The sequence below is a fragment of the Crinia signifera genome, chromosome 1 (genome assembly GCF_055691185.1).
Source record: "Crinia signifera chromosome 1, ASM5569118v1, whole genome shotgun sequence".
In the NCBI taxonomy this organism is placed as follows: domain Eukaryota; kingdom Metazoa; phylum Chordata; class Amphibia; order Anura; family Myobatrachidae; genus Crinia; species Crinia signifera.
In genome coordinates this window covers 254,984,616-255,128,794 of record NC_139217.1, presented here as the reverse complement: position 1 = coordinate 255,128,794, position 144,179 = coordinate 254,984,616, and the positions used below count along the sequence as shown (strand labels likewise).

At 43.2% G+C, this 144,179-nt stretch overlaps 3 protein-coding genes across 8 annotated transcripts; 2 read left to right on the top strand and 1 right to left on the bottom strand.

Annotated features, from left to right (window-relative positions):
- Window positions 1-37,288: 37,288 nt before the first annotated feature.
- On the bottom strand, window positions 37,289-60,325 carry SUGP2 (SURP and G-patch domain containing 2). 4 transcript variants are annotated; one of them, XM_083180496.1, is made up of 11 exons: window positions 60,212-60,325; window positions 58,435-58,562; window positions 53,656-54,969; window positions 51,117-51,213; window positions 47,707-48,629; window positions 47,040-47,151; window positions 46,606-46,934; window positions 45,984-46,045; window positions 41,256-41,392; window positions 40,471-40,604; window positions 37,289-39,036 (listed from the first exon to the last, which is right to left on the bottom strand). In XM_083180496.1, exons 2-10 carry the CDS (start codon window positions 58,553-58,555, stop codon window positions 40,475-40,477), a joined length of 3,225 nt encoding a protein of 1,074 aa, XP_083036622.1. In that variant the 5' UTR covers window positions 58,556-58,562; window positions 60,212-60,325; the 3' UTR covers window positions 37,289-39,036; window positions 40,471-40,474. The 4 variants fall into 4 exon arrangements, with proteins under 4 accessions (XP_083036622.1, XP_083036631.1, XP_083036616.1 ...); XM_083180505.1 differs by having other exon boundaries at window positions 53,656-54,966; XM_083180490.1 differs by having other exon boundaries at window positions 60,142-60,280.
- Window positions 60,326-60,329: 4 nt separating this feature from the next.
- Window positions 60,330-82,518, top strand: ARMC6 (armadillo repeat containing 6). 3 transcript variants are annotated; one of them, XM_083180522.1, is made up of 8 exons: window positions 60,330-60,610; window positions 63,820-63,977; window positions 70,778-70,860; window positions 72,025-72,595; window positions 77,773-77,918; window positions 78,729-78,860; window positions 79,487-79,624; window positions 82,060-82,518. In XM_083180522.1, exons 2-8 carry the CDS (start codon window positions 63,857-63,859, stop codon window positions 82,270-82,272), a joined length of 1,404 nt encoding a protein of 467 aa, XP_083036648.1. In that variant the 5' UTR covers window positions 60,330-60,610; window positions 63,820-63,856; the 3' UTR covers window positions 82,273-82,518. The 3 variants fall into 3 exon arrangements, with proteins under 3 accessions (XP_083036648.1, XP_083036641.1, XP_083036654.1); XM_083180515.1 differs by having other exon boundaries at window positions 60,331-60,604; XM_083180528.1 differs by lacking the exons at window positions 60,330-60,610; window positions 63,820-63,977 and adding an exon at window positions 68,137-68,299.
- A 6,528-nt stretch (window positions 82,519-89,046) lies between these two features.
- SLC25A42 (solute carrier family 25 member 42) lies at window positions 89,047-140,041 on the top strand. Its single transcript, XM_083180479.1, has 8 exons — window positions 89,047-89,200; window positions 101,151-101,296; window positions 108,499-108,610; window positions 117,762-117,787; window positions 119,964-120,130; window positions 121,693-121,809; window positions 125,660-125,811; window positions 138,656-140,041. Exons 2-8 carry the CDS (start codon window positions 101,213-101,215, stop codon window positions 138,979-138,981), a joined length of 984 nt encoding a protein of 327 aa, XP_083036605.1. The 5' UTR covers window positions 89,047-89,200; window positions 101,151-101,212; the 3' UTR covers window positions 138,982-140,041.
- The last annotated feature ends 4,138 nt before the right edge of the window (window positions 140,042-144,179 follow it).

Sequence of the window (144,179 nt, the reverse complement as noted above, 5' to 3'; positions counted from 1 at the left end):
ACACTTTCTCTTGTCCCATCACATACTTCACATACTTCACATGAGCAGAACTGTGCCCATAACCTCACATCACACCAATGGTGCATGTTTCATATATCAATGTGGGTTATTAGACATGGTTGTGTTCACATGTGACATTGAAGTGTAGCACTATCTACAAACACACCTTTCTATTATTCTCAAAACATACATGTAACATATGTACACACATATGACATTATCAGGGGGACAAACACACTTGCCTTTTCTTCACCGCTAGCCAATCTCTGACCACTGGTGACACCTGGTTCACTTCCTCTGTGATCTTGTCCCAAAGGTTTCTCCTTGCACTGGCACCCGGCTTACTGGTTGGCAATTCGATCCATTCGCGTGCTCTGGGCACTAAAATTCATAATTCTGCCTCTACAAATGCAGGGTTTCTCTTTTTGGTGGTGGTATCCTGCTCAGTCCTCACCCTAGATGTTGCAGCTCGTTTTCTGGTGGCCCCAGTTCTCTCACCATGCACCTGCTGGGTCACACCTGTTTGGAGAGATGCAACCTCTTGTTCTGGCTGGTTGCTTGGCCCTTGTGGAGCTGGTGGAGGTTGAACAGGGCCTGTTAGTGAGGGGCCCGCTTGGTCTTGCAGGCTACTTCTCTCTTGAGCCCTCCTTCTCCGCTCCTGTTCCCTCTTCTGCAAAGCTTCAAGCAGGGATTCTGCTGTAGCTCTCTGTAGAGCGTCCTCAGCTGCGGAATCGTCTGAGTTAGACATGTTTGCAGCAATTCTGGCCTGCATCTGACTGAATATTTATATGTTAATCTCCCGCCATGAACAAGGGGGCGTATATTTTTCCCCGCAATGTAGTAGCTAATTTACGCCGATATTTCCCGCCGATAATTGCCGCTTAAATTACGCAGGTCTCAACGCACCTGATCAATCACCTGTATATGCACATACACAGGTTCTGGAGCATTGTGTGCTACATCGTGAAATGTGAGCACCTGTCATTCCAATGATGAGTGTTGTCAGCTGGTATCTGTTGGAGTTCGTGTATGCTTTGTGAGTCACATTTCAAAACATCACGTTATAATGCTTTCCTTACATATGTCATGAGTCTGAAATTGTCATACACCAACATGTTGCATTGTGACCCTTTTAGCAGCGTATTTATTAGTAGACGGTTGCGTGTATTCTTTTACGCACACTGTATATACAGTTCCTCTCTATACATTGAATGCATGCTGTTGGTTATGGTGTGTGTATATCGGAACGGTCCGCGTAAGTTTCTATTCGCATCCAGTTTGTTAATGTAAGAAGGATTAATAAAGTTAATACTAAACAAACAATTTTTTACACCAATCAGCAAGCACCAAAAGTGATATATGTACCTGCAATTAATAACTGCGCCATTGCCACTATGACTTCAACCAGGGCTAGGGCGTTTTCTACCCAGGAGCTGTTGGCCTTGGTTGAGGTCATGGACCGGCGCCTGGGGCCCAGGGGCCCATATGTGTCCAACATGGACAAGCGGCGGGCATACAGTGTTGCTATCTTCACTTCGCCGCCATATTGCCCGTATGACTGCGTTTTTTTGCAATGTTTTCTGTACTTTTTATAAATATGTTCCTGAGTATGTGGGTGTATATGGGGTGTATATGGGTGTATAGGGGGTGTATAGGGGGTGTATATGGGTGTATATGGGGTGTATAGGGGGTGTATAGGGGGTGTATATGGGTGTATATGGGGTGTATATGGGGTGTATATGGGTGTATATGGGTGTATAGGGGGTGTATAGGGGGGGTTTAAGTAGTTGCTCAGTTTTTGGGTGTAGCATATCAATTAGTTTGCATGATAAATGTCTGAAATATAACAGCAATGATAATTTGGAAGGTTATGAGCATGACTAATGTGAATTTTTCTTTCCCCCTTTTTTATGAAACCCAATCTTCGATTTCTATGCCATCAACATGAACATTTCAGCACGGGCAAGAGCCCGCATAGAAGCCCGGGAGCAGGCAGCCCGGGACCAGGCAGCCCAGGAGCAGGCAGCCCAGGAGCAGCCAGAAGAGGAGGAGGAAGAGGAGGAAGAGGAGGAGGAAGAGGAGGAGACAATGGGTCAAGCTGGGGCCCACCAAATTTCCCCATCCCCTTCCCCCACCCCCTCCCCAACCCCCACCCCCTCCCCAACCCCCACCCACACCCCTACCCCCACCCACACCCCTACCCCCACCCCCTCCCCAACCCCCACCCCCTCCCCAACTCCCACCCACACCCCTACCCCCACCCCCTCCCCACCCCATTTCCAACCCCCCTACACCTCTCCACCACCCACCCCCAAACCTCTCCAATCCCCACTCCAACCCACTACCAGTATCCAAAGTCCTATCCCATCCCCCTTGCTCCTGACCCCCCCAACCACCGCACACCCAACCAGCGGCGAGCAGGATGGCTCAACTAGCCGTAAGTAAATAATGTGTCTAATGTTTACCTACACATTTCTACACATAAACAATCACAACAACCACATATGTGTATCCAACATCAACATTAGTTGCAACATATCACTGCAGGGCGACCATGAGGTGTGGCCTGTCCTTCTCCAGGAACAAGGGTCCCCTTGGTGGTTTTTTGGAGTGTGGCCATGCCTCACCCCTTGAATAATTGACATAACAGTACATCCAATGAGATATCCGACATTAGTGGTGTTGTAGTTATGTGGCTCCAGGTGTTGGGTAACTCCACTTCCCAGCATGATGTGCAACATAAATTTATAGATTGTTTTGTTAATAGTGTGTGAGGCCATGCGGATGCATGCTTTACAAACATAGCTTTAGGCCTATAATTTGTACAGCAATGTCCTAAATTTAAAATAGTAAGGAGTGCTTAAGCCGCAACAATGTCATAACCCTTAAATAGCACAGCCTAATTGTGAGGTTAGAGGAGAGTCCCCCAAAACCAAACTACCAATTGGGATACAGCATACATTCATCCAAGAAGGAGTAATTTAATTAATGTTATTTACTATGTACAGTATGTGTGTGTTAACATATTATTTTTTAGTACTGTGTTTACAGCAGACCCATCTTCAATGTAGTTTAAAAATGTATGTGGCCTTCACACATAACTCACAACTTTTTATTATGTACAAATACAACAAACATTTGTGTATGTTATATATTAATTTTTTTTTTTTATCCCTTCACTACAGACACTGAACAGCACCAGGAGGAGGTGGCACGGATCATGAGGGAAATATTCCTGACCCTCCTATATTTATCTATTCTTTTTGGCCAACTGGAGGCCCTCATTTAATTTATTTTTATCCCCCCCCCCCCTTATTATGTTTGTTCAAAATAAAAGTTTATATTCTGTTATAAATTGCCTGTGTTTTTAATAATAAATATGTTAGAGGGCTTGTAAGGGTAGGTACATACAGATGTGTAATGTAAGTTATATTTGTAATTTGAGGTGAGGGGTAATGATTGATGTGTGAATGCGTGTGTTTTTGAGTAAAATAACACATAGTGAAAATGCATGAATGTTTAATGTTGTTAGATTAAAACATCACACATAACATCAGGGTAGGTATACATGTTACACATTTTGGACAAACTAATTATGGACATAATTTAGTACATATACAGAAACACCAACATAACTTGATTTAAAAGTAACAGCAATATGGGGACACATAGATAGTGATTAAAATGCCACATTAGAACATAACAAATATACATGTAATGAGGGTTAAAATGTTGTTTTATTAGGGTCTTTATTAAGGTAGACAATTGAGTTAATAGAAAACAATAATTGAATAACAATTAGAATAATTAATTAATTGTCTGATTTGTAGTTGAAAGGCAAGATTTGCAGGTCCATATATGTGAAGGGTATGCCAGCGTGCACGGACGTACGCTCACTCTCACGAGCGGTGACATAAGCTGAGTTTTCTATTGAAAACAATAGGGACCCGTCCGTGCAAGCTGGCGTACGCTCAGATTTCCGCAAGAAGTCGGTGGGAAGACGGACGAGAGACGTCCGTAAACGGTGGCGTACGCTCTGTTGTACGCCAGTTGTCGGAGTGTAAGGGCTGGTCCGTCCGTGTACGTTGGCGTACGCTCAATTGTACGCCACTCCCCTTTGACGTTGTTTCTGGCCGTACGTATGCGGCTGACTTGTGGGTGGGCTTAACCCCAACGGCCGCGTACGGAGAGCGTACGTTAATTTGGAACGTACGCACGTTTGGCCGCTACGATCAGAATAACCTCCTTAATGTACTCGATTCAGGTTTGACTATTCATGTTAACTCCCAAAGATATTCAACATACAGTAGACAGTTTCTGTTCCAGAGGTTTATATGATGGCCATGTAAAGGACTACAACAATCAGTCTTTAATGAGGGCATTCATTTTCCCGTTGTTCTGATGTATTGTCATGTGGAAAACTTAGGGTACTTCGTTTACCACATGACAGGATATATATATATATATATATATATATATATATGTATGTATATAGCCAGAATCTTCACTGCCCACTTCTATTTTAAGGACAGATACAAGTCCTGAACAGAGCCATACCAAAATAGTATCGAGCAGCACAATACAGACTCAACAATCGCAGAATAGAAGAGGAGCAAATGCTTCTGTGGAACATTGAACTTCCTAAGTTGCCTTAAGAAGAACAACCTCTGCTGCACCTTCCCAATGATGACATGGGTATTGGACCCCATTTAAGGTACCGGGTGATTGTGGACCCCAGGAACTTAAAAGAATCCACTGGCGATACCACACTGTCGGCAATCACTAGCGGAAGTACAGTATACCAGCCTACTTCTTCCTAAAGTTCACTACCATCTCAACTGTTTTGAATAGATGGAGCTCCAGATTGTTGCTGCTGCACCACAAGGCCAGCCATTTCCAACTTCTGTCTGTATACAGACTCTTCCCCACCTGTGATAGGCCGATGACATTTGTGTTGTCTGCAAATTTTAACGGTTTAACTGAGTGCGACTCTGTGGTACAATTGTTGGTGTACAGGTAGAAGGGCATGGGTGAAATGGCACAGCCCTGAAGGGCCCCTGTACTGATGGACTGCACACTTGAGGTGAAGTCCCCCACTTTCACCACCTGTTTCCTATCTGTCAGGAAGTCCACAATCCAAGAACAGTCAGTTTCCAGGACCTCTAGGAGGAGTAATTTAGGGTGTAGAATGCTGGGGACGATTGTATTGAAGGCCGAGCTGAAATCAACAAACAGGACCCTTGCATAGGTACCAAGTAAGTCTAGGTGTTGTAGAATAAAGTAGAAGCCCAAGTTGACAACATCCTCAACACAACAGTTCACTCAATAGGCGAATTGCAGGGGGGTCCAGTTAGGGGCCATTCACAGCTTTCAGGAGGTTCAGTACCAGATGCTCAAACACTTTCATGACCACAGACGTAAGTGCTATCGGTCTGTAGTCATTTAGATCTGTGATTATAGATTTCTTTGGACCAGGATAATTGTGGAACTTTTGAGGCAGTATGGAACTCTACCAGGATCTTCTACAAATCGTGGGAGCTATGCAAAGACGGAGCAAGTTGACCCATACATGACCTCAGGGTAGATGGTGACACTCCGTCCTGCCCTGATGCTTTCCTGGGTTTGACCCTCTTGAACATCTCTCAACCTCAATTAAGTTGACTTTAATAATACTATAATATTAATATTATGACCTGTGTATAAGGATTTTGAAGTGCTGCGCAGATGTGACTTGTGTATAAGGATTTTGCAGTGCTATAGGGGTGTGACCTGTGGTATTCGGATAGATTGACTCTAGGTCGACAGTAACTAGGTCAACATGAGTTTTTAATTTTTTTATTGGTTTAGACCAACTTGGTTCATTCTTTACCATCCAAGTGGACATAGAGTGAGAACAGAATGCGCTCGGCACCGTGCCCAAAGCATGGCGAGTGGAGCGAGTCATGCGAGGGTACGCAGTGCACTTATACAGTGTACATGTCGACATAGACACACAAAACATGAAAAATTGTGTTGACATTTCCAATGTCGACCATGTCTATGTCGACATTTTGTCGAACTTCTGTCAGTGTCGACCTTGCATATGCCGACCTTTTAAAGGTGTCAACATACCCTCTGTCAACCATTAGTGATCGACCTAAAGTCAATTTATCATTTATACCATAACTTTGACCTGTGCATAAGGATATTGCAGTGCTGTGGAGGTACAATCTATTCATAAGAATACTGCAGTGATGTGGGGTATGATCTGGATATTGCAGTATTGGGGGGGGGGGGGGGGGGGGCAACAAGTACATTTTCTGGTACAGGGCACCAAAAATGTCTAGTTACAGCACCTATACATTTATTTTTAGAAAATGTAGATATTACAACTTTTGCAGAGTCCTTCTTAATACTAATGTAGCTTCCCTGCTCATTTGTGGTAAACCAAGCCCTGTGTTAAAGGGGTTGGGATCATTTGGTCTATTGCATTATGGTCGAAAGTCATTAGGTCGAATCCATTAGGTTGACATGCTAAAAGGTCGACATGACTCTAGGTCGACATGGGAAAATGTCGACATGATTCTAGGTTGAAAGGTCATTAGTTCGACAAGTTCATTAGTTCGACATTGTCTATGTCGACATTCACAAGGTCGACATGGGGTTTTTCACTGTTTTTTTACCTGAATGTCAACACAGTCGACATGGACACAGTTTAAAGTGCACTGCATCCCCTCGCATCGCTCGCTGCGCTCGCTATGCGTCGGGCACGGTGCCTTGCTACGCTCGGCACACTATTTTATTCTCCCACCACGCCCTAGTGGATGGTAGGGCATGAAATACCGCCTGTCGGCACATGTTGGCTCAAAAAACAGTGAAAAACTCCATGTCGACCTTGTGAATGTCGACATAGAAAATGTCGAACTAATGACCTTGTCGAACTAATGACCTGTCGAACTAATGACCTTTCGAACTAGAATCATGTCGACCTTTTCCCATGTCGACCTAGAGTCATGTCGACCTTTTAGCATGTCGACCTAATGGATTTGACCTAATGACTGTCGACCATAATGCAGTAGACCAAATGACCGCATCCCGTGTTAAAGTATGTACTTAGATTTCTTTCTTTCAATTACCAGGAAAATGATAAACATTGCCTGGTTCTGAAACATCACTTGATTTTTCCCAATGAAGCCTTAGACAGTAACAAATAATAACAACTAAAAAATAAAACGTAAGAGATGTTAATATGAATATTACAATCTCATAATATTACAACGATCAATGGGCCTAGAGACCATTTATAATAAAACTATTTGTATTACAACATGGCATTAGTTTGGCTAGATGCTTGTTTCTAATAACAATAAAGATGCTAATCATAACTGTAAAATACATTTTGTGGTTTGTTCTAGGAAATCTTTTATTACTATTCCCTTATGAAAGAGAATGCAGGCGGTTGGAGCAAGGAATTATTATTTTTATTACTTTATTTTTGTGGTAAGGGATAAAGATCAAGTTCAATGTGCAGTATTTAAATATTTTAAAACATTTACTATAGACTGTGGCAAAAGATGATTTGGATATTTTTGCTGCACACTTTGGTACATATGTGCATACAACACAATGCACAAACATAATAAAGAACACTGCCTTTAATTCTTATATTCTAATATTTGGTTTTGCAATTCTTAATAAATTGTGTTTATATGTCATCTACCAGCACTTGTTTGCCTGTTACATTGACCATCAGTAATTTGTTTTGGTCCTGTACAACCAACCCAAGGCACCCCAGCAGGTATTCCGAGGAACCCAAGGTGCCTAGGCACACAGTTTGGGAACAACTGTCTTCCATGTTCCATGTGAAGTGGTGCCATTTAAATTAAGGCTGGTAGACAATCATTTATTAGAAAAAAACATCCAGGTATATTACAGTAATCAAAGGTTGAACTTGGACGTCTTTTCCCAACCTAAACTACTATGTAACTACTATGTATGTACCTGTATTTAATATAAAATACTCTTACTTACACAAGTCATAAACCAAACTACACCAATGTACATCTCTTCTCTGATCTCAAAATATCTCCCAACTCGTCCTCTTCTTTCTTTACAAGAACTACTTCTCTCATCCACACGCATTACTTGCTCACGATTGCAGGACTTTTTTCGGGCTGCACCTACTCTGTGGAATGCCCTCCCACACACAATATGATGCCAAACCTTCAAGCGTTCCCTGAAAACTCACCTCTTTAAGCAAGATTATCAGATTCCAGAATGGCCCACATTACCTTCATAAACCTTTTCTATCCAAATACAACCTTACTTTACAGCACAAACATGCTCACTGATTTGCTCTCTTATTTTCCACCTGGCTTAGTTTGCTGGGGCACCATATAATTTATCCCACAGAGAAACTTTGCAATCTAATGGACCATTATGCAATACAGAATACCTATTCTTGTGTATCAATACCTTTTTCCCTATAGATTGTAAGCTTGCGAGCACGGCCCTCCTACCATTTGACTATCTGTAAATACCCAGTTTGTTTTATCCCTATTTTTAATTGCAAAGTGGAACGGAACCTGCTGTATAAGAAACTGTTAATAAATAAATAAAAGTAGAAGGAGATAAAGTACCAGCCAATCAGCTCCTACCTGTCATTTTTTTCAAAAACTGCCTTTAACATGGCAGGTAGGAGCTGATTGGTTGGTACTTTATCTCCTTCCACTTTATCACTTCTCTAGGCTTAATACACCTGCCCCTCTGTATCCAGAAAACCTAATGTAATTAACATCTATCAAAGGACAGTAAATAAATATTAAGATTGTATAACACAGGGCAGATTCAAGTTATACGGTATGTGCTTTGCCCCTTGAGTATATATATGTACTGATGGTGGACATGAAGGACTTAAAGGGTCAAACACTACTTTTTCGAATAAAAGTTGTTTTATAAATACTAACAAAGTTTTGCCCCCCGAAAAGAGAGTACTTTTTCTTATTTTTCTAATTGTACTATTATAAAACAACCTCAATGCATATTTAATACAGTTAGCTCATGGTTAAAATACAGGCTACAAAATGTGTTAATGTACCACCACCATCTTTTCACAGCCTTTTGGCTATGTACAGATGGAGCCATGCTTGTTTGTCAAACCAGCACACCTTGCTCACCGGTACAGGGACGCGAATGGGGCACGCAAGCATCTCTCATGGACATGCGCCTCATTCGCGCTGGGAGATGTGTGAATGAGTGTGGCTCTATCTTTTATTTTGAACTACAATGATCATAAGAGACTTTGGTTGGAAAAGCCCCCCAGTTCCAAGTTCCCAGAACCCTCCACTGGCTCACTGCTGCTATACAAAAAAACTATAAAAAAAAACTCTGCACAAAAAAAGAAAAAAAAGAAAAGCAGAATGTCTGTGAAGGTGTTTTCCAGGTACACCCCCATGTATATACACTACCGTTCAAAAGTTTGGGGTCACATAGAAATGTCCTTAATTTTGGAATATCTACATAGGTGTCTAGCAGTTAGCAGGTGATTAGCTGGATGTTTATTTCTCTTTATCACCCTTGCATTTATCTCTTGTGAAGGCTTAATACATCTGCCCCATTGTGAGCTAGCAGAAGGCAGTCCAACTGGCCTAGCCTCTCTTCTTACCATTTCCTGAGGTGGTTCTTGCCAGGGCCTGACATCATAATGCAGTGACCGGCCCCGGCGCACCTGTCCTCTCTACTGCGGTGAGAGGGAGACCTGACGCTGTTCAAAGAGACACCCGCTGGTGAGGATACTCCGTGCTGCCGGATGCACATAGTGCTGCTTGGGCAGAAGGGGGTGGGGGAGACGGCGCATGATACACTGCCACATAGACACGAGGGGAGGGGGTGCTAGGAGTTATCCATTGTTCCCGGTCACAACCCTTTGAAACCCTTACTCTTTCCAACGCCCCTCGCTCTCCTTTCTTTCTCTCTCCCTCCACCCATAACGCTCTTTCTCCCCTGCTCTCCTCTTTTTTATGTCCTCCCCATCCCCCCTATTTTTCTCCCACTCTCTCCCTGAACCTGTCTTATCTCTCCCTCTACTTCTCACTCTCCCTCCCAATGCCTTTTAACTCTCTCCCACTCCCTGTCTCTTCTTTCTCTCTCCCCCACTCTCTCCCTATCCATCCCCCTCCCTGTCTCTTTTCTTACTCTCCCTTTGCCTTTTTCACTATGCCTCCCCCTCCCGGTCTCATCTCTCTCTTCATATGCCTCTCTCACTCACTCTACATCCAACTCCCTGTCTCATCTCTCTCCCTTGCTCTCTCCCTATGCCTGCCTCATCTCTTCCCCTCCCTGTCTTATCTGTTTCTCTCCCTATTCCTCTCACACTCTCCCTCCCTGACTCATCTCTCTCCCTCTATCTGTCTCCCACCTCCTCCATGTCTCATCTCTCCTTCCCTATACCTATTTCACTGACTCTCACTCCCTATCTCATCTGTCCCTGTGCCTCTCTCATTCACTTACTCTTCCTCCCTGTCTCATCTCTTCCTATGCCTGTCTCACTTTTCCCTCCCCTCCCTGTCTCATCTCTCTCCCTAGGCCTCTCTTAAGGGCCCATTTATCAAACCAGATTTGCGGCTAAATCCTCGAAAACACCAGTTTTCGGGGGTTAGCCGCAAATATTACGTTTCCCCCAAATGTATCACAGGGGACCGCAGCAGGAATCTCCGATCCCCCCCTGCACTGCCGCCGGCCACATCCCCCATAGGTTTCTATGGGGGATGCGAAGCTGCCCGATGTATCAACATCGGGCAGCACGGCTTCGCACCCCTGGGCTATCGCCATTCTGATATGGCGATAGCCCATTGTAGCCTATGGCTACACATAGCACTGCCTGAGCAGGGCAGCGCGATCAGAGGGGTCGGCGGGGGTCAGCGCATAACAGCGCATGCGCAGACCCCCTGGCTTCCGGGTCAGGGCTTCGCAGGGACGGGTTCATTTCGGAGCCCTGTCCCTGTGCCCCCATAATGATACATCCCGGCGGTATTAAAAGGAACTGCAATGTGATGCCCGGCGATGTCACCACGCCGGCATCGCACATTAATGATAAATGCGCCCCTTACTCTGAAAAAGAAATTCTGTGCAGAATATAGTCAGGCCCTTGGCAGGGGCTGAATTTCTACAAAAGCAGCTGCTTGGTGTGGCGGTTGTCAGTCCCCACTAGAAAGAAAAAAGTGTGCAATCATGCAGAAAGCATGTAAGCAGCGCTTAAACAAATTTGTCACAATAAAAAAGAGCAAGTGTGTATTTACAAACTTTACCAAAACACAATTAATACCCACCAAATTTATACACAAATAATAGAAACAATAAAAAATCACTAATGGAGGAATAAAACACGTCACAATCTCAGGAGGTGAATGAAGGGCTTGAATAATGGCCCAAGTGGAGATAAGTCACGAAGGTAAGTGCACTTTACCAATTGTATGAACCACCATTAGCTGGTGGGCTCCGGTCCCATTAATGTATATTTCTTTGTACGTCTGTCTCCTTATTGTGTTTTGTTATTGTATATTAATATGCAAGTGCTTGAACCGCACACATGTTAATCATCTACTCATCATGAAGGGTATTTATACCCAGACCAGGAACAGACTGTTAAGGTAGTGCAAGAGTTAACGTATTTTCTTAAATAACACTTCACAGAGTGGAGATATTGTGGCAGCTGGAAGATTGCCAATGATGTTCCCACAGGGGCATAACTAGAACTTTCTGGGCCCCGCAGCAACCCCCCCTTTATTATTGACACTACAATGCCCCTTGGGGCTGGAGAATGAGTGAGGGGAATGAGAGACAAAGAGGGTATCAGGAAAGAGAGAGTGAAAAAGAAGCGAGAAATATTGAGAGAGGGCTTCATGGAAATAAAGGGAATGAGAGGGGGGACAAGAGAGAAAAGGAGAGTTGTGAGCAGCAGTATGAAATTGTCAGGGAAGGAGAGAGGAAGAGGTATGCACGAGTGGAAGTGTCTGGGTGAGAAAGGAGATCAGACAGAGAGAGAGAGCGTGTTGGGGAGAAAGGGAGAGACCGGCAGAGAGAGAAAGGGTGATCGAGATAGAAAAGGACAGAGAGGAGAGGGAATGTCAGGGAGAGAGACTTGGAGATGGAGGAAAGAGAGGGGGAAGCAGGAGAAAAAGAGGTGGGAAGGAGAGATATAGAAAAAAAGAGACTAGAGGCAGAGAGATAAAGAGAAATGTGATGCAGAGGGAGTGAGAGAAGGTTGAGAAAGAGGACAGAGAAGGGCAGGAGAGAGAGCAGGGGAGTTAGTGTGAAAGAAAGAGGGAGGGTGGGGAAGGGAGCAGGGGAGAGAGAAAAAGAAGAGGCATAGGGAGGGAGAGATGAGAGAGGGAGGTAGAGTAAGAGAGTGTGCAATCATGCAGAAAGAATTTAAGCAGCGCTTAAACAAATTTATCAGAATAAAAAAGAGCAAGTGTGTAATTTAAAAACTTTACTAAAACACAATTTATACACGAAATTTATACACAAATAATAGAAACAATAAAAAAAATCACTAAAAACACTTCACAATCTCCACGTGTCTCCACCCTTAAATCACATATCAGTGATACGACCCACTTCAATTTGGATTAAAAATATGAAATGGAAAGACTCATACCATTTTCTTAGATTAGATGTGGAGAGTTTATACTATCTGAAAAAGATTGTGGACGATGGTGGTTTACCATCGTCCACAATCTGGTAATTACCTGGGTCAAAGTCCCGGGATTTCAACCTGGGTGAAACCTTTCATACAGAAAAATTACCCGGGTCAACTCGGCTCTTGCCGGAAAACTACCGGGTCGTTTTGACTGTCTGAAAGGGATATTAATTGCTTATTCATGTTATTAGGCTGGATGTTCCTTTTATAGGGATATATTTATCTAGATTGTGATGGTTTAGAATGACATTTTCTCTGTCCTAGGAGAACTATGTTGTGACTAGGTTATAATTGTGGCCTGCAGCAGTCCATACATCTCCCTACTAGATCTTCTAAAATAGTTTACTTTGTCTGTTAAAAAAACTTATTTAAAATGCACTTGTTTTTGCATTTCCTATCCCCTTTAAAGAAATGTTGCTAAGGCAATAAGGATTTATCTATCTTTAGCTTTAAAGTGCAATAATATCCTGAAGCAACACACTCACCCACAGTTAAATATTTATATTACACTTTGATGTTGGTAACTTGGGAATATAGATTTATTAGACCCTCCATAAATGATAGTACTGGGAGCATAGATGTCAATTTTGAAATAAACAAAAAGAACACAGAGGAATTATTATGAAGTTAGCTTGTATAAAATGATCTGCGCCCAAATAAAATATTGCATTTTGTCAAACCTCCCCCCCCCCCCCCCCCCCTGAACAGCTGAACAGTTTCCAGCTCAAAGGATATTCTAAAAGATAAAACAACAATAGTGCTTTCTCTATATCAAGCTGCTTTATTATCTCTGTTACCCACAATGGGGCAGATGTATTAAGCTTTAACAAGAGATAAATCCAAGGGTGATAAGGACAGATAAACGTCCAGCCAATCACCTGCTAACTGCCATGTTACAGCCTGTGTTTGAAAAAAGTCAGTAAGGAGCTGATTGGCTGGATTTTTATCTCTCTTAATCACCCTTGCATTTATCTCTTGTTAAGGCTTAATACATCTGCCCCTCTGTCCCTAACCAAAACTCTCCTTGATCCCATATCAAATCCACAGTAGGTGCTGGAAGATTGGGTCAGAGTGGATGAATGGCACGTCATCCATGTTTGTATTTTTAAATTTGTGTCATTAAATATGTCCCTTTTTTTAAAGTCTGATAGACTGACTCTAGGTCGACAATCATTAGGTTGACGACTTTAAATGGTCGGTGTACTCAAGGCCAACACTGACCGACTGTCGACATAGTCTACACTAAAAAGGTCGATATGAGTTTTCATGTTTTTTTTTTTTTGTTTAGACCAACTTGGTTCATTCTTTACCATCCACTAGGGAGCAGAAAAAGAATAGTGTGACGAGCACGGCAAGAGCAGCGACCCATGTGAGGGGACCCAGTACACCTCTACGGTGTCCATGTTGACATATGTCAAAATAGACTGAAAAACACATCAATCTTTTCAGTGTCGATCATGTATATGTATTTACATGTCGACTATATGTATTTATAGGTTTGCTCATGTCGACCTTGAGTATGTCGACCTACCCTCTGTTGACCTAATTGTGACAGGCTGACTGACACGGTGTGGTGTTGTACCTGTTTTCCAGATGATGGGTGGGTTCAGCACTCAGTAACTTCTTCTTCCTTAGCAGGAGCCTGTGGCAGAAGACACCCCAAGCAATACACACAATAACTAACATACACAAAGGCGGTGACAATAATATTTATTAACTAGGGAACTGGTTGCCGCTGCAAGTCAATTTAGGTTAAAAGTTAGGTAAATGCAACAAGCGTCACGTTACAAGATATACAATTAATGGCGATGCAATTAATAAGGCTTTGGTGGTAAATATGATAACAATTAATCATTCAGGCAAACAGTCACTATACTACTATGCTATCTATACCATTAAAGTTATTCAGAGCATGAACTGTCCTGCTCTTAAATGTCCTCCAAGGATAATGAAGAGTTTAATTGGAACTGTGCACGATTGTTTGTAATCCACAAATAGGGGGCGCTGTAGATCATGCATGTCATATCAGTCACCAATAGAGGGCGCATTGGATGTAGGCAATGACAGTTCCTACCAATTGAGGGCGCTTTGCAATAACAGCTCTCACCAATGTGTGTAAAAAGTGGCTGAAGAAATATATATATATATGCATCCAAAGTTTAAGGTCACGTGTAGAAATAAACAATGTCATTTAGAATCTTGGGCAACAGTCACACACTTTTCTCTCTGAATGGCAATCTCCCCTCCACAAACTTGTGCAAGTGTTCTTTTAGTTTGAGATAGGTTGGTAGCTGTCCCAAACACTCCCTTTAAATGGCTTGATCAGGGATCACAGACATCTATTGATAGTACTCACTCAGTTTCCCACACAACACTGTGTCCGGCTGCAGCATTCCTCTCTGTGAACAGGACTTCCCACTCTGCACTGGCTGTTAGATACACGCCGTGACAGGGGTTTCTCCCGAATTGCTTTCCATGCTTCTTTAGGGCTGTAAGCAGATGGCTGCAGTGACACTGCTATCAGCACTCTGTCTGGGGATGTCTCAACACTGACCCCACATGCATCACCAGTCCTGGCTTCTGTGATCCTTCCAGTATCTCACATGGGCTCTCTGTCACACCATGCTGCTGCTTCTCGCTCTCTCTCTCCTACACGTGCTGCCTGCCTGGCTGACCTCTCACCTCTCCTTCCTGCATCCCAGCAGGCTTCTCTCTGCAGGACATGATCAGAGCAGCCAGCAGGGTCCTAGTGCTGGCCAGGTTAGTTTAACCCCTTGCAGCCCTGATTACAGGGAAGGGGTTTTACTGGGCAGCTCTTGCAACCAACCTGCAGTGGGGTGCCACATAATGACTGTCAACCTAGAGTCAATTTATCATATATAAACATACCTTTTGAAGATTCTGGTATCTTACCATTGACACCTGGTGCTGTTATACCACACCTCTTGTTTTCTGCATGCTTAGTTTGAGTGGTGGGTTTTGCTGGGGCAGGACAAACCTACCAGGGCAAATGTAAAACTACGAAAATCGTTCAGATAGAGTCTGAGTCCTCCAGAGGTTTCACTTTCCCTCGTAGATACCAGGGCAGGTTTGTCCTGCCCCAGCAAAACCCACTACAGGATGCAGGAAGTCCCACCCCCCTCACCTCCGCTCCAGCGTTTGTTCAGAAATCATTGATGGTTTATGGCTGATGTCGAATAGTTTTGCCATTGATGGGGGAGGGAACAAGATGGTTTCCCACCATTGATGCCAAGCGTAAACGAATAGTTGCGTTTTTGCTTTTTTCCCAAAGTGCTGGGACACGGAACATAGCTCCGCCCCTGGCACCAGTGAAGTCCCGCCCCTGCATTTTAATTGGCCCACAGACCAATCAATCAAAGAAAATGGATGACCATCGACATGTAAAAACATTGATGGTCATCCATTGAATATTTCAACACTATCAATGGTCAGTTGCAATTTTGTCATCGATGGCAAGATAATGATGGCCATGCATACCGCTGCCCCAGCTGCCAGTCACAGTCAGCAGTGACATAGGTGGCAGGCTCGGGGATGTTCGCAGCAGCTCGGGAGGACTCGGGCGTCTGAACTCCTGAGCGCTCCCGAGTCCCCCCGAACCTGCCGCCTATGTCACTGCAGTATGGTGATTGGCAGCTGGGGAGCTCCGATGTACGACTGCAGGAGCGGAGGGGCCGACAGGAGGTGATGGTGGGGGTGACGGGGGTCCTAGAGGTTGTGCTCTGCTGGAGACACCACTGGTGCGTACCTACTACATTGTGGTATGCCCGGAAATTTTCTGGGACAGCCCGCTGCGGCAGCGCAGCTGAGCCCAGAAAATTTCCGGCCATACCACTCAAGTGGCTAAGACACCTGGCTCACCTAGCTGGAGATGGTGTTTCAGCTATTACACTATCCGTACTACAATAGGATCACTGTAGGCTCTATACCAGCTTCACACTAGTGTCTAGCTCTCTATGGGACCTCGGCTGATTGGGAACTATTATAGGATGACACTACCATCTTCCACAACTGAAAAATGGACTTGGAGATTTTCTGTGACATTGGGCCTTATTCTGGTTCACTCTCAGAGGCAAATTCCTACTCAAATGGACAAAACCATGTGCACTGCAGGGGGGGGGGGGGGGGGCAGTTGTAACTTGTAGAGAGAATTCGATTTGGGTGGGGTTTTACTTCAAAGTGAGATCTACTGTATATTGCAGTGTAAAAATAAAGCAGTCAGTATTTTCACTGCACAGAAACAAAATAATAAGGAATTGCCTCAGAGTGAGAACACAGTGTTCTTCCCCTTTCTCTTCTCCTCTCATTAATCCTGGAAAGGATACATGTGCGGCATTGGGGTGGTTTGGCTTAAGGATGTCCCATGCCCTTGACTTGAACCCTAAGAATGTTAGGGACATACCTGACAATGAGGTTACCTGGATGTGGAGGTAAGCTTATAACCTTGCCCAAGATTATGCAAAAAATAAAAAAAAATATTCTAATTAGTAATATTTTAGACAATGCATTTTCAGTTTGTTTTCCAATAATTAAATAACAGATCACCCTGGACACCTCCATCTATTCCAATAAACATGATGAATCATTTGCTGTCTTAGCTGTCCCCAGATTTCAAATATAGTGATAAAGCTTCCCAGTAGCTGCAGCTTCTGCTGTCTGGATGCCAGGCATGGGGCAAAATACGGTTTTATTTTTCTTTTAAATTAAATATTAACTATTGTGAAGTTACAAGAGTGGTACGGTGGTAAAATTAGATCATTTTATAGGGCAGCTCAACCCTGCTGCCTTATTAAATTAGTCTATACTTAAATTGATAAAGGTTAGGTTTGATCTCAATGTGTTTGATTAGTTCTATTTTCCCCCTGATATAAAAACTGTTCCAGGAAACATTATGTTATATGGAGTCTGCTCTATGTGACAATGGAATCATTCTAGCACTTACTGCCACTGGCGGATTTAGGGGGGGGGGGGCACCCTGTCATTCACTCCTGATTGGCTGCTGGACCGCGAGCAAGCAAAGCTTTAACATTTTTAAAAGCCGGGAGTCGCCCGGGACCTCGGGGCTGCTGCGGAGCTGAGCCTGACATACACTGTATACAGCCGGGCAGCAGGACGCTCTGCCCGGCTGTGAATTCTTTCAGGCGGCGGAGGCCGGCATTTAAATTGAAAAAAAAAATAAAAAATGTCCTAGGGGGCTGGCTGCTGCAGTGAGCTCTGTGACGGACAGCGCATACAGCCGGGCAGCTGGACGCTCTGCCCGGCTGTGAATTCTTTCAGGCGGCGGCAACTAGTTCCTGTAGAACCCCACATGGCAACAAGCATGGAATCCCACATGACAACAAGCATGGAACCCCTGGCAACGAGCATGTAGGTAAAGCAGTACTTATGTAGCATCATTTATAAAAGGCATTACGGGGTTTGGCATAATACATAATGGACATTATGGTCTGTGGCTTAACTTGTAATGGACATTATGGTGAAAATGTCCATTTTTGTGGAGCCTTTTGTGAATTTTGCCATAATCTGTGTAGTATGTGAATTTTGGCGCAATCCATGTGGCATTATGTGAATTCAATTAGTTTGGCATAATGTGTAAGGGGCAAGTATAATGGGGGTCTACTATTTTGTTGCATAATGTGTAGATGTGGTATATGGTGTGGTACACAACACTCAAGGCCACACCCCCTTTTCCGCCTTCGGCGTGCGCACAACTGCATCCTTCAGTATTGACGCCAAGGTGGGCCTGTGTACTTTCAATGTCAGGGCCTAATTTTTAATCCCATTCCCGCCCTCTCTCTGTCCTCCTTCCCTTCCTCCTCAGCGTACACACTGGCACCACTAACACCACCACCCCCCCTCCCCTATCTTGGTGCCCCCCTGTCATTTTCTCCTGGATCCGCCCCTGCTTACTGCCAGTGGTATATGGGAACTAAAAAAACAGATGCCAAAGATGGATGCCTCTGACTTGTTTCTCAAAAGCTACCAAGCTATCTATTGCAGGAGTGGCCTCTTAACTTAGATGGCTTATACTTTTTTTCCCCAAAAACAGCTAAAAAATTATCTGTTATTATTGAAATAGGTTAAAATCATCTATTCTTCTGTGAAGTTGCAGTGTGTACAAAAGTAATGTAAGTGGGACTTCTATTGCATTTCACATGCATCATGTAATGACTGCAGTCACGTGGTAGGGGTGCTGCCCGATTGGTAGTGATCATCAGAATAGCAGGCCCCAAAGAGGTAGCTGCTGGAACAGTGGGTACTATAATGCACAGAGGGCTTTCTGACCGGTATCATTAGATAAGACTTCAGATAAGACTCCAGCATGCAGGATCGCCAGATGTCCTGAGCTGGCACAGGCTGGCGGACATAAGCTCCATCTACGGGGACCAGCGAGCATCTCACACGCTTGCGTCCCTGTTGATGGAGAGTGGCTTCCCTGCCCATCTCTGCTTCAGGGAGATGGGCAGGGTGAGTGGGGGCTGCAACGGTCTCCAACAGAATGGGGCACGCGAACGTCTCGTGTGTGATTGGTGATATGATCACCAGGAGCAGATCCATTGAGTGCTGCTCCACCTGTAGGCCAAGGAAAGCCAAGCATTGTGTGGTTGCACATAATGTGACCAAACCAGGCAAGTAGTTAAGGATAGAGCAAAAAATGTGATAGCATTTTGAAGTACATCTATGAAACCACAGGGGTGACACTTAGGCTTATGCTGTGTACACACTGTACAATCCAGCATGAGATTTTGAGTATATAGTCAAAATTGCATGCAGATTGCAAGCAGATCACACAGGTTTTTTACCTTGCGATCCTGATGCACGCTTCTGAGACAGCACAAATTAAAACCCAGATAGACCGGGCAGCAATGACTATATAGTTCAAATCGAATGTAGATAGCATGAATTGTATGTAAAAAGTACAGAGTTAGCAAAGATTGTATAGCAGTCGAATAGCAATGGAATCTCACCGTGTGTCCACACCATTAATCTAATGTCAGCATTGGTTGTAAATGTCATGGAAAATAGGTCAGAGCTTCTTGCCAGATTGAACACCTGGCATTAGTGCAGCAATGTCAGGGTGACATTTTGGAGATGCAGTTAAAGATGCTGTTTTCTTTGATTTAAAAAATAAGCAGCTGGTAAGAAGAATACCAGTCCACTAAACAGTGCAAACAATATATGGGATTACCATATGGGTTGAACAGAAAAGCATTTTTTTTTTTAAATTAGACAATTTATAAACTAACAAAATTCTATAATAAAAGGGGGCATCCAATAAATAAAATATACTTAAAAAGCCATAATTGCTCTAAATTAGTAAATTCCTTTTGTCAGGACTAGGGCTTTTTCCAATGAAATAGAACAGCTATAAAAAGTTGGTACCAATCCTATAAAGGTTGGTACCACTGAGTGACTAAATTCCTTAGGTGCCTTTAGGAGTGTATTGCACTCAGCCCAAGATGTTAGCACTAATATCTTTTCTCCAGGTGAGGCTCTAGATCAGGTCAAATTGGTCCTCAAGATCTACAAACGTTTCACGTTTTCCAAATCACCTAGCTGGTGCACAGCTGCAGTCATTACAGTCACTTTTTCAAACATGCTGCAGTCATTCCTACTATAGATCCACAGGTGGCCTGAAAAACAAGAACTGTTTGTAAAACAGGTTTGCCCACCCCTGCTCTAGATGGTCCAGGAAGGCTTAAACTGTAGGCTGGATGTGGAGCAGGTCCCAAATGTTGTCCAAGGATTTTGTTGGATTATAGGCAGGTAATAGCTCCATGCATATTACTGAGTGATCCCAGCAAGTGTTATTATAGATGTTTGTTAGTTAATAAGGTGAGGGTAGATGGGAGGTACACAGTGGAACCTGTAGTGAAGACAGAGTTGAAAGACGTCCGGAAGAAGTTCCCAGTCACCTGAAAAAAACATTCTGGCGGCACCCCATTCTGTTCTCCAGGGATGTACACCACTGACAGGGCAGGAATATGAAGTTTTGCTCATCAAAGGATGTGACCAACTTCCAGAATGGCAGCACAACTGCACATACCTGTGTTTATGTAGGCGACAATCACATTGTCTGACTGTGCAGAAGAGGCTGAAACCTGTTATGAGCTCCAGGATGTTATTGGGAAGCCTGCTTTCCTGAATGAGCAGTCCATCAACCTTGGATTGTTTGTTTGCAAGTGACTGCCCACAATCCCCCAAAGACTTGTGTCTGTGGTAAGCAGGACCCAATTGCAGACTTAAAAGGGGTGGTCTTTGTTCACATGAAACCACCAAAAAAGAGGGTCTCCACCCTCTTCCTTCTCTACAGCGTGGTTTCTTTCTTTTTCCTTTCTATCTCATCCTCTTCTCACAATTTTTTCTAATTTCTTTATAAAATTGTTAAAAAGGATCACGTGCTCTATTACAACACAGATGATTATTCCAATATATGTGTGTACTTTAAAGCTTCTATGTCATGGAGCTATTTCTATTTTGTACCGTGATTCACCAATAAACAAATTTAGAAGAAAAAAAAACACCAAAAGGAGGGACCTTCTGTGGAAGGACAATCATATGTGACTTCTGGTGGAGGGGGGAGTGGTTCTACCGAGTCAAGATCTCCCACTGCAGGGATTGGGAATAAAACTGTGCATACTCCACCATGTGAAATGTTGAGACCAATGACCCCAGGACTTGCATGCGAGAGTATGGACATATTTGTGGCCTAATGAAGCACTAATCTTAGACCATAGATACTGCAACTTGACACTGTAAATGGACACACATCCAGGGAGGCTATAAAGTCCCTCTATGGCAAAGCCAACATTGGTGTGCAGAGACTCAATATGGAACCCATATGTACCTATTGAGGAACTATAAATTAGAGGATGGGTAGGAAGAGATTGGCATAAATGCGGTAGGCCAGAAGGGAGTGGATTGACACCCGCAGCGCTACCTACGTTCTTGGATCCACTGGAAATTATGAAGCATAGAGTAGCCCTGAGAAACTATGCCTCCGACTAAGGCATCAGTCCTGTTGGTCATCCATGTCTCTGGGAAAAAGCTAACCTCCCAGGCTGGCAGTTCTCAGGTGGGGGATCATCCAGTCATGCGACAGGCTGGTCAATCAACCTACACATTCAATTGAGGACCACCACAAAAGTCCAAGTCGAGACAGAAGAAATAAATGTTGATAAGGGCACTGGTAACTTTGTTGGCAATCCTTCTGTGTGTGTGTGTATGTGTGTATATATATATATATATATATATATATACACACCTCACTCAAACTGTAAAGGTGGCGAGTAAACCTGCAAAGGTTTCTTTGTGGGGTTCCCTCTGGCAGTGAAGTAAGGAAAATTCAGTCACCCGAATCACCACAAGTGGAGAGTATAGTAGAACCGTACCATACTCAGTGTTGCGAGATGAAACTTTCATATAAAAGTATCATTATATGGAATAAATGAATAGTCTGTCCACTTCCACGAAGCTTGACAGGTATATGGTATGGGAAAAACAAGGAGGAGAAATTCCACGGTTTCCAAAATGTATTCAAACAAAAGGGAGGTTACAGTGCGATAAAACCTGCTCCGTGGCGTCTGGGTCTACGGGACTATTTATTTTGTCCCTGGTCAATCAACCTGACAGCAAGGTATCTAGTAAACGATGACTGTTTTCCTCTGTACTGTAAGGCCTTGGTGGAAGAACCTTGGAACAACGAGGAAGACTGACCTCTGGCACTACCTTGTGGGCAAAAAGTGTAGATGTGTGAAACTGCAGTAGTGCTGCCAAATATAGGAATGTAGTCTTAGAAGCCACACCACCATGGCTACTATCAGGGCCAGTTCAGTGCTGAAGAGCATATTATATCATCAATAAAGAGAAAAGCCTCACGAGCCTTCTTAAGAGTCTGCATAAGTAAAGCCAGGTATGAAAGCAGAGGGCTTGTTCTGGTTGCGATCACTGACACTTATTATTGTGTGACTACATATTTATTGCCGCATACAACTCTTCAAAATTAGTGGTACTTGTGTAGTTTCATGGCGCCGTGCATCTGAGTTGCAGGGCTCGCTACACTCGCCCTCGCTATCTAAAATCAACTCCATACCAACGTGGATAGTGGGGGTATGAACTATCCACGTTGGCATGGAGTTAAGTTACTTTATTTTCGATAGTTTGGAGAGCGTACAACCCGGAAGTAGCACATCGCCATGCTGGCGCTGTGAAACTACACAAGAACCAAATTTTGTAGATATGTGAAAATCTAAAATAAGTCGAATTGTAAGGCAGGACAATATAGATAGATATCTATCTATACAGACACACACACACATATATGTACACAATATTGTTTCCAATACACTCACAGTTACCGTAAGTGCATTAGAAACAATGTTGCATAAAAGAGTATACCAATCTATGGGAAGGATACACAAGACTTTGCACCCGGATATATGGAAATTTTTGTAATAGAAAACTCCTAAGAGGACTTTTTTTGAGGCTATAATCCATGTGAATAACAAACATCTTTTTTGCTATACATGTGGAGATGAAATATGATAAATTGATATAACATATAGATTGTCATGGTAGAAATCACTATGTATACCAACTGATTTTAATGTGGGCTTATTATTGCTGTGATTTAATGTTTGTGTATGTCAGTCTTTTTCAATCTTTGTATGAGGTGTTCGTTACCCTGTTGATTTATGATGTCCCAAAAACCTGCACTTGATGAAGCATTGTTGTATCAAGCAGAGACAGGCCTGATTTCTTTACCTGAAGATGATGTCGCTAAGGCAGGGGTTCCCAAGCTTTTTTGAATCAGGGCACCCTAGAGCATCAAAATGTTTTCAAGGAACCCCTAGGTAAAAATGTTTCTTATTGAGAAATTCAGAAAAAATATAAAATTATGTACATTGTGTTTATATGTCAGTTATGTGGTGAGGGGTAGGATTTGCTCGTTTATCCACATGTTATAATTGGCAGCCAATAGCACTGCTTTTGCCTGTTACATTACACATAATATGAATTAATCCTGGTCCACCAACCCAAGGCAACCCGGTAAGTGTCGTGAGACACCCCAGGGTGCCTAAGCACACAGGGCCTTATTCTAGTTCACTCTGACAAAATCCTTCTTGGAGATGGACAAAACCATGTGCACTGCAGGGGGGCAGATGTAAAATGTGCAGAGAGAATTAGATTTGGGTCAGTTATTTTGTTTCTGTGGAGGGTAAATACTGGCTGCTTTATTTTTACACTGTAATATAGATCTCACTTTGAAGTAAAACCCCACCCAAATCTAATTCTCTCTGCACAATAACATCTGCCCCACCTGCAGTGCACATGGTTTTGTCCATCTAAGTAGGAATTTGTTAGAAAGAATGAACCAGAATAAGCCCCACAGTTTGGGAACCACTGTGCTAAGGTATTATTTCAGCAGGATGATTTTGGTAGTCTACCAGCAGAGACATCAACTGATCAGTACCATAAACTGGTGCGGTTGACAAAAATAGAAACAGATTTGGTCTTACACTGGCAATTTTTGTCCGATTATTATCGGAACAAAAAAATCCAGAGGGAATTTAGGATCTCCAATACCCCCACCATAGGTCGGACTAATCCCACCTTTTGTTTGAAATTGTGTGGAGTATTAAACAAATGTTCACTTGAATTGCTTCGGTTAGTGGTGGAGGAAGTAGGCACAGAATTGACTAAAGTTAGAATTGAATGAAGCAAAGAAAGTGTCCCATTCTATCCTTATTGAGGACAAAACTGAGAAGTGGTTAGACAAACCAAAAAGTGCTGTTGAGAAATACAAAAATGAATTGGTGAGTTTTAAGAGGAGAAAACTTGAGACTGTTAACCTTGATTATAAATAGCATACAGTATATTGTTGGTTGATGAGGGATAATCAAACCAGGCCCCGTAGAAATTACAGACAGAGACCCATATATACTGTAGACACTTGCTCCTCACAATCATCTACAGACAATGATGGTTCTGAGAGCCTTCCACCCAGTAGTAATAGGCAGCATTTTTTAGGGGAATGGAGTGGTCCAATCAGAGACCATCAAGGGAGAAACACCCAAGGATGCCAACACATTGGGCGGGTACAAAAAGAAGGGGGAAGAGGTCAAAATATTTAAACCCAGTGATGAATATATCAAGTCATGTTTCAACCACAGGGGAAGAAAACCTGTTAAGTAGGAGATTGCGCTTTATGCCTATATTCTCAAGACCTAAATTTGATAGTGATAGATCGCTATAAACTGGGTTGAAAACTATGACTCAAAGATCACTTTAGTGATATTTAAGTGGCAACTGGTGATGCATTGAGTCAGGTCTTGAAGAGACCTAGTACATATGACCCTCCCACTAATATCAAAATATCAAGGTTTTTCTCCGACTGATTGATGCAGATTTAAATAATGATAGAAACATGACTACCTAGGATAACCTTAACCCCATTCAACGGGAAGCAGTCGGTACATTAAAAAACAAAGAAATAGGTGTATGCCCCGCTGGGGGGGGGGGCAGCGCTCGTGATGAATAATGCAGATTACCATCAAGATATCGGTGTACAATTAAGTGGTACAACAGTGTATAAACGGATCAATAAGAATCATGTATCTGATTAAAAGCAAGTTTGATTTACTTAGTAATCAGGCCACTCTGGATGGATTGACACCATGGTAGCTAGCTATCTTAGAGTGGACTCCCCTATTTGTCCTATTCTGTACTCCTTTGCCAAAAGGTCCACAAAAGGTTGGACAAACCCCCTGGCAGACCCATTATTTCTGTCAGGGGGTCTGTAACGCAACCTCTGGCACAATTTGTGGACCAAATACTACAGCCTCTAGTTAAGGCCATACCAAGCTACATCCTTGACACTCCTGATTTCTTAATGAAAATAAAGAATATTGAGCTCATGTAATATTGAGTCTGATGTAATATTAGCAATGATGGATGTTTCATCCCTCTACACGGTAATACTGCATGTAGAGGGGATTGATGCAGTGGATTTATGGTGAAGGCTAATAACACACCACCGATTAAATTCATATGTACTCTTATTGAACAAGTTCTGACCAATAACCATTTTTTATATGGCGCAAACTACTATATCCAATGTAGAGGAGCCGCCATGGGCTCTAATTTAGCCCCTGTATGCCAACACATACATGGCGGAATATGAAAAGAAGTACATTTTGAATCCTTATTGTTGCAATATTATGCACTATTATCGATGATGTTTTTCTGATGTGGCGGGGTACTATGACCACCTTTGAACATATGGTACATGATCTGAATGAACTGCCTTCTCCCCGAGGGGACGCAGAATACATGTAAAGTAATCCGCGTCAGCTCACCACGTTTCGGGCTCGAATCAAGATCAACTCCACACCGACGTAGGTAGTGGAGGTATAAACAGGTCGGAAGAATGCGTAACGCATCCGCTCGCCGCGCTTCAGGCTGGCGTAGATAGTGGGGTTTTGAAATGGAGGCACTTGCCAAATTAATCCCAAACCGATGGACAATAAGTGAAAAGCAGTATGCCAACACATACATGGCGGAATTTGAAGAGAATTACATTGAGTCCTTATGGTTGCAATATTATGCACTATTATCGATTATGTTTTTCTGATGTGGCGGGGCACTTTGACCACCTTTGAACATATGGTACATGATCTGAATGAACTGCCTTCCCCCCCAAGGGGACGCGGAATACATGTAAAGTAATCAGAGTCAGCTCACCACGTTTCGGGCTCGCCACACTTTATAAAAATCAACTCCACGCCGACGTGGATAGTGGAGGTATGAACAGGTCGAGAGGACGCATACCGCATCTGCTCACCATGCTTCAGGCTGGCGTGGAAAGTGGGGTTTTGAAATGGAGGCATTTGCCAAATTAATTATTGAAGACTGTTGGGTTCAATTCCCATTCTCCAGGAACCACCTCCTTGCGAATCAGGAAGTCTGCTATGATATTTTCTGGACCTGGAATGTATACTGCTGAGATTGACAATAGATTTTCCTCTGCCCAAGACATTATTCTTTCCGATACTTCCATTCGGAATTTGGCTCTGGTACCGCCTTGATGATTCACATATGACACCACTGTTCTGTTGACTGTCAATTCTCAAATGGGTATTTTGAACTTGTTGCGTAAGACAACCCACTGCCTTCCAAACCGCTAATAACGCTCTTGCATGTGAAGACCTCAGACTCTCCTTCTGCGACCAAGTTCCTTGCACTGATGTTCTCAACTCATATGCTCCCCAGCCCACTAGACTTGCATCTGTCGTCAAGACCAAGTAATCTGGACTCTTCAGACTCAGGAATCTCAAATCAAGGTCTCTTGTCCACCAGGTCAATGATTTCTTTGTTTTGCTATGCAATGAAACCAACTGACTGTCGTTGTAATTGCCTTTTGTAAAGGGAAGAAATTGCCACTGTAGTATTTGCATCCTCCACAGTATTATATGGATACAGGAAGCCATCATGCCCAGCATTTGAAAAAACCAAGAACAAAGGAAATTTCTTCTTCTGTAACAATGTTTTTGCTAGAAGATTTATCTTGCGGCATCTTTCCAGTGATAGGGCTACCGTAAATTATCTGGTGTTTATCCTTACTCCCAGAAACTGGATCTTTTGAGTCGGTTCTAACTGACTCTTCTCTCCATTTATCACCCAGCCGTGTTTTTGCAGAAATTTGTCACAATTTTGACATTCTGCTGTACCATTTGTCTGGATACTCCTATTATGAGTAGGTCGTCCAGATATGGGCAAACCTGGATCTTCATCTGCCTTAGCTCTGCCATCAGAGGTACCAGTACTTTTGTAAATAACCTGGGAGATTTTTGAGCTCAAAGGGAAGACAAGTGAATTTGAAATGATGTTCCATAACTGCAAACCTCAGAAACTTCCTGTCCTTGGGACATGGTAATAGGCATCTCGTAGGTCTATTGACGCTAGAAATTTACCGTTCTTTATTCCCGTAATTATGGAGCTCATACTTTCCATGCGAAATTTCAAAGTCTTTATCAAAGTGTTAAGATTCCTCAGATCGAGGATGGCCCTGAAACCACCTGTGATTTTCTTTACCAAGAACAGGTTCGAATAGAACCCCTTTTTTCTCTGTAGTTGTGGTACAACTTCTATTGCTTCCATATCTAGTAACTGTTTGATTTTTGCAAATAATTCTCTTTTTTGAACTTTGTCTTTCAGTGTTCTTGAAATCATGAATCTGTCCTGATAAGGGACGGTCAGAAATTCGATCTTGTATCCATTTTGCATTATATCTAAAACCCATCTGTCTGAGATGGATTTTTCCCAGATCTTGGAAAACTGTAGAAGTCTTGCTCCCACTTTCAGTGGAGTGTCATGATCTTGCTCCTCTACGAAAGGACTGGTGAAATGCTTGTCTTGACGTGTTCGTGTTACCCCTTCTGAAATAAGGTCGTCCTGGGCGGTAGCTTTTGGCTTCTTTATAATTCTGTCTTTTAGAGACTGGAATAGGAAATTTATTCCTTTTGTCTTGTGGTAATTTTGTAGATTTTCCACCCGACAGCTTCTGGATCATGGTGTCTAAGTTAGACCCAAACAAGCAGGTAAACAAAAAACCACAGGGTAGTTACGCTAAACTATGGTGTGCAGTTAAATTAAGAATAACATTTATTTAATATTGACATTATTAAAAAGAACAATTCATGGCTTAAAAAAACAAAATATGTATGATAATAAACAGAAAAAAATTGATTACTAAATTCATTAATACGTGCACAAATAACTGCAGCAATCATTTTTTTCTGTTTATTATCATACATATTTTATGTTTAAGCCATGAATTTATTCTTTTTAATAATGTCAATAATAAATAAATGTTAACTGCACACCATAGTTTAGCGCAACTACCCTGTGTTTTTGTTTACGTATAAAGGGAGTGACGCCCCTTGTTTTTGTTGCAGCTTGACAAGGCAGGTTCATACAGGCGCCCTTTTTCAGATACCTAGGTATCAGTCTTTTTTCTTTCCGCCGTCAAAGGGTAGCATAATAAGTCTATTCTTAGAACTCCATGGTTTAAGCCACAAGGCTCTCCTAGCCGTAACACCTGCTGCCATAGTCTTAGCCGCCACAGACAATGAATCTAGAGCAGCTTCACATAAATATTCAATACCTTTCTGCATTATTTCAACATTTCTAATTAGGTACTGTTTGGAAATTTTATCTTCCAAGTCTGTATGCAAGTTGGTTCCCCATAATCTCCGAGCTCTTGCTACTGATGCTGTGGCCACACTAACTTTAAGAGATGTTGAATGTACCTTACGTAAGGCATTTTCCATTTTTCTATCCATTGCATCACGAAAAGCAGCCCCATCTTCTACTGGGATAGTGGTCTGATACAATTTCTGCCACTGCCCCATCCACTTTAGGAATAAGGCACCAATTCAGAAATTCTTTGTCTTTGTACGGGTACATCTTCTCCAGTCTATTGGATGACCCCACTCATCAACATTCCACCACTCCTTGGTTATCATATCTCTAACCACCTTATGTACCGGAAATGCTCTGGACTTCTTTGATTTGTCCTGAAATAATGGATTTTCTTCTATAGTACATGGCCTTATAAATATTATTTAACAGGCTTTCCACCAACTCTAAATTAAATGCTCTTGCATCTTCTACTTCTCCAGAATCATTTCCAGTATCATCCCCTAGGGTCAGCCAACCCCTCAGAGGAATCAGCTTGGTCCCTAGATCTTTTAGGAGTCTGCATTTGCATAAACTCTTCTTTGGAAACAAATGATTTCTTCATCCACTCCATTAGGTTTTTCAATACATCTGTTTCATCAACCCGTTTTGTCACTTTAGCTTGAGACTCCACACAAAGTCACTTTTTGAGCTGACGTAAGTGTATTCACAGGCCATGCAGGTATAAGACAGACTTCATTTTAGCAGTCCTCTTCCTATGAACAGGTGATGAAGGCACACTGCAATAACCAGAAAGAGTATAACTAACAAGCTAAAAAAATAAACATTTAATGCCCATAAAACAAAGGATTACCGTACTTGGGCATCATCAGGCTTAGGGGAAGAAGGCACATCCATCCTGTGAACCGGTAGTATACTGCACAGAAGACAGAGAATCTGGCTCTCACAGCACAGGTTTAATTGGCACACCTTAACCCTTTCCTCTCCACTCAAAGTGCCTTAAGGATGGTCAAGCGGAACTAAAGTTTCTGCCCGAGTTCCCGGGGGAAGCTTTAGCAAGCGCACCTGTACTTGGCGCCAGGCGGAAATGAAGGCTTTCGCTCACTTACACCCCTTCTGCCGTTGACGTCGCTGCTGCAGCATGTCTCTTCTGATCCAGATAACTGTACCATTACTGCCCAAGCCCAGACTGGCCCTCGACCGCTCTTTAACTCATCCACACTGGTCGCTTGACGCCCAATGCGACTCCTTGGACGCCGCAATCAGACATCCAGGTGGTGCACTACAGGTACCAGCATTTACATAATACTGTATGGGTGAGATATTATGGCAGGTAACCCAGTATGTGAGGCAGAAATCGCCAACCACACTCCTCACATACTCTTCCTCTCCCCGGGGAGCCACCCCACCAGCTTCTGCTGGAAATAGGTAATCCTGGTTCTAAACAAAATTAAAATCCCTGCACTGTCCAACGAACGGAGACAGAAAGAAAAGACACAGAGGAAAGGGAGGCAGCCAATATACCAAGGGCGGCCGGTCCCTGAAAATCATTCCTGTCTAAATCTAGGAGGAGGGAAGATATCCCAGTGTCATGGCTGCCATGGGAATCGTAGGAGAAAACATTTGTGAGGTCTTGGATAATTTTATTGCGCCATTTGCACCTTAACTTTTCTAAAGGATTCTGCGCTTTCTATAGAATCCGGTATTTACATCAATAACTGAACAAAATAAGTATAATTATGGATGAATTGTTTTATTTAACATTCCATATTGTTGCCATTATACTTGGTCTAAAACAGTTCCTATCTAAATATAAATTGCATAACAATTCTAAACATTATATACTGACAAGTATGGATGACTTGCTTTCCTCTTAATTTTTTTATATGGCCATTATTATGAAGAAAGAAAAGACCCGCTTTTAAACTTAACCCCTTCCCGACATTTGACGTACATTTACGTCATGGTCGGGATGTACTTCCCGACACATGGCATAAATGTACGTCATGCCATTTAACTGTCACCGCGTCTAGAGACGCGGTGACAGAGGGACGATGTCTGCTGTCCCTGACAGCAGACATCTTCCCTCATTGCCCAGGGGGGGGGGGCAGCGATGCCCTCGCCCATCGGCGATCGCTGTGATTGGCTGTTCAATGTGAACAGCCAATTACAGCGTTTTTCTGTGTACCGGCGAATAACGTTCGCCGGTGACACAGGGATCGGTGGTGATTGGTGCTGTACAGCACCAATCACCACCGGGTGTAAGGGCGACACTGGTGGTCACCCCACCTGCCCCCAAAGACTGTGATTGGTCCGTCGGACCGATCACAGCCATTTCACCTCAGATGAAATAACGGAGACAGCCCTGCAGCCGCCATTCCGGTCAGGAACAGCGTGCAGAGCGGTCTCCGTGCCCATCTGTGCCCTATACTGACCTGATCAGCGTTGGTGCCAGCTCCTGGTGTGACTTCCTTGTGTGACTTCCTTGTGCTGCTGCTGCTGCAGCAGCGTCATTGTGTCAGAGATTTAAATTGTGTGCTTTAATTTTGTATCTGCTGCCCCCCTTTTGTGCTGATCACTATAAACTAAGTGATCAGCACCTTTTTGGGGTGCAGGGTTTTTTTTTTTTATATATATATACCCTGTCAGGTTACACCCACAGTTGTGTGCCTGCTGCCCCTCACTGCTAATCAGTGGTGCATCACTGATCAGCATTTTTTTTTTTTTTTTGAGGGTGTTGTGGGTTTTTTTTTTTTAATTTTTTTTACACCCACGGTGCTTTTGTGGGTGTCCTGTGGCCGCTGAGCGCTGATCAGTGACGTACATCACTGAACAGCATTTTTGGCACAGGGTTGATATCTTTTTTCAGCAGCAGTTTTTTTTTTTTTTTTTGGAGAGTGCTGTGGGCTTTTTTTTTTAAATTGTTTTTACACCCACGGTGCTTTTGTGGGTGTCCTGTGGCCGCTGATCAGTGACGTACATCACTGAACAGCATTTTTGGCACAGGGTTGATATTTTTTTTCAGCAGTTTTTTTTTTTTTGGAGAGTGCTGTGGGCTTTTTTTTTTAAATTGTTTTTACACCCACGGTGCTTTTGTGGGTGTCCTGTGCCCGCTGAGCGCTGATCAGTGACGGACGTTACTGACCAACATCTGTGCTCAATTTTTGGCGCAGGAGCTTTTTTTTCTTTTAAACTTACACGTGTTAAAGCACTACATACACACTACATACCCCCCGTGTTGAAATAAAGTTTGTACCCCCCCCCTACACTATACACGTGTTGAAACACTACACTTAAAAATAATAAATATGTCCCAATCATCGCAAAGACTGTTTTCAGCGGAGGAGGCATATGCCCTTCTTGCCTCTGACACTGACACAGCCAGTGAAGTAAGCGATGAATTGGCATTTGTCTTAAGCTCCTCTTCCTCCTCTAGTGATGAGGGACCCCCTCAAAGACGCCCCCGTAGAGCAGCTGAGACCCCCCCCCCCCCAATGATTGATCTCGTATGGACCCCACCACCAGACAATTTTGAGCCCCAGGTTCCTGAGTTTTTGGCCAACCCAGGAATCCAATTTGATAGTACAGGCCTCAAAGAAATTGACTTTTTCAAAGTCTTTTTCTCTGATGATTTTATAAATTTAATGGTGGACCAAAGTAATTTATATGCCCAGCAGTTTATTGCCCAAAACCCCACGTCATCATTTGCTAGGTGGACCCCTGTAGATGCAGTAGAGATGATGACGTTTTGGGGTCTGGTGTTACATATGGGCATAGTTAAAAAGCCAGAAATTAGGCAATATTGGAGTACAGATGTTCTGTACAGCACCCCACTTCATCGTATGGCCATGACCCGGACTCGTTTTGAGACGATCCTTAAATTTTTGCATTACAACGATAATGCACAGTGCCCACCCAGAGATGATCCCACCTTTGACCGGCTATTCAAAGTCAGGCCGGTCATTGATCATTTCAGCGTCAAATTTGCTGAGATGTACAGCCCCCAAAAATTCATTTGTGTAGACGAGTCCCTTATACATTTTAAAGGAAGGGTTAAATTCCGCCAGTACCTTCCCAATAAGAGGGCAAGGTATGGCATAAAAATGTATAAGCTGTGCGAAAGTACCTCAGGGTACACCCACAGGTTTAGGGTATATGAAGGGAAGGACACAAGAATTGAACCGCCAGAATGCCCCCCCCTCCCTCGTAGGTGTTAGTGGAAAGATTGTCTGGGATTTAGTGCACCCCTTCCTGGATAAGGGTTATCACCTCTATGTGGATAACTTTTACACCAGCATCCCCCTGTTTAAGGCCCTTGGTTCAAGAGGTACAGCAGCTTGCGGTACTGTGCGCAAGAACCAAAGAGGCCTCCCAAAAACGCACGTTGCCCAATTACTGAGAAAGGGTGAAAGCAGGGGAATATGCACCGAAAATATGTTGTTGGTCAAATATAAGGACAAGAGGGATGTCCTTATACTGACAACAATTCACGGAGACAGTATCACCTCCGTCCCTGTACGAGGTACCAGTACCAACACCTCAAAACCTATTTGTATCCTAGATTACAATAAGTACATGGGCGGAGTGGATCTTTCAGATCAGGTACTGAAGCCGTACAGTGCCCTGTGGAAAACAAAAATCTGGTATAAGAAGCTGGCCGTGTATATCATCCAGATGGCACTGTATAACGCTTACGTACTATTCCGTTCTACCAGCCAGACGGGGACATTTATGCACTTTCAAGAGGAAGTCATAAAGGGCCTAATATTTGGGAACCAGCAGGCAGAGGGCCCCAGTACTTCTAGTACTGGCCCCAGTACTTCTAGTACTGGCCCTCGTATTGTATCAGGGCAGCATTTTCCTAACAAAATCCCCTCCACTGGAAAAAAGGGCAGGACACAAAAAAGGTGCAAAGTTTGCTATAAAAAGAGAATACGAAAGCAAACTATTTTCCACTGTGAAACTTGCCCCGACAAACCCGGCCTATGTATGAAGGAGTGCTTTAAAATATACCACACATCTATGGATTATTAGGTTCATCATTTCACCGTGCTTCGGGGGTCTTGCTAATGCGACATAGCACCCACCATTCATTCCACCAGAATCTGTGCTGCAAAATCCAAATATCACTCCTTCCCTTATGAGTCCTGCCATGCACCCAAATGGTATTTTTTGGTCACATATGGAGGCATTGCCGTACTCGGGAGAAATTGGGGCACAGATTTTGGGGTGCTTTGTCTCCTTCATTCCTTGTGAAAATGAAAAATTTTGAGCCAGAATTTGTGTAAAAAAAATGTAATTTTTCATTTTCACAGCCCAGTTGTACCAAAATTGGTGAAACCCCTGGGGGTTTGAAATTTACACTATACCCCTAGATAAATTCCCTGAGGGGTGTAGTTTGCAAAATGGGGTCACTTGTGGGGGGTTCCTAACTTTTAGCATCTTATGGTGCCTAGAAACCTACATGGTGCCTAAAAAATCTCATAAAAAGGAGGCTCCAAAATCAAGTAGGTGCTTCTTCTATTATGAAGCCTGTGGTTTGGTCAACGTGCACACTAGGGCCACATATAGGATATTTATAAAAACAAAAGAATTGGGGGAATCAATTTTTAGTAACATTTCTCTAGTAAAATCTACTGTGTTCCTTAGAAAAATGTATTAAAATTGAAAATCTGCACAAAAAAAAATGAAATTTTGAAATTTCACATACACTTTGTTTTAATTCCTGTGAAACACCTAAAGGGTTAACAAACTTCCAAAATGCTGTTTTGAATACTGTGAGGGGTGCAGTTTTTGAAATGGCATCATTTATGGGGGTGTCTCACATACAAGTCCCTCAAAGTCACATCAGAACTGAACTGGTCCCTAAAAAAAAATCAGTGTTTGAAATTTTCTTGAAAATTTGAGAATTTGCTATTCATATTTTAAGCCTCCTAGTGTCCAAAAAAATTAAAAGGAGGTTGAAATAATGATGAAAACATAAAGTATACATATGGTCTATGTTAGTTATTAACTATTTTGAGTGGTATGATTATTTGTCTCACAAGCAGAAAATTTAACATTTTGCAAAATTTTCAATTTTTTTACGACATTTTGGTATTTTTCACAAAAAAACACAGACTGTATCTACCAAAATTTACCACTAATTTGAAGTACAATGTGTCACGAGAAAACAATCTCAAAATCACTGGGATAAGTAAAAGCAAAAAAAAGTTATCCCCACTTAAGTGATACCTGTCAGATTTGAAAAAAACGTCTGTCAGGAAGGCAAAAACAGGCTGCGGCGGTAAGGGGTTAACAACCGGTGGGTAAAAACAGAACAGCTGCTAAGCATGTAGTATTGTTCAGGGAGAAAGTTGCCGCCGCACTCAGAAGTGATTCAGACGCAGGTCTGAGTTCCAAGCCTCACTTTGAAAAAGGTGGGGTCACGTTAACGGAACTACCAGTCAAAACGTATTGTGTTATAGGAAATGTAGTTTGCAATTAGCGGACACCTCTATACACTAGGAATTTTTTCCAGACATAAAAACGCCTCTTTTTGGACAGGAGGCAAACTGATTTTTGGCCTTGACAAAGACTTCTGTGGGAATTGAAACGCATTGGTCCATCATGTAGGACAGGCATGTCCAACGCTGGCCCTCCAGATGTTGTGAAACTACACATCCCAGCAGGCTTTGCAATAGTTTTAGCATTCTCTAATAGCAAAACTGTGGCAAAGCATGCTGGGATGTGTAGTTTCATAACATCTGGCCAACGTTGGACATACCTGATGTAGGAGAACCAGGAGTGCGGACTCACACAGTTACTGGTGGAAGCTTGGGACTGGTACTTCTGTTTTGCACCAGGACATTGCACACAGGCACTTTAAGAACTGCCAGTCTGTTTCATCCGGTCTGGTAAATTGTGATTTGTCCTGCCATTTCTGGATTTTTCCTTGCTGCTATTTTAAATCCTGTCATTGCGATTTTATCATCTATGTAATTTTTATCTTGTGGTGTATGAATTTGTTTTGTGTATGTATTAAATGGCACTTCACTATGCATATACCTTTCTGATTCTCTCCACATAACTGTTCCATCAGAAGGAATTAGGAGGTTAAAAAGCTAGAACTATTGGACAACAAGCACATGGTAAGTTAAGTGACAATTGTTTTAGGATTTTTTTTCAGGATTACTATACTGAAATGTCACAAATGAGAAATTCCTGCTCTTGCAAATAAATTAATTGTCCAGTAAAGACCAGAGCGTGACTCGTAACCCTTTGAGTGCAAAGTGAATTTATGAAAATAGGTGTGAAAATTGCCAAACATTTTTATTCATCAGAATAACCTGTAATGATGTCCTTATACAGGAAACAATCTTTTTTACACAATTTTTTTTATTTTAATTTACATAACAAAAGACAAATAACATCTCTCACAGATGTTGACACTCAAAAGGTCGAGTGCATATTCAGTAAATAGAATTGATCTATTAAGGGGCTCATACACAGTGAGATGTGCACTTCCGCGGGCATCTCATCGCACAGTGCAAAAAGTATGTGCTGCACATACTTTTTCATACTGCCCTTGGATTGGATGCATGCAAATAGCATGTAATTTGATAGTGTGCGATCCAATATCGATGCAGTACAAAATGCACGGGAGAAATGTCAGTGTATGGGCACCTTTACTTCCTTTTTCGATCATTTGCCCATTACAAATATTTAGCCATCTCAAATATTTTTTAAGTCAGCTTCTTTAAGTAAATAGAAACGTACTATCTGGGTGCTCTACTGTTTGTTTGTGCATTTTTAACCATTCAGGGGCATAGTGGAATGTTATCCTTTAGCTTCCCCCATATGATTTGTCTAATTTAATTATATAGAAAAATATTTAAGATGACATTTGTTCTTGAATCCCTTTCATACTGCAGACACTTGAAAAAAAGAAAAGTTGACATTAAATTGCATACAAGTTATTTTGTGCCTTTTACTAAACGATTTTACCAATCTGGCCGTATTACATTGCTTGAATCAGTATATTTTTGTAAAAATATGTTTTATTTGTACGTGATGAGCTTTTGTTAATTCAGGGGCGGAACATATAAAATACATCATGAGACCTACTTAGTGACAGCAAGGCATAAGCTTCTAAGATATATTTCCCCCAGGTGATCTGCCTATCTTTGTGCCATAGAGGACAGAACCTGTAGAAATCAATGAGCAGTGTAAAAAAAATATAATAAAATGCAGTTTAGCTGCCTAGTCTGTTTTTCTCATACTTGTTGCTTAACTTTATGAATACATAACTATTTAAGAAAGCAGAACACAAATACTTTGATATAAGCCTCAAGTACATGTTTTCAGATGCAAAGAAGTTTCACAGCAAGAAACACTGATGCAGAGCCAAAATATAATTAAACATTCCTTTATTTAAGACACATTCCTTTTTTTATTGTTTTAAAGTCAGATTTCAATTTTAACATAGAATAGTCACATTCTACCCTCAAAAACATTTTTCAACACAGACGTATAACATTACTTACCGAATATTTCCAGATACTAGCTTTGTGAATATTACAGTTAGAATAAAATTTACGGGAACACCGCATAGCGCTAAAATATTTTGCGCGCGGTGCCTTATCCTAAATATCAGTTCCACCCAAGTACTAGCTTAAAACATCCAATATGCATAGGACACTGGTGTGTACACTACAGTGTTTATCTGCGACACATGTGAGTAAACAAAACAATCCAGAGTAAAGGTGTGTACACACAGCAGATATGCCGTGCTATGCGAGTCCCGATCAGATCGCATCGGGACTCGCATAGCACGGCATGCTGCAGAGGGAAAATTTAGACTATATAGTGCAGATCTGCACTATATAGTCTTGCCTGCCCTCACTATATCGCTGCGATTTACGCTCACTCGGGAGTGAGCATTGGCAGCGCATCAGGCTCGTTAGCCCTAAAAAGCCGACAATTAATATGCGATATGGCTTTCCATGTTCACTATATCGGGAACATCGGAAGCCATATCGCCCCTGTGTGTACACACCATAACCCTTTACGTTCTGGTCTGTTTGATTAATGCTTCATATCTCCCCTAGGACAATATCCCCCACATTTGCACAATATAGCTTAAGAGTATTTGTCAAATCGCAAAAACACTTTTAGATGTGTTTTAGATTTGACAAGCATTTTTAAACGTGGTAAAATGATATTGCACGATTGTCTGGATAGTCTCCATCTCATATATTGAAAACATTTTGACCTTGTTAGGTTTGAAGTAAAATAAAGCAACCAATAAAAAGGAGATTATTGCTCTAAATTATTCACAACTAATCACTGCAGTGGGTGCACCAGTTTCCTATATATATTAACTTTAGTTTGCATGGGTTCTTTGTTTAAAGATTATGCAGCAAAGTTTTTGCAGCTCAGAAGCAAGCTCTGGTAGCTGCCAATTTCTGGCAGTTCATGCTTCTAGAGAGAACTCTGTGAAGGCTATGAGCATCAACATTGTAGTGGGTACAGGTAAATATTATACAAGACTATTAGAAAATGTTATTGCTTTGAGGCCAAGCATGACAATTGGTGTATATGCAAAAACATTCCCTTTAAAGTACTGAATCAACAGATCAGATCTTAAATATATATCTTGCAAGGATCCAAATCACATTTCACCCAAGGGTTTGTTTAGTGGCTGCTCTGAGGACTTCTAGAAATGTGTCATTTTCCACCAAAAAAAAAAAAAAAAAGGGACTTTGCGTGCAAACTTATCCTAACAGATTTGCACAACTTCGAACAGAACTTGTTCGCTAAGCAGCAGACATAGTAACAATCTACGGTTGAATAATGTTTATGTAATAATGAAATCTGTCCTACAATTCCTACGCAGCTAAAAAAATAAAAAGAAAGGGTCAGCTCTTCTTCAAACTAAATGCACAGCAGAACAGGAAGACACGGTCTTGACTTTATAAACGTATCTTCCACTGCTCACGGAATAACCCCAGACTTTACTGAAGACTTAAAACTGCTGGGTGGTCATACAGATGCTGCTCATTTCTGTCTGAACACCAAAGTAAAAAAAAACGGTCGCATTACAAGACCCAGAACATATAGAAAAACATATTGTTGGAATTCTTTAGTCTTCAGGGTTCCTGTAAAATTGAAAAAAAAAAAAAAAAGACAGACTGAATACTTTATGGCAGCAAACAGACTCTGCAAATACATATAGGCCCAACCAAGCGTGCAAGTGGTTCCATGCCATTAAGGGCAAACCCAAAACAGCGTAATGCAGGTTTACTGCTCACTGATTTTTGGAGGGGAATTCAGCCCACTTAAATAAAAAAAAGGACTGCCATCCAAATGTAATCACATCTGAAAGTGCTGTGATTTGGGGCACATCCCTCAAAGAAAATCTTTTCAACACCAGGTTTAACAAGAAACCGGTTAAAACATAAACCATGCAGTGTTTTGGTTTAAAAAGACAAGTGTAGCAAATATTGGTTTCTGACAGTCTGTTTTAAAAAGTATCAAAATAAAAGATACTTTGCAACAATGACATTTTAAGGTTTATATTTTAGGCTGAAAAGGTTTCACATGTCATGAAACATTCATAGTTTATGAACACAACACAATTCACAGATGTCCGATCAGAAGGTTTAATAGATGAAACCGTATAAAACCAAAAATGCCTCTGGAGACACATTAAACATTAAGGTAGCGCTAAAGTCATCACTAAATAGGAATATAGCACACAGTATTTTCTGTGACCAAGTAACTACCTTACTTATTCTCAAAAACATCAAACTGCAACTGATGTGTCATGGCAGGAAACTGCCCACAGTAAGTGCCACATGAACAAAGAGACCCCGTTGCAAAAATTCAAATGGACATCATTTTTGGAGGGGAAAAAAAAAGTGCCCAAATCACTTTATTTCCCAAAACATCCACAAAAACGGAACCAACATTTCGGTTTGTATTCAATTTTCCACCTCTGGCTTAAACAGCAAATTGTGATGCCAGAGAAGAAGCGCCTGAGCGAGAAATGGAAGCAGACTATCAGAAGAAAATGCAAAAGTAAAAAAACAGCTACACAAAACAGCTGTGGTACAACCAATATTCTGTGCCAAACGTTGCTAGTTCTATTTGTTTATAATGTTTATTTATCTAGTATTTGGCACCAATAAGAAGTAGATGGACAACGGAGTCCATGGTCGGAATAACGCAGATGCAAATAAATCACGTAATATGCTATGCGTCCGATCTTTCAGCCTCAGTGATTGAGAACTAGGAGATGCAGTCAGGGCATGAAAACCCAACCTGTGAGGGAAAGAAATGCACGCAACACTTGCCCTTGGGTAACCTCTACTGTAGAGAAGCAGTGCAAAACGCAAGTGACCATGAAAAAGGTCACATACAAAATTTTCAACAACTTTCTTGAATGAAAAGCACCAATTCAAAAATGGTATACGCCACAACTTATTTTCTGGCATAGCAGAAAAAAAGAAATAAAAAAAAGTGGTTTACGTGGATATGGAAAGACTCCATTGCACAAATTTACAATAAAGATACATATTACACATGCTTACCTAATTATTGTTTAGTGATTTTCTGCTTGTAAATATTCATCATTCTTTGCCGAAAAGCATCATAGTTGTCACCTGTGGTTTCTGTGGTCTCTTTTACTTTAACACCCAGGCCCTCCCCAGCAGAGACAGAGCCCCTGAGAAAAGTAGCATAAGCAGGTTATGTAAGAGAAACAGACATTGTACTTTGAGCATAGTCAGTGCCTGTCAACCTTTACACTAAGCTACAAGTGTAGTAATATATTCCAGCTACTGAAGGAACACATTGCATTGTACTTTTATCCTGGATCACACATCTCCGAATACGGGGCGGGTGCTGATGTCGTGTGATGTCAGCCACCCGCCCCTGGCAGGTTTCGGCCTGTCTGCATTCCCATGGGAACGCACAGCATTTACAGGGTGATACCTATAAAATGCTGGGCGTTCCCATGGCCGAGTTCTCCTTTCGCCCCCAGCTGACCACGGCCCTCCCTCCACACAAGGAAGAGCCTAGTGAGTGCATAACTAGCTGAAGACGTTCACAGGGCTGAATTCACCACATTCCAAGTGTTGTTAAATTACCGTAGGCCCTAAACACAGAGCTCCCAAGTGTGCCACAAACCTTAAGGTTGTTGCAGACCATTATTCTGCAGGAGTTCATCTAAAGCCATACGGTTTGTTTGGTGATTCAAAATAAAATTCCGAGCTTGAAACCAGGTATCACTACAGTAATGCATACTAAACAGGAGGAATACAAGTTTACAATAAGCATTAGAAACATGATTATTAAACTTATTCATGCAACATACACTTTTACGGGATTTTTGATCCCTGATCCGCCGGATCCAAGTCCTTGACCTTCTTGCCAGCCCATTTTGCTCAGCATCTGAAACCCCACATTCTTCTGCGTTAGCTTCTTATTGGCAAACTCTAAATCTGCTGGTTTCTTTAGGAGGAAGGAAAGAAAAGACAGACAGATAAATCAAACTGTGCATTACAAGACTTTCGAGAGAAATGGTGTACTGACATTTGTACATTTTACCCATCTGAAAGACTTGATTGAGCAAAAAAACGTCCAGAGCCACCCAATTACGTAGTCATTTCCCCAAGCATTAAAAACTTTAGGTAATGCTCAGAAACCCATGGATTCCACATAAAAATGCGTAATCAATAGGGTTACACCCAGTGGCAGTTTTTACCTCCCCCCATGCAAAATCCTCCGCTGTAGTGCAGCCAGATGCAGTCTGAGACTGCACTGGCTTCACTGTGACAGGAAATAACTTCCTATGGAAGTCCGACATGCCAGTCCCATTACAAGGCCATTCCTCCCTCCGGGCCTACCTCTGGCTTCTATGGGCTGTAGACGTAACAGCCCACAGCACCAGGGGTTGGTACTGCGCATGCGTAGGTCCCAGGGCCTGTCATCTGTATTATACAGGTGCCAGGACAGAGATTTCACTTCTATGAGATGTTGCCGAAGCAGTCAACAGAAGCTGGTCACATGCAAAGTACAGACGTCAGTACTACACATGCTCCAGGTCTGGTGCCTGTCATCATTGTACAGGCACCAGGAACACTGGGATAGTGGTGCCGGGTACCTGAGGAGCAGCAGCAGCGAGGACTAGCAAGAGCATCGTGGCCAGCAACAGTCCCCCGACTACCATAGTGTAGGAGCTGCCACTGGTTACACCGCACTTTACATGCAGAGGACTGCATGTAAATTTTTTTCCTGAAAGCTCCAGAGGCTGCAAGGAAAGATCTTGCCCCAGGCAATTATTGTGCAGGGTTCACACAGCTGACCGTTCGTATTTTCTTCATTAGATTTAAACACAAAGATCCCAGTATAGCTTAACCTCTTCAGTGGTATCCCTGGAAATCTTCAGGGCGGAGCTGCACTGTTGGCTACACCACTTTCTCATCGTAGTGGCTTGGGAATCAGAATTAAATGCTCCCCAGACTCCTATTGACCAGACTTATGCTGATTCCCGGATGCAGTGGAGGTGGCCGGAAATCAGCGTTCACGCTGAGGATCCCCCTTAACGACACCCCAGCACAATTTAAAAAGTACCCCAAAAATTAACCTTCCACTGAAGCGGTTAATAAAATAGCGACCATGCACACTAGTGTTCAAAAGTTTGGGATCATGTAGAAATGTCCTTATTTTTTTAAAGAAAAGCACTGTTTAGTTCAATGAAGAGAATTTCACGTATAGAATGTATTTCTGATTAATTTAATGTGGTAAATGACTGTACTAGCTGCAAAAGGTCTGTTTTTCAAAGGAATATCTACATAGGTGTATAGCGGCCAATTTCCTCAACCATCACTCCAGTGTTCTAATGGTACATTGTGCTTGCTAATCGCGTTAGAAGACTAATGGCTGAACAGAAAACCTTGTGCAATTAGGTTAGCACAGCTTAAAATGGATTTGCTCGTTAGAGAAGCTATAAAAAAACTTGGCTTCTTTTGAGCTAGTTGATGAGCTAGTTGAATATCTGGAGCATCACATTTGTGGGTTTGATTATACTCCCAAAATGGCCAGAAAGAGAGAACTTTCATGCGAAACTCGACAGTCTATTCTTGTTCTTCATAATGAAGGCTATTCCATGTGAGAAATTGCCAAGAAACTGAACATTTCCTACAACGGTGTGTACTACTCCCTTCAAAGAACAGCACAAATGGGAGGCCCCGGCTCACAACTGAGCAAGATGACAAGTACATTAGAGTCTCTAGTTTGAGAAAGAAGCTTCCCAGGTCCTCAACTAGCAGCTTCATTAAATAAGGGTTATTTGATAAGGGTGTGGCGCTACTCTGGGTTAATCATAGGTTTATTCTTAATACTTCTCTTTCTAATACAGTGTAGAAATTCTCCTTTTCTCTTTTCTGTATGCTTTTACCTTGCAGATTTATGTTGGAAGAGGTAGAGATCAGAGAGAAGGGGGCGTGTTTTAGTGGGAGGGTAATATTCACTCGTCACAACACTGACAGACAGAAAGGGATGTATCCCAGTGTGTGGAAATTCCTACCTCACTTACACAGTAATGTAGTGAGGATACATATTATCTGGGTTTCTTTTTGAAATAACAAGTGTTATATTTCCGTGGAGGCGTACATCACTTACATAGAGCAAAACAATGCTTCTCACATCAAGGTATCTTTTTTATATGTACTGCGTACCGATACTCACAATGATATCTGTAGGGTTACTCTCATAAAGGTATCTATTCTCATGCAAAGATTTCAGTATAGGTATTTTATTATGGTATAAAATTTCAACAAACAATATAAAATAAGAACTGTCTGCTGGTGGGGAGGCAGCTCAGTTTCTCCTGGAGTGGGCAGGGCACAGATACAGGGCTGCTGACCGGTAAAGCAGACTCTGTATAGTAAAAAACCATCTGTCCTACCTTCCTTCCAAGAGGGCGGTTTGCGGTCAAGGAAAAAAAAAGGGACCTCCAGCAGAGAGTAGTGTCAAAGAATAGCAAGCTTGCTATTTATGGAGTGCGTTTATCAAATATGTCGTCACTTCTGCTTCCTGTTTTCACAGTTCCTTTTGTATATATGTGATTCATTTTTTTTTTTAAAAGGCGATTTAGTTGCATGTCCCAATTGCGATATTGAAGAACATGCGATATTTTAATAATCACATATATACAAAAGGAACTTTGAAACAAGGAAGCAGAAGTGACGCCATCTTGGATAAACACTCCATAAATAGCAAGCCCTCCATGCCTTGATAATGAGATGTGGATCTCGAAACGCGTAGGCAGGAGGACTTGCTATTCTTTGTGACATTACTCTCTGCTGGAGGTCCCTTTTTTCCTTGACAGCAAACTGCCCTCTTGGAAGGAAGGAAGGTAGGACAGGGTTTTTTTTTACTATACGGAGTCTGCTTTACCGGTCAGCAGCCCTGTATCTGTGCCCTGCCCACTCCAGGAGAAACGGAGCTGCCTCCCCACCAGCAGACAGTTCTTATTTTATATTGTTTTTTGAAATTTTATACCATAATAAATTACCTATACTGAAATCTTCGCATGAGAAAAGATACCTTTATGAGAGTAACCCTACAGATATCGTGAGTATCGGTACGCAGTACATATAAAAAAAAGATACCTTGATGTGAGAAGCATTGTTTTGCTCTATGTAAGTGAGGTACGCCTCCACGGAAATATAACACTTGTTATTTCAAAAAGAAACCCAGATAATACGTATCCTCACTACATTACTGTGTAAGTGAGGTAGGAATTTCCACACACTGGGATACATCCCTTTCTGTCTGTCAGTGTTGTGACGAGTGAATATTACCCTCCCACTAAAACACGCCCCCTTCTCTCTGATCTCTACCTCTTCCAACATAAATCTGTAAGGTAAAAGCATACAGAAAAGAGAAAAGGAGAATTTCTACACTGTATTAGAAAGAGAAGTATTAAGAATAAACCTATGAATAACCCAGAGTAGCGCCACACCCTTATCAAATAACCCTTGTTTTATTATCTGAATTGGGGCTTTAAAGAATAGTCCCACATTAGGTGAAGGTGGGCAGCATAACACTGGGAAGAAGCGCCAAGGACTCTGGCAGAAAATGTGAAAACAGCTTCATTAAATAGTACTCACAAAATGCCAGTGTCAACACCTACAATGAAGAGGCGACTCTGGGATGCTGATAAATCAAAGTTTGAGGTGTTTGGATCACACAGAAGAACTTTGTGTGACGCAGAACAAGTGAAAAGATGCTGGAAGAGTGCCTGACGCCATCTGTCAAGCATGGTGAAGGTAATTTGGTGGTCTGGTTCGGCTTTGGTGCTGGTTAAGTGGGAGAAATGTACGATGTAAAAAGGATTTTGAATAAGGAAGGCTATAAACTACATTTTTGCAATGCCATGCATTCCATAGAGTGCTTGATTGGAGCCAATGTCCTCCTCCAACAGGACAATGACCCAAAGCACACCTCCAAATTATGCAAGAACTATTTAGGGAAGAAGCAGGCAGCTGGTATTCTGTCTAATGTAGTGGCCAGCGCACCATTAAGCTGTTGCGGAATCACCTTTTCCATGTGGTACACAAGTACCCATCAAGCTAATCCAACTTGTGGGAGGTGCTACAGGAAGTGTAAGGTGACCTTTCTTCAGATTACCAAAGATCTGCAATGCTGTAATTGCTGCAATTGGAGAATTATTTGACAAAAGCAAATTTGAAGGACAAAGTATAAAATATAAATCATTTTTAACCTTACCAATATCTTGACTATATGTTCTATTCATTTTGCAACTCATTTGATAAATAAGTCAGTTTTCATGTAAAACACGAATTTGACCCCAAACCTTTGAATGGTATTGTACCTCAAATCCTATATCTATTCATTTTAAAATCTCTTAACCAGTAATGTTTATTTCACCATCATAGACCTAGAGCAGCCTTCCACTGCATTTCATTTATCATACAACATTTTCTACCATTAAAATAGAAGACAAGTGTGGCTTACAAAAAAAAAAAAAAAACCCACCATTAAAGCCCATCTCCACCCAATCCCTTCCATCTACCTTTCTTCTGTTGTTGCCACGTCCTCGGGGACGTTCATATTCAATAGGTACTGGATCATGTACTAAAGAATAAAAACACAAAACACTGTGAGAAACTAAAAGAACTAGATGGAGGTCTTTGCTCAGCATTGTATGACAGATTATGGTCTGGTAGGTATCTTGTGAATACTATTTTATTGCTGGAGGAAGTAAAAGCTGGTAATCATCCTTTGAAATTATAGGCTGAAGAAATGTGCTGCATAATACCTTCTTAAAACATAAAAAAATATTAACCAGTGTAAAAGTGAATAAATGGACCAAGAGAGAATTTGCCAATAGCAACCATATACACTGCTCGATACATCTCCCCATAATCCTTCATCTGTATGGCCATGGAAGATCAAACTAAAAAACTAAAACATTGGTTAGCTCTGAATAAGGTAGGAGAGCAGAAACGAATGGTGGGTGGTGGGATGCCAATGCGATGCTCCTGCGCACATCACATCATACAGTCCAAAAAGAAAGTGCTGCAGGATCAGATCTTGTTCAAAATGCATGGTATCTATCGCACCGTGTATCGGCACCATAAGGCACTGGTTTAAACTACAAATTGGAATTGAAATAAAATTATGCATAGTCTTACTTTTTGGCTCGTCCACAAGGCACACTCTTTTGGGTGCAAGCATGCCAACCTTCAGCTTTGCTACTCTCTTTCGAGCTATCGGGTGAGGTCGAGCTGTAGCAGACATTTTGCCAAGTGCCGCTGTTGCAGCTCCTGGAGTCTCTGCAGCTTCACACTCTGCCTCCATCTCCGCATCTTGCTGGCCATCTTCTGTCTTTGTGTTCTGAAGATCTCCCTCATCTAGCAGAACATCCTCATCATCAGATGCCCTCTGTTCTTCTGCTTGCTTCATCTCTTCCAGTGTTCTTTTATAAAAAATGTATGCTGGGCTATCTTTCTCACGTAAAAACCTTTGCGGAGGGGGAATAGACAGCGTTATTTTATTTTTAGTCAAACATCTCCAATGTAACATAAGACCCTTCTTTGTGCTGAATATTTCGTGAAGTCACCCTTACCAAAATTCTGGGTTGTTAACACTGTTTTCCATACTGAATTGTTCTATTTCTGGACCCATCTGAACAACAAACTGTGCCAGTTTTACAGCAGTATCCTTGGTCTTCTCATTGACTAAAAATCAGAATAAATAAAATGTCAAGGTATACAAATATAAAATCTACAAAATAAGGTATAGCTAATAATTCAGTTACAACTGAGAATTTTTTTTTTTAGATCAGAATATACATAACATGGTCCCTACAAATGATAAAAAAAATTAAACTGTTCATCTAGAGGGGTTTAGTTCTCCAAGATGTTTGGGACAACCTCCCTGAATAGATCTTGGTAATTTCACTGCTAGGGGTCATTTATCAAAGTATTATAATCATTGAAAAAGAGATTTCTCTTGCCTGAACACACTTCCTATAAATTACCATCATTAGTATAGGCAGGGTCAGGTCTACCATTAGGCAACTTTAGGCAGATGCCTAGGTTGCCAGGATATGTGGGGCATAACGTAATGAGTACACCAAGAGAAAATTTTCCCATTTTATAGCTGTGAACACATGCCTTCAAAATTAGATAAGATTGTGTTTAAAAATAAATAAATAAAAAAGGTCTCCAATTAGATTAGTGTCCTCAAATGCAAGCTCCTAATCACAATTAACAAACATGGCAGATACCTACCATCCATAGTCTGGTCTGTAGAGGATTCTTCTTTTATATTAGCTCCTGGTTTGACAGCCTCCTTAGCTCCTGGTTTGACAGCCTCCTTAGCTCCTGGTTTGACAGCCTCCTTAGCTCCTGGTTTGACAGCCTCCTTAGCTCCTGGTTTGACAGCCTCCTTAGCTCCTGGTTTGACAGCCTCCTTAGCAACTGGTTTGACAGCCTCCTTAGCAACTGGTTTGACAGCCTCCTTAGCAACTGGTTTGACAGCCTCCTTAGCAACTGGTTTGACAGCCTCCTTAGCAACTGGTTTGACAGCCTCCTTAGCAACTGGTTTGACAGCCTCCTTAGCAACTGGTTTGACAGCCTCCTTAGCAACTGGTTTGACAGCCTCCTTAGCAACTGGTTTGACAGCCTCCTTAGCAACTGGTTTGACAGCCTCCTTAGCAACTGGTTTGACAGCCTCCTTAGCAACTGGTTTGACAGCCTCCTTAGCAACTGGTTTGACAGCCTCCTTAGCAACTGGTTTGACAGTCTCCGATTCAGTAGTAGCAGACGTAGAACATTTGTCTGGTGTTCTCTCCAATACAACTTCTTTGCAAGCAGAGGTCTCATATGTTGATACCGTAGCATTGTCTGGTTGTACCTCCTGGGTAACCTCCACTACTACCTTTATAGAAGATTTTTTGGATCGCATTCTTGTAGCTTTGAGCAGCTTCTGCTTCCTTGAATATGCCACACACTTGAATAGCTTCTTCTTTAAGGAATGGACCTTCCTGGCATAGAGCATGGCCCTCACCGACTCACAAGCCAATTCCTCAGGGGACTTCTTGGCTTTTTTAGTGTGTGTATTCTTTACACACATTTGGCCTACGGTTTTCTGGTACTCTCCAAACTTTTGACGATAATATTTATATTCATTGCTGTCCTTAGCAAACAACCACCTAGAATACATAAACCTATTAGTGAAATGCCTTTCATATAAATAATCTGAGCAGCAACCCATCCTCCCCAATGTCAGAAAAGCAGGATTCCCAAGCACAGGACCTGAGATATTCATAAATTATTCACCCACCAGAGGGCGGTCTAAAAAAAAGCGACTGAACATCTCTTGGAACATTGGACTTCAGGGAGAATCCTGGTTTGAGTAGCACAAATCACTTTGCACACACTAAGAGGGCACAAGTACATGTGTATTTTTACACCTGTACATTTCTGACATAGGCAGATTATAGTATGGTTACGTTCAAGCGGATAGAAAAACATGGTGGTCAGCAGGAATTTTTGTACTGCTGCTTGGGGGGGGGGGATGTATAACTATTTGCAGGAGTATTAGCCGCAGATGTTGAGCCAGATGCATCCAATACTCCATATGTGCGGAAATGAGTTAGGTTTGTATACACCTTCTTAACAACGGCTGTAAGCCCATTTATGAACAGGAAGTACCCACACAAACTCCAAGTTTTTAAAAGAACTTCGTTCTTTCATATAGAATACCTGCCATCTTTGTAGATATTAAAACAAAATGCCATCACTGATCCAAGTTCACTCCAGTCTACACTTCATACAAGAGAAATATTTTCTATTTTTAAGTTACTCATGTTGCTGTGGAGGATATGGTCCATCAACTCTAAAGGTGCATACATTGTACAATTTTTTGGACCATTTTCGGTCATTTTGGCCCTTCTGAACGATATTGGTCAAAATATCTTTAAGTGTGTACACTGAAAGACATTGATGAGTAATTTCCCTTGAACCCAGTGTCCTGGACGAAAGATCAAGCTACAGTTTTTTGGCTTTTTCTTTTAAAGATATCCTAATTGAGCTGCATGCACAGCTGACGAACACCTGGCAAGTATGCACATCAGTCGCATACACCCTGAAAGATATTTTGACTAATATTGCTCGGAAGGGCCAAAATGAATGAAATTGGATATTTATAAATGTAGTAGCATTATGGTGTGTATACACTGTGAGATACCCTTGCTATTCGACTTACGATTCGAGTGCTATGCAATCTTTGCTATCTCTGTTCTTTTTACATACAATCTGCATTAGATTTGCACTATATAGTCATTGCTGCCTTGTCTATCTGGGTTTTGGTTTGTGCGGTCATGGGAGCGCGCATCGGGATTGCAAGGTAAAAAACATGTGCGATCTGCATGCAATGTTTACTACATAGTCATCTTACCGTGTGTACACAGCATTCACTCATTTCCGAATAACAGTTACACGGTAACTGTTATTGTTAGTAGGTTAGAATATATATATATATATATATATATATATATATATATATATATATATATATATATATATATATATATATATATATCCAGAGATGGAGGGGGGGGAAGTGAACACTCTCCTTATAATATAAATAAAGTCACTGGGGTTGTAAAGTCAACAATAGAAATTTTAATCCAATGTGTACAGTTCCATCACTGCCCCAACGTTTCGGTCCACAAACGGACCTTCCTCAGGGAGCTTTTAGATGGTACATCAGCGTAGGAAATATCCTACGCTGATGTACCATCTAAAAGCTCCCTGAGGAAGGTCCGTTTGTGGACCGAAACGTCGGGGCAGTGATGGAACTGTACACATTGGATTAAAATTTCTATTGTTGACTTTACAACCCCAGTGACTTTATTTATATTATAAGGAGAGTGTTCACTTCCCCCCCTCCAACAAGGGAGGGATCTCTGGATATGTTTGGGGCACATGGTGAACCATGTTAACCCCTTGTGAACACCCCAGAAATTACTACTTTACAAGTGAGAGTGCGGTCTCTTTCGAAATTATATATATATATATATATATATATATATATATATATATATATATATATATATATATATATATATATATATATATATATATATATATATATATATATATATATATATATATATATATATATATATATATATATATATTACACTCCAAGGTCAACCTCCGATTACCGGTTATATCCCTGGATGTTTTCATCTAATAAATGATTAATTGTCTATCTTTAATTTAAAATGATGTTATTATATTTGCAGACACCACCTCACATGGGAGAGCTCCTTAAGTTTATTGCCCTGATCGAAAAAAAAAGCCCTTCCTTAAGGGTTGTTAAAACCTTCTCACCTCCAGTCTAAGTGCGTGTCCTATTAACAGATTTTACAGTATATAGGCTATTTGACAGATCATTGTAATTGCCCTTAAGATATTCGTACATGTTAAGCAGGTCACCCCTTAGGGGTCTCTTTTCTAGCACAAACATTCACTATTTGGCTAGTCTTTCCTCATAGCCACAGGTCTCCATCCCTTTTATCAGTTTGGTTGCCCTTCTCTGAACATTTTCCAGTTCTACGATTTTTTTTTTAGAGGACTCTAACACGTGCCCTGTAATTTCCCCCCTTTAAAAAAATTAAAAAAACACTCACCAAAATGCAGGCTTTTCACCTCCTATCTGATCTCCTTTTTTGGCGTGTTCCAGAAGCTTATCAATTGTTGCAACATCTTTTGAGGCAGATGCTTTTCCTTCGTCAAGAAATAAGTAGAAGTTAAAATCACAAGATAAAGTGATCATATAAGAATAAGTGATAAGAATCACAAGATGAATTGCCTTCAACTGGGTAACCAGTACAGAATATACAAGTACATGCACAAATATGTAATAATATCCTTAGCACTGTAGACCAGCTAACCACACAAATATGCTGCCTCACAAGGAAAAATGCCCAGTTGTGCTGTCACTTTAATGGCCTCACTGAACTGTTTTATTTAAAAGGTAACAAATTTGGAAAACATGATATGCTGCTAGATATGGGAATACTGAATTATTTTTGAAACACCTAAAGTCATTGAAGAGGAAGTTACGCTTAATGACATTATAGCTAAACAACTGATCTAAATAATCACATTTAGTTTTGAAAATTTGAGACCTATATATGATCAAATTTAGCCTTTAATAATCCCACAACAGGTTATAATAATTGGTTATATTCTGCCTTGTAAAGCTAAGAAAACAAAAAAAAAAACTCAATTGGCAGTAGAAGGGTGTTCGCCAACTTACAGATGTAGCTGCAGGTAAACATTAGTATGACGGGCTGTGACTAGCTGCAGCCCTCATGTATTCCTATGGTGAAGCATGCAAGAGTACATCATAGTCCAGAAGTACACTAGAATCTCAAGCTTTGCCATGATTGGGATGCTCATTGACAAAGCTGAATGTGACTATGGGGGTTATTCTGGTTGAATTGCAAGTCCCCCCCACCCCCCCCTCGCAGAGCGGGTTTGCCCACACAGGCTGCAAATGGATGTTTAGCATAGACATCTATTTGCATGCTATGGGTAACCTTCCACATCTTTCGATGGTCGCCGACCATCGAAAGATGTGGAAGGTACACGTATATAAAAGTCACTTCCATATGCGTGCACATGATGTCCCCGCATCATGGCCTCATTACCATGAGAACGCCCAGCATTCTCATGGGAATGCCCATGAAACGCTGGATGTTCCCATATGGTAATGGAGCTGCTGTTACCATATAGGCATATAGATATTGTTTTATACCATCATTAATGTAATGTGATTTTAACCATAGTATATATTATGTATGTGTATATAAAAACAGGAATAGCTTAATAAGTAGGATATCAGAGTTTAATGTTTAGACATTGTAATTTAGCTTGTTTTACTAAATAATATGAATGACCACTTTGTAACATATCAAATGCAACTGAATTCATTTAGGAGACAAAATGTCTAAGGCATGCTAATTAGCAGATATAGATGTGTTGATTCCCCCAGTTACATAATACTTATTAACCAAGTATAAACAAAGTAATGTACTTCACACCCCAGGATGCAAATAACAGAACAATAAGACAAACGGGTATTTAAGGATATACTATTTAGCACAGACTGTATATGTCTTGCTATTGTCTAGTTATATTACAGGACAAGATACAACTGTTTATAGTCACACCCTAGAGGTGGAATAAACCAGGCGAGCTTCAAAGAGAACAAACAATGTCAAAATGCCATCAAACACAAGTTCCCACCATGCCCACCTGCTAGAACATCTGAACAAACAGGAAAACCATAAAACTTGACATCTGGGAATATCCATAATGCCCTGAGAACAGGCAAACCCAATGGGGGAAGTTTGTAATATAAGGGAGGTATGGATAGTTAGTAGTGAGTTCAGATCAGAGAAGACATCAGAAGCGAGAGGAACCAAGGAACGGGCTGGAGTGAGAGTCTGACAGTAAACATGGTAGCTATGAATGTTCGGTTATGGGTATAGGTATAATTTATGTCAGTATCATAGCATTCTAGGACTGTCAATTGTTTTAATGTCGTTTTAGGTAATATAAGCAAGGAGGCGTATATTAATATATATATAATAGCATATACATCAATTACTGTGTTAATGTATTCTGTAATGGTTTGTTTTGCCTGTAAATAAATATCAGACTTTCTGAGCTAAAATTACAAGTCTAGAACTCTTATATTTTGGGAATTAGATTGATTAGTACTCTGCATATTGTATTGTAAAGTATATTAAAATATAATTGCAGATGTCAAATATATATATATGTTATATCAATACAAGATATAATAAATATATTTTATATAATATTTCACTCTCAATAATTATTATTGGGATAAGAGAGATATATGATTCCTAAAACTCAACACTGCCCAGCGAACCGAAAGTTCACCGTGGGTGCACGCACCCTACATCTGCACATGCGCAGAAACGCGCCTGCACAGACACAATGATGAATAACCCCCTATATATCTGTATGAGGGATTTCTTCTTCATCTGCCACGGTTAAAAAATAAACTCACCTACATCAAGCCTGGGTTCCTCTTTCTTCATTTTCAATTATAGGCCACTCAAACTTCTTAGTACTCAAAATAAAACTATAAAATTTGGTTTCATTGCAGTATTATTATATTAAAATACCCACCTTGACTCTTTACATCAGTCTTTACTTTTTTTTCTTTATCCGCAGCAACAGTTCCCATAGCAGGCTCACCTCTGGATTTTAATGTGAACTTATTGCCACTCTTACCAAGCCAGAATTTTAGCTGCGAAATGAATTCCATTCCAAACAGAAATGAATCCTTGAAATTTGGATTATCTGAAGGGGTCAGCTCTTTTTCACTAATTCCCAATGTTTCCAAAATGTTATTCTGTCTTACAGCAGTAATCATGGCAAACGTTTGCCCTATAAGCACAATGGTTTGCCGGCACAAAAACACAGTGCTCCTCAGAGCATCAAGCAATTGCTGTGGATCTGTAAGGATAGCATGCTTCAGCTCATATGTCATACAGGCTATTAACGATGGAGTCCCACACGTTAGCAAATTCTGTTGAATAATCATCAACTCCTTGTCAAAGGGCTTGATCACCTCAAAGAAATCATTTTTCGCAGACACGGTTTTTGTTTCAATTAACAAATCCAAGAGATCATTATCTATTTTGGGACTCTTTAAAGCAGGATGGTTGACATTTTTAATACATGAAAAGCACTTATTTTTATGATACAAAGTCATGGGCCCTTTGAAGCAGTTCAAAAACATCTTACAAGATTCAGTTGGCACCTTGAAAAGAGCAGAGTGCTCTCTTTGGTGGTCAGTGTTGTTATATTTGGCCCAATTTCGTATCTGCATGCTGAATTTGATTGAGGGGTTGTTGCTTTCCAAGTCGTCTGACTGTTCTTTAGGAGCTTGTCGTTTACCTATACCACCACTCTTGGATTGAAAGCCTAATGGATTTCGTATTGCTCCATGTGTCTGGTTTTGGGGCATTTGTCCCTGTGACCTGAACGTATCCTGCCTAGGACCTAGCTCTGCACTTTGAGGGGAACGCAATTCTCTGTACAGTTCTGGCTCATGAAAAGAGTCACGCTCAATCTCCCAATTTCTGCGACCAAGTTTCAGATCTCGAGAAAAGGACTCACTACGCTCCAAAGACCGTAGTTGATCAGGATCACGGACTCGACGGTTTGAAGCATTTAGCTCTTCTTGATATAACCGCTCTTTTAAGAGCAAATCAGCAGAACTCCACCTGTCTAAAAATTTATCTGAAAGTCTTCCAACTGAGGATTCCCCGCCTAATTCCCGAGGGTATGACTCATGTAAAATATGGTCTCTTCTTTGGTCAACGTCCCAATTTCTACTCAAAGAGTCACGAGGCATATCACCAAGCGAGTATCTTTGTCTTTCTCTCCGCAGTGACTCATAAGTATCCATTGACATTCTTGTCTTTAAAGGCCCTGCTAAAAAGAAGAGAAACTAAATGTAATATCCAAACCATTGTTTTAGCATGCAAGTCTTTCAAACAAAGCAGGGCTGCTGTTTTTAAGCAAATATATACACATATATAATAGGTACCGCTCATGTGATAAGCCACAACGTGTAGATGTACAATGTAAACAACTTCCCCCAAACTCTAATTACAGCTAAGTTTTTAGAACTATTCATACTTCAACACTAGTCACTTAATTTGATGTAATCATCTGTACTGAAGCATGGATATATCCTTTAAACTTGGACGGTCATGGCAGAGTTTGGGAAAAACGCTGATATAAACATGCATGTGACAGATAACCCAAACATACAATATATATAAGTTTGAAGGAACAATTTTATACAGTGGAGTTGTCTACAGAGAGCACATAATGACTTACGTTTTAAGCCAAAGGATCATTTAGTTCCTATATCGGACTCCTGACACAACATACCTTCTACGCTAGTTTTCAACTTATTTCGGTGCATTGCTAGATCAATTAAGGGTCAGTTATTCTACGTATACGAAGAATTAGGTGTCAGATAAGAACCACTCAGCCCACTTAGATGAAGAATTTTAAATTTCTCAATCCCGTATATTTGAAAATTTCCATTATGCCCCCTTTCCCATCTGTGTGCAAAACTAAGTTCTTGAAAGAGGTACTCTTCAGTTCCTGTAGTATCCACCAATTCGAGGACACAGGTCATTTGCCAATAAAACTTTCAAACACCAATACAATGGCAACTGCATTTCAGAAAAATATGAATTTCAAGAACATTTTTGATTCATATAGTTTATAATCTGTTCTAACTGTAGTGCATTGAAGAGATGTTCTTATCTGTTGATTGGCTCCTAACAAAATTAACCCTAGAACGAATATTATGCTGCAAAATATGTGCGCGCTACATAAATAATTGGTTATTATTATTATTATGCTGTTTAAGCAAACTGCAGTAGAAGGTGTTCACTTAAATTGAAAATTTTTACTGTTTCTTCAATTTTAGTTTCTGAAGATGCTTTGTCCATGTGTCGGTTGTAAAAACGTGAAGAATAATTTGAGCAAAAGTAACTAATGTGTTAACAGGAAAAAAACACACAATTAAGGATTTTTTTAACCTGTCACTCTTGTAACGTATTATATGCCATTGAGTGTAAATGCAATAAGTTTAGTAGACCTTTTAAATCTAGGAGGGGTGAGCATATCAGAAACATCCGGAAGGGGCTTGAAACACATGCCATTTTAAAATCAATGTGATGAGTATTCGAATAAAAACTTATAAAATGTGTATTTTATTAATCATTTTTATATCTTGAAAAAAATAAAATTAATCCATGTAGATGAGGAGGGGATGTCGCAGCCACCCTGTCATGGAATGAAAGGACTATGATTTTTAAATTTAAAAACTTTGCTCCGGGTGGACTAAACAAGGATTTTGAATTAAAATAGTTTTGCCAGCGGCGCGGATACCGCTGCTGCTGTGTCGCAGCAAAGTGCCAGAGCAGGGCTGCGCTGGTCACTTTCACCAGGCGACGCCGGGTCTCGGCGCGTCACTTCCACCCGGGGGACGCAGAATCTGTACAGGCCGCATCCCCCAGTCGCATAGCAACGGGGAGGGTGCCGGGCAGCGTGTGCTTGGCCACCTGAGATCCATTAAGGATCAGAGGGGCCTGATCTTACATGGAGTCTGATTGGCCAGAATATCCCATTTAAGGGATCTGGACTGGCTTAGCCCCGCCGGTGATATTGCTTTTGCAGTGCGTCCTGGCCTCACTGCAGTCCTGGTCAGCGTTCCTGTCTTGTCCTGTCAGTCGTTCCCAGCCTTCACTCTTCCATCTTGGGCAACTGGGTGTTGTGGTCTTTTCGCTGCATCCATTTCAAGTCACGTAAGTGCTCCAGTGGAGCCTGGTTCTGTTTTTTCCTTTATTTACTTGTTTGCCAAGCTGCCCTGTTTCCTTGGTTGTCCTGTATTTCCTCTGGTCCTGCTCTCCCAGTTGAAGAGAGGCCCACGGTAGTGGGTATACGCTTGTTTTGCGGTGCCATTTATTATTGTGTACTCTGTTTACTTTGCCGTGTTTTGGTTGGAGGGGCCCCGGTCAATTTGTATCTGGTGTCTGCGACTGGGTCGCACTACCCGTCTTTGGTCTGGTGCTGTTAGGCAGGGTGTTCATCCCCAGATAGCGCTGGTTAGCTAGATCACCCCTTGACACTACCTCTGACGATCGCAGTCTTGTCACCACTTAAGACCTGGTGGCATCAGGGTTGGAGCGGGCGCCTTCAAATGCGGCGACTAAAGATGCCTAGCTACCTGCAGATTATGGTCATCTGTCCGAGGAGGTCAATAGAGTTAGTGTAGGGTACGCCGTGGCCGTCCTAAACAGCGGTCCCGGCTGAGGGCTCAGCCTACTACCACACTCACATAACCGCTAACGTTACAGGTTTATGTAAACTATCTTAGTATTTTTATCTTCTTTTATAAATTGTGCTTATTAAATCACTATAAGTGCCTAATTTTCAGTATTTGCTTATATCTCCAACAAAATGGCTCCTGAATAATGAGGCCACCTTAATATAATTGAAATAAGCGGCAGACCGAAGAAAATGGAGCTGGAATGCAAAAGATATCCGAAAGTGCGACATCTGGAACGCATACGTCACTTCTGGTTCAGTTATCATGCGGAAAACTGAAGTAGGAGATCTCAGTCATAGCCGCAATTGAAAGCACCTGAAAAGGGAACGTTCCACAAAAAAGACAGGAATAGTTAATAGGAACTTCATGTCTGGCATTAGTTTTTTTTTTTAAATGGTAGCATAAATATCAGCACCAGCACACTTCCGCCATATGCCTTGAAGAAACTTTGGGTTTTGCAACGTGTTGGATTGGAGAAACGAGCATGGGCATTGTGTGACCTGAACCCCAACCAGGGATGCCTGTGATTGTTGTTTACATATGCTCGCATGTCCGCATTTTATGTAGACCATATGCTGGGTGAGCGTCCACTTTGCCTCACTTTGCCTCACTTTGTTCATGTTTTTACTGTGTTTTTATTAAAACGTTCTTCACCATATCAGACACCCTTGAATTTTACATGTGAAATTCTGGATTGGAGAGCATTGATCTAACAATGACAATACCACAAGCTGCCGCCCCCCCCCCCCAGATGTGATTACTGTATACTTAGATAGTACACAAAATCAAAGGGTACGAGGCCTAACAAGACTTTGCAAATTGTTTATGTATACATATCTGTTTAAAAAATTGTATTGTGGCCATTTTCTTCTCTTACTGGGTAACACTGAAAGGTTTAGCTAAGAAAGATCATCATCATCATTTTGGTTTACATAACCAGAATCATTGGTAAAAATAGAGATAAACTAGAACGAGAATTGCACTTGTGCGCACATTTTAGGATGATAGTTTATCAAACCACATGACACAAGGCCAATATCACTCACCATCCAAATGAAACTCTTCTACGGTATCAGAGATGGCTTGGTCCATGCTTACTCTGTATCGCTTCATCTTTTCTTGAACTACAGCATCAAAAGTATCTCGTGTAATCCTTTGGCTCGCCATGGCCTCACTAAAAAAAAAAAAAAAAAAAAAAAAAAACAGAATAGTGAGACAATTTTATCTAAGCAACTACCAGAGCAGTAACACTGTGGAATCCCAATAACATTTAACAATAGTGTTTATTCTAGCACCCTGCATCTATCAAGAACCATGCAGATCCTCTTACCTGCCTGCTGTGTCCCTCTCTGCTGTGGTGCTTCTAGCATAGTGTTGTCGGTATTCAGTACTGATAAGCAGACCAGACCTGTGCTAAAAGCACCACAGCAGATAGCGACACCCTAAGTAGAGAGGTGGAACTACAATGGTTTTGAATTACCCTATTGAAGTTGCCAATGTAACATTGACTGTAGTTATGTTGGCATTACACAGAGCACCTGTGAACATGATGGTTCAGTGTATTTTTTTTTAAGTTTTAAACAGTTCAAAACACATGAAAGTTTTTCTTGAAAGTAATGGTGTGTACACACGGTCAACAGCCGTGCTATTTGATCCCGATGCGATCGGAATCAAATCGCAAAGCAAGCCAGTAAGACATGCATGCAATTTTTACTATATAGTACAGATCTCCACTATACAGTCAATGATGCCCTGTCTATCTGGCTTTGATTTGTGCTGTATGGATTAAAAGGTTAAAAAAAAACTTGTGCGATCAAGATGCAATTTTGACTATAGTCATAATTGTATGCTAAATTTTACCGCATGTATTCACCGTAAGAGGAAGTATTTTTATGGGAGTTTACTACTATGGTAAATGTGTTTAAATAGGGTCAAATGTAGTATTTAAAAATAAAAGAATCAGTGTCAGATTATTCTTATGTATTAAAATTTTCAAATATCCTGCTAGCTGCTGCAGGGGGTGCAGAACGCCTCTCCTGCTCGGCGCTTCCCTGCTCTGCAGATTGTTGCATTGCTGGCACCTACATGGACTGTATTGGATTTCACAGGTTCTACAAAGCACCCGCAATGTTCCGCTGATAGCTGCACATACGATTTATCTTATGTGCAGCCCAACCAACTCTAATGAGTTCAGGACTGCGCATCCAAATGTCATACACATGTGATTTGGGTATATTTAATCCGATTTATCAGCTCAATCCTGATAAAGTGGGTAAAATCGGGCCCAACGCGCACAGTGTATGCGGACCTTTCTAGTGTGACGTAGATAGACCCAGGTCACTCAACCTGTGCTACCCAATCACACTGTACAGCAAGTCCGACCCAATCATTTACCAGTGTCGGAATGCCAGGTTGCTGGACCCGGTGAATTTAAAAAGGCCTTTTCAGATAAACCTGGGTTATTTTTGCAATGTGAAATAGGTATTCATGATGATACTGTTGAAAAATCACTACTTAACAACCATAAACAGCTTTACCTTACACCCCAAATATACACACAAATATTGGCAACATCAGAGTGGGCTCACTCATCACGGGTAATATATCAGACCGGCCACATACAAACAATGAGAGCTGGGAGCACAATAGGCCCCGGAGCTGGCGGCTAAAGCCACTAGCACAGGGCTGCCGGGGCGTACACTACAAGGGAACGGACACATACAATCCAATGAAACTAAAACTGTACTCATTACCTGCTGCCCGCCACCGTCTACACAGCGCTGCACAGTACACACCCGCTGCAGAGCAGTGCCTACTGCCTACCTGCTTCGTGCCTGGAAACGGAAACACGCAGCAGCACGTCACCCCCTTGCGTTATGACGTTGACGCTGGTAACCCGGAATCATTATTAGTAAGGGCAGTACGCTTCCAGTCCTCCTCACAGAGTCACAGTAATAACTACAAATACCTGGATGACGCGCACCACTAAGGTCACATTGCGCACATTTATATTTCAGTTTCTTTTTCATTTCTTTCTGAAGATTTCCTTGAGCGGGAGCTTTGCCCTCCTCTGGTTAGCGTATAATTGCGTCATTTCCGGTCGTCGTTGTTGCTATGTCAGCCGCAGTCAGGCTTCTAGCTGCTGCTGAGTGAAGAAGAGAAGCACAGTTCCGCTTCGTGTCTGTCTCTTCGGTAACAGGCATCACACGTGTTCCAGTAAGAGTGAGCCCTGATTATAGGGAACCCGCTCCTGATCTTTTTTTTGGGACTATGTAAAAACCGGACCGGACTAAACCCCGGACTGCCGGACAGGACATCAAAATCTGCAGTCCGGAGCTTGTAGGGTCCGGTCCGGGGGGTGTCCTGTCGGGGGGTGTCTTGTCCGGGGGTGTCTTGTCCGGGGGGTCCCTGTGATAGCTATCACCAGGGACATGGGGGAGGGGAGATTACAGCCTCCCCGGGTGGCCCGGACCGTCCGGTTTTTGCTACATGCCCGGACCATACAGGGAGGCTTTATTCTACCCCTCCTCCTCTACCTGGTGACAGGTGTGACAGGCAGCCCCCCCGGACAGGACACCCCCCGGACCGGAGGCTACAAGCTACAAAATGCAGAGTTTGATGTCCGGTCCGGAGGTTTTGTGTTAGTCCGGTTTTCACCCATACCCCTTTTTTTTTATGTTTTCCGAATGAACTATTTAGATTGTTAAGATTAGGGTGGGTGTACATGAGCATTTTTGACATGAAGACCCCACGGGCGTGTAATGCCCCATACACTAGGCAATTCACATGCAATTTGGGCTCTTTTCCTGCGTTTGCAGCGAGCAATCACAGAAAAAGAGCCCAATTTGCATTTGAATGACGGAGCTTGCGAATCGCACTGGCTGCACACAAGTAACCTCTTGCATTGCTTCTGAGCCGGGCAGACTTGGCTGGGATTACATCTGACATAAATGCAAAAGGACCACTTGCAATATATCGCATGCAATCCTGCTACTTGGGAAGGTCCCGGGCTGATCAAGGGGGGCTTGACTGTGCTTTCTCAGAGGGGAGACATAGTGCATACCTCCCAACAGTCCCAATTTCAGCGGGACAGTCCTGGTTATCAGGGCCTGTCCCTCCCGCGGCCGGCAGTGTCCCGCGGTGAGGGGGGGCTGTTGGGAGTCCCCCCTGTTGGCTGCTAAGCAGCGGGGAATAAATGCTGTGCGCATGCGCACAGCGTCTATTCCCGCAGCCAGGGGGCTGGGGGCATGGCTAGAGCCTCACAGAGCCTCTGGGTCATGCCCCCATAGCGGCAAAATGGGGGCATGACCTAATACGCCCCCGAAATTAGGCCACGTCCCCAAAATTTTCAGCGGCGTGCAGCTGCTACGTGCCGTCTTCAGCACCTCAAAAGTTGGGAGGTATGATAGTGTGTGGCCAGCTCTAGGCTGATAATTTGTTTAAAAACAGAAAAGCTCTAGGCTGATACACCAGTTTTGACCAGATTGCAGTGCCCACAGCCGGCCTTAGGCATAGGCAAACTAGGCAATTGCCTAGGGCATTTGTAATGCCTAGGGGCATCACCAGCTTCTGCTGATTAAAATGATATGCAGCATGCCTATATTCTGTGTGTGAGTGAGGCTGTATCTGCATATGAAATAGTGTATTCATGGAAATCACTGTAACATAGCATTCCGTATGCAGGTACAGCCACAGTCGCACACAGAATATAGGCATGCCACATATCATTTTTATCAACAAAAGCTCCTTGTGTGTGCTGGTCATAACAATGCAAATAAGACGAATTTTCATCAGAAAATTCACCCAACGTTAGCAGAACTGGCCAGGAGCTGCATGGCTTATTGAGTCAAGATGTATGAGGAAACATATGTATCCAAAGAGAGGCAGAGGTCACAGTGTTAGCGGCTGTGCGAGTGCTGTCTGTGGGTGGTTAGGCTGTGCAATAGTGTTGGGCATATGTGTAAGGGGCATTATGTGTGTCACTAATAATTATGTGTGCATTAGTAATGTGCGACATGTGTAACAGGCATTATGTGTGTCATGTATAAGGGCATTAATAATTTGCAACATATGTGTAATGGGCATTATGTGTGTCATGTCTATAAGGGCATTAATAATGTGCAACATATGTGTAAGGGGCATTATGTGTGTCGTTATGTGTATGAAGGGCATTAATAAAGGTTGGCATAATGTGGGCCCCCTCCCCTTAAGTGACAGCAGCAGCTGCAGCTCTTCTCCTCTGCCCAGCACACACTGCTTTGTGTTGGGTTGCAGTGTGGCCATGGAGGTGCTTAAAATACAATATTTTCTCAGGATTTTTTTCTAAGGGTATAATGTGAGGAGTAATGTACATAAGGTAAAGTGGTGCTACTGTGTGATGTAACTCTCTCTCTCTCTCCCCCCCCCCTTTGGTCTCTCTCTCCCTCCCCCCTTTGGTCTCTCCTCCCTCCCTCCCCCCTTTGGTCTCTCCTCCCTCCCTCCCCCCTTTGGTCTCTCCTCCCTCCCTCCCTCCTTTGGTCTCTCCTCCCTCCCTCCCCCCTTTGGTCTCTCCTCCCTCCCTCCCCCCTTTGGTCTCTCCTCCCTCCCTCCCCCCTTTGGTCTCTCCTCCCTCCCTCCCCCCTTTGGTCTCTCCTCCCTCCCTCCCCCCTTTGGTCTCTCCTCCCTCCTTCCCCCCTTTGGTCTCTCCTCCCTCCTTCCCCCCTTTGGTCTCTCCTCCCTCCCTCCCTCCCCCCTTTGGTCTCTCCTCCCTCCCCCCTTTGGTCTCTCCTCCCTCCCCCCCCCCCTTTGGTCTCTCCTCCCTCCCCCCCCCCCTTTGGTCTCTCCTCCCTCCCCCCCCCCCCCTTTGGTCTCTCCTCCCTCCCCCCCCCCCTTTGGTCTCTCCTCCCTCCCCCCCCCCCTTTGGTCTCTCCTCCCTCCCCCCCCCCCCTTTGGTCTCTCCTCCCTCCCCCCCCCCCCCTTCGGTCTCTCATCCCTCCCCCCCCCCCCCCTTTGGTCTCTCATCCCTCCCCCCCCCCTTTGGTCTCTCATCCCTCCCCCCCCCCCTTCGGTCTCTCATCCCTCCCCCCCCCCCTTCGGTCTCTCACCCCCCTTTGGTCTATCCTCCCTCCCTCCCCCTTTGGTCTATCCTCCCTCCCTCCCCCCTTTGGTCTATCCTCCCTCCCTCCCTCCCTCCCCCCTTTGGTCTATCCTCCCTCCCTCCCCCCCACCCCCCTTCGGTCTCTCATCCCTCCCTCCCTCTCTCTCCCTACAAAATAATACCCAAATATTACTTTCTGCACATGTTACATCTGCCCCACCTGCAGTGCACATGGTTTTGTCCATTAGAGAGAGATTTTGTTTTTGCAAGTGAACCGGAATTGGGCCCTTAGTATTCAATTAAGGGAAAATTCCTTTAAACAAATATTCTGTTTTTATATTGTAGCTCTCTGTAGTCTCTTTCAGATTAGAGTGAAACGCCACTTGGCTGACATGGCATGCAAGTGGATAACACAGGAGACCTTTGATGCTGTTGTGCAAGAAAATATTTCAGAGTTTGATCTGAATCCAGAAGAAGCTTTGAATGAAGCCATTCAACAGTTTGAATCTCAAGGTACCAAGGCACAATGTGATGAAAAGTTTATTTTTGGTAGTGTCAGGCTGTCTGTGAGTAGCTTATCCTGTAATCTGTTTTTTTGTTGGGGGGGGTGAATTTTGTGGTTCATTACAGATTTTTTTTGTTTGATATTTTTTGCATGTAAAAATTAATCCGTTTAATTGAAATGGGGTGTTGTCTTAAGAATGTCCATTTTTTTTTTACCGTATTATTTGTGGTTTGTGCTGCGCTTTGCCCTTACCCTTACTTATAAATGGGTGATGTCTGTTGCTTTGTTTAAGGACTATCAGTACAATAGTGGTGATCGTATGTTTATGAAACTCATGTCTAAACAACATCTAAAAACACCTGATATGCTTAAGTAGTAATCACGTCAAGGTATACAGTGGCTACAAATAAATGATCATTTAATGTTTACAGATCTAAAATAATTTTATAAAAATCAGATAAAAAATGTGAGCATATATGTAATATATATATATATATATATATATATATATATATATATATATATATATATATATATATATAGGGCGGATCCGGCACTCAAAGGGTATATCAGGTAAAGCGCTCTGGTGCCTTCTTTGGATGCAGAAATCCCATATACAATAGGAAATGAAGCGGCACTCTCCAGTCTTTATAATTTTAAGCAAGTGAATATTTTATTAATCCGACATGTTTCGGGGGGTAACCCTCCCGTCGTCAGGGATATACATCAAGTGAAACACAAAGTGAATTTATACAAAACGTCAGGTACATCTTAACCAATCCTGTGGATTACAATTAGAGACAGCCACTCCCATCACACCTGAGACTGTGGCTCCAATTGGAGGCCAATGTCCATCAGGGTTGTGGTCTGGGATGACGTCAGTGACCCAATCAAAAGTACTATGATAACAAACAAAGCAAAAAACACAACGAATAGTGTACATATAAAAACCAAAATCTATAAAAGAAGCAGGAAAGAATTAAAAATACAAGTGAACTATTATGTCTACACATTAGGATATATATTGATCAGAAAAACATTCATTACAACATTACCCTAGACAAGGGATCTTTATTTAGTAGGTTAAAGCATGAACTTTAAATGGTGATAGAAATATGAAGTCTGATCATGGGCAAGGTTTCAATATACAAATGTTTGTGAGGTTTATAGAAAACAGTGTAATCCCAACTGTTCATTAAGACCGCGGGGTGACATAGGGGTAGATTTATTAAGCTCGGTGAAGTGATAAACTGTCTGGTTTTTATCACCGGCCAATCATCTCCTACCTGTCATTTTTTAAACCAAGCCTGTAACTTCACAGGTAGGAGCTGATTGGCTGGTGATAAAAACCAGACAGTTTATCACTTCACCGAGCTTAATAAATCTGCCCCATAGTTTCTAACTTCATAATCCATCTGCTTTCCAGTCTTAACAATAATTGGCTTCTGTTACCACCTCTTCGAGGTTCCGGAACATGATCAATTATTTTTGTACGTAGACTTGCTACAGTGTGTCCGGCTGAAAGAAAATGCCGCGGCACAGGTTGATCACTGGCTCCGGACAATAAAGCTGAACGGATAGCCAACCTATGGTTGGCCATTCGTTCCCTAAATGTGGTTTCTGTCTTACCTACATACACAAATCCGCATGGACAATATAAGAGGTATATAATAAATTTTGATAAACAATTGAGAACGTATTTAATAGGGTATTTCCTTCCACTGTATGGATGTAGGAAGGAATTACCCGTCAACATTGAGCTACAGGTGGTACAACCGACACACCTGTAGCATCCCGGAGTCTTAGAGAGAAAATGAGCTGGGGGTTTGGGTTTTAAAAAATCAGTAACATCTGTTTTAACCAGGTAATCCCGCAAATTTCTGCCCCGTGAATAGGCTGGCATCAGCCGTGTTTTATGGAGAGCTGGTAAGTCACGATCTGTATTAATAATGGGCCACATGTTTTTAATGTATCTGGTGATGGTATCACTGTTCTCTGAAAACTTATTAATCCATGGTATAACAATGTCGACTTCCTTATCCTTTTCAACACCACTCAAGCAATCAGCTCGTGGGATACTTAACACTTTTGCTTTAATTGATAGAAGCTCTGTTAAATGGTAACCCCTAGCAACAAACCGCTCAATCATGGTATCAAGAGATTTAATGGTTTCATCGGGATCGCTCACAATTCTCCTCACACGGAGCATTTGTGAGAACGGTAAACCCTGACGTAGTGGTAAGGGATGGCAACTGTTATGCATTAGCAAAGAGTTGCGGTCTGTCTCCTTGACATGTAGACCAGTAGACAACATACCTCGAGAGATTTTAATTTGAACATCTAGGAAGCTGAGGGATTCATGGCTAGTGACACAAGTAAATTTAACAGGGTGATCAATAGCATTGTGTGAACTGAGGACCTCAAGCAAAACACTTTCATCACCAGACCATAAAAACAAGAGGTCGTCGATGTAACGTACATACATCGACAGATGTCCGCTCTGATGTAATGGGGCAAAGAGTTGTCTCTCGAGGGCCCACATAAACGCATTGGCGTACGATGGGGCCACGGAGGACCCCATCGCACACCCCAACAGTTGTAGATAATGCACCCCGTTAAAGTAAAAATAGTAAAAATAGTTTTTAGTTAATATCAGATTCAGTAATGACATAAAGAGGGAGATGTCTGGTCCCTCATATAGAGGGTTATCGGTGATGAGTATGATATGGGGATGCAGGCTGTGGAATTACTCATCACCAATAACCCTCTATATGAGGGACCGGACATCTCCCTCTTTATGTCATTACTGAATCTGATATTAACTAAAAACTATTTTTACTTTAACGGGGTGCATTATCTACAACTGTTGGGGTGTGCGATGGGGTCCTCCGTATTTATTTACAGTTTCTTATATAGCGCAGCAGATTCCGTTGCGCTTTACAATAGTAGACAGTGATAAGACAAACTGGGTAACAACAGACAGACTTGGAGGTAGGATATATATATTAATTTATATGTGTGTGTTTGTGTGTGTATATATATATATATATATATATATATATATATATATATATATATATATATATATATATATATGTGTGTGTGTGTCATTAATAGTACAAATGATTCATCAGTATAATGGATAAATGTTTTTCTTTAAAGATTGATCTTGTGGCACAAAGAATGTGCTCAGATTGGTGGTAATAATGTTTGCAATTCTTGTCCCAATAACTATCAAAATAGCTTGGGTTGATTATGTTTTAGTCCAAATGTGTACCCCACTTGGCGGGTTATTCCGGACTGATGTCCTTGTAGCGATTGTATTGATCGTTTCCCGTCCTTATTTGTAAGGATTGTGCAGTTTGACGGAATACAGGGATAATTATGTGTTAAGCATGGTGCGGCGTCCCGCTAAATGCTTGTTGTTAACTTGGGTGGTGCTGGCCTTAATCAGGAATGCAGGTGTCGCGTGTGGGGAAAGTCAGGGAAAGGTGGCTAGGTGACGGTTCCATCCGGACCTTTGGTTCCCTGTGTGTATAGTGCAGCCAGGAGAAAAGAGCTGGGTGCAGCTAACGCCTGGCTCACACAAGTTCCCTGAGGTCTGTTTGGAAGGCGGGCGAGACCCCAGCTGGACCGTTGATTGTCCCTCGCCGCACCTTCCGCTGCTAACGGACCCTACTGCACTCACCTTACTCTCCCTGTGCCCTCTTCACTCGGTCTCGGCGGGTCCCATCTTCTCCTCTGGTGGTCTAGCTGACAGTGGTTCCTTTCCCTTCAGTTCTTCCGTGTCATGTGACCTGACACGATCATCCCAGTTCTCCGGCACTGCTGCTGGTTACTACAGTGGTAATCCATTATACTGATGAATAATTTGGATTATTTGTGACTATGAATGTAAGTGTGTGTGTGTGTGTGTGTGTATGTATGTATGTATGTATGTGTATATATATATATATATATATATATATATATATATATATAAAATTATACACCTTTTTAATCTGCTTTTTATTGAATTATTTTAGATCTGTACTTGTAAACATTAAATTATCATTTATTTGTAGCCACTGTATACCTTGACATGATTACTACTTAAGCATATCAGGTGTTTTTAGATGTTGTTTAGATATGAGTTTCATAAACATACTATCATCCATTGTAATCATTTTTAATTGTACTGATAGTCCTTAAACTAAGCAACAGACATCACCAATTAAAACTTTGTTCAAGGAGTACTGTACTAAAGTGATCCTAGACAACGTCTGGCTCTCCAGCTGTTATGAAAGTACAAGCCCTAGTATTCCCTGCCAGTGATGGGCCAAACATACTGGTGAGTACTTGTGTCAGGCCTGAACTAGTGTGTTTAGTAGAGAGAAAGAGATTCTCGTAGTGCAGCTGCTTCATTTCTGCATATTATGCTGCCAATACATATGTGAGATATTGCGATCAATCTAACTATTGCATGCATTTTTAAGGTGACATTCGACGCGATGCGCAGGCACGTCGTCAAATGTGGCATCGATAGATATTATGTGCTGCACATAATATTTATCGAATTGCATGAGCAATGGCATGTGGTTTTGAACCACATGCCATTGCTCTAATGCAATCAGCGACGGGTTCGGGGGGCTGGGGTTTGGGCCTGAGCTGGCGGATGAGGAGCTTGACTGGAGCGCTGGCGGGGAGCGGGTACCTGAGTGCTGGCGGCTGTGGAGCTGGAGACCGAAGCGCTGGGGACCAGAGAGGTGGAGCCTGTGAAGAAGCGCTTTCAGCCGGTGGGACTCAGCAGCAGATGACTTTGAAACACTGGATGACCCTCTGATGGCCGTCCAGTGTTTCAAAGTCATCTGCTGCCACTGCCGAGTCCCGTCTCCTGAAAGCTCCACCACTCCGGTCCCCGCTACATAGCTGCCATGCCACCCCTCTTCCAGCACCTGATGTCCATCGCAGATGGCATGCGACATCGGGTGCTGCACTGGGCACCACTTGATGCGATCAGATGCGATGTAACATCACATTGCATCTGATCACATAAGTGTATGGGCACCATTAGATAGGAAAGAATTGAGGTAATATGCAAGTTGGCTAACTATTGGCAAGAGAGGGTAGAGGAGTCACTGCCTAACATTTCAGTCCTCTGCCACAGCAATACCTCAGTGAATGCTTCCCATCATTCCTTGTATTTTACCATAGAAATCATTTTTACATGGTCACTTTCTATTGTGTTTTTACATCTATTTCTTATCATTTTCAAATAATATGGAGTTGTTGTTGTTGTTGTTGTTGTTAACGTGGTTGGATTTGAACTTGTGATCCTGATTTATCTTCTTACACACCTTTTTATAGATTTACTCTCTGTACGCTGTCTCCAGGCACACAGCTCTATCTATATATTTCTGACATCTTAAAGTTACATTTATCCTTTTACAGGGTAAATGTTTTGTGATTGGGGTTTCAGTATTGTGCTCTACCCAGATATATATGGAATGGCGCAGCAATTTCTGGGTCTTGTCCAGGAACCAGGTAGTATTCGATGATGTATAGGGGTAGAAATGCGCACTCTGTAAGTTCGGCCCACTCGAACTGGGTCCCTCCTGTCAGACTCACTACGTGTCTGGAGAGTGTATACTGCGATGTCAAATTGTGTGGGTGTGTTATTTAGATCTAAGGTGTGCTCTTCCCACAATATGCAATTCACACTTGTATGTGATGTACACAGATAATTTATTGCACACAAAAAACAGGTACAAACAGTACTGTGTCAGCAAAGTCCTTGTTCCTGGTAAGGGGGCGGGGTGGGTGGTCAGGGATGGGTAGGTCGTGGTGATCTGACCTGGGTGACTGGGGTTCGTGCGGGGCTGGTGCAGGGGAATGGGGAGGGTTTTGTATGGTCACCGTGGTGACTGTACACTGAAGAGTACCTGATTGTTCAATGACCGGCGAAGTCTGTAGCGGGAGGCAAAGGTGGGTGGTGCAGGGGGCTGGCGTCTCGTCCCCGCCGCAGTGCACCTCTGTCCTGGTTGCTTAGCGAGCTTCTTCCGGTCCTTGCTTCAAAGGCGATCCCACTTGTCTGGTGGCGGCGGCAGCAGCGGCCCGGGGCTGGGTGAGAGGGAAGGGAGGCGATTGGGAGCAGCGCGGCCCCACACGCTATAGACGCTGTTCTATGCCCGGTGTGGCCGGGAGACTCCTCGTTTCACACAACCGACTAAGAGATAAATGTGCATACACACAGAAAGATTTAGCAAACCATCAATCTTGTTAACTATTTCCTCAGAATTCCTGGACAATCGATTTGGTGTAAAATACTGAACTATTGTACAAATGATTTCACATGAGCAATCGATCTTTGACTGGCTCCCACTCCCCTCCACCATTGTTAATCAGCTTTACCAAATCGTTCATCGTGCGTACAACTGAAACGATTTGAACACCTTGCAAAAGATTGGCTTATGATCTTTCTGCATTCAGGAAAGATCATAGACTTCTCTTAACGCACGGCAGGTATGCACATTTTTATCATTCATACACATGGAATGATTAGAGCTGTGGGTTCTGATCTATTGGAAACACCCGCATCGTTTGACAATCTGTTTCATATGTATGCTCTAGTCATTATTTAACCAACTGAAGAATATAGTGTAACTTGTTCATTCTTTTTCTGAGTCTTACACACTTTTTATATATGCTTTTTCTTCTATAGTTAAAATGTGAGCACAGCTGTATTATTTGTTCAGTAAATAAGCCCTCAGATATCAAATCTACAAAATGTAGCAATATGTGTAATTGTTCTATCTTTATGGTTACTTAGGAGTTGACTTGTCAAACATAATTAAGGCTGCTCAAATCAAAAGTGAGGAGGGTGAGGATGCCTCAAGCCACAGTGTCCTACAGGTGTGTATCCTTATGGGAAGGGGTGCTAAAGGGCGTATTATGAAGTATTCATCTAAATCAGGGCTGGGCAACACCGGCCCTCCAGATGTTGATGAACTGCACATCCCAGCATGCCTTGCATCAGTTTCAGCATGGCCACATAGCAAAACTAATGCAAATCATCCTGGGATGTGTAGTTCATTAACATTTGGAGGGACGGTGTTGCCCAGGCCTGATCTAAATCTTTCAGAGTTTGTCCACTGACACACTGGCTTAATTTATGTATGGTTTGTATCCAACTAATGTAGCAGCAGAATATAGTAGTTAATAGATCAGTAATGTTTCTATATGGCAATTTGTAATTATCAACTTTATTTTTTTATTTTTACAAAATCAAGGCCAAACAGCTTTTGCCAAAAGCTGCAGACTGCCATTGTTATGTATGTGGCATCTGTGCCAATGGAATCCTTTGGTATGCATGCTTCTACTTGGCTGTCATATGGACATATCTGTGTGTTTTAGTCATCACATTGGGAACAAGCCCAACACAATTTTTTTTTTTCTTTGAAATTAAATATAAACTTACTGACCATTTGGTTTTCCTGTTTCTATTGCCGATTTAAGAGAACATGCTTTGCCCACTTTGCCAATGCTACTTTAAAATGCATCCAGCCATACTATGCTCTGATGCGCAATGGAGAAACTGATTTTCAGCTGCCCAAATACAGTCACACCTCTTTTATTCACACTCCTGTTATAACCAGCTGTAGTAGCAGGTTTTTTTTTTTTTAATTAGACCCAGCCTGCATCATGAGCAGAGAATGTTAGAATGGTTACTCGCCACAGCAGTGAGTGCCAGTAACCCCAGTGGCAGCAGAATCGGTCAGCTTGATTAACATAATTGTGTAATTTTCTTTTTTTTTTACCCAAACTGCACCATGAGAACACTTTTTTTTTTTTTTTTCAGTTTTGTGACTCATTTATTTTAAATTAAGTCTCTAGACTTCAAGATACAGAAAAAATGTGAACTAAAAATGAAAAACTTCTGACAAGAACCCATTAAAAAACTATATATATATATATATATATATATATATATATATATATATATAATAAAAACAAATTAAAAAGCTAATCCTTATGTTGTATTATTGCCACTTTGATAAGTCTTCTGTTTGCTTGCAGATATTGGAGTCTTTGAGAAAGAGTGTGGAGTCCTCATCTTTAAGTAGTATGTCTGAGCTTCTCCTACAGTTTGGTGATCAGTGCAAACAGGGCTTGGCACATCGCTACCTTGCAGGACAGAAGTCTGCCTACTCTGTGGTTCTGGAAGCCTGGAGACTTTTGGAGGGAGACCGAGAGGGCCTGCTTAATGCCCTATATGCCATGTCCTCCCTAACTGATGGGCAGCCTGATTTGCTGGAAGGTGTTGGACTGAAGTTACTCATTTGCGTTCTGCAGAAATATTCAAGTGATGCAGAGGTGACTTTGATGGCGATTCGCCTCACTCGACATGTGTGCCTAAAACACGAGCAGAATCGCCAAGGCCTTGTAAAGGAGGGTATTTTGCGTTGCCTTACAGAAGCCATATCAAATCATGGTGGAGATCCCGATGTAGTACGTGAAGCTTGCTCTGCATTGAAAATTATGACATTTGATGATGACATCAGAGTTCCATTTGGAAATGCTCATGACCATGCTAAAATGATTGTTTTGGAGAATGCAGGACTAAAATTGTTGATAGAAGCTGCAAAAGGTATAATTATACATTGGAGAAGGCTTTATTTAGTTGGTGCTCCATTTATGCCAGTGATAAGCAACCTGATCTCAATAGTACACTAAATCAGTGGTTCCCAACCCTGGTCCTCAAGTACCCCCAACAGTGCACGTTTTCCAGGTCACCAGCAGGTGCACTCATTATTCAGACACATTTTACAAGATCCACAGGTGTAGCTAATTAAAGCACTTGTGATTCTGTGTGGAGACCTGGAAAAAGTGCACTGTTGGGGGTACTTGTGGACCAGGATTGGGAACCACTGCACTAAATGATATCTTTAATTATAAAGCACACTTTTCTTTAATAACAAATCAGCAGACATGTTAAACAAATGTTGCAAACTAAACAAGGAGTTGACCATAAAGCAGGAAGGAGCTGAGCTGGGGAAGGCAGGTGAAAGCTAGAAGCCTTGCATGCAACGTTAGAAATACCTGCTGCTTTTCACCTCTTTATATTTTTGTACCTCATATATTGGCAAATCTTCATTTAAGTGAAGGATTGCAGTAAAACTCATTTAAATTCTTTATTCCTAGAAAATAGATTAAGGCTATCAGGTTTTATCCCTTATAAAAAAAAAAAAAAAAAAAAGGTTATCCTGAGGCAATTCCAGGTGAGTCTATAGTGTTCTGTATCATTAGAGTCTGCTGTGCCTGCCACCTAAATGATTAGTAACATCAGTGAATATTAATTACCTCTGCCTTCGAGGAGTGTAGGTATTGTTTCCTCCAGCTCTCTTTATCCCTTAGGCATTGTATTATGTATGCAGCTAAATATGGTAACTATTAGGATACAAGGGTCATCTGATAAGTGTGCCAAGTTCTGTTCGACACCTTTTGGGTTGTGTGACGACTGGAAAGTTACACTCTCCTTACAATCTCTCGCCCAGGCCAAATTCCGGGCAAGAGTAAAGCTGTGTTTACTTGCGGTAGTCGATGGAAGCAAGTGGTTTATCATTGCCACAGATATGGACCGAAGTAAAATCTGTGTGAAGAACAATTGGAGTTGAAATGACTCCCCGTCCCCCCTATTCTTTATATGTGGTCCTGAGCGACTTCTATTTGTTGCCAAAGTCATAACCGGGGTCAAAGAGTATTTTGCAGACTTTGAGACTCCCTTTTCTGACTGTATTAAGAAATTGTTAACTAGCCAGACCAAGTGTATCACCCTCGTCAATCAATAAAGGCACATTGAGATGTGTGCTAGGTGCGATTTGAGCTATACAATGTGTGTTCTGCAATTTGGACTTCATGCTATGTGATTTGAACCTTTATAAACTGTGCTATTTGGATTACAAGATGTAATTTAAATATTTATCCATAATGAGAGGTGAAGAGAAAGGAAGGCTCAGGAGATTGGATTGGAGTACAGGATCTGTACCCAATCCAATGTAGATGGCCAATTCTGTAGTGCAGCAGGTAAAATCTAGAATTGTACAAACGACCGTTGGGGGTGCGCATCAGATTGGAATCGTACTGAAAACAGGTACGATTCTGCCCTTTTTTACATCCAATCGGTCATATGATGCGTCACCATTGGGGGAAATGAGCCCAAATCGTTCTGGTGTGTACCCAGCATTACTTGTACTGCAGTTTCCTCTGCAACTTTATGTTAATGCTGTTACCTTAGATTAGAGAGGAGGGTTTTTAATTCCGCACAGAGTGCTCTTACTTCTTCATCCTCCTACTTTTGTACCTCTGCTGTCCTGTTTATTGTTATCTATTTGTAAGAGAGTACTTTCTCTGGTTTTTGTGTTTTTCAAGAACGTGGTGCGACCCCTCTCCTAATGGTATAGACAATTTATGCAAAGAAAAAAGATTGGAGATATGTGGGGTGCACTCCGAGGTACACTGTAGGGGACGTCCAACTGAATAATATCACAATTTCTAAAATTTTACTTTTATTATTCCAATTAAAATGAGGTGTATGGTTTACATCCTCACGGGTAAGACAATAGTAAAGATGTGCAAAAAAGGGGGAAAAAGAAAATGTGGTTAAAAACAGGATGTGGATTCTGGTATTTTTACCAATTTATCGTACTCTAATGTCTTTCAGGAACCCCTGTTTTATTCTGTGGGACTATATACTGTACTCCCAGGGCTTTTATATTGCTAAACACAGCTTTATTAATAATCTTGTATTGCCAGCAATATATTGTTTATTTAATTTAATTGACACAGGTAATTATATTTAACACTATGTGTCAATATGTTGGCTACCATCTATTATGTTGCACAATAGTTCTTATTAGCCTCTAGGGTTGTTTCCAAGTATCACTATTGCAATGGGATGGTTGTTATTTTTAAGCTGGTGCAATGCCCTTGTATATAGTGTGTGTGGGATTCCTTGAGGGCAGCTTTACAGTATGTGACACCTCCAGTTACTGTGTGTTCAGTATTTTAATTACATACATGTTCCTGCACATGGGTTCATGTCAGAATAATTGCTCCGTCACAGTACTCCTGCTATATAGGACAGCCGTGTCATCGGCGTCCTCTCTGGGACCAGGCACTGACAATAAGTGTGCCACTCGTGTTTTTTATATTCTTATACAAGTAATGTGTTGATGGCACATTTGTTTATTCACAATCAATGTGTTGTCAGTTGCATTACCAATCAAGATGCCAAATATTGGGCATTTGGTTCACCAGTGGTTAATTTTTTCTTATTTTTAGTAGTCAGTATTAAATCTGTGCTAAGTCTGTGCTGAGTCACAATACTTTTATTGTAGGTAGTTGTTGCACATATCTTTATTAGTAAAGTTATTATCCGTGTCCTATAATAGGTGTGCCGCTGTCTCTATCAATTGAGATGCGACCATTTGTATTGCAGACACACTAGGACATTTATTAAATGTGCTCTCACTGTCGGTACACATCCAGATAACTTTTTTTATGATTAACACATTGGTTATTACGTGTTAAAAATTGTTGATGCTGCTCATAGGGTTGGGAGTCACAGCGCTGACATATTATCTTAGTTATTTATACATCCACGGTATAGCGGTCAGGTTATTATGAATACTATAATGTTTCTTAGGGCTGCACGTATTCCGGCTTGTGCTGTGGGAGCGGGCCCGCTCCTTCCGTGTGCAGGCAGTGCTGGGGTATCTCAGATATATATTTTTTGAGATCCCCTGTCACATTAACACATCTGCTGCTGCTTGAATCTACACCCTTCTATACCCGATGGTGCCTGTCAGCGCTACTGTGATTTGGCATTAATGGTGTCTCAGCTGCGTTTGGCGTCCACTGCCACATGCAGTGAGATCGTGCATTCACTTATATTAATATGTGCACGTTGCCTCTATTCTTTATTTCTTATGCCACACACTATCATACAATACAGGGGTTTAGAGATACATTTATAATGTTTGCGACATTAGTTAAACATTTAGATACATTTAAGAATCCACAATCACGCGCCTATGCGCATTTCTCCGGCTTAGCCGGCTTCCTCAGGGCAAGGAATGACTCCCCGTCCCCCCTATTCTTTACATGTGGTCCTGAGCGACTTCTATTTGTTGCCAAAGTCATAACCGGGGTCAAAGAGTATTTTGCAGACTTTGAGACTCCCTTTTCTGACTGTATTAAGAAATTAACTAGCCAGACCAAGTGTATCACCCTCGTTAATCAATAAAGACACATTGAGATGTGTGCTAGGTGCGATTTGAGCTATACAATGTGTGTTCTGCAATTTGGACTTCATGCTATGTGATTTGAACCTTTATAAACTGTGCTATTTGGATTACAAGATGTAATTTAAATATTTATCCATAATGAGAGGTGAAGAGAAAGGAAGGCTCAGGAGATTGGATTGGAGTACAGGATCTGTACCCAATCCAATGTAGATGGCCAATTCTGTAGTGCAGCAGGTAAAATCTAGAATTGTACAAACGACCGTTGGGGGTGCGCATCAGATTGGAATCGTACTGAAAACAGGTACGATTCTGCCCTTTTTTTTACATCCAATCGGTCATATGATGCGTCACCATTGGGGGAAATGAGCCCAAATCGTTCTGGTGTGTACCCAGCATTACTTGTGCTGCAGTTTCCTCTGCAACTTTATGTTAATGCTGTTACCTTCCCTGATATACATACATGCATCTGAATATGCAAGGGCTGAGCATCCCACTGTCTGTGTCTACAGACACTTTAGCCATCCTTTGTACATCTTTAGTCTTTATACGCCACAATCGATAACACCATTGAAAATGTAAAACCTGTCATATCAATGTCAAACAAGCCTGTAATCATAAATGGAAGGAGGGTATAAGTAGCTGGTTCCTGGTTTGAACATGGCGCTTACAATGTTTTCTACAAACAGGCTTGTTTGCCCTTGAAGTGCCAGGTTTTTACCATTTCTGATACAAATGTGATTTATCCGACATAATCTGTTGCGCTTCTGTGCGCTTCCACTGTATGTGCGCATTATGACTGTGAGGCATGTGCAGATTGCAGAAACACCCATTGGCGCTGCTGCTGCTGGGCATGCAAAGCAGCTCATCAGCCATTTCCCTCATACTATATACAATGGTGAGGTGGAAGTAGCAAGTGATGGGCCAGTAGGAAAAATATGCTTTGTCCCTGATTCAGAGCTGCATGCAAATTCTTTTGCGACTGTGACTTTGTATGCAGTGGGTTTGTGAAAATCTATATGTCTTAGCAATTCATTTATGACCTCCAGACAACATTATATTACATCCCTGACCAGGTGAAGGTAAATCTCTGCTGATCCACTACAAAGCAATGTTCACATTATGACTTTCAACATTTCGTACCCAACCCTTGTCCGCTCTAGTCAGTACCCTGCATGTGATCTCCGTAGGCATTTCATAAATATGGTAAAATAACACATCTAAAATAAGTAGTAACGTGACTTAATAGGATAATGTTTGTCCACATAGTTTTGGTTTTCTTCTAGCTGGGCTGCTTTTTTCCAGCATTTGCTGTTAGGTCAGTTGAGATGGGCTATGTCCATTGTTCAATGGAGCACAGGGAACCTATTACTCTGACTGGCTTTTTACACATAAGAAGAATGTGTTTATGGAATACTTGCATTAGTCATATTTTATGAAGTTATTTGCCAACGACTTGCATTTTTGAAGGAGCAAGAAGAGGTACATTTATGTAACTACAAAATGTGCCCATGTCTTCTAGGTTTCACAGACAACACCGGAGTCCTAAGTGAACTGTGTGCCACCGTTTCTCGACTTTGCGTGCGGAATGAGTTTTGTCAAGATGTGGTTGACTTGGGTGGCCTGAACTTTATGGTAGCGCTACTTGCCGACAGCATCGATCATCAGGTAATGGTCCTGGCTTTAGCGCAGAGTACAATTTACATGACTGTATTTACTGGTTGGAGCTACCCTTGGCTTTTTTGAGTGAATTTACTGTATAATTAGTAATTATGTAACCCACACACTTTTGTCCCTCTACCGTGCCATATTTCTTGGAATAAAGTAGTAAAAAAAAGTGTTTCTATAAAATATCTATGGAAAATTCATACTGAATAAAAATTTCATTTTTTTTTTTTTTGTAATAGAAAAATAAAATAAAGGACTAGTAATTCCTACATTTCTTATTGGGTGCCATGAGAACAGCACTGATAAAGTGATATACAAATCTGATAAGTTGGCAATGGGCAGGTGTTTCCCTATACACATTGAAGGCCTGATGCAGAATTGCAGGCAAATCCATTTTGCGGATGGATCTGGCAATATTTAGCACTGCTCCTTAGCCAATGTACTAGTCTATGGGGGATTCTGATACATAGACGTTTCATTTGCATCTCCATACATCATGGTCAGAACTTTGACTTTGTGATAGTAGGATAAAGTTTAGTGAGGGCACATAGGTAGAATATGGTGTGTGTGCGCGTAGAGAGATCTCTCTGATAGGCTGATCGCTTGCTTAAGGTAAAGGAATGGTATGTGTGCATGCCAATTTATGGTGAAGGCTATTTGATCAAGCATGTGGATGGGGGTCATGGTTGTTGCATAGAGATGTACAACTCTGCAATGCCAAAGAGGAATTGCAGCAGATGTGCATGTGACTCTGCGTGTCTTAGCAGACCTTTTTGAATAATACTTTAATATTCTGTGCATTGTTATCAGGAGCTTGTAAAGCAAGTCCTCAGTGCTCTGAGAGCCATTGCTGGAAACGATGATGTAAAAGATGCCATTGTAAACTCTGGCGGGACAGATCTGATTGTTCTTGCAATGAACCGACACATCTACAGTGCGCAGGTAAAACAAATTCTATTTAAAACTGAAAGTATATTCCTTTTTATCTAAACAAATAGATTTACTGTGAAAAATGTGAATTTGAAAATGATCAACAAAAATAAAACTTTATTTCTAATGTTGTTTTTTTGCTGATAACACCATACAGCAGAATATCAGCCAGGATTGATGTGTGCTTTATAGAACTGAAACCTCTGTGGAAACCTCTTGCTTTGTGTTTTTGGCCATCCACTTGGCATTTCTGAAAGTTGCTCACTGGAACTGAGAGAACACAGCATTCAGACGCTGTCATAATCTCTTTATGTCACATCTTGTAGAATGTCACATGGCATTGAAGGAGAAAAAAACGGCACTTATTTGAATACACCCCCCCCCCCCCCCCCCCCCAAGAGACATGCTAGTCGCTGTACGAATGCAATGATGGCTAGAATTCGATCTTGCATGCTTTTATACAGTTCTTGTATAAAACAATTTGATCATATGTAAGTGTAGAGCAAAAATATTTATCCTATATTAGGAAGCCGCCATACTTCCTCAATGTTTTATAACTGCTATATCTCAATTGAAATGATTTCATCCAATTCCATTAAAATGAAGTGTATGATAGAAATGATCTTCTCTCCCCTTAGATCTGTGATCAGGGCTGTGCTGCCCTTGCTATGTTAGCTCTGCGTAAACCAGAAAACTGTAAAGTCATCATGGAAGGGGGCGGAGCTTTGGCTGCTCTTCAAGCAATGAAGGTGCATCCTACAAACTCTGGTGTGCAGGTAACAATCAACCCAAACTGCTCCACCCTACAAAACAAATATAATGGTCTCCTGTTGGTATTTGTCACCCTAGCCAATCCACAATTACTTATTATACAGTTATGTCCACATGCTATTGTATTGTGAGAGGATGATTACACCTCTGTAATATATTTAGGAGAGGAGATAAAGGGATACTGGGAAGAGAAGTAAAGCAATGCTGAATTGTGGTTGTCACTAATGTAGTATATTATTGTTTATTACTTGCAGACTGTTAAACAGATAAAAAAAAATCCCTAATACCTGTAATTGTATCCTTTCAAAATGTCAACCCAAGCAGGTTGCCCCAAAACTGAAAGTTTACTCTCTCACTTAGGAGGTCTGAACCATACTTGCCTACATTTGTAAAGTAGGGATATTCCAGGTGCTAATAAAATGCAAAATGCACCATGCCATTGAGGAAGGGGGGACACCTCATGCTCCACGCCAAAGTCGTGTCTAGCTTCACCTTTTTACTGACACTCAGGGGTGTGTTCTGCAATGGCAGGTGAAAAGTATAAAATACTTCACAACTTTTGTTTGCTTTAAATTGCAAGCTGCCGCGCCAAAGGCACGGCCGCCCTAAGAAGAGACAGCTACACACCAGGTTAGTGTGGCCTGGGAGAGCACATGCACATGGCATCTCTGTAGCGATCATCGGCTGCTCTGCAGAGCAAAGCAGCGGTGAACTCTGGGTCCCCCAATTGGCCCCTCTGGAAGGACATCCGGACAAACTCCAATTAGCGGGACTGTCCCTCTGAAATCTGACCAGTTGGGAGGTATGCTACAGTTCTAAAAGCAGGGGGGAAAAAAGACTATTGGACTGCAACCACACACGGCACCTTAGTGCATTACATTTAGGGCCTTCTGAGTGACATTGTTTATAGTATTGCCCAGTGTGTATGCAACGAACGAGCCAACATGATAATAATCCCCCCCCCCCCCCTGAGCGGCCCCAGACTTTCCAGAGTGGCCGTTACTGCTTCTTCTGGCTGCAGCACTACCTGCAGAAGGTAGTGGCTGCAGCTTGAGTAGTGGGTTTTTGTCCTGCCCCAGGAAAACCCACCACTCAAGGGGTTAAGTAAAGTACACCTTCCCCCCATATTACCACGCCCAGTACACACAGCACTCACCTGTTGCCCATTCCTGGGAGTTGCAGGGAGATGGCAGTGGGGTGGGTGGATGCAGCACAGGGCAGTCGGTGACAAGAGCAGGAGAGCAGGGCTGATGAACGGAGCCCACTGCGTCTGATGGGTTGGGCCAGCATCAGAGAATCCCTGGCTGATGGCTCTCCTGCTTCTCATGCTGCACGGACTTCCTCTTGGCGCACACAGCACTTCGACCACCGCTACCCACAACCCTGCGGTGGCTGGCTAAGATGTACTGGTGTGCAGATTTCCATCAAGAAAAGTCCAGACCTGATCACCACCACCTCAGAACTGGTAAAAAATAATAAGTGGTGTGGAAATGGGCATACAAGGCATCTAAACCGTCTCCTTTTGTTCTCCTTTGACTTCTTTACATTTTCTCACTCCAAAATAAATCTGCGTACCAACTAGACCAGCGGTTCCCACAGTTTCTTGACCAGGCTGCATTTGTCCAAGGCACCCCTAGTCAAAAAGTTTCTTCTGGATAAATGAAAAAATTAATTGTGCTAACTGTGACCCTCAGGTTCAGTTATGTGGTGGGGAACATAGCTGTGGTTCTAATTGTCCATGCCTTTTATGATTGGAAGCGCCAGCAATTGGTTTTGCCAATCACTTTGAGTATAAATAATTTGTTTTGGCCATGGAACAACAACCTGAGGGGTATCCTTGCAAACATTCAGAGGAACCCCAAGGTGCCTAGGCACACAGCACACAGTTTGGGAACAGCTGCACTTGACAATAATAGTTAACAATATGTGTACGCACTATATCGTTAACTATGCATGCTCCTGCGGGTTGTTAACCATGTGTTCCCTTGTCCTGCATGTTCAAACAAGGGAGGACATGAATTAACGAGGTGCAGCATGGACCCACTAATCAAATACGTCCCCCCTGTCTCTGTATACACTTTCTAATGCCAGCACCATGTAGCCGCTGATATCGCTGGGTACACACATAATGTAGTGTGTACCCAGAGTCTTACTGCTGCAGCTCTCATGAAAACTGTGAGTGCTGCATCTACTCTATATATTCTACATAAGGAACACCCTGACTCCACTCAGTTCTTCCCAGTGGCTGGTGCAGGTGTTTACTCCTGCAAATTTCAACATATTTCTGGGTAATGCCATTTGTTTTGGCAGTTATCTAGGCCCACCTTTGAAAATTGAGACGCTCAACTCCAGTGATTATTGCCCATTTTGTGTCTCATTATTAAGGCACAGTGGTTCCACTTTAACGCTAACCAAAATTTCTCATTTACCTTTGCCTCAGAAACAGGCCTGCATGGTGATCAGGAATCTGGTATCTCGCACTCAAGATTTCTCACAGCCTATCTTGGAAATGGGAGCAGAATCATTAATTCTTCAAGCCCGCAGCACTCACAAGGACTGTGATGATATAGCGAAGGCAGCTCTGCGGGACCTTGGGTGTAAAGTAGAGCTCCGAGAGCTGTGGACGGGCCAGATAGGCAGTTTGGTACACTAAGTGCATTGTATCTTATCACTGTGATAAAAAATGGTTCTGGTAGCTTACTGGGGCATTTATTGTACCCATTCCCCCTTACCTCCTAAAATGAGCTAGAGGTCTGCATTTGATCCATGCTTAACTATTCTTATTTATATTTTTATTATTATGTATTGCGCCAATGCCTATATTGTTCTGTACACACTGCTTCTTGCTGTTAATATTCTTGTACTACTATTCTGGGCGGAATAAAATTGGTTTACAGAACGCAGTGCTCACAAATTGCCTTATCCTGTGTTTGTTGCTACACAGTAATGTCTGGTGCCCCCTAGATCACAGGTTCTCAAACTCTGTCCTCAGGACATCACATAGTGGATGTTTTGCAGGTCTCTTCACGGAACCATAAGTGAAATAATTTGCTCCACCTGTGGATCTTTTAAAATGTGTCAATGAGTAATGAATGCACCGGCTGGGTGACCTGAAAAATGTGAACTCTGTGGGGTCCTGAGGACCGAATTTAAGAACCCCTGTACTAGATGACATGCAAATGTTATGATGACACTTTTTCCCTTGAACTCCCAGACAAACGATATGGTTAACACATACTATGAAAGTTTACAAACTATACACGAGAGTCCTTTGCACACTACCAAATTGTTGGATTTCTGCCTAATTTAAATACGTGAAGACCTATTGTTTGTAGTTGGTAAATTGCACACTGAACGAATTTGCTCCTAGTCATTGGCAACATTTTCTAAATGATTTGCATGTACAGACCTCAGATGACATCACTAGTGAACTGTCTGAGCTCACAATGCTAGCAATTTAAAGAATTTGACATAAGGAATGTTTTTATTGCCAAATGTGTTTAAAATGTAATCTAGTCTGTGCCCAGCTTAGCAATTGGTTGTTACATTAATAAGGTAGGAACCCAACTGAATACTGTAACGTGAATTGTGTGGCTATATAACAAAAGCAGTCTCATCGATTTATCACAAGCAGGACACCTACTTATAATCAAGCAGAGAAGTTCTACCAAGGAATCACAATTTAATATGTTATATTAAAGTAATATTTCAGAATCTGTGATGAAGTGTACTGATATATTTAGTAGACTCCTGCAGATAATTTGTATCCAGCAGCAATTAGGTGTAACGAGAGGGAGAGCACTGTTAATTCTTTTTCGTTTACAGCTTTGCCTCAACCTCTAAGGGCCCCCATACATTAGGCCGACTTGTCCTTAGTAAACGTCTGACCCAATTCTCCTGTGAGCCGCCCGGCAGCTCCCCGGGAGGCTCACATACAATTTGGCACTTGATGAGCCAATTCTTACATGTGATCGCTTGCGATTTATCACATGTAACGGGGAGCTGCAGGGGGTGGGCGGTGATACTCATCAGGGGGACACCGGAGCGGGCAGCGGGTACTGACACTTTAACTAGCTGGCGGCGGTGAGTGCTGACCTGGCCGGGCAGTGTGATCACAGATATCAGCAGCGGGGACGGGCAGTGCAGTGGCAGGTATTCGATTTTTAAAATAGCTCTCAGCCAATCAGAGAACGGCAAGTCATTTGACAGGTATTTTTAAAAATCTAATACCTGCCAGTCCACCACTGCACTGGCCGTCCCGCAGCGCTGCTGATCACACCGCCCGGCCAGGTCAATACTTGCCAGCACCACCAGCTATTTAAAGAGTCAGGGCCCGCTGATGAGCGCTGCTGGCCCCACTGCTGCCCCGGTCAGTCTGTATGCATATGCCTGTTAGGTGGGCAGGCATATGCATACAGGGAGGTCTGACGTGATCTTATGGGCTGACCGTCCAACCTCCCTGATCCGATCCGATGCGCACGGGACTGCGCATCGGATCGGATCAGATGTCACACACCTGCGATTTTGGGGTGTCTTCACATGGTTATCAGCCTAAAGTGCCGAAATCAGATGAAATTGTCCCAAAATCGCATAGTGTATGGGGGCCTTAAGAACAATCTGTGTCTAGTAAAGAGAGCGAGGGTGGTGTGCCACATACACACTTGGTCCTGGCGCTATGCTTGACCTATTCTCTGAATCACTGCTAGGCAACTTTTTGGTTAAGTTGGGCAAGTGTGTGTGGTGGGATAAATGTTAAAAATCCTGGAAGATAAACCTCCTCACTAGTTTCTCTGTGGTGTAAGGGGTCAGTTTCATCAGAGGTCCCTCTGATATTTAAACTTCATAGTAATGAGCCAGATGCCAATGTTTGCTAAAATGTTACATTCGTGTTTTTCATTCAGTTTTACATCCAGAATCTCCCTCTATACCAGTCAGTTTGAAAATTTTACACAGTAGTGAGGTCATACATATTTCTGTATTCTCTCTGATATGGCTAGAGACTTCTAAGCTATAAATGTAATATGGAATCCAGACTGTCAGGAGCCCAATGGGGGCGCTGGCCATCCTATCCTATTCTATTCTCCCTCTATGGGGGTCGGGGACTCTCAAGAGGTAAAATAGCCTGTGTAAATCGGGATTCCCACTCGAATCGACCGTGAATCTCGACTGTCGGGGAGTCATCCTTTCCATGACCAGTTGGATATACAAGGTTGGTGACCCTACCATTAGGCAGCTGCTGAGTCCACCTACCAAATACATTTATTTAACATGATGCTGGCTGGAGAAACTAGCACTGACATGATGGGGGAAATTTACTAAGAAAAATTTGGGGGAAAAAAATCATATTTTCATTGTAAAATACTTTTTTTTTTTTTTTTGGCGTATTCGTATTTTTGGCATTTACTATGCCAAAAATACGATTATTCGTATTGATGGGACATTCATATTTATATTTACAAATACGAATGAATACACCATCGACAGAATATGAATAGGAATCACCATTCAAAAAATACGGCCGGTAATTAGCAGGATACGCCCGCTAATTGCTGGTCAAATACGCCTGGAAAATAGACTTAATATTTTGGCTTCAGCCTGCACGGATCAGTCAGATCCATGCAGGCTGCAATGTGTAAAAAATTGAATAATAAACAAATAACTAAAAAAAAAACATTCAAGTAGGGCTCTGCTGAATTTTTTAAAACCAACCCCAGGGTCGAGGCTGGTTCCCAAAATACGGGGGACAAAATGACTAGGGGTTCCCCGTGTTTTAAGGGATTCAGTATGAGATCCCGGCGTTCAAAATCCCGACAAGGGGGGGGACGTGGATCGCCCCCCCTTGCGGGCTCGCTGCGCTCGCCACGCAGCGGGCCCGGTGCCTCGCTACGCTCGGCACGCTAATTTATTCTCCCTCCAGGGGTGTCGTGGACACCCACGGAGGGAGAAAGTGTCGGGATTTCGGCGGTCGGGATTCTGAAGGCCGGGATTTAAACTGCATCCCATTTTAAGAACCAGGCCCAGCCAGCAGGGTAATGCCACAGCCAGGGTTGGGGGGGGGGGGTTGGACTTTTTATACAAGTCCCCCCCGGCCAAAGCATTCAGCCCTACTGACCAGTCAGCCTGGCCAGGGGTCCTGGGGTCTCCCCCAATAAAGGGTCCCCCCCTCCAGGACTTACCTGGCCAGGCTGAAGCCTGGTGCTGTCCCTGGTGACCCTGGAGCAGTGGCCACCTGGCTGATAAAATGGTGTAAAAAATAGAAGTAACTATTGTCTAATACTGTGGAACGGAGTCCCAGCACGCCTCCCCCGCATGCGGGGACTTAGAGAACCACAAGTTCCAGCATGCGGGGCATTAAAGGGCACGCTGGCACTTGTAGTTCCACAGTATTAAAAATAGTAAAATAAACACTGACACACATTAAAAACAAAACTTTATTTCATCCAAAGCCCACACATACTGTTACTTAAATATCTTGAGCCCGTAGGTAGGTCCCCGGGTCCGGTGTCTGTGGTCCTGGTCCCTCCCCCCCCCCCCCTCCCGGCTGTGGCATTACCCTGCTGGCTGGTTGGGCCCTGGGCTGGTTCTTAAAATATGGGGGACCCCTAGTCATTTTGTCCCCTGTATTTTGGGAACCGGATTGGCCCTGGGGCTGGTTTTAAAAAATTCAGCGGAGCCCTACTTGAATGGTTACCTGATTTTAATTTTTTTTTTTAATACCAGCCCTGGCTCTCAGTCTGGTGCTGGTCACGTTTTTTGTATTTATTTTTCTATTTTTTTAACACATTGCATCCTGCACGGATATACAGTAACTGAGACAGATTCGTATTAGCGGCCATATATACGGCCGCTAATACGAATTAATACGACATCGGGGGTTTACAAAGCAGTCGTGTTTGACTGCTTTGTAAATTCCCCTCCGGAACACAAATTTGCATACGGCTGTTGCAGCCGTATTCATTCGTATTAAGAATATGAAATATCGTATTTGTATTCTCAGTAAATTTCCCCCGATGTGATGCACCCAGTTCAGAACCTGTAATATGCTCTCTCCTCCCTTTGTAGAGTTCCAGCTGTACAGAAGCTCACCTCACTGATGAGATGAGCTGGTGCTGCCTCAGTGGAGCCTGCTGAACAGTCAATATATTGAATAGTCTTTAAAAAGTTTTAAAAAATTGCAATGTATCCAGAATATATTTGAGTACAATGGGAACTCCTCGAGTCAATCTGCTTTCAATTAGCACTGCAGACGTGTAGTATGGTATGGACTTGATTAATATTTTTCTGCGGTTATGTGTACATCTGCTGCTATGTGCTGCTATTTATTTATTTACAGTTTCACATCAGTGATTAAACAAACTGGGTAGAAACAAACTGACATATAGGAAGGCCCTGCTCGCAAGCTTACAATCTATGCTGCATCTGCCCATATGGAATACTTGTTACTGCATGCATCAACATTTATTTTCATTTGCATATAAGGGAAGGGGGTATTTATCAAAGTGGAGAGCAGAGTTTGAGAGGTAATGTACCAACCAATCAGCTCCTGACATTTTTCAAACACAGCCTGTAAGACGGGTGGGGACCCTTTTTTGTGCCAAGGGCCGTTTGTATGGGGAAAGATTCCTTCAGGGGGCCATATGTAAAAAGTTGAGTAGGACTGACAGTCTCCGGCGGCTGTTGATTAAGAGAAATCTCGTGAGAACTACGACCTCTCACGAGAATTCCCCTGTACTTGACAGCCTGCAAAGCCACCTGGCGGGTTGGCGGGCCACTCACATCAGCTACAGGGGCCACATACGACCTCCGGGCCTGAGGTTCCCCACCGCTGCTGTAAGATGTAAGGTAGAAACTGATTTGCTAATACTTTGTCACAATTTTTTTTCTCAATGCTTTGGTAAATCGGCCATATTAATGTATGGGATCAATGGGCAGCTGCCCAAGGACCCCTCAGTTCCAGGGGCCTACAAGTTGGGGCAGATTGGGTCGTGTGCATCTGCTTCTTGGGAGGCGGTAGAGAATGCTGCCTGGTCGCTCTGAATGTGAATCGCACACAAACTGAGCAGCCAGAAAGTAATTGGCTATCAGCATGCTGATTGGTGGATGGCTGGAACCATCCACCAATCAGAGTGCTGAAAGCCATTCAATGTATGGAAGCAAGTGGGGAAACTGCATAGGACCGTGTGATGATTTGTTTTTGTGACCCATACCCAGTTACAATATTGAGGGGCTCATTTACAATTTATTTAGCAGAAGCTCAACAGTAAATTGATATAGTCGGAGATACTCACAAAAGAAGCATCCGCCATATGCAAGAAGGGAAGGAGACAGAAGCTGGTGTTTCTGATAATTCAGAACTATTTTGGTGTGACATGTCTATATTGGAAAATATGTCTTGGTGGTAAGTGTACCTGTATACCAGTCACGGCCAAACTTTGGCCCTCCAGCTGTTGTGAAACTACAAGTCCCATCATATGTTGCCACAGTTTTGCTATTAGGGAATGTTAAACTATTGCAAGGCATGCTGGGATATGTAGTTTCACAACAGCTGGAGGGCCATAGTTTGGACATGCCTGCTGTATAGTCCATACCTTCCAACATGACCCAGTCTAGGAGGGACACAACGCTCCATTCCTGGACTTCCTTGTTCATGTATCATACCTCCCAACATGGCCTATTCCAGGAGGGACACAGTGTTCTGTTCCTGGACTTCCCTATACTGGCAATATTATATTCCTGTGTGCAGGCAAATTGGGGTGGTACAGTGTCCTGTATTGCAATGACAAATATTCCTACCACAGAGAATGTCACACTACTTGGTCCCTAATATATCAATATGTAGCTGGTCCACTTTCCTAATATGGACGCAAGACTCAATAACATTAAAATATCAAAACCATATGGGCAGAATATATTAATCAGCACATTATAATTATCAGGCTGCAAATTGTGCTAGGTAAAATAAATATAATTATATAAAACTAGTGTTAATTTAAAATACTTTAAATAATTGTGCTATCTATTCCACTCAAAATAAAAATGTCCCCGTACTTAAATGTAGTACACCCGACTGTAATTCACATGTACACTGCTATAGTATGGAGTGTTTGTGCTGCCGGATACGCCATTAGGTAGGAAAGTGGGTGTGTGGAGCTGTGTGTATTGTGATTCACAAGTCGCACGAGGTAATCTGTGCCCCTCCCACTTCTGTCACCTTTCACCCCGTTTTTCTAATACCCTCTGTTCACCCTTCTTCCATCCCCCCACCAATACCAGCCACATGGGATCAGTGATCCCTCCTTCTCTTCATTAACTACAGGCTACTTGCACTCCTCTCATCACGCCGAGCGCTCCCGTCTCTCTCCCTCTCTGCTCCGCCTCCTTGAGTTAGATTGGCGCAGGTTCATGCCACTCTTATTTTGCAGACCAATCTCCTGAGTTGTTATCATGGCAGCTCTAGGGAGGGCGTGGCCTGCCTAGCTACTCGGCTGCTCACTCATAGCCAGACAGAGGTACGGTGGCCTGGAGCGAACGGGCTGTGTGGAACGGGTAACCGGGCACCTCCGGGGCGCACACACAGAGAGGTATGTCATCCGCTGACACTGAGTGCTTACCCTACGCACTGGCACATGCCCCTGTCACCGCTCAGTGCTGCCAGTCTAACACTGGTGTCCTATGCAGCAGCCATCCCCATGTAGCCTGGGCGACATCGCATGTGCAGGAATGCAATCCTCAATGCCTGCCTCCCTACGGCTATCCATCTGTACATACAGTGCAGCGGGCATCTGACTGGGCACAATAGCAGGCTGTGCCGGGTGGGCGGGTCAGGCGGGGGTATCATATGCTGCCTATTTGCAGAGACATTACCAGCCACAGAATTACAGGTCGAAAGCCGTTAAGAATGCTTGCAAAAGGCACATTATTCACGCCCACCCCGCCCCCGGGCGGCTGCCACCTATAGGAGAAATACAGGGGCACTGGCACCAGACAGACACCTGCCTTGGCAGGTGGCACACGCCCGAGCAGTGCTAGTTCGGCTAAGGGCAATTTATCTAATGGCCAGGGCTGCCAAGAGAAATCCTAAGCCACGGTACAACAGCGTCATGGGGCCCCCCTGGAGTGGCAAGCGACAGAAAAGAGGTGTGGCCATTAAAGGATATAGGGGTGTGTACCACACCATATACCCTTAATGCAACACAATAGTAGACCCCTTATACTTGCCCCTTACACATGCTACACAGAATGAGCCAAAATTCACATGGAATCTCTTAAAATTCACATGTCACAAAATTCAAATTATTCCACACAGATTGAGGCAAAATTCAGGGAGAGTGAGAGGAATGGTGGGTATGCAGGGAGAGAGATGGCGGGGACAAAGGTGCATAGAGCGGGATGCAGGGACAGAGGCGGTGGTGACAGAGATGGTGGGGACACAGGGACAGAGACAAAGTAGGTCTAGAAGGTCATTTCTATGTAAGGGATGGCAACAGAAATCTTGGGGCCGGTACACCAATATCACTGGGATTGAAAAATGCTGAAACCCGGGATCCAGGGATTGGCATCCCTAAAAGAATATTGCCCCCTGTGCCCGCACACTGACTTGCTGCGGAGGGGGGGCAGGCGGCCGCGGTGCAGAGGCAGGCGTCAGGTAGACATGTGCGACGTGGGAGGCCCGGTGGCGAGCAGGTTCCGGCATGGGGTATGATGTGGGCGGCAAACAGGTTCCGGCACTGGTGGTCAGCGCTACGGCCTGCGCAGCATGACCTATGACCGAATCACACAGCGCAGGCTGCACGCCAGGTCGGGAACAGCCGGGCAGTGTCTGAGTGAGTGCTCAGACGCTGCCTGGCATTAGACTGCACATGCGAATGCGTGAGTTGGTGCATGGACACAGCTAACCCCATGCCCGCTCTCCTAGTCCAGTGGTCTCCAACCTTAATTGAGCGAGATCTACTTGTGACAAAAAAAAGTCCCTGAGAGCTACTAAAATTTGAACAATGCCCCTAATACTATGCCGCACACCATAATGCCCCAGCGCAATATGCTGCACACTGTAATGCCCGATACATTATGCCACACACCGCCATTTCTCTGAAACATGATGCAGCACACCATAATGCCTGATACTATGCTGCACACTGTAATGCCCCTGACACATTATGCCACACATTGCAATACCCCTCACACCTAATGCATACCTCCCAACTACGGCAGTGGAGAAAGGAATATATGTGCTTGCCGCAGGCACACGTCAAAAAATTTTGGGCGCCGTTTTGTCGCTGTGAGGGCATGGCCAGTGTCTAATTCCCACAGGACCGTCCCAAAAAAATGGGATGTCACACAAAAATCGATACACACTGACTATGCCACACCATGTTGCTCCCCACAGTAAGGCTTCTAATACATTATAAATTACCTGCTTGTTGCCAAGGGAGTCAATGTCCGTTGCCAAGGGGTTAACATGCATTGCCAGGGGTTTATATTTGTTCCCAGGGGTTAATGCTCAATGCCAAGGGGGGTTAATGTACGTTGCCAGGGGTTCTTGCTCGTTGCCAAGGGGGGGTTAATGTACGTTGCCAAGGGGTTTTTAAATGTTGCCAAGGGGTTAATATTTTTTGTCAGGGGTTCTTGCTCGTTGCCAAGGGGGGTTTATTTCCGTTGCCAAGGGGTTAATATGTGCCCAGCCAACTGCCCGTCAGCTGCTGCTGCCCCCTGCTTTATCCTGCCTTCCCCTGTGCACAGAGAGCCAGACGCTAGAAGTCATTTTTCACTTCCAGCATCTCTGACAGGGAGCACAGCCCGGCAGCGTTACCAGGAAGTGCAGAGCTGTGCTTCCTGTCAGACGCTAGAGGTGAACTATGACTTCTAGCGTCTGTCTCTCTGTGTGCAGGGGAAGGACAGACAGGGGAAGCCACCGCAGCTGACGGCGGGTGGCCGGACACATGGCGGGCGGGTGGCCGGACGGGTGGGCGGGTGGCCGGACACATGGGCGGGCGGATCAGATCTGAATAAGGGCCTATGTGTGCGCTATATAAATAACTGTTAATAAATAAATAGAGACAGAATATAATAGGGTGCCGAGCGTAGCGGTACACTTATACGGTGTCCATGTCGACATATACACTAAGAAACATTAAAAACTCATGTTAAGCTATTGCTTGTATCGACTTTTTAACCATGTCGACCATTAGTTGTCAACCTAATTACTGTTGGCCCTATGAAAAACTCCCGGGATTAGGCATTTTTTCAATCCCGATTTCCTGGATTGAAAAAATTCCCCGGTATTGGCACCCCTAATTGCTGCCTCTTAATAGGGCATTTCCTTTAAGATTAACTTTTTTTTATTTTTATATTTTTTTAGCACTTCTGCAACTTGTATTAAATATATTGTTTACATTTTCTGGTTTACAACTATGATTTTTTTCCACCACATATTTCTATAATTCATACATTGGGTTTCAGTTTTTTTAAACTGGGTATGCACTGAGCGATTTGCCACCTGAGGCGGATTGGACTAGCATATTGCTCAGTGTGCACAATATGTGCCCTCCCACGGTCTCTTGTGACAAACTCTAGGTTTGATGGGCTGCACATCAAACCTAGTGACAGCGTGCATCTTAATGAAGGAAGAAACAGTGTTCGTTCCGTCCTTCATTAACATTGCTCCAGTGCGTAAGGGTGATCTGGGCTGATTACGGTAGAATGCACTTGGCTTGAAATTTTTCTGCAATTGCGGCAAACAATCACATAAAAACCTTGCAGATTGCATATATTGCAAAGCAGATGTGATGCTTGGTCCTGTGTGAATCACAGCGGAGCCTGCGAGTTCCCTTGTGGGCTCGCTTCACTCGCCATGCTTTAAGCTCGTGGTTTCGCTCGCCACATTTTTACTTAAGGTAATAAATGGTGGAGTGGACACAGGGTGGTGGCATGGAGCCAGTGTGATGGTGCACTCAGATTCCTGACCTAGTAGTGACCCTCACCGAAAATAACCCTTGTGACTCACCGTGCAGTACCATAGCTGTTCCATAGCCTACGCGGTGCCCGCAAAGATGTGGAAGTACCTGACAGACATTAAAAGAAATGTAATAGGCATCAGTGCAGCCTTGATAGCTGCTTTTACAGTCATTCTTACCACCTCTGGTAGTGCCAACGTTATGGTAATATTAAACCACCAAGAACATGATGTTACCAGTGTAGTTAATGAAGAAAAGTGAGCCGTCAGTCTGTGATGACCTTGATTACACTGTCCTTGATAGGACACAAGGTGTACTAGTAGTGCGGGGAACTATTTGTGTTTCATACATATAGTTCTCACCAGGTTCCTCCTGCACATTACATCGGTCACCTTGGTTTGTATATACCCTTATGTATGTAAGCATTTGTTTCTCTGTGGAAAGGATCATGTGGGGCATTTCTATTCCTAGGATAATACTAGTGATGCAGTCACTGTCAGCTGAGTAAGCGAAGCGTGTGGTCTGCCAAGAAGTTGTCTGTGCAGGTAGTGTAGGTAAATAATGCAGAGCGTTTTATAGATACTTGTGTTTTTTTTGTAATCTTGTAAACCGTTGTGATTCCTTTAAAATTGCTTCCATAAATATCACAGGTGTGTTAGTGTTATTTTACAGCTTGGCATTTCATGCTCTGAATGTAACCTAAAACAGCTGTTTATGCGCTTTGTGTAATTGCAGGCGATTCCATAGGAAATATGGGTAGCACTTATAAAACAACAGACTTTCTGTAATTGCAAATGATTCTCAGTTGCTGAATGAGGAAAAATTGTATTTGTTCCAGTTTTACAGCCTTAGCATTAAGCTTATAATCCTCCAATGGCCTAAATTTATATGATCAGTAGTTACATTAACCCCTTCCTGACAGAGCCAGTTTTTGCGTTCCTGACAGAGCCATTTTTTTCAAATCTGACATGTTTCACTTAAGTGGGGATAACTTTTTTTTGCTTTTACTTATCCCAGTGATTTTGAGATTGTTTTCTCATGACACATTGTACTTCAAGTTAGTGGTAAATTTGGGTCGATACAGTCTGTGTTTTTTTGTGAAAAATACCAAAATGTCGTGAAAAAATGGAAAATTTAGCAATTTGCAAAATGTCACATTTTCTGCTTGTGAGACAAATAAACATACCACTCAAAATAGTTAATAACTAACAAAGACCATATGTCTACTTTATGTTGCAATCATTATTTCAACCTCCTTTTCATTTTTTTGGACACTAGGAGGCTTCAAATATGAATAGCAAATTCTCAAATTTTCAAGAAAATTTCAAACTCTGATTTTTTTAGGGACCAGGTCAGTTATGATGTGACTTTGAGTGACTTGTATGTGAGACACCCCCATAAATGATGCCATTTCAAAAACTGCACCCCTCACAGTATTCAAAACAGCATTTTGGAAGTTTGTTAACCCTTTAGGTGTTTCACAGGAATTAAAAGAAAGTGTAGGTGAAATTTCAAAATTTCATTTTTTTTGCAGATTTGCAATTTTAATACATTTTTCTAAGGAACACAGTAGATTTTACTAGAGAAATGTGACTAAAAATTGATTCCCCCAATTCTTTGGTTTTCATAAATATCCTATATGTGGCCCTAGTGTGCACGGTGACCAAACCACAGGCTTCATAATAGAAGGAGCACCTACTTGATTTTGGAGCCTCCTTTTTATGAGATTATTTTTTAGGCACAATGTAGGTTTCTAGGCACCATAAGATGCTAAAAGTTAGGTACCCCCCCACAAGTGACCCCATTTTGCAAACTACACCCTTCAGGGAATTCATCTAGGGGTATAGTGTACATTTCAAACCCCCAGGGGTTTCACCAATTGTGGTACAACTGGGCAGTGAAAATGAAAAAAATTAATTTTTCATTTTCACAGCTCAGTTGTATCAAAATTGGTGAAACCCCGGGGGGTTTGAAATGTACACTATACCCCTTGATGAATTCCCTGAAGGGTGTAGTTTGCAAAATGGGGTCACTTGTGGGGGGGTTCCACTGTATGGGTGTTTCGGGGGTCATTCAACCAGAATCTGTGCTGCAAAATCCAAAAATCACTCCTTCCCTTCTGAGTCCTGCCATGCACCCAACTGGTATTTTTTGGTCACACATGAGGCATTGCCGTACTCGGGAGAAATTGGGGCACAGATTTTGGGGTGCTTTGTCTCCTTCATTCCTTGTGAAAATGAAAAATTTTGAGCCAGATCTGCATTTTTGTGTAAAAAAATGTAATTTTTTACAGAAAAATGCAGTTCTGGCTCAAAATTTTTTATTTTCACAAGGAATGAAGGAGACAAAGCACCCCAAAATCTGTGCCCCAATTTCTCCCGAGTACGGCAATGCCTCACGTGTGACCAAAAAATACCAGTTGGGTGCATGGCAGGACTCAGAAGGGAAGGAGTGATTTTTGATGGTGGAATGAATGGTGGGTGCTATGTCGCATTAGCAAGACCCCCGAAGCACCAATACAGTGGAACCCCCCCACAAGTGACCCCATTTTAGTCACCAGCTTTGGGAGGGGGGCTGGCGCTGCGGCTGGCGGGGGGGTGGGAGGGGTGCTGGCGCTGCGGCAGCCGGGTGGGTGGGAGGGAGGGGGGCTGGCGATCGGTGGTAATCGGTGCGGTATATACACACACACACACATATATATATTTTCAGTGCATATATTGAATTTTTTACTTTTTCTGCAGCTTGATGCTGCTGCTGCGGGGGGGAGGGGGGAGGAGGGCAGCGCTGCGTGCGCTCCAGACGCTCCGGGGGAGCCGGGGGTGCTGCTGCCGGGTGAGTGCCCGGCGGGTTCGAGGGGGGGCTGCACAACGGTGGTGATCGGTGCTGTACTTGACAGCACCGATCACCACCGATCCCTGTGTTACCGAGCGGCTTAGCCGCCGGTAACACAGGAAACGCTGTGAATGGCTGTTCAGATTTGAACAGCCAATCACAGCGATCGCCGACCGGGGGGGGCACCCCTGCCCCCCCTGGGCGGCGAGGGGGGATGTCTGCTGTCAGGGACAGCAGACATCACCTAACTGTCACTGCGTCTCTAGACGCAGTGACAGTTAGAAGTCATGACGTACATGTACGTCAAATGTCGGGAAGTACTTCCCGACCATGACGTACATGTACGTCAAATGTCGGGAAGGGGTTAAAATTTTCTGTAGATAGGTCATGCATAAACACTTTACAAACTATTGGTAACACGTAAAAGAGCAATTCCACAACATCATATTTGTTAAGGAGTGCCTAGTTTTCTGCCAAAGCACAAGGGTTCTCATTGTGGAGAAGTAGGTTACAGCTGATGGGAGCAGTTATGTGCTGAGGCATTTTACAGTGTGCACTGCATTACTTGTTTGTTTTTCTGAACATGTACTGATCATGGTGATTACATGCAGTAGGTACTCCGTGTAAGTATTTGCTGGTTTAGGAGAGTATGGCTTTTATTTTGTTTCTCTTGAAGATGCTATGGGTATCTCCAGCTACGGTGTGAGTACATATCCCATCATGCCATGCTAGAGTTTTGATATGAGGGCATGCTAAAAATGTGGCAAGCGCATGCAGCAGCAGCCCGCAAAGTGTCCGCAGCGCCGTACATAGCACACAAATTACAAGGTAACGTACAGGGTGTGTTGAAAAATACAGTATGAATAGGGGTATAGCTGGTAGAACTAAAATCAGCATCAGTTCAGAAGTAGGTGTCAAAATTGTCGAGGAGACTGAAGATGAAGTAGAGGAAGGGAAGAACAGGACAGGAGCACAGGTGAGGTAAAGAGGTAGGGTGAGTACGTGAGGAAGGAGGAACCTACTCATAAGAGTTAACATACTAAAAATAGGTGGGTGGACGAACGAAAAACAATAGGATAAGTAGGAACGGAGGGGAACGGAGGCAGGATAGGAGGATCAAAAGAGGTTAGGAGGAGGGATAGGCTAGTCGAAAAAAGTGGGTTTTGAGGGAGCGCTTGAAGGTGGTAAGGGAATCAGAAAGCCTGATGGGTGGCGGGAGGTTGTTCCAGTGCAGGGGGGCAGCGCGACAGAAGTCTTGGACACGGGAGTGAGAGGAGGTGATTAGGTGAGAGGTCAGTCAGCGATGGAGTGAAGAGGACGGGAGGGTGTGTGGATAGAGATCAGTGAAGAGAGGTAAGGAGCGGTGGAGGTGGAGAGAGCCTTGTAGGTGGTGGTGAGGAGTTTAAAGAGAACTCGGAATGGGGAGCCAGTGAAGAGATAGACAGAGGGGGGAGGCGGAGGTAGAGCGGCGGGAGAGGAAGATGAGCCTAGCAGCAGCGTTAAGAATGGATTGGAGAGGTGCGAGGCGGGTGAGAGGTAGCCCAGAGAGAAGGATGTTGCAGTAGTCAAGGCGGGAGATGACAAAAGAATGAATGAGAATTTTGGTCGCGTCATTGGAGAGGAATGGTCTGATGCGTGAGATGTTGCGTAGGTGAAAATGGCAAGACTGTGAGAGCACGAATGTGGGGGTGAAAGAGAGGGAGGAGTCAATGATGACACCGAGGCAACGCGTTTGGTCGGTGGAGGTGATCTCGGTTTCACCAATGCTGATGGAGATAGTGGGAGAAGAGGGGATGTTCGGGGGATGGAAGATTAGAAGTTCAGTTTTAGCCATGTTTAGTTTCAGGAAGCGTTGGATCATCCAGGCTGAGATGGCCGTGAGGCATTCGGAGACCTTGGACAGGAGTGATGGGGATAGGTCGGGGAGGAGAGATAGATTAGGGTATCATCAGCATAAAGGTGGTAATGAAAACCATAGGAGCTGATGAGGGTGCCCAGAGAGGTGGTGTAGAGGGAGAAGAGGAGAGGGCCAAGGACTGACCCTTGGGGAACACCGACTGGCTGCGGGGTAGTAGGAGAGGAGGAGCTCGGAGTGGAGACGGAGAAGGAGCGATCGGAGAGGTATGAGGTGAACCAGGAGAAGACAGTGCCAGTGATGCCAAAGGAGCAGAGGGTGTTGAGTAGGAGAGGGTGGTCAACAGTGTCAAAGGCAGCCGACAGATCAAGCTGGATGAGGATAGAGAAGAGGCCTTGAAGAGAAGAGGGTCTGTATGTTTACATTAACCATTGCCTAAAGGTTGGATTAAAGGGCTTTGATTCAAGAATTGTATTTATGCCTCTGAAACAATTCAATATTTGAATGTATCCTTCCAGATTATTTGGTTTGATGTGTAGCTATTAAAAGGAGGTCTTACTAGGCCCCATCACAATATATAGAGTGCAGCTGGGGCACTACTGTGGGGCAAGGAGGGGGTAAGGGTAGATAGCAGTTGAGGCAAGAAATTGGTTAGCCACAGACAGTGCTGGGAGAAGGGAGGATGTAAGGGTAAGAGCAGATAACCGTGGGTGCAGTCAGTACTGGCACAAGGAGGGGGTTTAGGGACAGGCATCGCTGGGGGTAGGTAGTAGCTGGGACTGTACTTGGGCAAGAAGGTTAAAGACAGGCAGTATTGCTTAACATCTTTACCTCCTGCTTCCTGCGTGGAGCCCCCAACCAGGACACTACAAAGGTAGTGTCTCATCATGGTAGCATGTCCCATTACATTTAGTTACGGTGTATAGTTAAGTGATGGTACCATGTGAAAAAAGTTAAATATAGTGAAGTACAGTAAAACAACACTTTAATATACACAAAATCACTGGTAAACCACAACTCGATTTCCAGTCGATATATTACACTAATATTTCATATAGGGCATTCCCTGCAGTGAAAAAAATTGCTAAAACATCCAGGGTGAGCATAAGGAGGTCAAGATTACAATTACCAGATGGGGCAGAACTGGTATCAGCAGTTCTTAAATGCGCAAGTGAAATTGTCCCGGGGCAAATCACTTCCAGTTATCTTCTACCTTCCGGCACTGTCACTCCAGATCCGCCTGTCCGCCCACTCACATATGACCAACGCGTTTTGACTTTCGCAGAAGTCTTTTTCAAGGTCCAAATGGCAATAAATAGGTCAGCATATGAAAAAGGCTGACGCAAGCAAATAGTCTACATGCCAATGGTTGACATACAAAAAAGGTAGTTGTGTAGTGACTTGTTCTGATTTCAATTTCCATGTCGACCTTTTGCTTGTATCAATCTATTGCATGTCAACCTTACTCATGTGTCCACTTATTGCCTGTCGACCTATTGACTTTTAGTTATATGTTATTTAAGTGGAGAGTTTGGGGGTGTGGGGCCCCCTGATTTGATTGGCTGGCCTGCTTCAGGGCTGCACAATGTAACACTTAATTGAGCACTACGTAACACTCTATTAGTCTTATTTTATTTTACCCTTTTCACATATATTATCTCTCACACTTGTACCGCATAGTCACTTTACTTGCTATTTCTCACTATTATGATGCCTTGGGGTTGTTTTGGTTGGACTGCTTTGGGGCTGTCCCACACCCCAGACTTGAACTTTTATCCTCTCTGCAAAATGTATTACAATTCTGGTTAGTAATGTTTGCATAGTGCAACTGCACTCTATCATTCTGTGTGTGGCAGTAAAAGTCCTGTGGCTCTACAGCTGTTGCAAAACTAACTACAAGTCCCAGCATGCCTTGCCACAGTGTTGCTGTTAGGGAGTGCTAAAACTATGGCATGGCATGCTGGGGCTTGTAGTTTCAAAACAGCTGGAGAGCCACAGGTTGCCTGAGCTAGAGTGTGCAGTCTAGGACTAATTCCCCCCCCCCCTATATGTACAGTAGATAGCAGTTGTGGCACTACTGGGGCAATTATGGGTTAAAGGCAGGCAGTATTTGGCACAGAATTTACCTCCTCCTTCCTGCTGCGACACCACTACAAAGGTGGTGTCTGGGACACCATTGCCCACCTCCACCTTTGCTGCTACAGTTGGGAGAGCAACACAGTTGCTGGTGGGGAAGGTATGAAGAGCGCACCATGTAGGATGCTGAGGTGCTGCTCAAGACCCAGAGGGCAGGGAGACACTCCAGGCTGCAATTGGCTGGAGAGACACTTCAGGCAACGAATTGCTGGGACGCTGCCTGGTGCAACCTTTGTATCCCGCCCATCTTCTAAAAGTGGGTCCTAGGCTTAGGAGCTGCAGTATCTATTTGCGGCTACGGTACTTGTGTACTAGCACGGCGCCCACGATATGTGGTCGCAAAACATATAATCGCATCACATGGCATACACCCAATGCACTGCGATGCGATTAAAAATTGTATAAGCCCCGTATACAATGTTTAATTGTATAAGCACCCTAATGGGGGCTTACAATGTTAAATGCACCCCCACGCCTCCCCCATTTTAAACATAAACCCGAAGCGTTTCCAATATTTATGTATAACAATTTGTGTATATGTTTGCTTTTTAATCTTAATTTGTATATGCATGTTATTTATTGACTTGGTAAGGCTCAAGCACCCCCGTGTTCCTGCAGTAACTGTACTACTCTCGGCTTAAGGGTTTAGTAGATCTCAAAATAAATTTTTGACTGCAGCTGCCAATATTCCAGCCTTCATGCTGTCTTTCCTTCCCCCTTGCCTTTTCTCACTCTGACACTCCAGCAATCTGGAGAAACACCATTGTGCACATGATTTGCATGTGCCCGAAGTAGAATGCTCATAGAGGTCATTACAGCACTTCTCTTTAATATTCCTGTGCTTATTGTTTGTGTAGAAGGTGTGACAACATCCAGCAGTGGAGGAAATAGGGCATAGTACTGCAACACAGTCCAAAATAAATAAATAAATCGTGCAAATACCAAATGGAAAACTTTCCAAAAACATAAATAGAATAACAAAAAAGGTGAAGTACAAATATAATGATATAGTATAATACAGAGTATCCCTTATCCAAAATGCTCGGGACCACAAGCATTTCGGATAAGGGATTTTTCCGGGTTTTTGGAATATTTTATTTCTTCTTTTATTAACCCTCCTACCTAGTCACCTGGTGATGCTCCGATGGTTTCACGGCGGCCTACCAGATCCTCTTCAGCGATCCCAGGGGTGCATTGCGCGAGTTTGCAGGCGCGCTGGTGATGTCACCGGCGCAGTCACGAAATACACCCCTGGGCCCGGAGAGGCTGCTGAAGAGGATCCTGAAGCCCGCCAGGGGACATGGTAAGTATCAAAAAAGGGCATGGCGGGGGGGACGGGTCGGGGACACAAACAATAAAAAAAAAACTGAAATACTCTGAACACAACCATGTTTTTTTGAATATTTCGGTTTTTCGATATTCGGATATGGGATACTAAACCTGTATATAAGTTGTAATAGGCAAGGTACATAAAGTCTTCTATACATTGTCCAGTAGGCACAATAAATTCAAACATGAGGTGGAATTGGACATGAAGCTACAAAGTGCCCTACTTGGGAGAGTTTACAATATATGGGGAGTGGTCATTCGAAAACGAGGGCAAAATAGGCCTACATAGGGTGAGGATGAAAGTTGTCAAAAAAGGGTACTGTAACCCATAGCAGTCAAGCAGATATTTGCTTTTGTTTTTGAACTGCAAAGCAAAGGCCTAAAAAGATATTTTCAGAAATGTCTTTCTTTGTTTCCCTGATCTAGATTATTTATCTGTAGGAGACGTGAAAAAGTTTTTCTTTTTAACTTGGTGAAGAATCCGTGGTATGGAGAATGGTATTAAGGAAAACCAAGTGGGTCTGAAGAAGAATGGCGCGCACACTGTACTGCCCTCTGCTGTGGTGTCTGAGGTAAGGAACATGTAATGGGCCCCATACATCAGCAATCACAATTAATGGATTTCCAGATCCAGTGATTTTTTATTTTTTTTGGGCAGATAAATGGATTCTACAATCTATTTGACTTGCCCACACATTACAGATTTATTTCAGTGATCGGCTTATTTTTCCATCTAAAGATTGCATCTTCATATCTGGAAATTGCCCAATCGATCGTCATTTCAACTGTTCATAATGTAAATAAATAGAAGAAGACTAATTGGGAATGCCCACACATATGTAAAAGATCAGCAGATAATAACAGATTATTAAGCATGTTTAACAATCTGATTAAGCAATCGATTGGCGATCCCTATTCATTTTTTATTGGGATTGCCAAAAGGGGGAGCCCACACATCTAAAATTAATTGTGGCAATCCTCTCCAGATCTCAGGATTGTCACAATTAATTGCTGATGTATGGGGCCCATTAGCTGTCAGAGTGCACATGACACAAATACAAAATGTATCTACGTGCATGTGTGTTATGTATGTGTTTGCCCATCTTTTATTCTTGATTTCTTGTTTTACACCAAAGTTGTACAGTGGACCTATATTTGTACCGCTTCTGACACTAATATAATGTATGATCAGTTATCTTTCTCCTTCATACTTCATGGCAGCCATTACATTGGGTTCATCCCTCTCTCTCTCCCAATTAGACAGGTAGTTTTTTCCCCCTAGGATCCAACTCCTCCTCTTCCATATCCTATATAACTGAGCACCTCCCTCCTGACCATAGTCTTTTTTCCTGTCTCCTCTATCTGTAAACAGGTAGTTAAGTTAGTTAGAGTAGGTAAGCATGCTATGCGGTGACCTGGCAGCATGGGGATGGCAGTGCCTTAACCCTAAACATTGATCCTGGCCAGAGGCGTGGATCATTCCCCTGCTTCCTGAGTGTTATGGGGATTGGCGGTGCCTTACCCTGAAAGGAAGGTATGGCAGAACGGGTGGAACTTGTGCCCGAGTGTTCTGTATGCAGGACTCACCAGGGATGCATGGCCGTTTAGCGGTGCTGGCTGAGATGCACGTGGTGTTTGTCCGGGGCAGTAGGGAGAGGCAGAGGCAGCATGTCCGGCGTGGTCACTGTTCCCGGCGGTGGTTTTGTAGCTACTCCGTGTAGTAGAGCCGGAGGGAAGTGACGCGCATTTCCGGCGCCGGCACGCGGTCTGCGTTCCACAGCAGGCCGTGTGCGTTCCAATTACCGGAAGTGCCGGTATTTATAGCGCCTGGCCGGTGTAACAGGCGCTGCTGCTTATTAACATTTGAAGTGGATTCTGAAAGCGCTGCACATCATGGAGGATGCCTCTCCCAAACCTAATGTACCGCTGCCCAGGTAAGTCCTCTTTGAGGACTGGTTCTTTACTTTTGCTGAGGTTAGAAAAAAGTTAGTTAGTCTGTTTATTCTCTCTTTTTTAGTGTGCCTGTAATTGCCAAAAAGAAAACTATTAAAAAGAAAGTGGATAAAATTTTTCTGGCATGTGACAAATCATTTATTGGTGAAGATGTGTTGTGTAAAGATTGTCTCAAGAAGAAAGAGGCTGCTTCTGTGTCTTCTCAAATCTCTGAGCTTAGAGAGTGGAGGGAAAAGAACTTTGTGACTAAAAAGGAGTTTACTAGTAGTAAAAGGTCTAGGTCACAAACCAGCTTGGACAGAGATGATGATTGCGGGTCAGTGATTGCCGGTTCTGATGATAACGCCTCAGGTGGATCCACTGCTGAGTCAGGGGAAGTCATCGAAGATGAGCGTTTATTTAATCTGGAATTAGTTGAAGTGGTATTAAAAAACCTCTATAGGACTCTGAATTACAAACAGCCAGAAAAGAAAGAGTTGGATGCCTTATTTGAGGACAGATCAAAAAAAGGCAGGTGCTTCCCTGTCCATAAAGTTGTTAAGGATATCTTAACAAAAGAGTGGAGTAATGTGGACAAGCGAGTTGGTTCCTTTTAAAGGATTGATAGGATGTTTCCTATTGAGGATGAGGACTTTTTAAAATGGTGTGGCATCTCTAAAATAGATGCGGCTGTCTCTGAAGTCACCACTCGCACAACCATACCGTTGGAGGACGGTGCGTCCTTAAGAGACCCCATGGAGAAGAGAATAGAGAGTGCGTTAAAACGGTTACATATATCAACATCTGTTTCTATGAAGTCAGGAGTGGCCATAGCATCTCTTTCTAGAGCATTAAGAATTTGGTGTGCCTCATTGCAAGATGGCCTGCAAGATAGAACCAGATTAGCAAAAGTCTGGCGCAAATCCAGTTGGCGGTGGATTACGTCTGTGAGGCGTCATTAGATGTGTTGCATTTTTCCGCCAAATCCCTGACATCTGGCGTAGTGGCCAGAAGGGCCCTGTGGTTAAAATTGTGGGCGGCAGACTCTCATTCTAAGAATAAGCTAGCAACGCTTCCATATGAAGGTGCCTTTCTGTTCAGAAGTAAACTCGATCAGATGATTCAGAGGATGTCGGGAGGCAAATCTGTGAGGTTGCCTCAGGATAAGAGAGGCAGATTTCCTTCTTATTCCAGTAGGCAGTCATACAGACAAGCCAGATCATACAGGCCTGGTAGGCCACTTCGTGACAGGTACACCTCAGATACAACACGTGCATTTTTTTGCCAGTCCATCAGGAAGAGAGGCGAAAGTTCCAGCGCAAGTCAGAAGCAGTGACGCCAGATATCCCATTGAGCAGATCCCAGTAGCAGGAAGGCTCTTAAGGCCCCCATACACTAGGGCGACTTGTCCTTAGGACAAGTCGCCCCTGACTTCCCCCTGAGCTTCCCCGGCTGCTCCCCGGGGGAGCTTGATTAGATTGGCACTTGATGTGCCATTTTTTACATGTGATAAATCGTCTCGATTTATCACATGTAAAAAACCCAGGGGGGGGGGCTGCTGGTGCAAGCAGGGGGGCTGGGGACGCTGCGGGAACACAGACGCTGCGGGGGACACAGACGCTGCGGGGGACACAGGCGGCATAGAGCCGGGCAGAGGGAGCCGGGAGCTGTCAGTGCTAGAAAAAAAAGCCTACTGTATACAATGAATGGGCAGCCTGTGATTGGCTGAGCGCTCTCTCAGCCAATTGCTGATTGGCTGAGAGAGCGCTCAGCCAATCACAGGCCGCCCATTCATTGTATGGGCTTTTTTTTTTTTTTTATTCAGTGCTGACAGCTCCCGGCTCCCCCCGCCCGGCTCTATGCCGCCTGTGTCCCTCGCAGCGTCCCCAGCCCCCCCTGCTCCCTCCACCGCCGCACCGCCCCACTAGGTCCCAAGTCGGGTGGTCGGACGTGCAGCAGGTCCGACCACCCGACGCAGATCCGATGCGCACGGGACCGCGCATCGGATCTGAGGGGACATCAAAACTAGCCGATTTTGGTCCGATTTAGGCCAGATCCGACTGATCTGGCCTAAATCTGACCAAAATCAGCTAGTGTATGGGGGCCTTTAGAGTTTGCTCATATCTGGGAACAAACCATCAGGGACAGATGGGTTTTAGAGATAGTAACCAAAGGTTACCATTTAGCGTTTCTTTCAAAGCCAAGGTTGGCGAAATTTTTGAGTTCCATAGTTCCTCTACTAGAAACAGAAAAGGAGGTCTTAGAGTTAAGCTTGCATGCTCTGATCGACACAAACGCAGTCGAAGAAGTCCCAGAAGTAGAAAAGGGACTAGGATATTACTCCCGCTTGTTTGTTATAAGCAAGGTATCCGGCGGGTTCAGAACCATCCTCGACTTAAGGAATCTAAACGACCGTCTAAGAAAAAAGAGGTTTCATATGGAAACAACCAAATCTATTTTGATGGGTATCAAAAAAAACGATTATCTAATAGCAATCGATTTTAAGGATTCGTATTTTCACATTCCCATTGCTCCAAGCGACAGAAAGTATCTGAGGTTCGCCATAAAGGAAAGACATTTCCAGTTCACATGTCTGCCGTTCGGCCTAACTTCATCCCCTCGAGTCTTCACGAAGGTTCTGGTGGTGCTAATAGAAAGGCTAAGAAAGCAGAAGATCATGATATGGGCGTATTTAGACAACATCTTGATGGCAGCTCAGTCCAAAGAGGAAAGTATTGTCGCAAGGGATTACACCAAGTTTCTTCAGGACCACGGGTGGTTGGTCAATTGGGAGAAGAGTCGGCTCGTTCCTTCGCAAAATATTCAATTCCTGGGCATCCTAGTAGACACGGTTTCATTTCAAATATCCCTTTCAGAAAGAAGGTGCGAGAAGATCCAGCAGTTGGTTACGCTCATTTGCAACGAACCTCGTGTATCCCTAAGAACCGCAATGAGTCTGCTGGGGATGATGGCCTCCGCGGTAGACGTAACTCCCTGGGCAAGATGAAGGATGAGGCCGTTGCAATGGTTCCTTCTAAGGTTTTCCAGGAATCACACATCACTAGATCAGATGATAAAAATTCCAGGCACGGTAAGAGAATCTCTGACATGGTGGGGGTACAAACTGCTGAAAGAAAGAAGATTGTCGCTAGAAAGTCCAAGATTCGAAGTAATAACTACAGATACCAGTGCCACAGGTTGGGGGGCACATGGCTTGGGAATATCATGCCAAGGAAGGTGGTCACTTCAAGAGAAGGAATTGTCTTCCAACCACAGAGAGCTGAGAGCAGTGTGGCAGGCGGTGAAATTCTTCGCAGAAGACATCAAAGGGTCTCATGTTCGCGTTTTTTCAGACAACGTCACAACTGTTCACGTTTGAACAGCCAATCGCAGCGATCGCTGAGGGGGGGGGCATCGGTGCCCCCCCTGGGCAATGAGGGAAGATGTCTGCTGTCAGGGACAGCAGACATCGTCCCTCTGTCACTGCGTCTATAGACGCGGTGACAGTTTAAAGTCATGACGTACATTTACGTCATGTGTCGGGAAGTACATCCCGACCATGACGTAAATGTACGTCAAATGTCGGGAAGGGGTTAAAGCTGTACTACCACATAATACATTATATTAATAAATTGCTTCTAGCTGTAGCTGTGGGAAAACTGCAAAATATGTTGCTTAGGTGCTAGTACCACTTTTTACAAAGGGGTAATTCAGTAAGGATCTCAAAAGCTGGTTTAAAGGAGAAAGAGAAGAAAATTGCGCGGTGGATGCACACCAAAAAGAATGTTTTATTTCATCATTTAAGACTTAACCTTTATTAATTGGTTTATTTTAAAATATTTAGAGAAGAGCCAGATATCTGTGTTCTTTTATATGGAACTACAGGTCTGGGTCCACTCCGCTTTTTGTGAAATGGATAAGAAGTTAAAATTGGACATACAGGTCACACATACATATAAGGTGAAGTGCTTGTGCACTTTTGAAGTAAGAAAGTGTGTTGTTATAGTTTAAAAGTGTTTGGTAGACGTGTTACTGTGTTCTGTTGTTGCTGTATAGCAGTATTAGAGTTGGCAGTTCATGTGCCTTTACTCTCGGACACTAGGGTTGGGGTATAGGACAGTATATCGTTAGATGAAATTGACATCAAATGTGCCAGTTTTATTTTTTCACTTTATTGTGTTTCTTTTGTTCACAATTATACGGTGGTGGTGTCACTTGGTATTTTATCGTGACACTGTAGCCTGGTGATAGGTGCCTTCTCAATAAAGGTTATGTTGGCACCTTGTGTGTTTGAGCACCTTTTTCCTCTCCGACCTTGGGTAGAGTCGGTAACTCTGTCTGCATGTTACATCTGCTCCACATGGTTTTGTCCATTTGAGATCCTTACTGAATAACACCCCTAAAAGTGAAGTATAAAGGTAAAATGATTGGTAAGAACTTAGAGTATGTTAGGTGAATGGTAATTAATGCAGCTAAAGTATGGGCGGTTGTGAGTATTAGAACAGTTAAATGGTACATTTAAAAACATACTTCTATTATAAAATATATAGATGTGCCAGCGCTGGCTGTACCAATTATTAGACAAGACGGTTCTCAAAAAATGATTAAACTATTTATTAATAAAAATACATAATAAAAAAGGTACTTGTTTCCTAGCACGGTGCCACCGATTTTGATTGTATCCATCGTCGGGAAAATCGGGTCGATCGCATCGCATGCCAACCAAATCGCATGCGATGCGATCGACCCGATTTTTACATTGGAATCAATGTAAAATGGTCCCTGAGACCCGATTTTACATTGATTTCAATGTAAAAAGCCCCAAAAACCCCCATTTTAATACCAAACCCCCCCTCATGTTTCAAATGTCCCCCCCCCCATTGTTAACGCCACCCCACTATTGACGCCAACCCGAAGTGTGGCGAGCGCAGCGAGCCCGTGGTACGCGTCCTCCGACCTTTTCATACCCCTACTATCCACCAGGGCTTTACAGGTATCCACGTCCCCTCGCGGGGTTCGCTGCGCTCGCCACGCTTCGGGCTCGGTGGCTCGCTGCGCTCGCCACACTATATAACATCAACTCCACGCCGACGTGGATAGTAGGGGTATGAAAAGGTCGGAGGACGCGTACCGCCGCCCCTCGTGGGCTCGCTGCGCTCGCCACGCTTCGAGCGCAGGGGCTCGCTGCGCTCGCCACACTATATAAGATCAACTCCATGCGTAGTTGGATAGTAGGGGTATGAAAAAATGGGGTGCATTTAACATGGGAGCCCAGATAATACATAAGTACCGAATTATATCTCAGGGATATTTAGCATATTGGAGCGTCTATATCACATGGCTATTGGAGCATATGGTTTCCAATTAATAGAGGCTGACAAAGATGTTCATATTACCATCCAATTTTCCTGGTAGATGTTTGTGTCCAGAGTATGGTGACCCAGTAGTCCTTATTTGCCCTATAATTTCAAGGGCTGAGGCTTCCCAATCAGACTATCTTCCTCTGTGCTGGAAAATTAGGGACAATGCAGCTATCCCACAAGGATGGTTCCAGATATTCTTATGAGGGATGTCAATAAGGGATGGACAGGTCACAAAGATGGTGAGGATGGTGTCAGCAAATAACACCTGTCCATCCCCTATTGACGGGGCTAGCGAAGCGTGCCGTGCAAAGGGACACAGATGCTGCTGCGACTGAGTTGCTGCCGGCGTGAAACTAAACAAGTACCATTTTCCAATCGTTTGTTTTTAAGGGTCTGACAACCCTGTGCCAGCAGCTGCTGATTAGCGCACTCCACAATATATCCATACTTCTATTATAACTCTTTATATTCTTTTTCAGGGAAATAAAAATGGCAAAGTCGTTCTCAACTCCTTGATGTCCGGAGCTCTGGCTGGAGCTGTGGCCAAGACAGTGGTTGCTCCACTAGATAGAACTAAAATCATATTCCAAGGTAACTATCAATGTAGTCCTTGGAAGTCATGATAATTCCTCTTGTACAGAACTGCCCAACCAGCACTCTGCATCTATAAAATGTATTTTACATACCATTGTTGTGGTTTATAGTGAAAAGTGTTAGTAGATGGTTCTGGACAGTAACATAAGCTAGATTTCAGAGGTTTCTGATGTTCCTTTTTTACCTGAAAGAATAATCTAATTACACAGTTCTGTCCACGGCCCATTGAATACACCCCCTTTTGTCTACACTCATAAGGGTGTATTCATTGCTTTCAGCGAGCAGTGCTGCCTGCTCGCTTCCACAGCTCGCAGGGTCAGTATGCAACTGACCCCCTGCACAAGCCGGTTTCCCCCTCACTAGGTTTTTGGAGCGACGGGGGAAACAGCATATGCGGCAGCTAAAACAGCAATGCTCGTGCCCTGCATTAGCCGCAAGCCTCGCGGTTTGTGTAATCATCGCCGTCCTCTGACAGCAAAGATTTCCCCGGCACATTGAATAGGGTGAGCGGCCGACGCGGGTGTTTTTGTTTTCGGTGATCCCTGCCGTTTAACCACCTTGCCGGCCACATTGAATACACCCCATCAAAATGTGGATTTAGCATGCCCTATAAAACCAAGTTATACTTGAGGCACTTAAAAAAAAAAAATATTATTTTGGTTTTATCCTTGTAGATGTCAGTCAAGATAATGTGTCTCTAAATATAAACCAATAGAATAGAAGGTATGTGTTTTTGCTGAAATGAAGTCAGAGGTCGCATAGAATAAGCTGGATGGACCCATTATCACATTACTCTGGTTAAACTTCTAAGTACTCAGCACTGAGGTGGTTCAATCATTTATTAAGTAAGCAATGCCGTAAAGTCATCATTTTTTTTTTTTTAAAGACATTTTATTTGAACATTTTTCAATAATGTAACAGACATAACAAATAAAGAGTACATCATCGCACAGAGAGGAGTCAATTGTAGTTATTAAACATAATCCTAATCTGGACCATCATACATTTCACAGTTTGAAACATCACAGGTATATATCAACATAGGATTTAAGTATAGCTACTAATCAATGCCATCAGAGAAGGTGGTAAAAATGAAATAATATTCGTCAGAGACAGTTTCTCTTGACCTGAGCCCACAGGTCCTAAGTGAAAAAGGGGACTCAGGGGTATGCTGTTCCCACCAGTTGTGAGGTATCGGGACCGATTACAGATGGAGTAAGGGGGGAAGAATGCGTAGTGAGAATTATATCTAAGTCTGGTATAATAGCCCACTTCAAGATCTTAGGTCACAGCAGAGTCTGTCGTTTTCTGACTCCCACTGTAGCGATATAGTAAAACCAATAACAAACATATTTGGAAAGTAAAAAATGAAAGAATAGCATCAAAAGGAAAAAGGGGGGAAGGTGGGAGGGGGGGGGGTAAATGACAGACGGGGGGACAATACAGCACTCACTGGGAGATACCTACTGTAATATATTAATTCTACGTAATCTGGCGTAGCATAAACCAATTGGTGTTTTCGAAGATTTTTTGAATGGATGCCTGTAGTGTGGGATCAAGTGACTGAATGTAGAAGTCCCACTTAGCATAGAAGCGTATTACACCCTTTTCTATATCACAGAGTGATGCCTGTCGTTCATAAAACATTATTTTAATAAGTGAGTTTTTCAACTCCATGAGTGACGGAGTCGACTTATGGATCCAATGGGTCAAAATTAATTTTTTAGCCTGGACCAATATCAAGGTGAGGAGTGAGAGTAGCTTTTTTTTTTGGGGTCCAAGGTTCCAATTCTTGAAATTGAGGAAGGGGAGGGGATCATATGTGAGCTGCAAGGAAAATAAGGCATTCAGGAAACCCATCACCTTCCTCCAAAAAGTCCTGATCTTACCACATTCCCAAAAATTATGGAAAAAAGTGGCGCCGGTTATTTTGCATTTTGGGCACAGGCCCAGATCTCCAGGAACAAAGTGGCTCCTCTGTTGCTGTGATATATAGGCTCTATTTAGGAATTTTAGGTGGGTCTCCTGAAGGGAAGCAGATTGTAGGTGCTTGAGAGTAGTAGGTAGTTTCTTTAGCAATGATTGGGTCGGAGGGAGGGAAGGGATATCAATTTGCCATTTGGAGTCCAATGCTTGTAGGAGTTTTTCCCTTGGGAGCATTATCAAGGACTGGTATAGGTTTCTAATCCTGTATCCCAAAATATTATGTGGGGCTAGCAATGTTAGGATAGGGTCTGAGGTGATTGTGGAGGCAAAAGGAGGAGGTAAAGATTGAGCATAGTGACGTGCTTGTAGGTACATGAAGAATTGGGACCGAGGTAGTTGGAATTTATCCGCAAGATCTGTGAAAGAAAGAATCGTTCCTCCTGGATCAAAGACATTGCAGATAGCTGAGATGCCCTTCTGACGCCACTCCAAAAACAGGGGGTTATCTAGTCCCAGGCTAAAAGTTGGGTTGCCCCAGAAGGTAGCATGGGGAGTATTAGTTGGATTTCTATTGAAACGTTTGTGGATAGTAATCCACATTTTATAGGTTTCCCTGAAGAGGAGATTATCCCTTATATCCTTGGGAAGTTTATTGCGTGGGGTATGAAGTAAGGCCGACGGGGCATATGGATGGAAAAAGGCGCGTTCTAGGCTTTCGTTAGTGTATAGAGATCTGTTTAGGAGCCAATCTGTAGCATATCGGAAAAGGGCAGCTTGTGAAAAGTTTTGGGCTTGGGGTAAGCTAAAGCCTCCCTCTGCCTTGGGGAGAAAAAGTCTGGCCAGGGGCATTCTTGGTTTTTTTCCTGACCAAATAAATTTGGTGACCATTGAGTTATAGCGGGAGAGATCCAATTTAGTGAGAGCTAGGGGTAGCATTTGTAGGAGGTAGGATAGTTTAGGAAAAATCACACTTTTTATCACAGTGACACGTCCATAGAGGGACAGAGGGAGAGTCTGCCATCTTTCCAATAATTTCGAGATGGTCTGTATTACAGGCTTAAAATTAACGTTGTATAGTGAGTCAAGGTGTAGGGGAATCATAATGCCCAGGTATTTCATTGGTGAGGTACAGATAGCGAATTGTCGTAGCGTAGGGAAAGAGTCAGAGTATGATGAGGGCCAGGCCAGGGGAAGGATACGAGATTTTTCATAGTTAACCCTGAACCCTGAAAAAGATCCAAAATGATCTATGAGTGTCATGGCCTCTGGGACTGATTCGGGGGGGTTTGACAGGAAGAGGAGCATGTCATCCGCAAACATACTCAGCTTGACCTCTTTGTCTCTTATTTTAATCCCCGAGACCGAAGGGGTGGCTCTCAGCTTTACGGCTAAGGGTTCTAGTGCTAGGGCGAAAAGTAACGGGTAGAGAGGACAGCCCTGGCGTGTGCCTCGTAGAAGGCTAAAGGGGTGGGACAGATAACTGTTGGCCAGGATTTGGGAGGTAGACTGTGAGTAGAGGTTCATGATTGCATTAATAAAGGGTTCTGGGATTTGGAAGTTTCTGAGTGTGGTGATGAGATGGTCCCAGGAGACCATGTCAAAGGCCTTTTCGGCGTCTAGGGAGAGAATCGCCTGTGGTGGGGGGGTTCTTAATGAGTGATGCCATTGCATAACTGTGAGGAGTTTTCTGACATTCAAAACAGAGTGTCTGCCCCATATGAAGCCTGTTTGATCTTTATGGACAATTGCCGGGAGAAGTAGTTTAAGTCTGTCAGCAAGAATTTTAGTGTAAATTTTGTAGTCAGTATTTAGGAGTGATATAGGCCGATAGGATGAGGGCTGGGTAGGATCTCGGCCCGGTTTCAGGATAAGCGTAAGGAGTGCAGAGTTAAAATAGGGGGGCTGGGGGGTACCTTTGAGGAGGGAGTTAAACATAGTTGTTAGTGGGGTGACCAGTTTGGGGGCAAGTAATTTATAGTATTCACCCGTCAAACCATCAGGGCCTGGTGCCTTTCCTGGTTTGAGGTGGCCAATCGCCCCAGTCACCTCCTCTTCAGTGATTTCGGCCATTAGTGAAGTAGCACGTTCGGCATCCAAGGTGGGAAGTTTAGTCGTGGCCCAGAAGGTGGTTTTGCGATCCTGATCTACGGGCGCAGTGGCATATAGTTTAGAATAAAACCTATGGAGTATGGCCGATATGTCTCGTCCTCTATGGAGGAGAGTACCAGCATCATCTCTCAGGGAGGTGATCGTGGTGGGGGGGTGTTGGCCTTGCAGGAGGTTGGACATTAGTCTGTTAGATTTACCACCAAATCTATGGCATTTACTTTGGGTTTGGAAGGACAATCTGTTTTCGAGTTTAGTCAGAAGGGCATCAAAAATAGTTTTGGCTTGGGTGAACGCTAATTTGTTTGGGGTAGTAGGTGAGGTTTTGTAGTTCTGATAGGCCACCGTCAATGCGGTCTGTGCTTCCAAGTAGTGTGTAGTTCTTTCCTTACGGAGATGGGAGGTATAGGAGATTATTGTGCCCCGCAACACTGGTTTAGACGCTTGCCAATACATGAGGGGTGAGTCAGTTGATGCGGTTACATTGTTATGCTTGTAATCCATCCAAGTGGACTCAAGCAGGGATCTAAATTTGGTTGAGTTGGCTAAGTGACTAGGAAACCTCCAGTTTATATAGGAGCCTCTATCCTGAGTGGAGCGCAGGGAGGTCCAGCATGCGGCATGATCGGACACAGTAATTGTCTCAATCCCCGCATCCTGGACCCGGGGAAAAGCCTGCGTTGAGAGCAAAATATAATCTATGCGGGATAGTGTACCGTGGGCTGCAGACAGGCATGTGAACTCACGCTCCACTGGGTTGAGGGCTCTCCAAACATCAGTAAGATGTAGGCTGGACATCAGGTACTGGATACCATGCCTGGGGGGTGGTCGTCTAGAGCTGATCACAGAGTCCCTATCTAGTACATTGGAGGCCACGACGTTGAAGTCTCCTGCTAATACGATTGTGGTGTCTAAATAAGGCGTCAGCAGTGTAACCAGGTTCCTAAAAAATACTTTGGAAAATACATTAGGGGCATATACATTACACATTGTGACTCTTGTTGAATGTATGGTGGCGTCCACGAGTACCCATCTACCCTCTGGGTCAGTGATGGTATTATGAATTTGCGTTGGGGAGTTTTTATTGGTTAAGATAGCGACCCCTCTAGATTTTGAATTATAGGGAGACGCCGCCAGCAGCGCCCATCCCATGGTGTTTAATTTTAGAGTCTCCTGAGGGGTTAGGTGTGTCTCCTGCAGAAACACTATCTCCGCCTGCAGTTTGCGGAGATATAGCAGGGTTTTTTTCCGTTTAGAAGGGACATGGAAGCCACCCACATTCAAGGTTACTATCTTTAGTTCAGCCATAGCATTCCATGGAACAGTGGTGATTGGTAAATTTCCTTCTTCTCAACAATAACAAGCAATAAAATACAGTGCCTCCAAATGAGATTAACAATCTTCGTGACACATATAACTCTGACAAGGGGAAAAAACACGAGGGGGAGACAAGGGGTAAGCAGGGGGAATGGGAGAATCCGGGGGGCCGGGAGCAGGGCCACCACAACCATTATACTGGAAAAAAGCAAACATTGAGTGAATAAGGTGGACCAACCCCGACGTCCCAGCATCCCACATAGAACGTATAGTAGTAAATACAAAGAAAGACCTCCGGAGTCCCAGCAGCAGAAGCGACTGCTGGGTACCGCATCCCCTGGGGGGAAGCAAGTCACAAACATATAGCATTAGGCTCGCCCCAGCCTTATATATATATATATATATATATATATTAACTTTTCGGGGCCAACGGGGAGGGGGGGGGGGGGGGGCGGGGTACCAATACAGATCCCCATCCCCCTCCCGGGCACCGGGGTAAACATTCAAAACACGCCAAACAGTAAATTCAATTCTTAGTAATCAACTAAGCGCCATAGCAAACAAGGATCAATGCAGCATATCAAACTTGAATCAAACTTTTAGCAACGGATTATGGTTATGGCCCGGAATCCAGAGAGTATCAGGCCGTGTGAGAACGTCCAGCAGGGCCGCATGGCCGTATAGGTAAGTATCGCTGCAAGGAGAAAGGTATCAGGGCATCTGCCACACATAAGTGTGGTGAGAAATAAGTGATGTCCGTCCAGAGTTACAAATCCGGGTCCTCCTGCATGTTATCAGGGCCCGCCGGGGAAAAGGTAGCCTGAGCTTGGTCAAGTAAATAAGCCTCTGCATCCTGTACTGTGCTGAATTCTGTGAAAGAGTTTCCTGAGAATAGACGCAGCTTGGCGGGGTAAAGCAGGGCAAACTTCACTTGGTCTTTTACTAGCCTGGTGCAAAGTGGCGAGAATTCTTTTCTCGCTCTCGTGACCTCTGCGGAAAAGTCCTGAAATATCAGAAGTTTGTTTCCATTCCATTGTAGGGATCGGTTCTGTCTAAATGCAAACCACAGGGCCTCTTTGTGCTGAAAGTTAAGGCACTTAAATATCACAGCACGAGGTCTGTTGGTACGGCCATCACGGGCAGGGCCGAGCCTGTGTGCTCTCTCAATTATCATGCCTGTACAGGCGTCTGCTACATTTAATAAGTCGGGGAGGGTTGTCAGGAGAAAGGCATATAAGTCAGGGCCTTTAAGTGTTTCTGGGAGCCCAATGATGCGGAGGTTGTTCCTCCTGGAACGATTTTCCAGGTCGTCCAGTTTGCTTTGCATGGCATATGAGGATTTCTGAAGCAGCTCAGTGGAAGATTTTAGGGCAGAAATGTCCTGAAAGGCTTCCCCCATGTGAGTCTCATTGGTGGTCACCCTTTTGGAGATCTGTTTCATCTGTGACTTTATGTCTTGGACTGACTGCTGCAGCTTAGCAGCATGAGCATCCAGGATGGGGTTAATAGTGTCTTGTATGGCTCTGACTATATCTGCATAAGAGAGTGCAGGACCCTGAGATGAAGATGAGGGGGGGGTGAATAGCTCAGGTTGGGTGAGAGGTGTAAAAGTGTTCTCCCTGCCACTTACTTGGGGCTGTGCTGGTGCTGTCACAGCATGCATCTGCTGTGTGACTTGTGGTGCGCCGGCGGCCATCTTGGATGTGGCGCCCGGCGGAATGGAGGGCTGGAGCTGAGTCTGTGGGCTCCCCTGAGTGAGTTGTTTTTTCATTAGTGGCAGCGGGGGGTCTGCAGGTCCCTCTGGGTGGGAGCTGACAGTTTTCTGTAGTTGTAGGGCTGCTTGGCGAGGCTGACTGGTCCCCTGTGCGCCGGCGGCGGCCATCTTGGATGTGGCGCGCGGCGGAACGGAGTGCTGGCGCTGCTCCTGCGATCTTCCCTGCGCCAGGTATCTGTGCATTGGTGGCAGTGGGGAGTCTGCGGGACCCTCCAGGCGGCAGCTGGGGTGGCGAGGCGGCTGTGGGGCGGCGTGTCGGGGCTGGCAGGCTGGGGCAGAGACGGAGCTCAGCACAGTGCTGCTGCTCCCATGGGGGGCGGAAACGGAAGTCCCCCGCCGTAAAGTCATCTAAAACCATTTTATAAATCTGTGGTTGAAAATAGTCTAATTATAAGGTATACATTTGGATATGAAATAAAAAGAAATTCAAGAATTATTAATAAATGTTTAAGCTTAATTGATAAAGATAGTGGGAGAAAATAGAGGTGTCAAAGTTGTTGCTGCTAAATGTACACCATTAAACAATGAATCCATTCAAATTGTAAAATGTAGTTATTTAGGGGGTAGTTACTTAAGGCAATAACACAAGTTATACCCCATCCCAAAGTTTATTCATCTGGGTTCTGTGCTCACAAGACGCGTCCTGCCATGTCTGCTGCACCCTCCTCACTCCTGCTGACACCGTCTCTTTTTGTGACAGGCAGCGCGTTGCTTTCTGACAACACATTGCCTGCAGGAATGCACAGGAGCCAGGAGAGCCATGGTGCAGAAGGTCAGGGAACCGTTGGACCCCAGGTATTTAAGCTTTGTGGAAAGAGTATAATGTGATATTGCAATATTTTCGGTTCTGGGTGAAAACTTTGCATACTGGATGCAGGGCTATATACTTCTAATGTATTGGTATAGCCAAACGTACAAAATCATGTTGTTTACTTTGGATTAGCATAATTTTAACACCTTTCTACACCATTTAAAGGGAGTTTTTTTATTTTCAGATGACTTTAGTTCTGTGTTCTGAATGCCGTTATCACTTTTTCTTATATACAGACATTACTAATGACTAAAATGTACAAGTTAGAACATGAAAGTAGGCCTTTCAGCCTAATCTAACTATTCTGGGCAACAGTCTGTAGTACAATGATCTCAGCTACTTAATTACAGCAGTGCTTACACATTAGATGATAAAATAAACAATATGCACACTAATGTTGATTATTAACAATATTTTTGTGCATATCATCTAATGTCTAACCCACTATATCATTAACAATTATATGGGGTCGTCTGATGACTGAACATGCAGGAAGACGGAGAAGATCGCTAACGAGAGCTACCTCGTCGCCAGCAAGGTCCCTAGGTACACATTATTGTCTACTGTGTACCCAGCTTTACAGAGTGCACTGGCCAATTGGTTAAAAGACACAGAAGAACCCTGTGTATCCCTACAAATTATTTTCTATTAGTGCCTGACACAAAGGGTCCGATTCAATTGGCACTATTTGTATATAAAAAATACTGAATTAAAAAAAAAAAAAATACCATGCAATTTATCTGGGTTATCTCTGGCGAGTTGGCGGGCCAAACGTCATAAGCAGACTAGATGAGTGTGGCTCCATGTGTAGGGGTCCAGCACCGTGCTCCAACAGCCGGTAGGTTGATGATACAGCTGGGGGGTTTCATTTAACATAAGCTCCCCTGGCTGGTCAGCCTGGATGGGGTCCCTGGGGGAGTGGGGACCCCCAATTATTTGGTGCCCCCCCCCCCATGCTTCACATGTCTATGGGCTGAAGCCTGAGGAGGACCGACCTGCGGGGTGCGTGGCATTATGAGTATATACCTTTACTTAAAAAGGCACGCTTTTGTTTAAAAAAAAAAACGCACCCTATTGTATGTGACAAGCCATATGGTGTGATTTTATTTATTTTAAGCTGTATAAAAGCTGTATTATATCTTATCCATAATCTCTTTTGGAACTTCTGTGGTTACTACTATATTATCAATAGACTTTCTTTTTGTCTTATGCAGTGTCTTCAAACAGATTTTCTGCTAAGGTAAGGCCAGAATGTTTTACATCCACTACAGCAGTGGTTCCCAAACTGTGCGCCTAGGCTCCCTGGGGTGCCTCGGGACACTTGCCGGGGTGCCTCGGGTTGGTCGTCCAGGACCAATTCAAATTATTTATGATCAATTATTTCTGGACAAAACCAGTGCTGGTGGCTGCCAATCATAAAATTTGTACAATCAGAACCAAATCCTGTCCTTTACCACATAACTGAACCTAAGAAGCGCATATAAACACAATCTACTTAATGTGATATATATTTTTGGGGGCCTAGGGGTGCCTTGGAAAAATTCTGATACTCTAGGGTGCCGTTATTAGAAAAAGATTGGGAACCCCTGCACTACAGTATTATTAATGTGCTGCCATATAAAATATTAGATGCCCAAGGGAACATTTGGGGCATTTATATTCCTTATTAGCCTGATCGGTATAGAATATGCACCATTGCATATTTTCAAGAAACACAATGAAAACTAAATTAAACCTAAAATAATGTCCAAATGCCATTCTTCTATAACGTTGTCACTGGACGTAGCTGCCTTTGCCCGATATGATAATATCTAGTGAGTTTACTAAACAATAACATTTGGGTTTATTTTATGCCCATGGATCATTTCTGATTCTTCGGTCAGACCATCTGTCAAGGTGTTTCGCCTGTCCAAGCGATTTTCCTAGGAGCGGACAGCTTTCCATGGCAGGATGCTATGGAAAGCTATCCACCACATCACTCATCTGCTGGTAATACCAGCAGATGAGCGGTGGTGGCTGGAGATGATGCGGGAGTGTGCATCAGCGCTCACTGCTGGCCTGTACACACTGGACGGCTTTCCAGCTAAAAGCAATTTAAACAGTAAAACTGGGCTGCTTTCAGCTTAAAATCGCCCAGTGTGTATGGGCCTCAACTGTGTCTGGAAAACCTCCAGTCAGAGATGCCCAAATAATTATTCCTCTTTAAAATTCAGAGCTTGTGTAGATGTTATATGTGAAGCCCATACTATTATGGTACATTTTCCCTTATTTGGTGTACAGTAGTAGTCAAACCAGAGCTCTTTACATAGAACCAGGTGTTTTTAATTTTGTAGGCCAACAACAACAATTAAAATATCAGCAGTAAAGGTGTGTACACACTGTGCAATACGGTGGTCGTCTGGCCCCAGCGGGGTTTCAGCATCGGCTGGCAGGGAGGGTGGGACCGAAGTGGGGTTTGACAATATAGCAGAAAGACTGTGCTGCACAGTGCATTTACTATCGTAACGCTGCAGTGCCAGAATAAGGTCGTTAGGTTGACACTATTAAGGTTGAACACTGAAGGCCGACGCCTTTGGTTGACACAAACAAAGGTCGACAGGGTCAAAAGGTTGACATGGGTTTTTCATGTGCCGACAGGTAGTATTCCATGCCCTACTATCCACTAGGGCAGGGCTGGGCAATTGCGGCCCTCCAGATGTTGAGGAACTACACATCCCAGCATGCCTTGCATCAGTTTCAGCATGGCCACATAGCAAAACTAATGCAAAGCATCCTGGGATGTGTAGTTCCTCAACATCTGGAGGGCCGCAATTGCCCAGCCCTGCACTAGGGAGTGGAGGGAGAATATAATAGTGTGCTGAGCGTAGCAAGGGGACGAGGTACACAGATACAGTGTCCATGTCAACATTCGGGACAAAAAATGTGAAAAACCCACGTCAACCTTTTGACTAGTGGACCAAACTGTTGTCGCCTTTTGTCTGTGTCGACCTAAGGCATGTCGACCTTCAGTGTTCAACCCAATGTATGTTGACCTTAATGTGGTCAACCCAATGACCCATACCTCGCATCAAGATTGGATGTGGCCAAACAGTGTGATTTTGACTAACTTGCTATCTATTTGTTTATATGGTTAAAATCGATAGCCAAATGATGAGGTATGTAATGTTATTCAATAGGGGGAAATGTAGCAAACATTAGAGATAAAGTGAAGTTGAACAAAGTAACCAATCACCTTCTGTCGTTTCATAGAGTGTGCTAGATACACGACCGTTAGAAGCTGATTCTTGGCCGTGTTCTAGTCCAGCGCTTGCTTTCTCTCCAGGGCTTGATGCTTATCTTCCTTTATATTTAGGTTTATTAAAATGATTAAGTATTAATTTGCTCTCTAAGAAGCAATCATTTTTTGTCCCTGTCAGGAAGCCTACAAATTAATCTACCGCACATACCTTAACGATGGATTCTTAAGTCTATGGAGAGGCAATTCTGCCACTATGGTGAGAGTCATCCCCTATGCTGCCATACAGTTTTGTGCTCATGAACAATACAAAAAGAAGCTTGGCAGCTATTATGGCTTCCAAGGAAAGTAAGTATTCTGTCCAGCTTTGGAGAAAGTATGGCGTAAGTTTGGTGATCCCAGTGCCCACTTTGTGCTTCATGGAGTATGTTCACAGATTTGCACTTCTAAGTTTGATTTTATGATTTGTGAAATGAATGCACAAAGATGACATTCATTATAAGGACTTCTAATCCTAGCTATTATACTAACGTGATTGTGAGTTTCTTTTTTTAAGAGGGGGGGATATTTTGTTTGTTTTTTTTAAGTGGGGAACCATGTGCTTGGTATTTTTTTTTTTTTTTATGTGACGACCAAAGTGTTTTCTTTTTTTAATGTGAGGACAAGTGGCAGAAATGAGGTTGTTTTTATGGGCGGCAATAATTAGAGGGTGCACAACAATACAATTAAATATTCTTTCTCTTCAGGTGCGAATGCTGAAGATGTGCCTTGGCAATATAAAACTAATTTGCTCTCCAACTTTTTAATTCGAAAAACACATTGCTAAACTATAATGGGGCCTATATACAGAACAATTTCAGGGCATTTTCTAATACCCCTTTCACACCAGCCTAAATTCCCGGGTTGGGTCCGGGAACAACCCGGGACTAGCTCTGATGTGAAAGGTTCCAGGGACAAATTCCCGGGTTAATTTGCCGGCAATTCAACCCTGCTAGGTAGCAGGGTTGCTCCCGGGTCCTTTCAGGGTTACTGGCTGGTGTCCCTGCTTCCCGTGTTGCCTCTGCTAGTGCTGATTTGCTAGCAGGGCAACTTCCTGTTGTGGTGGACACTCACAGACACGCCCAGAGGCAGCATACAGCGTGCAGGTAGACACTGTGCATGTTCTGTGGCACCATAGATGCCAGAAGTTCATTTTAACCCCTGAAAGCCTGCAATGTGTGCCATGTCTTGGACAAATGAGGAGGTGAGAGAGCTATTAATCATTAGAGGGGAAGATGCTTTCATATGCCTTTTAATTTGTTTTATACAAGTAAACAAAGGCTGAACCACTACAAATGTTTTGTGTCTTAATTATTAATAATCCATAATCTAATGTGAGCCTAAAAAAGGCCATTTTCAATGCTATTCTCATAGAAATGCATGGTCATCCCGGGTTCAGTGTGAAAGGTGCCGACCTGGGTTGTCCCTGCTTCAAAAGCATGTGTGAATGGGTCCCAACCCGGATATGTCCCTGCTTGTCCCTGGAATTTAATTCCCGGGTTTGTCTCTGGTGTGAAAGGGGTATAAGCGTTCTAACTAGATTGCTTAGAAAATGCCCCTACATCGCTCCATGTGTAGGGCCATAGCGACAGCCCTGACAGATCGCTCAGCGCTGATGCATCGCTGTGTGCTGAGCGATCTAGTGTTTCTCAGAACACTCAGCAAATCGTCCTGTGTGTAGGCCCCTTTAATGTTTATAGATTAAGTAATTCCTCAGTGTAGTGATTTACTTTAGCTACAGCTATATGTGTTAATCTGTGGAATTTGTGCTTGCGATTTGTGTGTTTAGCTTTTTATTTTAGTGGCATTTTTCCCAAAATCACAGGCACATTTAGAAAATCAAATTGTGGCTTTTATTTTCTTTCCTCCAGTGCTTTGACGCCCATCCCTCGCCTAGTCGCAGGAGCTCTCGCGGGTACAACAGCTTCCATACTGACCTATCCTCTGGATCTTGTTCGTGCGCGTATGGCTGTAACACCAAAAGAGATGTGAGTTATGACTTTCTATCAAAAAATGTACCATATGAATACACTGACAACTGAGTAAATTGCCAAATATTTCAGAATTGTAGTTAGGGTAATAAGGAATGTGTAAAAAAAATTCTATCTACCAACTTCAATTAAATACCTATGACAGTGATTGTAATCATCTATATTATGGGCCTTATTCTGGTTGACTCGCAAAGCTGCGAGTCCACCAAACACCGCTCGCACGCCGGGTTTGCCTGCACGCTTGTGAATGGATGTTTTGCATAAACATCCATTCGCAGATTGGGTGCAGGGAGGAAATCATTCAGTGTTCGGCGACCATCAAATGATTTCTACAGCGCTCGCAGATGTAAGACACCTCTCTCGTGTCTCGCATCCACGATCGCCCTGTGCGGGAAGCGAGCGGGCAGCTGGCATCCGCTAACGTCAGCTGCCTGCCCCCCACACCCACGTCATAGGGAAATTTTTATGGAAATGCCCATAAAACGCTGGGCTTCCCGTGGGTGCAGCCCATCGCCCACACTGCTAGATGCGAACAAGCAGTTCGCCATGCCCACTTGCATCAAGTGGCTGCACATGCGCATAACGGTGAATGCGCAGTTGCTCGCCATCGCTCCCCTGCGCAAACATGCAGGGGAGTGAGGCTATCAGAATAAGGGCCTATGTTTCCCTTTTTCAGAAGTTGATGGCATTTTCAGATTGCGTTATTTGCTTGCAATTAGTAGGGCCATAAGGAGGATGGTGAAAGCACACGGGGTGGAAACCTGTCACCCTGCACTGCTGAATTACCTGTCGTTTGGCTGTACAGCCTCTCTGAGCATCCTAGCCGTGCTCGGAGCAGCACATTGCAGCAGTACTGACTTGGTAATGGCGGATCTGCACACCTACACTAATGGCTTATCCTTATAATGGCAAGGTGTTGGCAGTGGCTGCACAGGAGCACTGCCACCTAATTAATGGAAGACATTCAGCAGTTGTTCAGAGTTAGGCCTCAACTATTGATGAAAGCAAAACCATAGAAAATTGGGCATTCGCCATTTTCATCCTGACTTAATTATGTGGATATTTGTCTAATGTGTATCACACGTTGCTCTGTCTGGAGCAATTTTTTTTCTTCAATTCTCCAAACATGCCTTTACAGGTAGTCTACATGAGAATTATCGTGTGATCTGTAATAGTCACCCATGCATGTGATTATTATATTGTTTTAGTATACTTTCAGAAGTTAGTTAGCGCATATGAAAGTATTCTTAGTGGATTTTAGAACAATACAATATTCACATGGAAAAATATGCTATGGATATCATGGTCATGTTGTAGTTTGAGAGGTATATTTACTAAAGCTTCTAAAAATGAAGAGGCGCTGTTGCCCATAGCAACCAATCAGATCCTGTGTATCATTTTCTAGGATGCAGGAGTGATAGACAGACATAATCTGATTGGTTGCTATGGGGACCATCAACTCGCTTTAGAAGCTTTAGTTATCTTACCCGGATGTGTGTCTTGGCTTTGGATTAAAACTAGAACAAGAACACTGGGCGAGATATACTAAGCCTTAAAAAGTGATAAAGCGGAGAGCAATAAACTACCAACCAATCAGCTCCTAAATGTCATTTTTCTAACAGTCTGTAAAGTGTCAGGAGCTGATTGGCTGTCACTTTATCACTATTTTATCACTTTTCAAGCTTAGTACATTTGTCCTCAGTCTGTGATCTTTGTCAAAGATAGTGCTTAGTGTCATTTGACCTCCAAGCAACTGTCTGACTCGAAGTCTTCATGCACATTTTGGAGTGCTGTTTATCTACCACTAGAGCAATACTGTTGTACGCGGCTTGATATTTGTTTGTATCACCCTACAGCACTACTTTTTTTGTCATTTGACCAATATTATCTCTTAAGGGCCCTACATACGCAGAGATTTGTGCCAGAGATTCATAACGGAAGATTCAGAATGGGAGATTTCAAATCTGTCACAACTGTCACAGAAAGTGACGTAAAAAACTGCACTTCATCACAAAAATAATGTTATACGGTATAGACAGTAATTTCCTAAATAAACTTAATAAAATAAATTTGCTGACATTTAAAATAAAAACAAAAACAAACCTGGATGTAGAAAAACAGTGTCTATAATTTGTATATAGAATAATATGGTGAAATATATGCTGTGAGTGATACTGGGTTATTGATAATTAAAGATATGTCACAATGAAACAATAAATGAATACTGATGAAAATACAGGTCCTGATTCAGAGGTGGAAAAGGTTGCAGCAATGTTTTGCCGCAGCCCATACTGACACTTTATGCCAGTGCTGCAGCTGATGGTGTTCCTGCTGAGACACCCACTGACTGCACTAACCTGCTGCTGTATGTATTAAGCGTGCTGCTGTGTAATGGGCACTGCATATATAAATAAGTCAAAAGTGGAATAGTGACCCCCCCCCCCAAGCATTTAATAATTGGTGGCACATGTTGTAGTTTGAGCGGTATCTTTACTAAAGCTTCTAAAAATGAAGAGGCGCTGTTGCCCATAGCAACCAATCAGATCCTGACTGCACTAACCTGCTGCTGTATGTATTAAGCGTGCTGCTGTGTAATGGGCACTGCATATATAAATAAGTCAAAAGTGGAATAGTGACCCCCCCCAAGCATTTAATAATTGGTGGCACATGTTGTAGTTTGAGAGGTATATTTACTAAAGCTTCTAAAAATGAAGAGGCGCTGTTGCCCATAGCAACCAATCAGATCCTGTGTATCATTTTCTAGGATGCAGGAGTGATAGACAGACATAATCTGATTGGTTGCTATGGGGACCATCAACTCGCTTTAGAATAGTGACCCCCCCCCCCCCCCCCCCAAGCATTTAATAATTGGTGGCACATGTTGTAGTTTGAGAGGTATATAGCGACTGCACTGAATTGACTGACCGGGCCGTTCTGAATCTTGTGCAGATTCAGAACGACGGGGGTGCGCATGTAAATCGCTGTGTGGGCTATACACACAGCGATTTACATGCTTTTTAGTAAAATCGCTCAGAAAATGCCTGAAAATTGTGCTGTGGGTGGGGGCTCTTTAGTTTTACTGCTATTTAGGGACTGAGTTTGATTCCATCTCTACGTTTATTGCGGGCTGGGCAGCCGTGGTTTCCAGATTTACTACCTTATGCTAATTACAAGAAAGTAGGGCTAAATAGGGTTCATATGTCTGCATATGGGAATCACGTCGTCCATTGATTTTTACACCAGCTGCCACAATCTCCGCCATTAGTATCTGCACCCACTTCATGCTGATTACAAGAGATCCGTCACAAACAGGTTTCCCTTCCTCATGCACATAAATCAGAACTGCATGCAGCTTTATAGAACTCCCATAAGACGGGATGGATCAGTGTGAACACATTGTTCCAGCCCAATTGCCGTCTCGAAATGCCCAACTTTGCGGAAAGAATGTTCCAGACAAGTTCCGTATGATTTAGAATAGTTTGGAGATACTTTTAAAGTGCAAATTCTGTGCATGCGCTGTATGCACACCTGCTATTTGTGTCCGTGAACAATCAACTCCTTAACCCTTTGAGTGCCAAGTGATTTTGTCAAAATGGGTGGGAATATTGCAAAAGCAAACCTTTTTATTCATCAGAATAACATGTGATGTTTTACCTTTTTATATAGGAAATTTAAATGATTTTTTTTTACACTATCTTTTATAATTTTATATAACAAATTGGAGTGACACTGGCATTTTTAGTAGATATTTTGCACATCTCTCACAGATGTTGGCACTCAAAGCATTGTGCAAGGTGAAATACTATCAAGAAAGGGTTAATTAATTACCCTACTTTTTGTATTGCAGGTATAGTAACATCATCCATGTCTTCATTCGTATGTCCAGAGAAGAAGGACTGAAGACACTGTATCGGGGCTTCACTCCCACAATTCTAGGAGTCATTCCGTATGCCGGAATTAGCTTCTTTACCTATGAGACATTAAAGAAATTACATGCGGGTAAGTAATGTCCTATCATACACCAGTATTTCTAATAGAATTCTGTGGAGAAATGTAATAGGATGAGAGAATCAGAAAGTGAGAGATCTCCAGTTTTTTTTTTAAAGCGAAATCAAACAGGTTTTTGTAGTGTAAATTATTGCCGCTTGAAAAAAATACTGGAGATTGCTTACCAAATCTCTAACTTTCTGATTATCTCACCTTATTACATTTTCCCCTTGATTTCTGATGAAGTGTGGTTGTCCAAATATGTAGGGACCATCCACTATTGCATAAGGGGCCTGATTCTGATTTGCAAGTACAGCAAAGAAAAAAAATCCACCTGGGCAAAACTATGTTGCACTGCGGGGTTACAACTAGTATGTGCAGAGAGAGTTCGATTTGGATGGGGTGTGTACAAACTGAAATCTAAATTGTAGTGTAATACTAAAGCTGACTAACATTTGTGGGCTACATACAAAAGCGGGCAGTATTTACACTGCACAGATGAAATATAAATATATTTAAACCCTTTGCATTGCTTCCTGGTTTGTCCCAGATAGAAATTTACTCACTTTACTAAATTACTCAACAGTCTAGCACAGTGTTCCCAATCATGATCCATAAGGCACACTTTACAGTACTTTGGTGATATCAAAGCTTGAGCACTGACAAACAAACCAAATTAATGTGCTAGCCTTAAAATCTGGATGTTGGTGTGCCTTGATGAACCTGGATTTAAACCTCTGGTCTAGCACTTCTTTAGTTGTGTACCCTCTACACATAATGGGCACTTCACTGTGAATTTAATCTTTGCAGTAACATCCACACTTCTGAAATTATGACAAATGTATAAACTAATAGTTATGATCTTCAAGAGTACAATAAATAGTAACAAAACAGAAATCTTTTTAATAAATTCTGCAATATAACTGTAAAATTCATGTGCTTCGCATAATACTAGCCAAAAAATATGGACCCACCAACTGCAACCACCTCAACTGGTGGGTCCCTGACATTTCTTAGTGTCATGCCTAGTGACTTGCACCTATCAGGGACAACACTGTATGGATGATGAGATGTTTGAAGATGGAAGGATGGGAGGATAATGAGAGATTGGTGGTAGGTTATAGAGAGGAATGAAAGAGAGGATATATGGGGAGGTATGGGTAAGAAAGCGTATGAATCAGTGTGAAAGTTGTGGTAAACTCAGGATCCGGATAAAGTAAAAACTAGGATATGGAATTGGAAATAGTAAAAAAATTGTAGGTGAAGTGATGTCATTTTGGGGTGGGGATTCTCTGTTTATTTTTAATTGATTGTTTCTATATTTGTAAATATTGGGGGGGGAAAGTATGTATATATTGTATATTTGTATTTAAATGGATATAAAGGGTGGTACTAGTGCTGGTGAATCCCCACTTTCTGGATATAGGTGTGTTCTTGCACTGTCCTGTGTCAGATCTTAAATACACTCCCCTTTCTTTTTCGGGGGTGGCAGCACCCGTCCTGGGGGTTCCTGTTCCTGTGAACCCTGTGTGTGGAAGGTCTGAAAAAAAGGGGGCAAGAGGAGCGCCTCTAGTGTAGTATTTTAAGAATCAGTTTGTCTCCCTTGACCACATGAAGACAGACCAACACCCCAATACTAAAGGTGTACCGTATAAGGTGGTATTCCACCACTGCTTTGTGAGCGTCTTCCAACGATAACTCAAATGACTAATCAGCGAACCTCAAGGAATTCCAAAGCCTCCCTCCTTGGTCCTCTCCCCAATGTGAATTGCTGCTGCAAACCATGAGGAGGCAGTCTTCACCACCTGACACCATTCACCTGTATTTAACCATTTTTAACCTGGCACCATTCATTTGTATTTAAATGTTGCAATCTTTTTAATAAAAAAAAAGCATTGAAGCACTGTCCCTGCTGCAGTTTATGGGCAACAACACTTGCATGTATCCATTGACCCCTGCTATTGGCAAGCAGCACTGATAATAACAGGGGCACAAAGCAGCATTTTAATTAAGATCATTTATCCTTCATACATGGGTTAGAAGAGGTAACAGCGTAGGTAATGGTGCTGATATCGCTTCTCGACGAATCTAGGTCACCTGTGGATTTTTAAATTGTGACAGTTGGTGAGACATAGTGCTCCTACCAGGTGACCTCGAAAACATGACCTGTTTGGACTAATTTTTAGGAACTTATTATTATATTTTATTTATTACGTTTCTTATATAGCGCATACATATTCCACAGCGCTTTACAGAGAATAGTTGAACATTCACATCAGTCCCTGCCCCAGTGGAGCTTACACGCTATATTCCCTACCACATGTACACGCACACACGTTCATTCTAGGGTTAATTTGTTGTGAGCCAATTAGCCTACCAGTATATTTTTGGATTGTGGGAGGAAATCGGAGGAAACCCACGCAAGTACGGGGAGAATATACAGACTCCGCACAGTTAGGGCCATGGTGGGAATGGAACCCATGACCTCAGTGCTGTGAGGCAGTAATGCTAACCATTACACCATCCGTACTGCTCTAGTCTCTGGTTCATAGTGTGTCAGTTGAATATCACAGTGTACTCCTTACCAGTGCTATACAACATTGCCCCTAGTTTAATCACCCCCCCCCCCCCTCCTTTAATGGGTATAATTGTGAAAATGTATATAATTTTTGTACAGTCCTGTTTATTTATAAGTTTGGCAATATAATGTTTTCTATGCTGACCTCTACACATTTAAGTCTGTCTGTCACTGCCTGGGACATGTCTGCCCCTCAGTCCTCTCCTTAATTGTAAAATTATGATCTGTATATCGTACAAAGATTTTGCCCTTTACTTTAATGTCAGTGATGGGAAACAATTTGAAGATGATATTGGTCTTTACTTTCTTGCAGAAAAGCACAGCTGATTAGATTGTGCCAGCTATTAGCCATGTTCCTGATGGGTATCCAAATTGGTATGGGCATCTCTAAATCTAAACGTTTTACATGTTAACGAAGATATTGACAGGTGTATTTCTGTATTGTAAACTAGAAAATCATGTTAGCAGCAACCTCTGCTATAATCTGACTATCAAAGCTCTAGTTTACTAATGTATAAGACTCTGGAGTTGCCCAATTATGATGACACATTAATGTACAGACAAATACATTTTTCTTTTACATTCCATTGAAGGGAGTGCAGCTTACCTTTGATGAAAAGTTATTGAAGTTAAGGCCATGGATATACCTCAGACTGTCATCAGAGATAGAGATCCAATGATTTACATAACATGTAAACTCCTTGTTTTACATAGTAACATAACATAGTAATTAAGGCTGAAAAAAGACATTAGTCCACCGAGTTCAACCTATCTATATTGTAACTACTGACTTGAGTAAGTCATATCTATAGGATTCCCTTAGTGGCCAAAAATGCATCCAGTTTTGATTAAAATTCATTAACAGTAGTTGCTGTAATTACCTGCACCGGCAATGAGTTCCAGAATTTTACTGCTCTAATGGTGAAGAATCCTCTTCTTAATTCAGTGTGGAATTTATTTTCCTGGAACCTCAGTACATGCCCGTGTGTCCTAAGTATAGGCCTGTTAGTGAACAAATAATCTCCCAGTTCCATATGATTTCCAATCATGTATTTGAACATACTAATCATATCACCTCTCAACCTCTGTTTCTCCAGTGAAAACATATTCAGCCTGGTTAACCTATCTTTGTATTCTAGTGATTCAAGACCTTTTACTAGCTTAGTCACCCTTCTCTGTACCTGTTCCAATTAATTTATGTCCTTCCTAAGGTGCGGTGCCCAGAACGGAACACAATACTACAAGTGTGGTCTCACCAATGCCTTGTAAAGAGGCACTATCACATTGCCTTACCTTGAATCCATGCCCCTTTTAATGCATGCCAGTGTCTGGTTTGCTTTTGCTGCTGCACTTTGGCAGTGTGCACTATTTACTCAATTTCTCATCTATGATGACCCCCAAGTCCTGCTCTACAGCAGAATTTCCTATAATAACTCCATTTAGCCTATAAGTAGCTTGTTCATTTTTGTTCCGCAAATAAATTAGTTGACATTTTTCAACGTTAAACTGCATTTTCCACCTTTCCGCCCACCTTTCCAGTTTATTTAAGTCACTTTTTGTAGTGTTTCCACATCCTCTCCTGAGTTAATTTCCTTACTAAATTTTGTGTCGTCTGCAAATATTGCAATTTTACTCAATATGTTACTTCCAATATCATTAATGAATATATTAAACAAGGTGGGTCCCAATATTGAACCTTGCGGGACTCCACTTTGGACCTTACCCCAGCTGGAATGTATGCCATTTACTACCACTCTCTGTCCCCGATTGTGCAACCAGTTTTTAATCCAATTACAAATTTTATCTCCTAACCCTAAATTACCTAGTGTCATTAATAACCGTGTCAAAAGCTTTAGCGAAATCAAGAAGTATTACATCAACAGATTTCCCTAAGTCCAGCCCCCTACTGACTTCCTCATAGAAGCTAATTAAATTAGTCTGACATGATCTATGTTTGACGAACCCATGCTGAGCCTTACTTATCACTTTCTCAATTTTTGATATTATCTCTTATTATTCCTTCTAATATTTTCCCCACATAATTTTTAGGGTTAGTTTTGCTACCTTTCTTCCATATTGTTACTAAGTTAGCTATGCGCCAGTCCGTTGGTACCATCCCTGAGTTTATTGATTCCTCGAATATCAGATATAATGGTAGTGCTATGACAGAACTCAATTATTTTAGTATCCTAGGGTTTATTTAGTCTGGGCCAGGAGATTTTTTACTATTTAGGTTCCGTAATCTATTTTTGACCATTTCCTCACTCAAACATACAGTTTGGGAGCCATCAAAAGCCGAGCGTTTAATCTTTGAAGAGATCCGTTCCCCGGAAGGCCCTGCACAGCACTGCGTTCCCCGGAAGGCCCTGCATAGCACCGATATAACGATAGTGCAAATCGAATGTAGATAGCATGAATTGTATACACATAGTACTGAGATAGCAAAGATTGCATAGCACTCGAATCTTAAGTCGAATAGCAAGGGGATTTCACAGTGTGTACACCACTAGGAATGGATTGCCAATGTAAATATATAAAATGTATGAGGAAAAGTTACTTCAGGCATTTTGAGGGCTATATTAAGGTTTGGAAGTGTGATTGGATGTTGTACAAAGCCATAAGGGTAATTTTTTGCACAGGGGAAAAAATCCATTCATCCCATTACTTGAACTTCTGATATTTAAAATATTGGCTGCATTCAATTTCGCTTGTTATAACTTATGTAGTACATATAACTTTTTAAATCATTGACCACCAATATATTCCTGGATTGGCAAATACCTGTATTGCTGATAATTTTTAATCAATGTATTCATTATTTAGTTGTCAAGCTGTATAACATACTAAAATGGGCAAGTCCAACTGGGCAGCACGCAACTCTAAAAATGTAGAAACCGTCAGCATACCTATAGACTTGTCAGGCTCTGCAAGTTAGATGATGATTAAGTAGGTTGTGGGTTGCTGAAAGATTGCAGAACCTGGAACAGGATGTGATTAATATTGTCAAGGAACAATGGAGGAGCAGCAATAAGAGTCCACAAAGATTATTAACTCAGCTGTGTATATATTTCACAATATGTTTTGTACCTCTGGTATCTTCAATCAGGCAAATCTGGGCATGTCTGAATTTGCATTTATACTAGAGGGAAAATTCTGTAAAAAAAAAATGATCTGGTTTCTGAAGCATCTGTTTAGAAAACACTATATTCTTGCTTCTTTAGCTTTATAGAGCCAATTATTCTAAAACTTGTGGATTTAAGTAGGTAATATAAAGTTGGATTACATTACTTATTTGCATAGAGGTTGTGGCCAGAAAGTAAACAAATTGGTATTAGGTGGTGGTCACGCCTGGAATGACCTCTAAGTGACAAAAAGCGGTGTGTGTGATCTCTCTGCAATGCTCCTATAGGCATCTTTAGTGGGACATGGTAAAAGGCTAATGGGGCCTACACGAGGAGATATGATGAGCATTCTGAGTGATGCACGGTAGTAGCTTCACACTAGCCTGAAGGGTAGATTTATTAAGCTCGGGGAAGGGATAAAGTGTCTGGTTTTTATCACCGGCCAATCAGCTCCTACCTGTCGTTTTTCAAACCAAGCCTGTAACTTCACAGGTAAGAGCTGATTGGCCGGTGATAAAAAAATGGACACTTTATCACTTCACCGAGCTTAATAAATCTGCCCCTGAGGGGGAGATTAATTAAGCTCAGTGAAGTGATAAAAGGTCTGGTTTTTATCACCGGCCAATCAGTTCCTAACTGTGAAGTTACAGGCTTGGTTTGAAAAATGACAGGTAGGAGCTGATTGGCCGGTGATAAAAACCAGACACTTTATCACTTCCCTGAGCTTAATAAAGGCCCCCATACACTAGCCGATTTTGGTCAGATTTCAGCCAGATCAGTCGGATCTGGCCGAAATCGGACCAAAATCGGCTAGTTTTGATGTCCCCTCAGATCCGATGCGCGGTCCCGTGCGCATCGGATCTGCGTCGGGTGGTCGGACCTGCTGCACGTCCGACCACCCGACTTGGGACCTAGTGGGGCGGCGCGGCGGTGGAGGGAGCAGGGGGGGCTGGGGACGCTGCGTGGGACACGTCTGTGCGGCTAGAAGGTAGAGGGAGCAGGGGGGGCTGGAGACGCTGCGGGGGACACAGGCTGCATAGAGCCGGGCAGGGGGAGCCGGCCGGGAGCTGTCAGTAATGAATAAAAAAAAAAAAAGCCCATACAATGAATGGGCGGCCTGTGATTGGCTGAGCGCTCTCTCAGCCAGTCAGCAATTGGCTGAGAGAGCGCTCAGCAGCCAATCACAGGCTGCCCATTCATTGTATGGGCTTTTTTTTTTTATTCATTACTGACAGCTCCCGGCCGGCTCCCCCTGCCCGGCTCTTTGCAGCCTGTGTCCCCCGCAGCGTCTCCAGCCCCCCCTGCTCCCTCTACCTTCTAGCCGCACAGACGCTGTCCCCCGCAGCGTCCCCAGCAGCGGGGGACACAGACGTGTCCCCCGCAGCGTCCCCAGCCCCCCTGCTCCCACCAGCTCCCACCTCTTAGCCACCCCCCCCCCCCTGCTCCCCGGGTTTTTTACATGTGATAAATCGAGACGATTTATCACATGTAAAAAATGGCACATCAAGTGCCAATCTAATCAAGCTCCCCCGGGGAGCAGCCGGGGAAGCTCAGGGGGAAGTCGGGGGCGACTTGTCCTAAGGACAAGTCGCCCTAGTGTATGGGGGCCTTTAATCTACCCGATTGGAGTGCTGTACCGTTTCTTCTGTGTGTGTGTGTGTGTGTGTGTATATATATATATGTATATGTATATATATGTGTGTGTTTGTGTATATATCAGCCTCTTGCATCCACCGTGGTGTTTTCCTTGAAAATTGGTATAGACAGGTAGTGAAAGAAGCCAGCACATCCATTTCCAATGGAAAAATTTTTCTTTTATATTTCGAAAGTCAAAAAGAGAAAAAACAGCATTTTTGGTACAGAACTTGAGTCCATTATGAAGGAGGCCATGGGGGGAAAGAGCACTTTCCTTCCCATAATGTCAAAACATTCAGTGTCCAAGTTTGGGGCTTTTAAGCCATCCTTTCGTTCCTCCTTTCGAGGGGGTGCATCTAACAGAGGACAGGAAGAGGAAAGTTTCCAGCCAGTAAGGGGAGGGCACCCAGATCCTGTTTCCGGGCCTTTGCTAAGAAGCACCCGTCCAAGAGTGAGGATAAGTCCTCGGCATGATGGGGCGGAGACTCCCCGTTCTGGTTGCAGAGTGGGGGGTCGCCTCCTGCAGTTTCTGGGCAGGTCGAACATATCCACAACGGACCCTTGGGTTCTATTCCATCATTTCGCAGGGTTACAAAATAAATCTATGGGGGCCTCCCCCAAAGAGATTTCTTCCTACACCCCTAGCACGGGAAGCTCGCCTGTGGAAAGCTCTCTTGGGGGCGGCAACGTCTCTTCTCGAGAAGGGAGTGATGATCCCGGTACTTCAGGAAGAAAGAAAGAGAGGATTTTATTCCATTCATTTCTTGGTCCCCAAACCAGATGAGTCCTTCAGACCCATTCTAAATTTGAAGTCTTTAAATCTGCACCTGTGGGTGGACCATTTTCGCATGGAATCTCTTCGATCAGTGCTGTTAAGCATAGAGTCTGGAGAATTTCTAGCATCTGTGGACATCCAAGATGCTGATCTGCATGTACCTATTTGCAAGGAACATCAGTCTTTGCTGCGTTTTGCTATTGGAGAGTCTCATTTACAGTTCCAGGCTCTTCCTTTTGGCCTGCCTACAGTGCCGAGAGTCTTCACAAAGTAAAGGCTGTCATGGCAGCGGCTCTCAGGCTAAAAGGGATAGTGATTATCTCGTATTTAGACTATCTCCTGTTCAAGGCGGAGAAGTTGCAGGAACATCTGGCTTTTGCGACACAGTTCTTCCAAGACCATGGGTGGTTGTTAAATCTCCCGAAGTCTCATTTGACACCCACACAGAGACTTCAGTTTCTGGGGGTGATTTCGGACACACCCCTGTGTTTCTTCCAGAGTTCAAAGCAGTGGACATTTGCCAATTGGTCTTGCTGATCATTCAGTCTCCAAATCCAACAGTTTAGCAGGGAGTGAAGCTGCTAGGCAAAATGGTGGCAACCTTTGAGACACTGCAGTTTGCAAGGTTTCACTCAAGAAGATTTCAGTGGAACATTCTGTCATGTTGGTCAGGAAATTCAAAGACCATGAAACCGGAACGGCTGTTGCTGTCTCAGGAGACAAGGGAGTCCTTGATCTGGCGTCTCTGCAAATGGGGTGTTCCCTTTGCTCGTGGGATTGGCTGGTTGTCACGACCGATGCCAGTCTCAGGGGCTGGGGGGCAGTAGTCCTACACCTGAGGTTGCAGGGTTTGTAGTCCAAGGAAGAATCCAGACTGCTGATCGACATCTTGGAGCTCCGGGTGGTTTGGAACATCCTTCTGCAGGCAGAGGATCTCCTGAAGGGATCACCTGTACGCATACAGGCAGACAGTGCCACGGCTGTGGCTTATCGGAATCATCAGGGCGGGACTTGCAGCAGGATGGTAATGCAGGAAGTCTAGCAGATTTTCCAGTGCGCAGAGGTGAACATTCCTACTCTGTCGGCTGTGTTCATTCCGGGGATCCGGATTGTAGAAGCGCAGGGCAGAGCTGTTGGAAGGAGAGTGGGCGCTTCATCAGGAAATTTTTCAGGAGATAGTGACTCTCTGGGTGCTCCCAGAGATAGACTTGACGGCGTCCAGACACAATTGTCAGGTTACCAGGGATCCGACCGCGTGGTCAGTGGATGCCATGACCGTTCCGTGGCGTTTCAACCTTGCTTACGTGTTCCCTATGATTCTGTGGGTCCTGAATAGAGTGAGGACACAGGAGGTACAAATCATTCTGATTGCACCGTACTGGCCCAGGAGGTCATGGTATTCAGACATACTGAGGTTGTCGAAGGACTCTTGGCATCTTCCTTTATGACCGGACTTGCTCAAACAAGGACCTTTTCTGCACCAGGACCTAGCTTGTCTAAATTTGATGGCCTGGCTTTGAAACCTCCTTACTAAGGAAGAAGGTTTTCGGAAGCGGTTATCCAGACTATGCTCAGGGCTCGCAAGCCTGTATCAGCTGCAAATTACCATCGTGTCTGGAAAATTTATATCAGGTGGTGTGAGTATCAGAAGGTACACGCATCTAGGTTCAAGGTCTCTAGACTGTTCAAATTTCTTTCAGGGCTTAGCCTGCAGTCTTTAAAGGTACAGTTGTCTGCCTTATCCATTTTCTTTCAGAAAAGTATAGCCCTGTTACGTACAGACTTTTTTGCAGGGATTCATGAGGCTTAAACACCCATATAGGCAGCCGGTGGCGTCTTGGGACCTGTCTTTAGTTTTGTCAGTGTTACAAAAACCTCCATTTGAGCCTTTACGGTCGGCTGACCTTAAATTTCTGTCTTGGAAACTTACCTTTTTTGTTGGCTATAGCTTTGGCTAGGCGCGTTTCAGAATTGGGGGGGCCTTGTCTTGCAATTCTCAGTTTCTGATTTTCCATGAGGACAGGGCTGTACTTCGTACAGTACCTAAGTTTCTACCTAAGGTAGTGTCAAGTTTTCATTTAAACCAGGAGATTGTGCTACCAGTGTTTTGTCCTCCTGAGGAGTCCAGAAATAGGGACAAGTTGGAGAAACTGGACGTTGTTTGCGCTTTGGGCATATACGTTGAAAAGGAAACGATATTCGCAAAACTGATGTTTTTGGTAAGACGTACATAAGAGAGGGTGAACTGCTTCTAAGCAGACCATTGCCAGATGGTTAAGGTCAGTAATTGCCTTTGCCTACACTAAGGTAGGTAGACCTATTCCTTCACGGATAAATGCCCATACCACCAGGTCAGTTGCTTCCTCTAGGGCTGTGCGTGATGGGGCTGCGGCGGAGAAGTTGTGCAGGGCTGCCACCGGGTCCTCTGTTCATACCTTTACCAAATTCTATAGGTTCCATGAGTTCGAGTCGGCGGACACTTCATTTGGGCAAGCAGTGATGAGAACTGTAAGCCTAAGCGTATCCTCCCAAAGGACCGGCTCTTGAACCTCCCATGGTTGAGCCGTTTCACCATGATGGACGAAAGAGAAAAGAGTATTTTTGTAATAACTTACCATTGGAATCCCTTTCTCTGAGAAGGGATTTGAACGGTAAGTTCTTACAAAAATCCCCTTTTTGCAGGTCTCCTCACAGAATCACAAGTGAAATAAGGTACTTATGTTAGTTGGGCGCCCACTAAGCAATTCTGCGTAGTGAAATCGAATGGCATCGCATCGCATGGGCCAATTTAGGGCCATGCGATATGCGATGCGATTTTCCTATGTAATTTATTCACTCCTCTCTCAGCCCCGGGTCATCGCATCTGCCGCAAAATAGCATGCAATTTTAAATCGCATGCTATTTTATAGGGTGTGCGATGCCATGACATTAGGTAAACAATAAGATTGTATGAACCCCCCCCCCCCTCCCCCACTATCCACGCCACCCGAAGCGTGGCGAGCGGCGGTGAAATGCGTCCTCCAACTTTTTCATTACCCCACTATCCACATTGGCGTGGGGTTGATTTTATATAGTGTGGCGAGCCACCAAGCCCGAAATGTGGTGAGCGCAGTGAGCCCTGCAAGGGGACGCGTAATACATGTAAAGTAATCAGTGTCCTGCTACGCTCGCCACGCTTCGGGCTCGGTGGCTCGCTACATTATATAAAATCAACTCCACGCCGATGTGGATAGTGGGGGTATGAAAAGGTCGGGGTGGAGGGGTGCGTAAAAGCAATTTATAGGACATACAATCATATTATTGTATACCTAATGTAAAATCTCATGCGATTTTTTGCGGGAGGTGCGATATTGTGGTGTTAAATATAAAAAAATGTACATGAAAGCATCACATCGCATGCCCTTAAAATGGTCCATGCGATGCGATTTCACTACGTTACTGTCCGTATGCTAATTGGTCACCCAACTAACATATGAGTACCTGAAATAATTAGCTCCACCTTTGGATCTTTTAAAATGTGTCAATGAGTAATGAGTGCATCTGTGCAGCTGCCGGATGATCTGGAAAACGAACTGTGGGGTCCTGAAGAACGAGTTTGAGAACCCCCTTCTTTAGGTAAATCATGACAAGACTGTAAAGGCCCCCATACACTAGGGCGACTTGTCCTGAGGACAAGACGCCCCCTACTTCCCCCTGAGTTTCCCCAGCAGCTCCCCGAAGGAGCTTGTTAAGATTGGCACTTGATGTGCCATTTTTTACATGTGATAAATCGTCTCGATTTATCACATGTAAACCCGGGGAGCAGGGGGGGGCTGCAGAACAGGGCTGCTGGTGGGGGGCGCTGCTAAGGCAGCGTGCAGGGGACGCTGTGGGGGACAGAGCCGGGCAGGGGGGGGCTGGAGCTGTCAGCGCTGGAAAAAAAAGCCCATACAATGAATGGGCAGCCTGTGATTGGCTGAGCGCTCTCTCAGCCAATTGCTGACTGGCTGAGAGAGCGCTCAGCCAATCACAGGCTGCCCATTCATTGTATGGGCTTTTTTTTTCCAGCGCTGACAGCTTTTCCTGCCCAGCTCTGTTACTGCCAACTCTGTGTCCCCAGCAGCGCCCCCCTGTCTTACTAGCAGCGCCCCCCCTGCATTGACGGCTCCCTGCGGAGGTAGTGCAGGCGGGGACTGCAGGCGTCGCAGAGCAGAGACTGTCGGCGCGGCGGGAGAATAGAAAAATCTTATTCAAAAGACTGGGCGGCCGCTCAATCAGTGGCCGCCCGGTCTTTTAAATAGGATTTCTTCCTATTCTTCCGCCGCGCCGACTGTCTCTGCTCTGCGACGCCTGCGGTCCCCGCCTGCACTACCTCCGCCGGGAGCCCTCAATGTGGGGGGCACTGCTAGTAAGGGGGGCTGTATATAAAGATATATCGGATCTGAACATCGTGGGTGCTAAAAAGCACCCATGATGGCTCAGATTCCGATATCTTATGTTCTGTAGGTCCGACGCCGTGATCCGATGCGCGCGGGACCGCGCATCAGATCAGATGTCAAACACATGCGATTTTGGGCCGATTTCACCCATTTATCGTCCCAAAGGGCCGAAATCGGCCGAAAATCGCATAGTGTATGGGGGCCTTAAGCTTGCAAGCAGGGCTCTCCTACTGTTTTGACTCTTTGTAACTACCCAGTAGTTAATACAATGCAGCACTTTCAAACGTGAGAAAGCAGTCTTACAATTTTTGTGTTCTGTTCTTTTCAGAGCACAGTGGCAGGACTGACCCATACCCTTTTGAACGGCTGCTCTTTGGGGCTTGCGCTGGACTCCTGGGTCAGTCATCCTCTTACCCTCTGGATGTGGTAAGGCGGCGCATGCAGACTGCTGGTGTAACTGGACACACATACAGCTCCATACTTGGCACCATGCGGGAAGTGGTGGCAGAAGAAGGCTTCATTCGTGGCTTGTATAAAGGGCTCAGTATGAACTGGGTGAAGGGTCCTGTGGCAGTTGGCATCAGCTTTACTACCTTTGATCTAACACAGATTCTTCTTAAGAAGCTCCAGCGAGTTACCGCCATCCAGCGGTAGAATGCATGGTTATTTGCGCCCTTGTGCTATTTTAGGAGTGTGTTAAAACAGCAAATTCCTCCTGGTCACTGCAAAGTAACAGAGATGGTTTTGCATTGTTCTGTAAAGAATTTGATTGGTGCTAGTTTAGTTAGCCAATACAATATGGCTATGGTATAAAGTGTTTAGTTAAAATTGCCAAACCAGGTGGTAAAATATCCTCTTCTTTATAGTAAGCTGCTACTGCCATACCAGCACCTTTGTGTACTAGGCCTGCCTCATCAGACATTTCATGTTCTTTATGTCTAGAATCCGCCTTTTGCTTCTTGTGCACTGGTTATCCAAGTGTCTTACAGCAGGCTTATCTTCTGCAAAAATATATTTAGAGGGCTTCTTATGGGCTGCAGTGTAGCATTACACTGAGATCTGGGGATCACCTTGGGACAGCACAAGCCAAATGAAAAGCCCTAAAGTTTAGGTCAGCTATTGAAGCTATTTTATGCCATTGAGTACAAAAACACAATATGACCCTTTTCAGCAGCAAAATAACTTGAAGTGCCATTATTTGTGTCTATGGAAGCGTTTTATTGCACTTTTTTGTGAATTTGTTCATTGTTCAGAAGTATTATGCTGGTGTGTAATTAGCTTACGTGTACAGGTATACACAACCAAATTTCTTTATGTGCCTATGCATGCACACAGGTAAGAATTCCAGTGTTAACAGCCTCTCAGTGATTAACAATCCTATTACAGCTTTCTGAATGACACCAAGAAAAATAATAGCGTATACATACATAAAGTTCTCCCTCAACAAAGCACATTGCCGCACACCGTTACTGAGATGACTCGTAAGTACACAATTTTGCACAACACATACAACCGACACCTTTGCTGCTGGAGGATTTATTTTTTAAATTTCTATTAATATATATATATTATAGTAAGATATGTTTTATGCTTTTGCCCTGTTCTGCTGTGTTGCAGTGACAGTATTTTGGAAAAAAAAAGTTTAAATATAAATACATATATTTTAAATAACTTGCAAGAGATTGTATATTTAATAAAATGTAATAAAAACGTATCCGGTATTTTTAATCCATTTTTGATTGGTAGAGTATATGATCATGTGTGGGTGCCATTGAAAAGTTAGAAACTCTGCTTTAGTGGCAGGTGCATCTTTTATTGTGTGTGTGTGTGTGTGTGTGTGTGTGTGTGTGTGTTAAGCAAAACTTCATTCAATTAGAGCGGAGGTTCTGCCCTTGGAGTAAAAATGAGTAACAATCAAAATACAGAAGACTTTCTGGCTTCTGAGCGTAAGTAAATAATAATGGCTATATTTTTATTCAGACCACAGATAAATATATAAATAGACACATTTAATCTGAGATGCTCTATTGTTTTTTGTTAAGTAAATATGTAGATATTTTATTAATAAACTTGAATTAAGGGGCCTACACACGGGGAGATGCTGTGCAGAGTTCTGAGCGATGTGTCAGGGCTAGTATTCTCTGGTGAGAACACTGGTCCCCCTGACACCGGCTACCCTGACGATTAGTTAGATGTTTCCAGAATGCTGGATATTAAGCGCCAGGTGATGGCAACGCGTGGGACCCTGCATTGTTATTGCTATGCCCTACACACGGAGCAATGTAGCCACTTTTTTAAAGCAATCTAGTGATATCGCTTAGAAAATGCCCCTATATCGCTACGTGTGTAGGCCCCATAAAACTGCTGGACTATTGTTTTGTACACCAATCTGATAGAATGGCAGATTTAATAAGACTCTGGTAGTAATGTGCTCTGTAAATCGTAATTGCACATCCAAGGTCACACCAGAGTTCTGCTCGCACCATCTGAAGGTGCCTCATTCTCAACTGTCCTAATTACACATGCCTGATAGAGGCTTCATCCAAACTTGCAATACACTTGTTCTTAATCCTGCAAGTATGGTATACTGTATATCACATTAAGATGTCGGTACTTGTTTCCTAGCACGGCCACAATCGCGGGCATCGTGTGCCCACGATTTCCCCATAGGCTTCAATGTTAAAATATTTAACATTGAAGCCTATGCGATGGACCCGATTTGTCCATAGGCTTCAATGTTAAATTATTTTAACATTGAAACTGAGTCCATTTAACATAGGAAAAAATAAGAAAAGGCCGAATAAGGGCCATTTCTCATTGGGTATGGCCCCGTCATGTGTGTAAAAAATAATGGCCCCCCATTGTGGCCGCCACCCCCACAATTGACGCAAACCCGAAGCGTGGCGAGCGGCCGCGGTGCGCGTCCTCCGACCTTTTCATTCCCCTACTATCCACGTCGGCGTGGAGTTGAGAATAGATTAGTGTGGCGAGCGCAGCGAGCCACCAAGCCCGAAGCGTGGCGAGCGGACGCTGATACCTGTGAAGCCCGCGAGGGGACGCAGGGATCTGTGAAGCCCGCGAGGGGACACAGGGATCTGTGAAGGTATCAGCGTCCGCTCGCCACGCTTCGGGCTCGCTGCGCTCGCCACACTAATCTATTCTCAACTCCACGCCGACGTGGATAGTAGGGGAATGAAAAGGTCGGAGGAGGCGCACCGCCGCCCCTCGCGGGCTCGCCACGCTTCGGGTTCGCGTCAATCGTGGGGGTGGCGGCCACTATGGGGGGCCATTATTTTTTACACACATGACGGGGCCATACCCAATGAGAAATGGCCCATATTGGCCCTTTTACCATTTTTTACTATGTTAAATGGACTCAGTTTCAATGTTAAAATAATTTAACATTGAAGCCTATGGACACGATGGACCCGATTTCTCCATAGGCTTCAATGTTAAAATAATTTAACATTGAAGCCTATGGACACGATGGACCTGATTTCTCTATAGGCTTCAATGTTAAATTATTTTAACATTGAAGCCTATGGAGAAATCGGGTACATCGCGTCGTGTGCGTTTTGTTTTTTTCCGACACGACCACCATGATAGAAATCGTGGTGGCCGTGCTAGGAAACAAGTACCAAGATGTCTAATTATTTGGTGTCCTTTAGTAGTAGCTGAATCAATGGTATGGTAAATTCACATAGTAAAAAAATCTGCTGGAGAACCTTTTGTCCCTCCTGCTTTTGTCAAACTATGAATCCCAGCATGCCCTGCAACAGTTTTAGCATGGACAAATAGCAAAACTGTAGCAGGGCATGCTGGGATGTGTAGTTGAACAACAGCTGGAGGGCCAAAGGCCCCCCCCATCCCTGCTATAAAAGGTATATTGAAAACAATAATGCAATCTTACACAATCTTGCGTACTTGAGAGGGACAAGGAGAAATAGGATCTTCTTAAGCATTACCAAAGCCATTTCTAAATGTAAAGTGGAGATGTGTGGAAATATATATTGAGATGTACGATTTCGCTGGTCACTATGGAAAACATAAGGCTAAAAGTATAATTTGCAATCATAGGGGTAAATTTACTAAGATGGGAGTTCTATTGAATATATGTTGCCCATAGTAACCAATCCGATTCTACTTCTTCTTTATTTAACACCTTCTAGAACGTAACAGATAGAATCTGATTGGTTTCTATGGGCAATATCCCGTCTTCAATAGAACTCTAAATTAAGCTAAGCAATGTGGGTTCACATTATTGTTAGTTCTATGTAATAATTGTCCAACAGAGGGTGCTAGCACACTTCTTTTCACATTGATCAGAAAGGTTATTGTTCCTTATAGGAACAATTTCCCACCCAAAAAACTATAGTAAATAGACATGCTGGAAAAAATGTTTAGCTTTAACAGACCTGACAAAACTGGTGACTATAGATTATTTATTAGCCCTTATTTATATAGCACACACATTCCACAGCACTTTACAGATTATAATTGAACATTCACATCAGTCCCTGCCCCAGTGGAGCTTACAATCTATATTCCCTACCACATGTTCACGCACACACATATTCATTCTAGGGTTCATTTAACCTACCAGTATATTTTTGGATTGTGGGAGGAAACCAGAGTACCCAGAATAAAACTACACAAGCACAGGAAGAATATACAAACTCTACACCTTTAGAGCCATGGTGGGAATTGAATCCATGGCCCTCAGCGCTGTGAGGCAGTAACGCTTACCAATACACCAGCACGGACATTTGCTGTAATTAGTGTATATTATAGTTGATTTTTAGGTGCACATAAAATGATTTGCTGTTTAGGTATATGTTGTGAAATTGTTTTATTATGTGAGTAACACAGTTTTTGAGAGATTTTTTTCCCAAGTAAATTTATCCAGTGTCATTACACCATCCTTTATAGACACATTTAATGATGTGCTCTTACAAATTACTATTGGTGTCAGAATCCCAAGACAATTAATACGTACTCTTGACATCCATCTGTAATGTAGCTCAGACATCCTGCCTTTGGGCCTGGTGTCCCCTTCCCCCTTTTAGTTAGCCCCTATTAAGACAGCGTGTGAACATGACTGAGCTTTGTGCTACACGCTCTGTCCCAGCCAAGTGGGTAACGTCTGGGGGAGACCCCCTGAGAGCAGCCAGCCTGCAGCCCTGAATATATTAGCACCTGAAATATTCTGCTGATAATCAGTCATTGTCATCGCACACACATTCCAGACTTCCAACCCTATTATCTGCCCTCATTAGATCATGCTTTACTAAGCCATTGAACATGCTAGTATGAACAAGCCTATATCTACAGCAAAGCCTAAGAAGACATTTTACCCCTTTCAGTAAATAAATTACATTTTTGGGGTTGTTCTACAAAGTGGGAATAAAAAAAAAAAACATGCACAATTTTAACTCTGGTGTTTCTATCTTACAAATAAATGTGATGCCCTGTAAACACAGTTCAATTTGGTCTATTTTTCTATTAAATTTAGCTTATTAAGCCTAATCGAAATCAAATGGACAACAAATGGTTTTCAGCCGCGTTTGATGCCGAATCAATCCTCAATGCGCAGTATCGAAATCAAATGGAAAAATAGACTGTGCAGGCAAAACAATATGGTACTGATATAGTCTAAATCAAAATGCATTTTGCTTGCAGTTCGATTTGAATCGCAAGCGAAATGCACCGTTTGAACACCGCTTTAGACACTTTATTTACATTTACAAATACATTTAGACACATTCAACAGTCCAAAACTATTATATATATATATATATATAGATACTGTAGATTCCTCTAGCTCTTGAATTTGAGCTTCAGGAAATAAGGCG

Coding starts and splice junctions, on each gene's coding strand:
- SUGP2 (XM_083180496.1), bottom strand. CDS start 58,555: ATGGCGAGCCAAAGGATTACACGAGATACTTTTGATGCTGTAGTTCAA. Junction 46,935..47,039: donor GTTAACAACCCAGAATTTTG/GTAAGGGTGACT, acceptor CCCTCCGCAAAG/GTTTTTACGTGAGAAAGATA. Junction 40,605..41,255: donor ATCAAAAATCCCGTAAAAGT/GTATGTTGCATG, acceptor TACTTTTCTCAG/GGGCTCTGTCTCTGCTGGGG.
- ARMC6 (XM_083180522.1), top strand. CDS start 63,857: ATGGCATGCAAGTGGATAACACAGGAGACCTTTGATGCTGTTGTGCAA. Junction 70,861..72,024: donor CAAGCCACAGTGTCCTACAG/GTGTGTATCCTT, acceptor GTTTGCTTGCAG/ATATTGGAGTCTTTGAGAAA. Junction 78,861..79,486: donor GACACATCTACAGTGCGCAG/GTAAAACAAATT, acceptor CTCTCCCCTTAG/ATCTGTGATCAGGGCTGTGC.
- SLC25A42 (XM_083180479.1), top strand. CDS start 101,213: ATGGAGAATGGTATTAAGGAAAACCAAGTGGGTCTGAAGAAGAATGGC. Junction 108,611..117,761: donor AACTAAAATCATATTCCAAG/GTAACTATCAAT, acceptor TGTCTTATGCAG/TGTCTTCAAACAGATTTTCT. Junction 117,788..119,963: donor CAAACAGATTTTCTGCTAAG/GTAAGGCCAGAA, acceptor TGTCCCTGTCAG/GAAGCCTACAAATTAATCTA.